Genomic DNA, 126,533 nt, shown 5'->3' on the forward strand with positions numbered 1-126,533 from the left:
CGACACGACATGTTCAATATAAGTGAACTTTGAATAAACAAGCGAACAGTGCTCTGAGGCTCTGTGTAGAGGCAGGGGTGGGGCTTGAGGGCTCTTTGGAGAATGAAGCACGTCTTCACAATGGATGATTGTTAATCTGGAGATGTTACAGGGGAGAAAAGTCAAATATTTCAAGCATCAGCGATGCAACTTTTGGAATAAATGCTTTTGATCCCAGACCCAAGTGAGCACAGTGTAAGGTGTGAAGTTGTTTGTATAAGTGGTCCTCAAGAGAGCTGCAAGCTAACCATAGTAACTCTCGCCTGCCTGCAAGAGAGAGGAGAGAGAAGGGGAGAGATGCTGTGCTGCCGGAGGAGCCGCTGACTGAGATCATTCTGAGCTGCAAGTCACACAAAGGGTCTGAAAAAGTCACCAAATCTAGCAGGAAAGCTGCCAAGTGTGTGATCTGTGTGTTTGTGTGTGTGTGCTAAATACCCACTATTTAAATAGACAGATAGATAGTATTTCAGTAGATAGTACTTTATTGATCCATGAAATCCATGCTCTACTTTATAACCACAGTGTTGCAGACTGAGTAGGGCATGACCTACATCCGCTGTGTAGATGTGCCGCACTTACTTAAAACACCATTAACGTTAACTGCAGTGGTTTTGTCAAAGCGAGCGACTAATACACTCATGTGGAAATTGATACCTCTGCTAACATTTCATTGGTGAGTTTTTCAGGGGTGCATTTAGTTATTTGGGGGCCCCAGATAAATGCCATCTTACTTTACTTTTCACCCTTTCTCTACCTGGCAATGTTTGTGGTAGAAAGTTAGGGCTACTCAAAAGTTTTATTTTTTTCTAAAATAAAACTATTAACTATTTAAAGTAAAACTATTAATACCGAACAGTAAAAGTCCTGCATTCAAATTTTTTACTTTAAGTGAAGAGGGGCTTAAAGAGGCTCCTGCTCCATGCTGGATACCTAAATAAACAATAATATATCACATTTTAAGTGATATATTTTGTGAGCAAAATCTGATTCTACAACATAACCACTAACATGTATCTGTCAGGTAAATGTAGGCCAGTAGCAGGCCTACAATGTTTTCCTCTGAAGAGTGGACAGTAAATAAGTAATATACCATTCAGTTCCGTATTTTCTTCAGTGCTTTGGGGGCCTTTTGTTTGTTATTTTTGCTGTACAATGAGTTAGAATAGCAACATAATTTATTGTATTGTATTATATTTTGTATATCTAAACATCAGAATAAATCTACAGCTGTTTGCGGCTCAGTTGTATTGCTCAGGACCCAGGGAAGCACAGTGTTGAGAGTGAAGTTGTTTGTATGAGCGGTTCTCCAGAAAGCTGCAAGCAACAATACCGCAGGCAGTCAGCCCATTCCCAAAAGGTATGTTTTGAGTGGGCACTGTACTAGTTGATTAAATGGAAGGATTAATTTTAGGCTTATAGAGGCCTCTTTGATAATTTGCAGTTTACAATTTACACTTTTTTTTAAAAAAGTTATAACATTGGTAACACTTTATAATACAGTTATGTCACCCACGTTTGAATCATGTACCAATCTATTACTTCTTGGCACTCAGCAAGACTATGGGGAACAAGGGAGTAACAAGTGTGCACGTTGAAGGAAAGGAGGAATGAATTATACTATATATTGTTTTTTAATATAATATAAATATAAAGTACAAGACTGGAAAACAAAACTGAAGTTTAGGAAAATTCTGTTAACAAGTCAGTGGAACCTATCAAGTAATTGTGTACAGTTGTAATATGCTACCAAAACTGTGGAGGAACACAGTAGGGTAACTGTTTGGTTTCCCAGTGCTGTATCCCAAAGGTTTTCAGGTTTTTCAACATGAATAAAAAATAGTATAATGCAATCCTTCTTTCCTCTAAAATAAGCAAAATGTCACTCCCTTGTTCCTCGTGGTCTTGTTTTCATCCTCTGTACCTACATTTCAGTAGCAGTGGGAACCGGGACGTATCTTGGTAGTCCCTGCTTGGCTTTAACTGTATCTTTTAGCTGAATGAAAGACTTTTTTTTCATCAGACATGTGGATCTCTTGCTTTCAGAGAAGAGTCCTGAGCAAAAGTTTGAGCTGCTCAACTCACAATCACTCTCTGAGCAGCATTAGCAAGCACCATGGGAGTGCCTAACCTTGGGGCTACTTCGACTCAACCTGAGGAGCCATGGTGTCTCCTGGAGAACAAAGCCCAAGGCAATGGCCAGCTTCACTCTCTGTCTTGTCCCAGTGGAGACAGGGTCTCCTATTGGCAGGGAAAGAGTGGAAGTCCCTGTGAGCTCAACTCCATGTAACATTAAACCGGAGAACTGGTCTGCAGCCTGCAAGAGGGAAACATGCTCACAAGCCCCTGCCTCCCCCTCCTCCACCTCTGGACATCCCACTGACCAACAGTTTTAACATCCTGAGTTTGCAGGAGTTTCTTCTTCCATTAAATTTGCAAGACAAACCTATTATTTTAGTGTCATTGCCTAAAGCCACCATAAGCCAAGAATAATTACTTAACGTATTGTCAATGGTTCTAAAAATATGGCTTTCTCTGATCACTCAACTGAAGCAAGTGAATAGTTCACTATATTCTTTACAGATAGAGTAGGGAAAAAAAACGGAGTCAGATTACACCACAGACTTGAAACTATATTATCACCGACCCGCCTACTGTCTCATGTCCCTCTTTTGAATGAATTTGTCTGTAGACGCTGCTGGAGACTGTCTCTCAGCCAAACTGCTTCTTATGTTACCTAGATGCAGACTCTTAAAAGAGGCCTTACCACATATTGCTCCAAACGTTCTTTTCATTATCAGTCGCTCACTTGCAACTGGCATTGTACCATCATTTTTTAAATATGCTCTTGTGGAACCCTTTTCTCAAAAAATGTAATTTAGATCTGCATGTACTAAACAATGATAGACTGATCAGACTTCCAAACTCCCACTGCTATCAAAGATCCTAGAAAAGACTATCTACAGACAAATAACTGCCTGCATGAATCAACATTTTTGAGAAGTTCTAATCTGGCTTTGGGAAAAACAAAGCAGTGAGACTGCACTACCTAGGGTGACAAATTATCCTTTCTTTGCTGCTGATGCTGATGAAGGGTCTGCCCTGATCCTATTTGACTAAAGTTCTGCTTTTGATTCAGTTGATTGATTGTAGAAGTTATAGACACTGCTCTTAAATGGAAGCAGAGTACCTCAAGGCTCTGTCCCAGGTCCTCTTCTGTTCTGGATTTACATGCTTCCTTTGAGCAAATTAATTTTCAATCATAAAATGTCTTTCCATTGTTATGCTGATGACACTCAACTCTGTGTATCTATAAAACCAGGACACCCCCACCAATCTGACTTCTTTAAAAAATGTCTGAGGGACATCAAGTGCTGGATGTCCTGCCTCCAACTGAATGAAGAAAATCTGAAATAATATTATTTGGACCACTAGTTACTTCAGTATGCAATAATACATTTCCTAATTTAATGCCCTTGGTTAGGTCCAATGCTACAAATCTATGAGTTGTCCCTATTCCAATTGACCTTTCAGTAATCATGTCTGTGGAGTTCAGTCTTGTTTTTATCAACTTTGAATGGTTTTAAAAATCGGATAATTTCTATCATACACTGACTTGGACAAAATTATTCAAGCTTTTACAAATGCCCTACAAATGGCTACTGTAATTTAAGATTTTATACTAAGGCTGAAACTTACCTGTCCCTTTATCATTGCAGCTCGCTGTTTAAAAGCTGTAGATGATGGATTCAGCAAGTCACTTGTAAAGGTGCTTTGAAGAGATCTGAAAGTCACCCTTATTGTTATGAGTGCTACAGTTGTTGTTGCTGCAGTTGTGGGTGGGGAAGTCGTAGGTGCTGCAGTTGTAGTTGCAGCAGTTGTTGGTGCTGCAGTTGTAGGTGCAGCAGTTGTGGGTGCGGAAGTCGTAGGTGCTACAGTTGCAGGTGAAGCAGTTGTAGTTGCATCTGTAACTGGGCTATCTGTAAAGACATATATTTAAGGACTATATGAATAGTATTGGTGCCCAAAACAAAACAATATATTTTTACTTGTGTCATTTTTCAGCTGACTTTGGTGTCAGTTTCACTGATGTATAAGGACCATCAAAGACTTTTACTATCTCATCTAATTCTGAAGTGGCTATGAATCATACGAGTGTCTATGAATCTTGTCTTTACCAACTTTTGTGGCAACATAATTTCTTATGACTACAGTGAAACATTGTGTTGTGCATGCTTACCTAACACTGTGAGTGAGTTTGGATTTACAGTCACATTGAAGGTATTGTTGGAATTATTCAGAGCATCTGCGAAGGTACGAGTAACCTCTGCATTTGATGGGAGTTGTGCAATAGGAACTGTTCCATTGAAACCAATCCCCAGAGTTGCATTAACTCCTGCTGTTCGTAGTGTTTGCGGGCTGTATCATAAAAACCAAATGGGACAAGTGTTAAATAATGTTAGATGAATCTGTTGCCTTGTGTTATGTGTGATTTGCACATGACATTAACAACATTAGAAGATACCAATTAAGAGACCAAAATCCTGAAAATGCAAATGACAAAAAAAGACTGTTAGAAAAATACTCTTACCTGAACTTTATCACAACGCAGTAGATAAACTTTAGTTGAAACTTTTTTATGTATATCTGAACACACTGGAAAAGAAAGTAACATAAGAAGACTGTAAAGTTCCTTTTAAGCATGATTTTCTTCATCATTACTTACAACACTGGCGCATAGTCAATGACAAATGTAAAATTAAAAAATGCACTTACCATTGCCACAACTCTTTTTTCAAGGTCTTTGTATTCACTGCTGCTGGGGTCAGTGAGGGCATCTGAGTAAGGTTCTTCTGGCAAGTCTGCGGAGATAGTATATTGATGTACTGCAGTACTGGGTGAAGTTGTAGAAGGTGAAGCAGTGGAAGGTGCTGCAGTTGTAGGTGGAACATTTGTTGGAGGGGCAGTCATAGGTGTGCTGGTTGTAGGTGCAGCCCCTGTTGGTAGAGCAATTGTAGGTGTAACAGTTGTTGAAGCGACTGTTATTGGTGCAGCAGTTGTAGGGGCAGCAGTTGTCAATGCTACAGTTGTAGGGACTGCCACTGTTGGTGCAGCAGTTGTAGGGGCTGCTGTAGTCTGTGCAGCTGTTGTAGGTGCAGCTGTTGTTGGTAGAGCTATTGTAGGTGCTTCAGTTGTTGGAGTGGCAGTCGAAGGTGCAGCAGTGGAAGCTGCAGCAGTCATCATTGCAGAAGTTGTAGGTGCGGCAGTTGTATGTGCTGCAGTGGTAGGTGCTGAAGTTGTAGGTGCAGCTGTCGTTGGTGCAGCAGTCGAAGGTGCAGAAGTTGTAGGGGCAGCAGTTGTCGGTGCTCCAGTTGTAGGGCCTGCAGTTGTTGGTGTGGCAGTTGATGGTGCAGCAGTAGCAGGGGAGGCAGTTGTCTGTGCTGCAGTAGTCGGAGCAGCAGTTGAAGGTGCAGCAGTGGTCGGGACTGCAGTTGTTGGTGCTCCAGTTGTAGGGCCTGCAGTTGTTGGTGTGGCAGTTGATGGTGCAGCAGTGGTACGGGAGGCAGTTGTAGGTGCAGCAGTTGTAGGGGCTGCAGTTGACGGTGCAGCAGTGGTAGGTGCAGCAGTTGTTGGTGCAGCAGTTGTAGATGCTACCGTTGTAGGTACAGCAGTTGTTGGTGCAGCAGTTGTCGGTGCAGAAGTTGTCGGTGCTACAGTTGTAGGTGCTGCCATTGTAGGTGCAGCTGTCGTTGGTGCAGCAATTGTAGGTGTTACCGTTGAAGGTGCGGCAGTTGTGGGTGACGCAGTCATAGATGCTGAAGTTGTAGGTGCAGCAGTTGAAGGGGCTGCTGTAGTCTGTGCAGCTTTTGTAGGTGCAGCTGTCGTTGGTGCAGCAATTGTAGGTACTACCGTTGTAGGTGAGGCAGTTGTGTGTGACGCAAATGTAGGTGCAGCAGTTGTCAGAGTTGTAGTTGAAGGTGCGGCAGTTGTCGGTGCAGCCGTTGTAGGTGCAGCTGTCGTTGGTGCAGCAGTTGTAGGTGCTACCGTTGTAGGTGTGGCAGTTGTGTGTGATGCAGTCGTAGGTGCAGCGGTCGAAGGTGCAGAAGTTGTAGGAGCAACTGTTGTCAGTACTACAGTTGTAGTGGCTACAGTTATTGGAGCGGCACTTGATGGTGCAGCAGTTGTCGGTGCTCCAGTTGTAGGGCCTGCAGTTGTTGGTGTGGCAGTTGATGGTGCTACCGTTGTAGGTGCGGCAGTTGTGTGTGATGCAGTTGTAGGTGCAGCAGTTGTGGGAGCAACAGTGGTTTGTGCAGCTGTTGTAGGTGCTGCAGTGGTAGGCGCTGCAGTAGTCGGAGCAGCAGTTGAAGGTGCAGCAGTGGTCGGGACAGCAGTTGTTGGTGCTACAGTTGTAGGGGCTGCCGTTGTAAGTGCAGCAGTTGTAGGGGCTGCTGTAGTCTGTGCAGCTGTTGTAGGTGCAGCTGTCGTTGGTGCAGCAGTTGTAGGTGCTACCGTTGTAGGTGCGGCAGTTGTGGGTGAAGCAGTTGTAGGTGCTACCGTTGTAGGTGCAGCAGTTGTCAGTGCTACAGTTGTAGGGGCTGCCGTTGTCGGTGCAGCAGTTGTAGTTGTAGCTGTCGTTGGTGCAGCAGTTGTCGGTGCTACCGTTGTAGGTGCGGCAGTTGTGTGTGTTGCAGTTGTAGGTGCAGCAGTTGTGGGAGCAACAGTGGTTTGTGCAGCTGCTGTAGGTGCTGCAGTGGTAGGCGCTGCAGTAGTCGGAGCAGCAGTTGAACGTGCAGCAGTGGTCAGGACAGCAGTTGTTGGTGCTACAGTTGTAGGGGCTGCCGTTGTCAGTGCAGCAGTTGTAGGGGCTGCTGTAGTCTGTGTATCTGTTGTAGGTGTAGCTGTAGTTGGTGCTACCGTTGTAGGTGCGGCAGTTGTAGGTGACGCAGTCGTAGTTGCTAAAGTTGTAGGTGCAGCAGTTGAAGGGGCTGCTGTAGTCTGTGCATCTGTTGTAGGTGCAGCTGTCGTTGGTGCAGCAGTTGTAGGTGCTACCGTTGTAGGTGCGGCAGTTGTGGGTGACGCAGTCGTAGTTGCTGAAGTTGTAGGTGCAGCAGTTGAAGGGGCTGCTGTAGTCTGTGTAGCTGTTGTAGGTGCAGCTGTCGTTGGTGCAGCAGTTGTGGGTGCTATCGTTGTAGGTGAGGCAGTTGTGTGTGACGCAGTTGTAGGTGCAGCAGTTGTCGGAGTTGCAGTTGAAGGTGCAGCAGTGGTAGGGGCAGCAGTTGTCGGTGCAGCAGTTGTAGGTGCAGCAGTCGAAGGTGCAGCTGTCGTTGGTGCAGCAGTTGTAGGAGCTACCATTGTAGGTACGGCAGTTGTGTGTGATGCAGTCGTTGGTGCAGCAGTCGCGAGTGCAGAAGTTGTAGGAGCAGCTGTTGTCGGTGCTACAATTGTAGTGGCTGCAGTTGTTGGAGCGGCAGTTGATGGTGCAGCAGTGGTCGGGAAGGCAGTTGTCTGTGCTGCAGTAGTCGGAGCAGCAGTTGAAGGTGCAGCAGTGGTCGGGACTGCAGTTGTTGGTGCTACAGTTGTAGGGGCTGCCATTGTCAGTGCAACAGTTGTAGGGGCAGCAGTGGTCGGTGCAGCAGTTGTATGTGCAGCAGTTGAAGGTGCAGCTGTCGTTAGTGCACCAGTTGTAGGTGCTATCGTTGTAGGTGCAGCAGTTGTGTGTGACACAGTTGTAGGTGCAGCAGTTGTCGGACTTGCAGTTGAAGGTGCAGCAGTTGTAGGTGCAGCAGTCGAAGGTGCAGCAGTCGTTGGTGCAGCAGTTGTAGGTGCTACCGTTGTAGGTATGGCAGTTGTGTGTGATGCAGTTGTAGGTGCAGCAGTTGAAGGTGCAGCTGTCGTTAGTGCAGCAGTTGTAGGTGCTACCGTTGTAGGTGCGGCAGTTGTGTGTGATGCAGTCGTAGGTGCAGCAGTCGAAGGTCCAGAAGTTGTAGGGGCAGCTGTTGTCTGTGCTATAGTTGTAGGGGCTGCAGTTGACGGTGCAGCAGTGGTAGGTGCAACAGTTGTTGGTGAAGGTGTTGTTGGTTCAGCAGTTGTAGGTGCTACCGTTGTAGGTGCAGCAGTTGTAGGTGTAGCTGTCGTTGGTGCAGCAGTTGTAGGTGCTACCGTTGTAGGCGCGGCAGTTGTGGGTGAAGCAGTTGTAGGTGCTACCATTGTAGGGGCTGCCGTTGTCAGTACAGCAGTTGTAGGGGCTGCTGTAGTCTGTGCAGCTGTTGTAGGTGCAACTGTTGTTGGTGCAGCAGTTGTAAGTGCTACCGTTGTAGGTGCGGCAGTTGTGGGTGACGCAGTCGTAGGTGCTGAAGTTGTAGGTGCAGCAGTTGTCGGTGCTACCGTTGTAGGTGAGGCAGTTGTGTGTGACGCAGTTGTAGGTGCAGCAGTTGTCGGAGTTGCAGTTGTCGGTGCAGCAGTGGTAGGGGCAGCAGTTGAAGGTGCAGCTGTCGTTGGTGCAGCAGTTGTAGGTGCTACCGTTGTAGGTGAGGCAGTTGTGTGAGACGCAGTTGTAGGTGCAGCAGTTGTCGGAGTTGCAGTTGAAGGTGCAGCAGTTGAAGGTGCAGCTGTCGTTGGTGCAGCAGTTGTAGGTGCTACCGTTGTAGGTGCGGCAGTTGTCTGTGCTACAGTTGTAGGGGCTGCAGTTGTCGGTGCAGCAGTGGTAGGGGCAGCAGTTGTCGGGGCTGCAGTTGAAGGTGCAGCATTGGTAGGTGCAACAGTTGTTGGTGCAGGTGTTGTTGGTTCAGCAGTTGTAGGTGCTACCGTTGTAGGTGCAGCAGTTGTCGGTGCTACAGTTGTAGGGGCTGCCGTTGTCAGTGCAGCAGTTGTAGGTGTAGCTGTCGTTGGTGCAGCAGTTGTGGGTGCTACCGTTGTAGGTGTGGCAGTTGTGTGTGATGCAGTTGTAGGTGCAGCAGTTGTGGGAGCAACAGTGGTTTGTGCAGCTGTTGTAGGTGCTGCAGTGGTAGGCGCTGCAGCAGTCGGAGCAGCAGTTGAAGGTGCAGCATTGGTTGGGACAGCAGTTGGTGGTGCTACAGTTGTAGGGGCTGCCGTTGTCAGTGCAGCAGTTGTAGGGGCTGCTGTTGTCTGTGCAGCTGTTGTAGGTGCAGCTGTCGTTGGTGCAGCAGTTGTAGGTGCTACCGTTGTAGGTGCGGTAGTTGTGGGTGAAGCAGTCGTAGGTGCTGAAATTGTAGGTGCAGCAGTTGAAGGGGCTGTTGTAGTCTGTGCAGCTGTCGTTGGTGCAGCAGTTGTAGGTGACACTGTTGTAGGTGCGGCAGTTGTGGGTGACGCAGTTGTAGTTGCTGAAGTTGTAGGTGCAGCAGTTGAAGGGGCTGCAGTAGTCTGTGCACCTGTGGTGGGTGCAGCTGTCGTTGGTGCAGCAGTTGTCGGTGCTACCGTTGTAGGTGAGGCAGTTGTGTGTGACGCAGTTGTAGGTGCAGCAGTTGTCGGAGTTGCAGTTGTCGGTGCAGCAGTGGTAGGGGCAGCAGTTGAAGGTGCAGCTGTCGTTGGTGCAGCAGTTGTAAGTGCTACCGTTGTAGGTGAGGCAGTTGTGTGTGACGCAGTTGTAGGTGCAGCAGTTGTCGGAGTTGCAGTTGAAGGTGCAGCAGTGGTAGGGGAAGCAGTTGTAGGTGCAGCAGTTGAAGGTGCAGCTGTCGTTGGTGCAGCAGTTGTAGGTGCTACCGTTGTAGGTGCGGCAGTTGTCGGTGCTACAGTTGTAGGGGCTGCAGTTGTCGGTGCAGCAGTGGTAGGGGCTGCAGTTGAAGGTGCAGCAGTGGTAGGTGCAACAGTTGTTGGTGCAGGTGTTGTTGGTTCAGCAGTTGTAGGTGGTACCGTTGTAGGTGCAGCAGTTGTCGGTGATACGGTTGTAGGGGCTGCCGTTGTCGGTGCAGCAGTTGTAGGTGTAGCTGTCGTTGGTGCAACAGTTGTCGGTGCTATCGTTGTAGGTGTGGCAGTTGTGTGTGATGCAGTTGTAGGTGCAGCAGTTGTGGGAGCAACAGTGGTTTGTGCAGCTGTTGTAGTTGCTGCAGTGGTAGGCGCTGCAGTAGTCGGAGCAGCAGTTGAAGGTGCAGCAGTGGTCGGGACAGCAGTTGTTGGTGCTACAGTTGTAGGGGCTGCCGTTGTCAGTGCAGCAGTTGTAGGGGCTGCTGTTGTCTGTGCAGCTGTTGTAGGTGCAGCTGTCGTTGGTGCAGCAGTTGTAGGTGCTACCGTTGTAGGTGCGGCAGTTGTGGGTGAAGCAGTCGTAGGTGCTGACGTTGTAGGTGCAGCAGTTGAAGGGGCTGCTGTAGTCTGTGCACCTGTTGTAGGTGCAGCTATAGTTGGTGCAGCAATTGTAGGTGCCACTGTTGTAGGTGCGGCAGTTGTGGGTGACGCAGTCGTAGGTGATGAAGTTGTAGATGCAGCAGTTGAAGGGGCTGCTGTAGTCTGTGTAGCTGTTGTAGGTGCAGCTGTCGTTGGTGCAGCAGTTGTAGGTTCTACCGTTGCAGATGAGGCAGTTGTGTGTGACGCAGTTGTAAGTGCAGCAGTTGTCGGAGTTGCAGTTGAAGGTGCAGCAGTGGTAGGGGCAGCAGTTGTCGGTGCAGCAGTGGTAGGTGCAGCAGTTGAAGGTGCAGGTGTCGTTAGTGCAGCAGTTGTAGGCGCTATTGTTGTAGGTGCGGCAGTTGTGTGTGATGCAGTCTTAGGTGCAGCAGTCGAAGGTGCAGAAGTTGTAGTGGCAGCTGTTGTCGGTGCCACAAGTGTAGTGGCTGCAGTTGTTGGAGCGGCAGTTGAAGGTGCAGCAGTGGTCGGGACTGCAGTTGTTGCAGTTGTTGGTGCTACAGTTGTAGGGGCTGCCGTTGTCAGTTCAGCAGTTGTAGGGGCTGCTGTAGTCTGTGCAGCTGTTGTAGGTGCAGCTTTTGTTGGTGCAGCAGTTGTAGGTGCTACCGTTGTAGGTGAGGCAGTTGTGTGTGACGCAGTTGTAAGTGCAGCAGTTGTCGGAGTTGCAGTTGAAGGTGCAGCAGTGGTAGGGGAAGCAGTTGTAGGTGCAGCTGTCGTTGGTGCAGCAGTTGTAGGTGTTACCGTTGTAGGGGAGGTAGTTGTCTGTGCTACAGTTGTAGGAGCTGCAGTTGTCGGTGCAGCAGTGGTGGGGGCAGCAGTTGTCGGGGCTGCAGTTGAAGGTGCAGCAGCGGTAGGTGCAACAGTTGTTGGTGCAGGTGTTGTTGGTTTAGCAGTTGTAGGTGCTACCGTTGTAGGTGCAGCAGTTGTCGGTGCTACAGTTGTAGGGACTGCCGTTGTCGGTGCAGCAGTTGTAGGTGTAGCTGTCGTTGGTGCGGCAGTTGTGTGTGCTACCGTTGTAGGCGTGGCAGTTGTGTGTGATGCAGTTGTAGGTGCAGCAGTTGTGGGAGCAACAGTGGTTTGTGCAGCTGTTGTAGGTGCTGCAGTGGTAGGCGCTGCAGTAGTCGGAGTAGCAGTTGAAGGTGCAGCAGTGGTCGGGACAGCAGTTGTTGGTGCTACAGTTGTAGGTGCTGCCGTTGTCAGTGCAGCTGTTGTAGGTGCAGCTGTCATTGGTGCAGCAGTTGTAGGTGCTACCGTTGTAGGTGAGGCAGTTGTGTGTGACGCAGTTGTAAGTGCAGCAGTTGTCGGAGTTGCAGTTGAAGGTGCAGCAGTGGTAGGTGCAGCAGTTGAAGGTGCAGGTGTCGTTAGTGCAGCAGTTGTAGGTGCTATTGTTGTAGGTGTGGCAGTTGTGTGTGATGCAGTCGTAGGTGCAGCAGTCAAAGGTGCAGAAGTTGTAGGGACAGCTGTTGTCGGTGCTACAAGTGTAGTGGCTGCAGTTGTTGGAGCGGCATTTGATGGTGCAGCAGTGGTCAGGGCAGCAGTAGTCGGAGCAGCAGTTGAAGGTGCAGCAGTGGTCGGGACTGCAGTTCTTGGTGCTACAGTTGTAGGGGCTGCCGTTGTCAGTTCAGCAGTTGTAGGGGCTGCTGTAGTCTGTGCAGCTTTTGTAGGTGCAGCTGTCGTTGGTGCAGCAGTTGTAGGTGCTACCGTTGTAGGTGAGGAAGTTGTGTGTGACGCAGTTGTAGGTGCATCAGTTGTCGGTGCAGCAGTTAAAGGTGCAGCAGTGGTAGGGGAAGCAATTGTAGGTGCAGCAGTTGAAGATGCAGCTGTCGTTGGTGCAGCAGTTGTAGGTGCTACCGTTGTAGGTGCAGCAGTTGTCTGTGCTACAGTTGTAGGGGTTGCAGTTGACGGTGCAGCAGTGGTAGGGGCAGCAGTTGTCGGGGCTGCAGTTAAAGGTGCAGCAGTGGTAGATGCAACAGTTGTTGGTGCAGCTGTTGTTGGTTCAGCAGTTGTAGGTGCTACCGTTGTAGGTGCAGCAGTTGAAGGTGCAGCAGTGGTCGGGACAGCAGTTGTTGGTGCTACCGTTGTAGGTGCAGCAGTTGTCAGTGCTACAGTTGTAGGGACTGCCGTTGTCGGTGCAGCAGTTGTAGGTGTAGCTGTCGTTGGTGCAACAGTTGTCGGTGCTATCGTTGTAGGTGTGGCAGTTGTGTGTGATGCAGTTGTAGGTGCAACAGTTGTGGGAGCAACAGTGGTTTGTGCAGCTGTTGTAGGTGCTGCAGTGGTAGGCGCTGCAGTAGTCGGAGTAGCAGTTGAAGGTGCAGCAGTGGTCAGGACAGCAGTTGTTGGTGCTATAGTTGTAAGGGCTGCCGTTGTCAGTGCAGCAGTTGTAGGGGCTGCTGTAGTCTGTGCAGCTGTTGTAGGTGCAGCTGTCGTTGGTGCAGCAGTTGTAGGTGCTACCGTTGTAGGTGCGGCAGTTGTGGGTGAAGCAGTCGTAGGTGCTGACGTTGTAGGTGCAGCAGTTGAAGGTGCTGCTGTAGTCTGTGCACTTGTTGTAGGTGCAGCTGTAGTTGGTGCAGCAGTTGTAAGTGCCACCGTTGTAGGTGCGGCAGTTGTGGGTGACACGGTCGTAGGAGATGAAGTTGTAGATGCAGCAGTTGAAGGGGCTGCTGTAGTCTGTGTAGCTGTTGTAGGTGCAGCTGTCGTTGGTGCAGCAGTTGTAGGTGCTACTGTTGTAGGTGAGGCAGTTGTGTGTGAAGTAGTTGTAGGTGCAGCAGTTGTTGGAGTTGCAGTTGAAGGTGCAGCAGTGGTAGGGGAAGCAGTTGTAGGTGCAGCAGTTGAAGGTGCAGCTGTCGTTGGTGCAGCAGTTGTAGGTGCTACCGTTGTAAGGGAGGCAGTTGTCTGTGCTACATTTGTAGGGGCTGCAGTTGTCGGTGCAGCTGTGGTAGGGGCATCAGTTGTCGGGGCTGCAGTTGAAGGTGCAGCAGTGGTAGGTGCAACAGTTGTTGGTGCAGGTGTTGTTGGTTCAGCAGTTGTAGGTGCTACCGTTGTAGGTGCAGCAGTTGTCGGTGCTACAGTTGTAGGGGCTGCCGTTGTCGGTGCAGCAGTTGTAGATGTAGCTGTCGTTGGTGTGGCAGTTGTGGGTGCTACCGTTGTAGGCGTGGCAGTTGTGTGTGATGCAGTTGTAGGTGCAGCAGTTGTGGGAGCAACAGTGGTTTGTGCAGCTGTTGTAGGTGCTGCAGTGGTAGGCACTGCAGTAGTCAGAGTAGCAGTTGAAGATGCAGCAGTGGTCGGGACAGCAGTTGTTGGTGCTACAGTTGTAGGTGCTGCCGTTGTCAGTGCAGCAGTTGTAGGTGCAGCTGTCGTTGGTGCAGCAGTTGTAGGTGCTACCGTTGTAGGTGCGGCAGTTGTGGGTGAAGCAGTCGTAGGTGCTGACGTTGTAGGTGCAGCAGTTGAAGGGACTGCTGTAGTCTGTGCACCTGTTGTAGGTGCAGCTGTAGTTGGTGCAGCAGTTGTAGGTGCTACCGTTGTAGGTGCGGCAGTTGTGGGTGACGCAGTCGTAGGTGATGAAGTTGTAGGTGCAGCAGTTGAAGGGGCTGCTGTAGTCTGTGTAGCTGTTGTAGGTACAGCTGTCATTGGTGCAGCAGTTGTAGGTGCTACCGTTGTAGGTGAGACAGTTGTGTGTGACGCAGTTGTAAGTGCAGCAGTTGTCGGAGTTGCAGTTGAAGGTGCAGCAGTGGTAGGTGCAGCAGTTGAAGGTGCAGGTGTCGTTAGTGCAGCAGTTGTAGGTGCTATTGTTGTAGGTGTGGCAGTTGTGTGTGATGCAGTCGTAGGTGCAGCAGTCAAAGGTGCAGAAGTTGTAGGGACAGCTGTTGTCGGTGCTACAAGTGTAGTGGCTGCAGTTGTTGGAGCGGCAATTGATGGTGCAGCAGTGGTCAGGGCAGCAGTAGTCGGAGCAGCAGTTGAAGGTGCAGCAGTGGTCGGGACTGCAGTTGTTGGTGCTACAGTTGTAGGGGCTGCCGTTGTCAGTTCAGCAGTTGTAGGGGCTGCTGTAGTCTGTGCAGCTGTTGAAGGTGCAGCTGTCGTTGGTGCAGCAGTTGTAGGTGCTACCGTTGTAGGTGAGGCAGTTGTGTGTGACGCAGTTGTAGGTGCATCAGTTGTCAGAGTTGCAGTTGAAGGTGCAGCAGTGGTAGGGGAAGCAATTGTAGGTGCAGCAGTTGAAGATGCAGCTGTCGTTGGTGCAGCAGTTGTAGGTGCTACCGTTGTAGGTGCAGCAGTTGTCTGTGCTACAGTTGTAGAGGCTGCAGTTGACGGTGCAGCAGTTGTAGGTGTAGCTGTCGTTGGTGCAGCAGTTGTGGGTGCTACCGTTGTAGGTGTGGCAGTTGTGTGTGATGCAGTTGTAGGTGCAGCAGTTGTGGGAGCAACAGTGGTTTGTGCAGCTGTTGTAGGTGCTGCAGTGGTAGGCGCTGCAGTAGTCGGAGCAGCAGTTGAAGGTGCAGCAGTGGTCTGGACAGCAGATGTTGGTGCTACAGTTGTAGGGGCTGCCGTTGTCAGTGCAGCAGTTGTAGGGGCTGCTGTTGTCTGTGCAGCTGTTGTAGGTGCAGCTGTCGTTGGTGCAGCAGTTGTAGGTGCTACCGTTGTAGGTGCGGCAGTTGTGGGTGAAGCAGTCGTAAGTGCTGACATTGTAGGTGTAGCAGTTGAAGGGACTGCTGTAGTCTGTGCAGCTGTCGTTGGTGCAGCAGTTGTAGGTGACACTGTTGTAGGTGCGGCAGTTGTGGGTGACGCAGTTGTAGCTGCTGAAGTTGTAGGTGCAGCAGTTGAAGGAGCTGCAGTAGTCTGTGCACCTGTGGTGGGTGCAGCTGTCGTTGGTGCAGCAGTTGTCGGTGCTACCGTTGTAGGTGCGGCAGTTGTGGGTGAAGCAGTCGTAGGTGCTGACGTTGTAGGTGCAGCAGTTGAAGGTACTGCTGTAGTCTGTGCACCTGTTGTAGGTGCAGCTGTAGTTGGTGCAGCAGTTGTAAGTGCCACCGTTGTAGGTGCGGCAGTTGTGGGTGACACGGTCGTAGGTGATGAAGTTGTAGATGCAGCAGTTGAAGGGGCTGCTGTAGTCTGTGTAGCTGTTGTAGGTGCAGCTGTCGTTGGTGCAGTAGTTGTAGGTGCTACCGTTGTAGGTGAGGCAGTTGTGTTTGAAGCAGTTGTAGGTGCAGCAGTTGTTGGAGTTGCAGTTGAAGGTGCAGCAGTGGTAGGGGAAGCAGTTGTAGGTGCAGCAGTTGAAGGTGCAGCTGTCGTTGGTGCAGCAGTTGTAGGTGCTACCGTTGTAGGGGAGGCAGTTGTCTGTGCTACAGTTGTAGGGACTGCAGTTGTCGGTGCAGCTGTGGTAGGGGCAGCAGTTGTCGGGGCTGCAGTTGAAGGTGCAGCAGTGGTAGGTGCAACAGTTGTTGGTGCAGGTGTTGTTGGTTCAGCAGTTGTAGGTGCTACTGTTGTAGGTGTAGCAGTTGTCGGTGCTACCGTTGTAGGGGCTGCCGTTGTCGGTGCAGCAGTTGTAGATGTAGCTGTCGTTGGTGTGGCAGTTGTGGGTGCTACCGTTGTAGGCGTGGCAGTTGTGTGTGATGCAGTTGTAGGTGCAGCAGTTGTGGGAGCAACAGTGGTTTGTGCAGCTGTTGTAGGTGCTGCAGTGGTAGGCGCTGCAGTAGTCGGAGTAGCAGTTGAAGGTGCAGCAGTGGTCGGGACAGCAGTTGTCGGGGCTGCAGTTGAAGGTGCAGCAGTGGTAGGTGCAACAGTTGTTGGTGCAGGTGTTGTTGGTTCAGCAGTTGTAGGTGCTACTGTTGTAGGTGTAGCAGTTGTCGGTGCTACCGTTGTAGGGGCTGCCGTTGTCGGTGCAGCAGTTGTAGATGTAGCTGTCGTTGGTGTGGCAGTTGTGGGTGCTACCGTTGTAGGCGTGGCAGTTGTGTGTGATGCAGTTGTAGGTGCAGCAGTTGTGGGAGCAACAGTGGTTTGTGCAGCTGTTGTAGGTGCTGCAGTGGTAGGCGCTGCAGTAGTCGGAGTAGCAGTTGAAGGTGCAGCAGTGGTCGGGACAGCAGTTGTTGGTGCTACAGTTGTAGGGGCTGCCGTTGTCAGTGCAGCAGTTGTAGGGGCTGCTGTAGTCTGTGCAGCTGTTGTAGGTGCGGCAGTTGTGGGTGAAGCAGTTGTAGGTGCTACCGTTGTAGGTGCAGCAGTTGTCAGTGCTACAGTTGTAGGGACTGCCGTTGTCGGTGCAGCAGTTGTAGGTGTAGCTGTCGTTGGTGCAACAGTTGTGGGTGCTACCGTTGTAGGTGTGGCAGTTGTGTGTGATGCAGTTGTAGGTGTAACAGTTGTGGGAGCAACAGTGGTTTGTGCAGCTGTTGTAGGTGCTGCAGTGGTAGGCGCTGCAGTAGTCGGAGTAGCAGTTGAAGGTGCAGCAGTGGTCGGGACAGCAGTTGCTGGTGCTACAGTTGTAGGGGCTGCCGTTGTAGGTGCAGCAGTTGAAGGGGCTGCTGTAGTCTGTGCACCTGTTGTAGGTGTAGCTGTCGTTGGTGCAGCAGTTGTAGGTGCTACCGTTGTAGGTGCGGAAGCTGTGGGTGAAGCAGTCGTAGGTGCTGACGTTGTAGGTGCAGCAGTTGAAGGGGCTGCTGTAGTCTGTGCACCTGTTGTAGGTGTAGCTGTATTTGGTGCAGCAGTTGTAGGTGCCACCGTTGTAGGTGCGGCAGTTGTGGGTGACGCAGTCGTAGGTGATGAAGTTGTAGATGCAGCAGTTGAAGGGACTGCTGTAGTCTGTGTAGCTGTTGTAGGTGCAGCTGTCGTTGGTGCAGCAGTTGTAGGTGCTACCGTTGTAGGTGAGGCAGTTGTGTGTGACGCAGTTGTAAGTGCAGCAGTGGTCGGGGTTGCAGTTGAAGGTGCAGCAGTGGTAGGGGCAGCAGTTGTCGGTGCAGCAGTTGTAGGTGCAGTAGTTGAAGGGGCAGCTGTCGTTAGTGCAGCAGTTGTAGGTGCTATCGTTGTAAGTGCGGCAGTTGTGTGCGATGCAGTCGTAGGTGCAGCAGTCGCAGGTGCAGAAGTTGTAGGGGCAGCTGTTGTTGGAGCGGCATTTGATGGTGCAGCAGTTGTCGGGGCAGCAGTTGTCGGTGCTCCAGTTGTAGGGCTTGCAGTTGTTGGTGTGGCAGTTGATGGTGCAGCAGTGGTTGGGAAGGCAGTTGTCTGTGCTGCAATAGTCGGAACAGCAGTTGAAGGTGCAGCAGTGGTCGGGACTGCAGTTGTTGGTGCTACAGTTGTAGGGGCTGCCGTTGTCAGTTCAGCAGTTGTAGGGGCTGCTGTAGTCTGTGCAGCTGTTGTAGGTGCAGCTGTCGTTGGTGCAGCAGTTGTAGGTGCTACCGTTGTAGGTGAGGCAGTTGTGTGTGACGCAGTTGTAGGTGCATCAGTTGTCGGAGTTGCAGTTGAAGGTGTAGCAGTGGTAGGGGAGGCAGTTGTAGGTGCAGCAGTTGAAGGTGCAGCTGTCGTTGGTGCAGCAGTTGTAGGTGCTACCGTTGTAGGGGAGGCAGTTGTCTGTGCTACAGTTGTAGGGGCTGCAGTTGTCGGTGCAGCAGTGGTATGGGCAGCAGTTGTCGGGGCTGCAGTTAAAGGTGTAGCAGTGGTAGGTGCAACAGTTGTTGGTGCAGGTGTTGTTGGTTCAGCAGTTGTAGGTGCTACCGTTGTAGGTGCAGCAGTTGTCGGTGCTACAGTTGTAGGGACTGCCGTTGTTGGTGCAGCAGTTGTGGGTGCTACCGTTGTAGGTGTGGCAGTTGTGTGTGATGCAGTTGTAGGTGCAGCAGTTGTGGGAGCAACAGTGGTTTGTGCAGCTGTTGTAGGTGCTGCAGTGGTAGGCGCTGCAGTAGTTGGAACAGCAGTTGAAGGTGCAGCAGTGGTCGGGACAGCAGTTGTTGGTGCTACAGTTGTAGGGGCTGCCGTTGTCAGTGCAGCAGTTGTAGGGACTGCTGTAGTCTGTGCAGCTGTTGTAGGTGCAGCTGTCGTTGGTGCAGCAGTTGTAGGTGCTACCGTTGTAGGGGAGGCAGTTGTCTGTGCTACATCTGTAGGGGCTGTAGTTGACAGTGCAGCAGTGGTAGGGGCAGCAGTTGTCGGGGCAGCAGTTGTCGGGGCTGCAGTGGTAGGTGCAATAGTTGTTGGTGCAGGTGTTGTTGGTTCAGCAGTTGTAGGTGCTACCGTTGTAGGTGCAGCAGTTGTCGGTGCTACAGTTGTAGGGGCTGCCGTTGTCGGTGCAGCAGTTGTAGGTGAAGCTGTCGTTGGTGCAGCAGTTGTGGGTGCTACCGTTGTAGGTGTGGCAGTTGTGTGTGATGCAGTTGTAGGTGCAGCAGTTGTGGGAGCAACAGTGGTTTGTGCAGCTGTTGTAGGTGCTGCAGTGGTAGGCGCTGCAGTAGTCGGAGCAGCAGTTGAAGGTGCAGCAGTGGTCGGGACAGCAGTTGTTGGTGCTACAGTTGTAGGGGCTGCCGTTGTCAGTGCAGCAGTTGAAGGGGCTGCTGTTGTCTGTGCAGCTGTTGTAGGCGCAGCTGTCATTGGTGCAGCAGTTGTAGGTGCTACCGTTGTAGCTGCGGCAGTTGTGGGTGAAGCAGTCTTAGGTGCTGACGTTGTAGGTGCAGCAGTTGAATGGGCTGCTGTAGTCTGTGCATCTGTTGTAGGTGCAGCTGTAGTTGGTGCAGCAATTGTAGGTGCCACTGTTGTAGGTGCGGCAGTTGTAGTTGTAGCTGTCGTTGGTGCAGCAGTTGTAGGTGCTACCGTTGTAGGTGTGGCAGTTGTGGGTGAAGCAGTCGTAGGTGCTGACGTTGTAGGTGCAGCAGTTGAAGGGGCTGCTGTAGTCTGTGCACCTGTTGTAGGTGCAGCTGTAGTTGGTGAAGCAGTTGTAGGTCCTACCGTTGTAGGTGCGGCAGTTGTGGGTGACACAGTCGTAGGTGATGAAGTTGTAGGTGCAGCAGTTGAAGGGGCTGCTGTAGTCTGTGTAGCTGTTGTAGGTGCAGCTGTCATTGGTGCAGCAGTTGTAGGTGCTACCGTTGTAGGTGAGGCAGTTGTGTGTGACGCAGTTGTAAGTGCAGCAGTTGTCGGAGTTGCAGTTGAAGGTGCAGCAGTGGTAGGTGCAGCAGTTGAAGGTGCAGGTGTCGTTTGTGCAGCAGTTGTAGGTGCTATTGTTGTAGGTGTGGCAGTTGTGTGTGATGCAGTCGTAGGTGCAGCAGTCAAAGGTGCAGAAGTTGTAGGGACAGCTATTGTCGGTGCTACAAGTGTAGTGGCTGCAGTTGTTGAAGCGGCATTTGATGGTGCAGCAGTGGTCAGGGCAGCAGTAGTCGGAGCAGCAGTTGAAGGTGCAGCAGTGGTCGGGACTGCAGTTGTTGGTGCTACAGTTGTAGGGGCTGCCGTTGTCAGTTCAGCAGTTGTAGGGGCTGCTGTAGTCTGTGCAGCTGTTGTAGGTGCAGCTGTCGTTGGTGCAGCAGTTGTAGGTGCTACCGTTGTAGGTGAGGCAGTTGTGTGTGACGCAGTTGTAGGTGCATCAGTTGTCGGAGTTGCAGTTGAAGGTGCAGCAGTGGTAGGGGAAGCAATTGTAGGTGCAGCAGTTGAAGATGCAGCTGTCGTTGGTGCAGCAGTTGTCGGTGCTACCGTTGTAGGGGAGGCAGTTGTCTGTGCTACAGTTGTAGGGGCTGCAGTTGACGGTGCAGCAGTGGTAGGGGCAGCAGTTGTCGGGGCTGCAGTTAAAGGTGCAGCAGTGGTAGATGCAACAGTTGTTGGTGCAGCTGTTGTTGGTTCAGCAGTTGTAGGTGCTACCGTTGTAGGTGCAGCAGTTGAAGGTGCAGCAGTGGTCGGGACAGCAGTTGTTGGTGCTACAGTTGTAGGGGCTGCCATTGTCAGTGCAGCAGTTGTAGGGGCTGCTGTAGTCTGTGCAGCTGTTGTAGGTGCGGCAGTTGTGGGTGAAGCAGTTGTAGGTGCTACCGTTGTAGGTGCAGCAGTTGTCAGTGCTACAGTTGTAGGGACTGCCGTTGTCGGTGCAGCAGTTGTAGGTGTAGCTGTCGTTAGTGCAACAGTTGTCGGTGCTACCGTTGTAGGTGTGGCAGTTGTGTGTGATGCAGTTGTAGGTGCAACAGTTGTGGGAGCAACAGTGGTTTGTGCAGCTGTTGTAGGTGCTGCAGTGGTAGGCACTGCAGTAGTCGGAGTAGTAGTTGAAGGTGCAGCAGTGGTCGGGACAGCAGTTGCTGGTGCTACAGTTGTAGGGGCTGCCGTTGTCAGTGCAGCAGTTGTAGGGGCTGCTGTTGTCTGTGCAGCTGTTGTAGGTGCAGCTGTCGTTGGTGCAGAAGTTGTAAGTGCTACCGTTGTAGGTGCGGCAGTTGTGGGTGAAGCAGTTGTAGGTGCTGACGTTGTAGGTGCAGCAGTTGTAGGTGCAGCTGTCGTTGGTGCAGCAGTTGTAGGTGCTACCGTTGTAGGTGCGGAAGCTGTGGGTGAAGCAGTTGTAGGTGCTGACGTTGTAGGTGCAGCAGTTGAAGGGACTGCTGTAGTCTGTGTAGCTGTTGTAGGTGCAGCTGTCGTTGGTGCAGCAGTTGTAGGTGCTACCGTTGTAGGTGAGGCAGTTGTGTGTGACGCAGTTGTAAGTGCAGCAGTGGTCGGGGTTGCAGTTGAAGGTGCAGCAGTGGTAGGGGCAGCAGTTGTCGGTGCAGCAGTTGTAGGTGCAGCAGTTGAAAGTGCAGCTGTCGTTAGTGCAGCAGTTGTAGGGGCTGCTGTAGTCTGTTCAGCTGTTGTAGGTGCAGCTGTCGGTGGTGCAGCAGTTGTAGGTGCTACCGTTGTAGGTGCTGCAGTTGTGGGTGAAGCAGTCGTAGGTGCTGAAGTTGTAGGTGCAGCAGTTGAAGGGGCTGCTGTAGTCTGTGCAGCTGTTGTTGGTGCAGCAGTTGTAGGTGACACTGTTGTAGGTGCGGCAGTTGTGGGTGACGCAGTTGTAGCTGCTGAAGTTGTAGGTGCAGCAGTTGAAGGGGCTGCAGTAGTCTGTGCACCTGTGGTGGGTGCAGCTGTCGTTGGTGCAGCAGTTGTCGGTGCTACCGTTGTAGGTGAGGCAGTTGTGTGTGACGCAGTTGTAGGTGCAGCAGTTGTCGGAGTTGCAGTTGTCGGTGCAGTAGTGGTAGGTGCAGCAGTTGAAGGTGCAGCTGTCGTTGGTGCAGCAGTTGTAGGTGCTACCGTTGTAGGTGAGGCAGTTGTGTGTGACGCAGTTGTAGGGGCTGCAGTTGTCGGTGCAGCAGTGGTAGGAGCAGCAGTTGTCGGGGCTGCAGTTGAAGGTGCAGCAGTGGTAGGTGCAACAGTTGTTGGTGCAGGTGTTGTTGGTTCAGCAGTTGTAGGTGCTACCGTTGTAGGTGCAGCAGTTGTCGGTGCTACAGTTGTAGGGGCTGCCGTTGTCGGTGCAGCAGTTGTAGGTGTAGCTGTCGTTGGTGCAGCAGTTGTGGGTGCTACCGTTGTAGGTGTGGCAGTTGTGTGTGATGCAGTTGTAGGTGCAGCAGTTGTGGGAGCAACAGTGGTTTGTGCAGCTGTTGTAGGTGCTGCAGTGGTAGGCGCTGCAGTAGTCGGAGCAGCAGTTGAAGGTGCAGCATTGGTTGGGACAGCAGTTGTTGGTGCTACAGTTGTAGGGGCTGCCGTTGTCAGTGCAGCAGTTGTAGGAGCTGCTGTAGTCTGTGCAGCTGTTGTAGGTGCAGCTGTCGTTGGTGCAGCCGTTGTAGGTGCTACCGTTGTAGGTGCGGCAGTTGTGTGTGAGGCAGTCGTAGCTGCAGCAGTCGAAGGTCTAGAAGTTGTAGGGGCAGCTCTTGTCTGTGCTACAATTGTAGGGGCTGTAGTTGGCAGTGCAGCAGTGGTAGGGGCAGCAGTTGTCGGGGCTGCAGTGGTAGGTGCAACAGTTGTTGGTGCAGGTGTTGTTGGTTCAGCAGTTGTAGGTGCTACCGTTGTAGGTGCAGCAGTTGTCGGTGCTACAGTTGTAGGGGCTGCCGTTGTCGGTGCAGCAGTTGTAGGTGAAGCTGTCGTTGGTGCAGCAGTTGTGGGTGCTACCGTTGTAGGTGTGGCAGTTGTGTGTGATGCAGTTGTAGGTGCAGCAGTTGTGGGAGCAACAGTGGTTTGTGCAGCTGTTGTAGGTGCTGCAGTGGTAGGCGCTGCAGTAGTCGGAGCAGCAGTTGAAGGTGCAGCAGTGGTCGGGACAGCAGTTGTTGGTGCTACAGTTGTAGGGGCTGCCGTTGTCAGTGCAGCAGTTGTAGGGGCTGCTGTTGTCTGTGCAGCTGTTGTAGGCGCAGCTGTCGTTGGTGCAGCAGTTGTAGGTGCTACCGTTGTAGCTGCGGCAGTTGTGGGTGAAGCAGTCGTAGGTGCTGACGTTGTAGGTGCAGCAGTTGAATGTGCTGCTGTAGTCTGTGCATCTGTTGTAGGTGCAGCTGTAGTTGGTGCAGCAATTGTAGGTGCCACTGTTGTAGGTGCAGCAGTTGTAGTTGTAGCTGTTGTTGGTGCAGCAGTTGTCGGTGCTGCCGTTGTAGGTGCGGCAGTTGTGTGTGATGCAGTTGTAGGTGCAACAGTTGTAGGAGCAACAGTGGTTTGTGCAGCTGTTGTAGGTGCTGCAGTGGTAGGCGCTGCAGTAGTCGGAGTAGCAGTTGAAGGTGCAGCAGTGGTAGATGCAACAGTTGTTGGTGCAGCTGTTGTTGGTTCAGCAGTTGTAGGTGCTACCGTTGTAGGTGCAGCAGTTGAAAGTGCAGCAGTGGTCGGGACAGCAGTTGTTGGTGCTACAGTTGTAGGGGCTGCCATTGTCAGTGCAGCAGTTGTAGGGGCTGCTGTAGTCTGAGCAGCTGTTGTAGGTGTGGCAGTTGTGGGTGAAGCAGTTGTAGGTGCTACCGTTGTAGGTGCAGCAGTTGTCAGTGCTACAGTTGTAGGGGCTGCCCTTACCAGTGCAGCAGTTGTAGTTGTAGCTGTCGTTGGTGCAGCAGTTGTCCGTGCTACCATTGTAGGTGCGGCAGTTGTGTGTGATGCACTTGTAGGTGCAACAGTTGTGGGAGCAACAGTGGTTTGTGCAGCTGTTGTAGGTGCTGCAGTGGTAGGCGCTACAGTAGTCGGAATAGCAGTTGAAGGTGCAGCAGTGGTCGGGACAGCAGTTGTTGGTGCTACAGTTGTAGGGGCTGCCGTTGTCAGTGCAGCAGTTGTAGGTGCAGCTGTCATTGGTGTAGCAGTTGTAGGTGTAGCTGTCATTGGTGCAGCAGTTGTGGATGCTACCGTTGTAGGTGTGGCAGTTGTGTGTGATGCAGTTGTAGGTGTAGCAGTTGTGGGAGCAACAGTGGTTTGTGCAGCTGTTGTAGGTGCTGCAGTAGTCGGAACAGCAGTTGAAGGTGCAGCAGTGGTCGGGACAGCAGTTGTTGGTGCTATAGTTGTAGGTGCGGCAGTTGTGGGTGAAGCAGTCGTAGGTGCTGACGTTGTAGGTGCAGTGGTTGAAGTTGCTGCTGTAGTCTGTGCACCTGTTGTAGGTGCAGCTGTAGTTGGTGCAGCAGTTGTAAGTGCCACCGTTGGAGGTGCGGCAGTTGTGGATGACACGGTCGTAGGTGATGAAGTTGTAGATGCAGCAGTTAAAGGGGCTGCTGTAGTCTGTGTAGCTGTTATAGGTGCAGCTGTCGTTGGTGCAGCAGTTGTAGGTGCTACCGTTGTAGGTGAGGCAGTTGTGTGTGAAGCAGTTGTAGGTGCAGCAGTTGTTGGAGTTGCAGTTGAAGGTGCAGCAGTGGTAAGGGAAGCAGTTGTAGGTGCAGCAGTTAAAGGTGCAGCTGTCGTTGGTGCAGCAGTTGTAGGTGCTACCGTTGTAGGGGAGGCAGTTGTCTGTGCTACAGTTGTAGGGGCTGCAGTTGTCGGTGCAGCTGTGGTAGGGGCAGCAGTTGTCGGGGCTGCAGTTGAATGTGCAGCAGTGGTAGGTGCAACAGTTGTTGGTGCAGGTGTTGTTGGTTCAGCAGTTGTAGGTGCTACCGTTGTAGGTGCAGCAGTTGTCAGTGCTACAGTTGTAGGGGCTGCCCTTACCAGTGCAGCAGTTGTAGTTGTAGCTGTCGTTGGTGCAGCAGTTGTCCGTGCTACCATTGTAGGTGCGGCAGTTGTGTGTGATGCACTTGTAGGTGCAACAGTTGTGGGAGCAACAGTGGTTTGTGCAGCTGTTGTAGGTGCTGCAGTGGTAGGCGCTACAGTAGTCGGAATAGCAGTTGAAGGTGCAGCAGTGGTCGGGACAGCAGTTGTTGGTGCTACAGTTGTAGGGGCTGCCGTTGTCAGTGCAGCAGTTGTAGGTGCAGCTGTCATTGGTGTAGCAGTTGTAGGTGTAGCTGTCATTGGTGCAGCAGTTGTGGATGCTACCGTTGTAGGTGTGGCAGTTGTGTGTGATGCAGTTGTAGGTGTAGCAGTTGTGGGAGCAACAGTGGTTTGTGCAGCTGTTGTAGGTGCTGCAGTAGTCGGAACAGCAGTTGAAGGTGCAGCAGTGGTCGGGACAGCAGTTGTTGGTGCTATAGTTGTAGGTGCGGCAGTTGTGGGTGAAGCAGTCGTAGGTGCTGACGTTGTAGGTGCAGTGGTTGAAGTTGCTGCTGTAGTCTGTGCACCTGTTGTAGGTGCAGCTGTAGTTGGTGCAGCAGTTGTAAGTGCCACCGTTGGAGGTGCGGCAGTTGTGGATGACACGGTCGTAGGTGATGAAGTTGTAGATGCAGCAGTTAAAGGGGCTGCTGTAGTCTGTGTAGCTGTTATAGGTGCAGCTGTCGTTGGTGCAGCAGTTGTAGGTGCTACCGTTGTAGGTGAGGCAGTTGTGTGTGAAGCAGTTGTAGGTGCAGCAGTTGTTGGAGTTGCAGTTGAAGGTGCAGCAGTGGTAAGGGAAGCAGTTGTAGGTGCAGCAGTTAAAGGTGCAGCTGTCGTTGGTGCAGCAGTTGTAGGTGCTACCGTTGTAGGGGAGGCAGTTGTCTGTGCTACAGTTGTAGGGGCTGCAGTTGTCGGTGCAGCTGTGGTAGGGGCAGCAGTTGTCGGGGCTGCAGTTGAATGTGCAGCAGTGGTAGGTGCAACAGTTGTTGGTGCAGGTGTTGTTGGTTCAGCAGTTGTAGGTGCTACCGTTGTAGGTGCAGCAGTTGTCGGTGCTACAGTTGTAGGGGCTGCCGTTGTCGGTGCAGCAGTTGTAGGTGTAGCTGTCGTTGGTGCAGCAGTTGTGGGTGCTACCGTTGTAGGTGTGGCAGTTGTGTGTGATGCAGTTGTAGGTGCAGCAGTTGTGGGAGCAACAGTGGTTTGTGCAGCTGTTGTAGGTGCTGCAGTGGTAGGCGCTGCAGTAGTCGGAACAGCAGTTGAAGGTGCAGCAGTGGTCGGGACAGGAGTTGTTGGTGCTACAGTTGTAGGGGCTGCCGTTGTCAGTGCAGCAGTTGTAGGGACTGCTGTAGTCTGTGCAGCTGTTGTAGGTGCAGCTGTCGTTGGTGCAGCAGTTGTAGGTGCTACCGTTGTAGGGGAGGCAGTTGTCTGTGCTACATTTGTAGGGGCTGTAGTTGACAGTGCAGCAGTGGTAGGGGCAGCAGTTGTCGGGGCTGCAGTTGAAGGTGCAGCAGTGGTAGGTGCAACAGTTGTTTGTGCAGGTGTTGTTGGTTCAGCAGTTGTAGGTGCTACCGTTGTAGGTGCAGCAGTTGTAGGTGCTACCGTTGTAGGTGCGGCAGTTGTGGGTGAAGCAGTCGTAGGTGCTGACGTTGTAGGTGCAGCAGTTGAAGGGGCTGCTGTAGTCTGTGTACCTGTTGTAGTTGCAGCTGTAGTTGGTGCAGCAGTTGCAGGTGCCACCGTTGTAGGTGCGGCAGTTGTGGGTGACGCAGTCGTAGGTGATGAAGTTGTAGATGCAGCAGTTAAAGGAGCTGCTGTAGTCTGTGTAGCTGTTGTAGGTGCAGCTGTTGTTGGTGCAGCAGTTGTAGGTGCTACCGTTGTAGGTGAGGCACTTGTGTGTGACGCAGTTGTAAGTGCAGCAGTTGTTGGACTTGAAGTTGAAGGTGCAGCAGTGGTAGGGGCAGCAGTTGTCGGTGCAGCAGTTGTAGCTGCAGCAGTTGAAGATGCAGCTGTCGTTAGTGCAGCAGTTGTAGGTACTATCGTTGTAGGTGCGGCAGTTGTGTGTGATGCAGTCGTAGGTGCAGCAGTCGAAGGTGCAGAAGTTGTAGGAGCAGCTGTTGTAGGTGCTACAAGTGTAGTGGCTGCAGTTGTTGGAGCGGCATTTGATGGTGCAGCAGTGGTCGGGGCAGCAGTTGTCGGTGCTCCAGTTGTAGGGCCTGCAGTTGTTGGTGCAGCAGTTGATGGTGCAGCAGTGGTAGGGGAGGCAGTTGTCGGTGCTACAGTTGTAGGGGCTGCAGTTGACGGTGCAGCAGTGGTAGGGGCAGCAGTTGTCGGGGCTGCAGTCGAAGGTGCAGCAGTCGAAGGTGCAGAAGTTGTAGGGACAGTTGTTGTCGGTGCAGCAGTTGTAGTGGCTGCAGTTGTTGGAGCGGCAGTTGATGGTGCAGCAGTGGTCGGGGCAGAAGTTGTCGGTGCTCCAGTTGTAGGGCCTGCAGTTGTTGGTGCAGCAGTGGTAGGGGAGGCAGTTGTCTGTGCTACAGTTGTAGGGGCTGGAGTTGACTGTGCTGCAGTTGAAGGTGCAGCAGTTGTAGGTGCAGCAGTTGTCGGTGCTACAGTTGTAGGGGCTGCCGTTGTCGGTGCAGCAGTTGTAGGAACAATTGTAGTCTGTGCAGCTGTTGTAGGTGCAGCTGTTGTTGGTGCAGCTGTTGTAGGTGTTACCGTTGTAGGTGCAGTAGGTGTGGGTGACGCAGTAGTAGTAGCTGCATTTTTCAGTGCAGCTGTTGTAAGTGCAGCAGTTGTTGGGGGAGCAGTCGAAGGTGCAGCAGTGGCAGCTGCAGCAGTCGTCATTGCAGCAGTTGTTGGAGCGGCAGTTGTATGTCCTGCACTTGTGGGAGCAACAGTGGTTTGTGCAGCTGTTGTAGGTGCTGCAGTGGTAGGCGTTGCAGTAGTCGGAGCAGCAGTTGAAGGTGCAGCAGTGGTCGGGACAGCAGTTGTTGGTGCTACAGTTGTAGGGGCTGCCATTGTCAGTGCAGCAGTTGTAGGGGCTGCTGTAGTCTGTTCAGCTGTTGTAGGTGCAGCTGTCGGTGGTGCAGCAGTTGTAGGTGCTACCGTTGTAGGTGCTGCAGTTGTGGGTGAAGCAGTCCTAGGTGCTGAAGTTGTAGGTGCAGCAGTTGAAGGGGCTGCTGTAGTCTGTGCAGCTGTTGTTGGTGCAGCAGTTGTAGGTGACACTGTTGTAGGTGCGGCAGTTGTGGGTGACGCAGTTGTAGCTGCTGAAGTTGTAGGTGCAGCAGTTGAAGGGGCTGCAGTAGTCTGTGCACCTGTGGTGGGTGCAGCTGTCGTTGGTGCAGCAGTTGTCGGTGCTACCGTTGTAGGTGAGGCAGTTGTGTGTGACGCAGTTGTAGGTGCAGCAGTTGTCGGAGTTGCAGTTGTCGGTGCAGTAGTGGTAGGTGCAGCAGTTGAAGGTGCAGCTGTCGTTGGTGCAGCAGTTGTAGGTGCTACCGTTGTAGGTGAGGCAGTTGTGTGTGACGCAGTTGTAGGGGCTGCAGTTGTCGGTGCAGCAGTGGTAGGAGCAGCAGTTGTCGGGGCTGCAGTTGAAGGTGCAGCAGTGGTAGGTGCAACAGTTGTTGGTGCAGGTGTTGTTGGTTCAGCAGTTGTAGGTGCTACCGTTGTAGGTGCAGCAGTTGTCAGTGCTACAGTTGTAGGGACTGCCGTTGTCGGTGCAGCAGTTGTAGGTGTAGCTGTCGTTGGTGCAACAGTTGTCGGTGCTACCGTTGTAGGTGTGGCAGTTGTGTGTGATGCAGTTGTAGGTGCAACAGTTGTGGGAGCAACAGTGGTTTGTGCAGCTGTTGTAGGTGCTGCAGTGGTAGGCGCTGCAGTAGTCGGAGCAGCAGTTGAAGGTGCAGCAGTGGTCGGGACAGCAGTTGTTGGTGCTACAGTTGTAGGGGCTGCCGTTGTCAGTGCAGCAGTTGTAGGGGCTGCTGTTGTCTGTGCAGCTGTTGTAGGTGCAGCTGTCGTTGGTGCAGCAGTTGTAGGTGCTACCGTTGTAGGTGCGGCAGTTGTGTGTGACGCAGTTGTAAGTGCAGCAGTTGTCGGAGTTGCAGTTGAAGGTGCAGCAGTGGTAGGGGCAGCAGTTGTCGGTGCAGCAGTGGTAGGTGCAGCAGTTGAAGGTGCAGGTGTCGTTAGTGCAGCAGTCGTAGGTGCTATTGTTGTAGGTGCGGCAGTTGTGTGTGATGCAGTCGTAGGTGCAGCAGTCGAAGGTGCAGAAGTTGTAGGAGCAACTGTTGTCGGTGCCACAAGTGTAGTGGCTGCAGTTGTTGCAGTTGTTGGTGCTACAGTTGTAGGGGCTGCCGTTGTCTGTTCAGCAGTTGTAGGGGCTGCTGTAGTCTGTGCAGCTGTTGTAGGTGCAGCTGTTGTTGGTGCAGCAGTTGTAGGTGCTACCGTTGTAGGTGAGGCAGTTGTGTGTGACGCAGTTGTAGGTGCATCAGTTGTCGGAGTTGCAGTTGAAGGTGCAGCAGTCGTAGGGGAAGCAGTTGTAGGTGCAGCAGTTGAAGGTGCAGCTGTCGTTGGTGCAGCAGTTGTAAGTGTTACCGTTGTAGGGGAAGCAGTTGTCTGTGCAGCAGTTGTAGGGGCTGCAGTTGTCGGTGCAGCAGTGGTAGGAGCAGCAGTTGTTGGGGTTGCAGTTGAAGGTGCAGCAGTGGTAGGTGCAACAGTTGTTGGTGCAGGTGTTGTTGGTTCAGCAGTTGTAGGTGCTACCGTTGTAGGTGCAGCAGTTGTCGGTGCTACAGTTGTAGGGGCTGCCGTTGTCGGTGCAGCAGTTGTAGGTGTAGCTGTCGTTGGTGCGGCAGTTGTGTGTGCTACCGTTGTAGGTGTGGCAGTTGTGTGTGATGCAGTTGTAGGTGCAGCAGTTGTGGGAGCAACAGTGGTTTGTGCAGCTGTTGTAGGTGCTGCAGTGGTTGGCGCTGCAGTAGTCGGAGTAGCAGTTGAAGGTGCAGCAGTGGTCGGGACAGCAGTTGTTGGTGCTATAGTTGTAGAGGTTGCCGTTGTCAGTGCAGCAGTTGTAGGTGCAGCTGTCGTTGGTACAGCAGTTGTAGGTGCTACCGTTGTAGGTGCGACAGTTGTGGGTGAAGCAGTCGTAGGTCCTGACGTTGTAGGTGCAGCAGTTGAAGGGGCTGCTGTAGTCTGTGCACCTGTTGTAGGTGCAGCTGTAGTTGGTGCAGCAGTTGTAGGTGCTACCGTTGTAGGTGCAGCAGTTGTGGGTGACGCAGTCATAGGAGATGAAGTTGTAGGTGCAGCAGTTGAAGGTGCAGCTGTCGTTGGTGCAGCAGTTGTAGGTGCTACCGTTGTAGGTGAGGCAGTTGTGTGTGACGCAGTTGTAGGGGCTGCAGTTGTCGGTGCAGCAGTGGTAGGGGCAGCAGTTGTCGGGGCTGCAGTTGAAGGTGCAGCAGTGTTAGGTGCAACAGTTGTTGGTGCAGGTGTTGTTGGTTCAGCAGTTGTAGGTGCTACCGTTGTAGGTGCAGCAGTTGTCGGTGCTACAGTTGTAGGGGCTGCCGTTGTCGGTGTAGCAGTTGTAGGTGTAGCTGTCGTTGGTGCAGCAGTTGTGGGTGCTACTGTTGTAGGTGTGGCAGTTGTGTGTGATGCAGTTGTAGGTGCAGCAGTTGTGGGAGCAACAGTGGTTTGTGCAGCTGTTGTAGGTGCTGCAGTTGTAAGCGCTGCAGTAGTCGGAGCAGCAGTTGAAGGTGCAGCATTGGTTGGGACAGCAGTTGTTGGTGCTACAGTTGTAGGGGCTGCCGTTGTCAGTGCAGCAGTTGTAGGGGCTGCCGTTGTCTGTGCAGCTGTTGTAGGGGCAGCTGTCGTTGGTGCAGCAGTTGTAGGTGCTACCGTTGTAGGTGCGGCAGTTGTGTGTGATGTAGTCGTAGCTGCAGCAGTCGAAGTTCCAGAAGTTGTAGGGACAGCTGTTGTCTGTGCTACAGTTATAGGGGCTATAGTTGGCAGTGCAGCAGTGGTAGGGGCAGCAGTTGTCGGGGCTGCAGTTGAAGGTGCAGCAGTGGTAGGTGCAACAGTTGTTGGTGCAGGTGTTATTGGTTCAGCAGTTGTAGGTGGTATCGTTGTAGGTGCAGCAGTTGTCAGTGCTACAGTCGTAGGGGCTGCCGTTGTCGGTGCAGCAGTTGTAAGTGAAGCTGTCGTTGGTGCAGCAGTTGTGGGTGCTACCGTTGTAGGTGTGGCAGTTGTGTGTGATGCAGTTGTAGGTGCAGCAGTTGTGGGAGCAACAGTGGTTTGTGCAGCTGTTGTAGGTGCTGCAGTGGTAGGCGCTGCAGTAGTCGGAGCAGCAGTTGAAGGTGCAGCAGTGGTCGGGACTGCAGTTGTTGGTGCTACAGTTGTAGGGGCAGCCGTTGTCAGTTCAGCAGTTGTAGGGGCTGCTGTAGTCTGTGCAGCTGTTGTAGGTGCAGCTGTCGTTGGTGCAGCAGTTGTAGGTGCTACCGTTGTAGGTGAGGCAGTCGTGTGTGACGCAGTTGTAGGTGCAGCAGTTGTCGGAGTTGCAGTTGAAGGTGCAGCAGTGGTAGGGGAAGCAGTTGTTGGTGCAGCAGTTGAAGGTGCAGCTGTCGTTGGTGCAGCAGTTGTAGGTGTTACCGTTGTAGGGGAGGCAGTTGTCTGTGCTACAGTTGTAGGGGCTGCAGTTGTCTGTGCAGCAGTGGTAGGGGCAGCAGTTGTCGGGGCTGCAGTTGAAGGTGCAGCAGTGGTAGGTGCAACAGTTGTTGGTGCAGGTGTTGTTGGTTCAGCAGTTGTAGGTGCTACCGTTGTAGGTGCAGCAGTTGTCGGTGCTACAGTTGTAGGGGCTGCCGTTGTCGGTGCAGCAGTTGTAGGTGTAGCTGTCGTTGGTGCGGCAGTTGTGCGTGCTACCGTTGTAGGTGTGGCAGTTGTAGGTGCAGCAGTTGTGGGAGCAACAGTGGTTTGTGCAGCTGTTGTAGGTGCTGCAGTGGTAGGCGCTGCAGTAGTCGGAGCAGCAGTTGAAGGTGCAGCATTGGTTGGGACAGCAGTTGTTGGTGCTACAGTTGCAGGGGCTGCCGTTGTCAGTGCAGCAGTTGTAGGGGCTGCTGTAGTCTGTGCAGCTGTTGTAGGTGCAGCTGTCGTTGGTGCAGCCGTTGTAGGTGCTACCGTTGTAGGTGCGGCAGTTGTGTGTGATGCAGTCGTAGCTGCAGCAGTCGAAGGTCCCGAAGTTGTAGGGACAGCTGTTGTCTGTGCTACAGTTGTAGGGGCTGTAGTTGGCAGTGCAGCAGTGGTAGGGGCAGCAGTTGTCGGGGCTGCAGTTGAAGGTGCAGCAGTGGTCGGGACAGCAGTTGTTGGTGCTACAATTGTAGGTGCTGCCGTTGTCAGTGCAGCAGTTGTAGGTGCAGCTGTCGTTGGTGCAGCAGTTGTAGGTGCTACCGTTGTAAGTGCGGCAGTTGTGGGTGAAGCAGTCGTAGGTGCTGACGTTGTAGGTGCAGCAGTTGAAGGGGCTGCTGTAGTCTGTGCACCTGTTGTAGGTGCAGCTGTAGTTGGTGCAGCAGTTGTAGGTGCTACCGTTGTAGGTGCGGCAGTTGTGGGTGACGCAGTCGTAGGTGATGAAGTTGTAGGTGCAGCAGTTGAAGGGGCTGCTGTAGTCTGTGTAGCTGTTGTAGGTGCAGCTGTCATTGGTGCAGCAGTTGTAGGTGCTACCGTTGTAGGTGAGGCAGTTGTGTGTAACGCAGTTGTAAGTGCAGCAGTTGTTGGAGTTGCAGTTGAAGGTGCAGCAGTGGTAGGTGCAGCAGTTGAAGGTGCAGGTGTCGTTAGTGCAGCAGTTGTAGGTGCTATTGTTGTAGGTGTGGCAGTTGTGTGTGGTGCAGTCATAGGTGCAGCAGTCAAAGGTGCAGAAGTTGTAGGGACAGCTGTTGTCGGTGCTACAAGTGTAGTGGCTACAGTTGTAGGGGCTGCAGTTGACGGTGCAGCAGTGGTAGGGGCAGCAGTTGTCGGGGCTGCAGTCGAAGGTGCAGCAGTCGAAGGTGCAGAAGTTGTAGGGACAGTTGTTGTCGGTGCAGCAGTTGTAGTGGCTGCAGTTGTTGGAGCGGCAGTTGATGGTGCAGCAGTGGTCGGGGCAGAAGTTGTCGGTGCTCCAGTTGTAGGGCCTGCAGTTGTTGGTGCAGCAGTGGTAGGGGAGGCAGTTGTCTGTGCTACAGTTGTAGGGGCTGGAGTTGACGGTGCTGCAGTTGAAGGTGCAGCAGTTGTAGGTGCAGCAGTTGTCGGTGCTACAGTTGTATGGGCTGCCGTTGTCGGTGCAGCAGTTGTAGGAGCAGTTGTAGTCTGTGCAGCTGTTGTAGGTGCAGCTGTTGTTGGTGCAGCTGTTGTAGGTGTTACCGTTGTAGGTGCAGTAGGTGTGGGTGACGCAGTAGTAGTAGCTGCATTTGTCAGTGCAGCTGTTGTAAGTGCAGCAGTTGTTGGTGGAGCAGTCGAAGGTGCAGCAGTGGTAGCTGCAGCAGTCGTCATTGCAGCAGTTGTTGGAGCGGCAGTTGTATGTCCTGCATTTGTGGGAGCAACAGTGGTTTGTGCAGCTGTTGTAGGTGCTGCAGTGGTAGGCGTTGCAGTAGTCGGAGCAGTGGTTGAAGGTGCAGCAGTGGTCGGGACAGCAGTTGTTGGTGCTACAGTTGTAGGGGCTGCCATTGTCAGTGCAGCAGTTGTAGGGGCTGCTGTAGTCTGTCCAGCTGTTGTAGGTGCAGCTGTCGGTGGTGCAGCAGTTGTAGGTGCTACCGTTGTAGGTGCTGCAGTTGTGGGTGAAGCAGTCGTAGGTGCTGAAGTTGTAGGTGCAGCAGTTGAAGGGGCTGCTGTAGTCTGTGCAGCTGTTGTTGGTGCAGCAGTTGTAGGTGACACTGTTGTAGGTGCGGCAGTTGTGGGTGACGCAGTTGTAGCTGCTGAAGTTGTAGGTGCAGCAGTTGAAGGGGCTGCAGTAGTCTGTGCACCTGTGGTGGGTGCAGCTGTCGTTGGTGCAGCAGTTGTAGGTGCTACCGTTGTAGGTGAGGCAGTTGTGTGTGACGCAGTTGTAGGGGCTGCAGTTGTCGGTGCAGCAGTGGTAGGAGCAGCAGTTGTCGGGGCTGCAGTTGAAGGTGCAGCAGTGGTAGGTGCAACAGTTGTTGGTGCAGGTGTTGTTGGTTCAGCAGTTGTAGGTGCTACCGTTGTAGGTGCAGCAGTTGTCGGTGCTACAGTTGTAGGGGCTGCCGTTGTCGGTGCAGCAGTTGTAGGTGTAGCTGTCGTTGGTGCAGCAGTTGTGGGTGCTACCGTTGTAGGTGTGGCAGTTGTGTGTGATGCAGTTGTAGGTGCAGCAGTTGTGGGAGCAACAGTGGTTTGTGCAGCTGTTGTAGGTGCTGCAGTGGTAGGCGCTGCAGTAGTCGGAGCAGCAGTTGAAGGTGCAGCATTGGTTGGGACAGCAGTTGTTGGTGCTACAGTTGTAGGGGCTGCCGTTGTCAGTGCAGCAGTTGTAGGGGCTGCTGTAGTCTGTGCAGCTGTTGTAGGTGCAGCTGTCGTTGGTGCAGCCGTTGTAGGTGCTACCGTTGTAGGTGCGGCAGTTGTGTGTGATGCAGTCGTAGCTGCAGCAGTCGAAGGTCCAGAAGTTGTAGGGGCAGCTGTTGTCTGTGCTACAATTGTAGGGGCTGTAGTTGGCAGTGCAGCAGTGGTAGGAGCAGCAGTTGTCGGGGCTGCAGTGGTAGGTGCAGGTGTTGTTGGTTCAGCAGTTGTAGGTGCTACCGTTGTAGGTGCAGCAGTTGTCGGTGCTACAGTTGTAGGGGCTGCCGTTGTCGGTGCAGCAGTTGTAGGTGAAGCTGTCGTTGGTGCAGCAGTTGTGGGTGCTACCGTTGTAGGTGTGGCAGTTGTGTGTGATGCAGTTGAAGGTGCAGCAGTTGTGGGAGCAACAGTGGTTTGTGCAGCTGTTGTAGGTGCTGCAGTGGTAGGCGCTGCAGTAGTCGGAGCAGCAGTTGAAGGTGCAGCAGTGGTTGGGACAGCAGTTGTTGGTGCTACAGTTGTAGGGGCTGCCGTTGTCAGTGCAGCAGTTGTAGGGGCTGCTGTTGTCTGTGCAGCTGTTGTAGGCGCAGCTGTCGTTGGTGCAGCAGTTGTAGGTGCTACCGTTGTAAGTGCGGCAGTTGTGTGTGAAGCAGTCGTAGGTGCTGACGTTGTAGGTGCAGCAGTTGAAGGGGCTGCTGTAGTCTGTGCACCTGTTGTAGGTGCAGCTGTAGTTGGTGCAGCAGTTGTAGGTGCTACCGTTGTAGGTGAGGCAGTTGTGTGTGACGCAGTTGTAGGGGCTGCAGTTGTCGGTGCAGCAGTGGTAGGAGCAGCAGTTGTCGGGGCTGCAGTTGAAGGTGCAGCAGTGGTAGGTGCAACAGTTGTTGGTGCAGGTGTTGTTGGTTCAGCAGTTGTCGGTGCTACAGTTGTAGGGGCTGCCGTTGTCGGTGCAGCAGTTGTAGATGTAGCTGTCGTTGGTGCAGCAGTTGTGTGTGCTACCGTTGTAGGTGTGGCAGTTGTGTGTGATGCAGTTGTAGGTGCAGCAGTTGTGGGAGCAACAGTGGTTTGTGCAGCTGTTGTAGGTGCTGCAGTGGTAGGCGCTGCAGTAGTCGGAGCAGCAGTTGAAGGTGCAGCATTGGTTGGGACAGCAGTTGTTGGTGCTACAGTTGTAGGGGCTGCCGTTGTCAGTGCAGCAGTTGTAGGGGCTGCTGTAGTCTGTGCAGCTGTTGTAGGTGCAGCTGTCGTTGGTGCAGCCGTTGTAGGTGCTACCGTTGTAGGTGCGGCAGTTGTGTGTGATGCAGTCGTAGCTGCAGCAGTCGAAGGTCCAGAAGTTGTAGGAACAGCTGTTGTCTGTGCTACAGTTGTAGGGGCTGTAGTTGGCAGTGCAGCAGTGGTAGGGGCAGCAGTTGTCGGGGCTGCAGTTGAAGGTGCAGCAGTGGTAGGTGCAACAGTTGTAGGTGCAGCAGTTGTCGGTACTACAGTTGTAGGGACTGCCGTTGTCGGTGCTACAGTTGTAGGCGCTGCCGTTGTCGGTGCAGCAGTTGTAGGTGTAGCTGTCGTTGGTGCGGCAGTTGTGCGTGCTACCGTTGTAGGTGTGGCAGTTGTAGGTGCAGCAGTTGTGGGAGCAACAGTGGTTTGTGCAGCTGTTTTAGGTGCTGCAGTGGTAGGCGCTGCAGTAGTCGGAGTAGCAGTTGAAGGTGCAGCAGTGGTCGAGACAGCAGTTGTTGGTGCTACAGTTGTAGGGGTTGCCGTTGTCAGTGCAGCAGTTGTAGGTGCAGCTGTCGTTGGTGCAGCAGTTGTAGGTGCTACCGTTGTAGGTGCGACAGTTGTGGGTGAAGCAGTCGTAGGTGCTGACGTTGTAGGTGCAGCAGTTGAAGGGGCTGCTGTAGTCTGTGCACCTGTTGTAGGTGCAGCTGTAGTTGGTGCAGCAGTTGTAGGTGCTACCGTTGGAGGTGCGGCAGTTGTGGGTGATGCAGTCGTAGGTGATGAAGTTGTAGGTGCAGCAGTTGAAGGGGCTGCTGTAGTCTGTGTAGCTGTTGTAGGTGCAGCTGTCATTGGTGCAGCAGTTGTAGGTGCTACTGTTGTAGGTGAGGCAGTTGTGTGTGACGCACTTGTAAGTGCAGCAGTTGTCGGAGTTGCAGTTGAAGGTGCAGCAGTGGTAGGTGCAGCAGTTGAAGGTGCAGGTGTCGTTAGTGCAGCAGTTGTAGGTGCTATTGTTGTAGGTGCAGCAGTTGTGTGTGATGCAGTCGTAGGTGTAGAAGTTGTCGGGACAGCTGTTGTAGATGCTATAAGTGTAGTGGCTGCAGTTGTTGGAGCGGCATTTGATGGTGCAGCAGTGGTCAGGGCAGCAGTAGTCGGAGCAGCAGTTGAAGGTGCAGCAGTGGTCGGGACTGCAGTTGTTGGTGCTACAGTTGTAGGGGCAGCAGTTGTCAGTTCAGCAGTTGTAGGGGCTGCTGTAGTCTGTACAGCAGTTGTAGGTGCTACCATTGTAAATGCAGCAGTTGTCTGTGCTACAGTTGTAGGGGCTGCAGTTGACGGTGCAGCAGTGGTAGGGGCAGCAGTTGTCGGGGCTGCAGTTAAAGGTGCAGCAGTGGTAGATGCAACAGTTGTTGGTGCAGCTGTTGTTGGTTCAGCAGTTGTAGGTGCTACCGTTGTAGGTGCAGCAGTTGTCAGTGCTACAGTTGTAGGGACTGCTGTTGTCGGTGCAGCAGTTGTAGTTGTAGCTGTCGTTGGTGCAACAGTTGTCGGTGCTATCGTTGTAGGTGTGGCAGTCGTGTGTGATGCAGTTGTAGGTGCAACAGTTGTGGGAGCAACAGTGGTTTGTGCAGCTGTTGTAGGTGCTGCAGTGGTAGGCGCTGCAGTAGTCGGAGTAGCAGTTGAAGGTGCAGCAGTGGTCGGGACAGCAGTTGTTGGTGCTACAGTTGTAGGAGCTGCCGTTGTCAGTGCAGCAGTTGTAGGTGCAGCTGTCGTTGGTGCAGCAGTTGTAGGTGCTACCATTGTAGGTGCGGAAGTTGTGGGTGAAGCAGTCGTAGGTGCTGACGTTGTAGGTGCAGCAGTTGTGTGTGATGCAGTCGTAGGTGCAGAAGTTGTAGGGGCAGCTGTTGTAGGTGCTACAAGTGTAGTGGCTGCAGTTGTTGGAGCGGCATTTGATGGTGCAGCGGTGGTCAGGGCAGCAGTAGTCGGAGCAGCAGTTGAAGGTGCAGCAGTGGTCGGGACTGCAGTTGTTGGTGCTACAGTTGTAGGGGCAGCCGTTGTCAGTTCAGCTATTGTAGGTGCAGCTGTTGTTGGTGCAGCAGTTGTAGGTGCTACCGTTGTAGGTGAGGCAGTTGTGTGTGACGCAGTTGTAGGTGCAGCAGTTGTCGGAGTTGCAGTTGAAGGTGCAGCAGTGGTGGAGGAAGCAGTTGTTGGTGCAGCAGTTGAAGGTGCAGCTGTCGTTGGTGCAGCAGTTGTAGGTGCTACCGTTGTAGGTGAGGCAGTTGTGTGTGACGCAGTTGTAGGGGCTGCAGTTGTCGGTGCAGCAGTGGTAGGGGCAGCAGTTGTCGGGGCTGCAGTTGAAGGTGCAGCAGTTGTTGGTGCAGGTGTTGTTGGTTCAGCAGTTGTAGGTGCTACCGTTGTAGGTGCAGCAGTTGTCGGTGCTACAGTTGTAGGGGCTGCCGTTGTCGGTGTAGCAGTTGTAGGTGTAGCTGTCGTTGGTGCAGCAGTTGTGGGTGCCACTGTTGTAGGAGCGGCAGTTGTAGTTGTAGCTGTCGTTGGTGCAGCAGTTGTAGGTGCTACCGTTGTAGGTGAGGCAGTTGTGTGTGACGTAGTTGTAGGTGCAGCAGTTGTCGGAGTTGCAGTTGAAGGTGCAGCAGTGGTAGGGGTAGCAGTTGTAGGTGCTAGAGTTGTCGGGGCTGCAGTTGAAGGTGCAGCACTGGTAGGTGCAGCAGTTGTCGGTGCGGCTGTTGTTGGTGCTGTCGTTGTAGGTGGAGCAGTTGTTGATGCAGCAGTTGTTGGTGCTACAGTTGTAGGAGCTGCCGTTGTCGGTGCAGCAGTTGTTGGGTTTGCTGTAGTCTGTGCAGCTGTTGTTGGTGCAGCAGTTGTAGGTGCTACCGTCGTAGGAGCAGTTGTTGTGGGTGACGCAGTAGTAGGAGCAGCAGTTGTCGGTGCAGCAGTGGTAGGTGCAGCAGTTGTAGGTGCAGCAGTTGTTGGAGCAGCAGTCGAAGGTGCAGCAGTGGTAGCGGCAGCAGTCGTCATAGCAGAAGTTGTAGGTGCCGCAGTTGTTGTAGCGGCAATTGTATGTGCAGCAGTGGTAGGTGCTGAAGTTGTAGGTGCAGCTGTTGTAGGAGCAGCAATTGTAGCTGCAGCTGTTGTAGGTGCCGCAGTCGTAGGTGCTGCAGTTGTGGGAGGAACAGTTGTTTGTCCAACTGTTGTAGGTGCTGCAGTGGTAGGCGCTGCAGTAGTCGGAGTAGCAGTTGAAGGTGCAGCAGTGGTCGGGACAGCAGTTGTTGGTGCTACAGTTGTAGGGGCTGCCGTTGTCAGTGCAGCAGTTGTAGGTGCAGCTGTCGTTGGTGCAGCAGTTGTAGGTGCTACCGTTGTAGGTGCGGAAGTTGTGGGTGAAGCAGTCGTAGGTGCTGACGTTGTAGGTGCAGCAGTTGTGTGTGATGCAGTCGTAGGTGCAGAAGTTGTAGGGGCAGCTGTTGTAGGTGCTACAAGTGTAGTGGCTGCAGTTGTTGGAGCGGCATTTGATGGTGCAGCGGTGGTCAGGGCAGCAGTAGTCGGAGCAGCAGTTGAAGGTGCAGCAGTGGTCGGGACTGCAGTTGTTGGTGCTACAGTTGTAGGGGCAGCCGTTGTCAGTTCAGCAGTTGTAGGGGCTGCTGTAGTCTGTGCAGCTGTTGTAGGTGCAGCTGTTGTTGGTGCAGCAGTTGTAGGTGCTACCGTTGTAGGTGAGGCAGTTGTGTGTGACGCAGTTGTAGGTGCAGCAGTTGTCGGAGTTGCAGTTGAAGGTGCAGCAGTGGTGGGGGAAGCAGTTGTTGGTGCAGCAGTTGAAGGTGCAGCTGTCGTTGGTGCAGTAGTTGTAGGTGTTACCGTTGTAGGGGAGGCAGTTGTCTGTGCTACAGTTGTAGGGGCTGCAGTTGTCGGTGCAGCAGTGGTAGGGGCAGCAGTTGTCGGGGCTGCAGTTGAAGGTGCAGCAGTGGTACGTACAACAGTTGTTGGTGAAGGTGTTGTTGGTTCAGCAGTTGCAGGTGCTACCGTTGTAGGTGCAGCAGTTGTCGGTGCTACAGTTGTAGGGGCTGCCGTTGTCGGTGCAGCAGTTGTAGGTGTAGCTGTCGTTGGTGCGGCAGTTGTGCGTGCTACCGTTGTAGGTGTGGCAGTTGTGTGTGATGCAGTTGTAGGTGCAGCAGTTGTGGGAGCAACAGTGGTTTGTGCAGCTGTTATAGGTGCTGCAGTGGTAGGCGCTGCAGTAGTCGGAGTAGCAGTTGAAGGTGCAGCAGTGGTCGGGACAGCAGTTGTTGGTGCTACAGTTGTAGGGGTTGCCGTTGTCAGTGCAGCAGTTGTAGGTGCAGCTGTCGTTGGTGCAGCAGTTGTAGGTGCTACCGTTGTAGGTGCGACAGTTGTGGGTGAAGCAGTCGTAGGTGCTGACGTTGTAGGTGCAGCAGTTGAAGGGGCTGCTGTAGTCTGTGCACCTGTTGTAGGTGCAGCTGTAGTTGGTGCAGCAGTTGTAGGTGCTACCGTTGTAGGTGTGGCAGTTGTGGGTGATGCAGTCGTAGGTGATGAAGTTGTAGGTGCAGCAGTTGAAGGGGCTGCTGTAGTCTGTGTAGCTGTTGTAGGTGCAGCTGTCAATGGTGCAGCAGTTGTAGGTGCTACCGTTGTAGGTGAGGCAGTTGTGTGTGACGCAGTTGTAAGTGCATCAGTTGTCGGAGTTGCAGTTGAAGGTGCAGCAGTGGTAGGTGCAGCAGTTGAAGGTGCAGGTGTCGTTAGTGCAGCAGTTGTAGGTGCTATTGTTGTAGGTGCAGCAGTTGTGTGTGATGCAGTCGTAGGTGTAGAAGTTGTAGGGGCAGCTGTTGTAGGTGCTACAAGTGTAGTGGCTGCAGTTGTTGGAGCGGCATTTGATGGTGCAGCAGTGGTCAGGGCAGCAGTAGTCGGAGCAGCAGTTGAAGGTGCAGCAGTGGTCGGGACTGCAGTTGTTGGTGCTACAGTTGTAGGGGCTGCCGTTGTCAGTGCAGCAGTTGTAGGAGCTGTTGTAGTCTGTGCAGCTGTTGTAGGTGCAGCTGTCGTTTGTGCAGCCGTTGTAGGTGCTACCGTTGTAGGTGAGGCAGTTGTGTGTGACACAGTTGTAGGTGCAGCAGTTGTCGGAGTTGCAGTTGAAGGTGCAGCAGTGGTAGGGGCAGCAGTTGAAGGTGCAGCTGTCGTTGGTGCAGCAGTTGTAGGTGCTACCGTTGTAGGTGAGGCAGTTGTGTGTGACGCAGTTGTAGGGGCTGCAGTTGTCGGTGCAGCAGTGGTAGGGGCAGCAGTTGTCGGGGCTGCAGTTGAAGGTGCAGCAGTGTTAGGTGCAACAGTTGTTGGTGCAGGTGTTGTTGGTTCAGCAGTTGTAGGTGCTACCGTTGTAGGTGCAGCAGTTGTCGGTGCTACAGTTGTAGGAGCTGCCGTTGTCGGTGTAGCAGTTGTAGGTGTAGCTGTCGTTGGTGCAGCAGTTGTGGGTGCTACCGTTGTAGGTGTGGCAGTTGTGTGTGATGCAGTTGTAGGTGCAGCAGTTGTGGGAGCAACAGTGGTTTGTGCAGCTGTTGTAGGTGCTGCAGTGGTAGGCGCTGCAGTAGTCGGAGCAGCAGTTGAAGGTGCAGCATTGGTTGGGACAGCAGTTGTTGGTGCTACAGTTGTAGGGGCTGCCGTTGTCAGTGCAGCAGTTGTAGGGGCTACTGTAGTCTGTGCAGCTGTTGTAGGTGCAGCTGTCGTTGGTGCAGCCGTTGTAGTTGCTACCGTTGTAGGTGCGGCAGTTGTGTGTGATGCAGTCTTAGCTGCAGCAGTCGAAGGTCCAGAAGTTGTAGGAGCAGCTGTTGTCTGTGCTACAGTTGTAGGGGCTGTAGTTGGCAGTGCAGCAGTGGCAGGGGCAGCAGTTGTCGGGGCTGCAGTTGAAGGTGCAGCAGTGGTAGGTGCAACAGTTGTTGGTGCAGGTGTTGTTGGTTCAGCAGTTGTAGGTGCTACCGTTGTAGGTGCAGCAGTTGTCAGTGCTACAGTTGTACGGGCTGCCGTTGTCGGTGCAGCAGTGGTAGGTGTAGCTGTTGTTGGTGCAGCAGTTGTGGGTGCTACCGTTGTAGGTGTGGCAGTTGTGTGTGATGCAGTTGTAGGTGCAGCAGTTGTGGGAGCAACAGTGGTTTGTGCAGCTGTTGTAGGTGCTGCAGTGGTAGGCGCTGCAGTAGTCGGAGCAGCAGTTGAAGGTGCAGCAGTGGTCTGGACAGCAGTTGTTGTTGCTACAGTTGTAGGGGCTGCCGTTGTCAGTGCAGCAGTTGTAGGGGCTGCTGTTGTCTGTGCAGCTGTTGTAGGTGCAGCTGTCGTTGGTGCAGCAGTTGTAGGTGCTACCGTTGTAGGTGCGGCAGTTGTGGGTGAAGCAGTCGTAAGTGCTGACATTGTAGGTGCAGCAGTTGAAGGGGCTGCTGTAGTCTGTGCAGCTGTCGTTGGTGCAGCAGCTGTAGGTGACACTGTTGTAGGTGCGGCAGTTGTGGGTGACGCAGTTGTAGCTGCTGAAGTTGTAGGTGCAGCAGTTGAAGGAGCTGCAGTAGTCTGTGCACCTGTGGTGGGTGCAGCTGTCGTTGGTGCAGCAGTTGTCGGTGCTACCGTTGTAGGTGAGGCAGTTGTGTGTGACACAGTTGTAGGTGCAGCAGTTGTCGGAGTTGCAGTTGAAGGTGCAGCAGTGGTAGGGGCAGCAGTTGAAGGTGCAGCTGTCGTTGGTGCAGCAGTTGTAGGTGCTACCGTTGTAGGTGAGGCAGTTGTGTGTGACGCAGTTGTAGGGGCTGCAGTTGTCGGTGCAGCAGTGGTAGGGGCAGCAGTTGTCGGGGCTGCAGTTGAAGGTGCAGCAGTGTTAGGTGCAACAGTTGTTGGTGCAGGTGTTGTTGGTTCAGCAGTTGTAGGTGCTACCGTTGTAGGTGCAGCAGTTGTCGGTGCTACAGTTGTAGGAGCTGCCGTTGTCGGTGTAGCAGTTGTAGGTGTAGCTGTCGTTGGTGCAGCAGTTGTGGGTGCTACCGTTGTAGGTGTGGCAGTTGTGTGTGATGCAGTTGTAGGTGCAGCAGTTGTGGGAGCAACAGTGGTTTGTGCAGCTGTTGTAGGTGCTGCAGTGGTAGGCGCTGCAGTAGTCGGAGCAGCAGTTGAAGGTGCAGCATTGGTTGGGACAGCAGTTGTTGGTGCTACAGTTGTAGGGACTGCCGTTGTCAGTGCAGCAGTTGTAGGGGCTGCTGTAGTATGTGCAGCTGTTGTAGGTGCAGCTGTCGTTGGTGCAGCCGTTGTAGGTGCTACCGTTGTAGGTGCAGCAGTTGTGTGTGATGCAGTCGTAGCTGCAGCAGTCGAAGGTCCAGAAGTTGTAGGAGCAGCTGTTGTCTGTGCTACAGTTGTAGGGGCTGTAGTTGGCAGTGCAGCAGTGGTAGGGGCAGCAGTTGTCGGGGCTGCAGTTGAAGGTGCAGCAGTGGTCGGTGCAACAGTTGTTGGTGCAGGTGTTGTTGGTTCAGCAGTTGTAGGTGCTACCGTTGTAGGTGCAGCAGTTGTCGGTGCTACAGTTGTAGGGGCTGCCGTTGTCGGTGCAGCAGTTGTAGGTGTAGCTGTCGTTGGTGCAGCAGTTGTGGGTGCTACCGTTGTAGGTGTGGCAGTTGTGTGTGATGCAGTTGTAGGTGCAGCAGTTGTGGGAGCAACAGTGGTTTGTGCAGCTGTTGTAGGTGCTGCAGTGGTAGGCGCTGCAGTAGTCGGAGCAGCAGTTGAAGGTGCAGCAGTGGTCGGGACAGCAGTTGTTGGTGCTACAGTTGTAGGGGCTGGCGTTGTCAGTGCAGCAGTTGTAGGGGCTGCTGTTGTCTGTGCAGCTGTTGTAGGTGCAGCTGTCGTTGGTGCAGCAGTTGTAGGTGCTACCGTTGTAGGTGCGGCAGTTGTGGGTGAAGCAGTCGTAGGTGCTGACGTTGTAGGTGCAGCAGTTGAAGGGGCTGCTGTAGTCTGTGCATCTGTTGTAGGTGCAGCTGTAGTTGGTGCAGCAATTGTAGGTGCCACTGTTGTAGGTGCGGCAGTTGTGGGTGAAGCAGTCGTAGGTGATGAAGTTGTAGATGCAGCCGTTGAAGGGGCTGCTGTAGTCTGTGTAGCTGTTGTAGGTGCAGCTGTCATTGGTGCAGCAGTTGTAGGTGCTACCGTTGTAGGTGAGGCAGTTGTGTGTGACGCAGTTGTAAGTGCAGCAGTTGTCGGAGTTGCAGTTGAAGGTGCAGCAGTGGTAGGGGCAGCAGTTGAAGGTGCAGCTATCGTTGGTGCAGCAGTTATAGGTGCTACCGTTGTAGTTGAGGCAGTTGTGTGTGACGCAGTTGTAGGTGCAGCAGTTGTCAGAGTTGCAGTTGAAGGTGCAGCTGTGGTAGGGGCAGCAGTTGTCGTTGCAGCAGTTGTAGGTGCAGCAGTTGAAGGTACAGCTGTTGTTGGTGCAGCAGTTGTGTGTGATGCAGTCGTTGGTGCAGCAGTTGATGGTGCAGCAGTGGTTGGAGCAGCAGTTGTCGGTGCTCCAGTTGTAGGGCCTGCAGTTGTTGGTGTGGCAGTTGATGGTGCAGCAGTGGTAGGGGAGGCAGTTGTCTGTGCTACAGTTGTAGGGGCGGCAGTTGACGGTGCAGCAGTGGTAGGGGCAGCAGTTGTCGGGGCTGCAGTTGAAGGTGCAGCAGTGGTAGGTGCAGCAGTTGTTGGTGCAGCTGTTGTCGGTGCTACAGTTGTCGGTGCTACTGTTGTAGGTGTGGCAGTTGTGTGTGATGCAGTTGAAAGTGCAACAGTTGTGGGAGCAACAGTGGTTTGTGCAGCTGTTGTAGGTGCTGCAGTGGTAGGCGCTGCAGTAGTCGGAGTAGCAGTTGAAGGTGCAGCAGTGGTCGGGACAGCAGTTGTTGGTGCTATAGTTGTAAGGGATGCCGTTGTCAGTGCAGCAGTTGTAGGGGCTGCTGTAGTCTGTGCAGCTGTTGTAGGTGCAGCTGTCGTTGGTGCAGCAGTTGTAGGTGCTACCGTTGTAGGTGCGGCATTTGTGGGTGAAGCAGTCGTAGGTGCTGACGTTGTAGGTGCAGCAGTTGAAGGTACTGCTGTAGTCTGTGCACCTGTTGTAGGTGCAGCTGTAGTTGGTGCAGCAGTTGTAAGTGCCACCGTTGTAGGTGCGGCAGTTGTGGGTGACACGGTCGTAGGTGATGAAGTTGTAGATGCAGCAGTTGAAGGGGCTGCTGTAGTCTGTGTAGCTGTTGTAGGTGCAGCTGTCGTTGGTGCAGCAGTTGTAGGTGCTACCGTTGTAGGTGAGGCAGTTGTGTGTGAAGCAGTTGTAGGTGCAGCAGTTGTTGGAGTTGCAATTGAAGGTGCAGCAGTGGTAGGGGAAGCAGTTGTAGGTGCAGCAGTTGAAGGTGCAGCTGTCGTTGGTGCAGCAGTTGTAGGTACTACCGTTGTAGGGGAGGCAGTTGTCTGTGCTACAGTTGTAGGGGCTGCAGTTGTTGGTGCAGCTGTGGTAGGGGCAGCAGTTGTCGGGGCTGCAGTTGAAGGTGCAGCAGTGGTAGGTGCAACAGTTGTTGGTGCAGGTGTTGTTGGTTCAGCAGTTGTAGGTGCTACTGTTGTAGGTGCAGCAGTTGTCGGTGCTACAGTTGTAGGGGCTGCCGTTGTCGGTGCAGCAGTTGTAGGTGCTGCAGTGGTAGGCGCTGCAGTAGTCGGAGCAGCAGTTGAAGGTGCAGCATTGGTTGGGACAGCAGTTGTTGGTGCTACAGTTGTAGGGACTGCCGTTGTCAGAGCAGCAGTTGTAGGGGCTGCTGTAGTCTGTGCAGCTGTTGTAGGTGCAGCTGTCGTTGGTGCAGCCGTTGTAGGTGCTACCGTTGTAGGTGCAGCAGTTGTGTGTGATGCAGTCGTAGCTGCAGCAGTCGAAGGTCCAGAAGTTGTAGGAGCAGCTGTTGTCTGTGCTACAGTTGTAGGGGCTGTAGTTGGCAGTGCAGCAGTGGTAGGGGCAGCAGTTGTCGGGGCTGCAGTTGAAGGTGCAGCAGTGGTCGGTGCAACAGTTGTTGGTGCAGGTGTTGTTGGTTCAGCAGTTGTAGGTGCTACCGTTGTAGGTGCAGCAGTTGTCGGTGCTACAGTTGTAGGGGCTGCCGTTGTCGGTGCAGCAGTTGTAGGTGTAGCTGTCGTTGGTGCAGCAGTTGTGGGTGCTACCGTTGTAGGTGTGGCAGTTGTGTGTGATGCAGTTGTAGGTGCAGCAGTTGTGGGAGCAACAGTGGTTTGTGCAGCTGTTGTAGGTGCTGCAGTGGTAGGCGCTGCAGTAGTCGGAGCAGCAGTTGAAGGTGCAGCAGTGGTCGGGACAGCAGTTGTTGGTGCTACAGTTGTAGGGGCTGGCGTTGTCAGTGCAGCAGTTGTAGGGGCTGCTGTTGTCTGTGCAGCTGTTGTAGGTGCAGCTGTCGTTGGTGCAGCAGTTGTAGGTGCTACCGTTGTAGGTGCGGCAGTTGTGGGTGAAGCAGTCGTAGGTGCTGACGTTGTAGGTGCAGCAGTTGAAGGGGCTGCTGTAGTCTGTGCATCTGTTGTAGGTGCAGCTGTAGTTGGTGCAGCAATTGTAGGTGCCACTGTTGTAGGTGCGGCAGTTGTGGGTGAAGCAGTCGTAGGTGATGAAGTTGTAGATGCAGCCGTTGAAGGGGCTGCTGTAGTCTGTGTAGCTGTTGTAGGTGCAGCTGTCATTGGTGCAGCAGTTGTAGGTGCTACCGTTGTAGGTGAGGCAGTTGTGTGTGACGCAGTTGTAAGTGCAGCAGTTGTCGGAGTTGCAGTTGAAGGTGCAGCAGTGGTAGGGGCAGCAGTTGAAGGTGCAGCTATCGTTGGTGCAGCAGTTATAGGTGCTACCGTTGTAGTTGAGGCAGTTGTGTGTGACGCAGTTGTAGGTGCAGCAGTTGTCAGAGTTGCAGTTGAAGGTGCAGCTGTGGTAGGGGCAGCAGTTGTCGTTGCAGCAGTTGTAGGTGCAGCAGTTGAAGGTACAGCTGTTGTTGGTGCAGCAGTTGTGTGTGATGCAGTCGTAGGTGCAGCAGTTGATGGTGCAGCAGTGGTTGGAGCAGCAGTTGTCGGTGCTCCAGTTGTAGGGCCTGCAGTTGTTGGTGTGGCAGTTGATGGTGCAGCAGTGGTAGGGGAGGCAGTTGTCTGTGCTACAGTTGTAGGGGCGGCAGTTGACGGTGCAGCAGTGGTAGGGGCAGCAGTTGTCGGGGCTGCAGTTGAAGGTGCAGCAGTGGTAGGTGCAGCAGTTGTTGGTGCAGCTGTTGTCGGTGCTACAGTTGTCGGTGCTACCGTTGTAGGTGTGGCAGTTGTGTGTGATGCAGTTGAAAGTGCAACAGTTGTGGGAGCAACAGTGGTTTGTGCAGCTGTTGTAGGTGCTGCAGTGGTAGGCGCTACAGTAGTCGGAGTAGCAGTTGAAGGTGCAGCAGTGGTCGGGACAGCAGTTGTTGGTGCTATAGTTGTAAGGGATGCCGTTGTCAGTGCAGCAGTTGTAGGGGCTGCTGTAGTCTGTGCAGCTGTTGTAGGTGCAGCTGTCGTTGGTGCAGCAGTTGTAGGTGCTACCGTTGTAGGTGCGGCATTTGTGGGTGAAGCAGTCGTAGGTGCTGACGTTGTAGGTGCAGCAGTTGAAGGTACTCCTGTAGTCTGTGCACCTGTTGTAGGTGCAGCTGTAGTTGGTGCAGCAGTTGTAAGTGCCACCGTTGTAGGTGCGGCAGTTGTGGGTGACACGGTCGTAGGTGATGAAGTTGTAGATGCAGCAGTTGAAGGGGCTGCTGTAGTCTGTGTAGCTGTTGTAGGTGCAGCTGTCGTTGGTGCAGCAGTTGTAGGTGCTACCGTTGTAGGTGAGGCAGTTGTGTGTGAAGCAGTTGTAGGTGCAGCAGTTGTTGGAGTTGCAATTGAAGGTGCAGCAGTGGTAGGGGAAGCAGTTGTAGGTGCAGCAGTTGAAGGTGCAGGTGTCGTTGGTGCAGCAGTTGTAGGTACTACCGTTGTAGGGGAGGCAGTTGTCTGTGCTACAGTTGTAGGGGCTGCAGTTGTCGGTGCAGCTGTGGTAGGGGCAGCAGTTGTCGGGGCTGCAGTTGAAGGTGCAGCAGTGGTAGGTGCAACAGTTGTTGGTGCAGGTGTTGTTGGTTCAGCAGTTGTAGGTGCTACTGTTGTAGGTGCAGCAGTTGTCAGTGCTACAGTTGTAGGGGCTGCCGTTGTCGGTGCAGCAGTTGTAGATGTAGCTGTCGTTGGTGTGGCAGTTGTGGGTGCTACCGTTGTAGGCGTGGCAGTTGTGTGTGATGCAGTTGTAGGTGCAGCAGTGGTCGGGACAGCAGTTGTTGGTGCTACAATTGTAGGTGCTGCCGTTGTCAGTGCAGCAGTTGTAGGTGCAGCTGTCGTTGGTGCAGCAGTTGTAGGTGCTACCGTTGTAGGTGCGGCAGTTGTGGGTGAAGCAGTCGTAGGTGCTGACGTTGTAGGTGCAGCAGTTGAAGGGGCTGCTGTAGTCTGTGCACCTGTTGTAGGTGCAGCTGTAGTTGGTGCAGCAGTTGTAGGTTCTACCGTTGTAGGTGCAGTAGGTGTGGGTGACGCAGTAGTAGTAGCTGCATTTGTCAGTGCAGCTGTTGTAAGTGCAGCAGTTGTTGGTGGAGCAGTCGAATGTGCAGCAGTGGTAGCTGCAGCAGTCGTCATTGCAGCAGTTGTTGGAGCGGCAGTTGTATGTCCTGCACTTGTGGGAGTAACAGTGGTTTGTGCAGCTGTTGTAGGTGCTGCAGTGGTAGGCGTTGCAGTAGTCGGAGCAGTGGTTGAAGGTGCAGCAGTGGTCGGGACAGCAGTTGTTGGTGCTACAGTTGTAGGGGCTGCCATTGTCAGTGCAGCAGTTGTAGGGGCTGCTGTAGTCTGTCCAGCTGTTGTAGGTGCAGCTGTCGGTGGTGCAGCAGTTGTAGGTGCTACCGTTGTAGGTGCTGCAGTTGTGGGTGAAGCAGTCGTAGGTGCTGAAGTTGTAGGTGCAGCAGTTGAAGAGGCTGCTGTAGTCTGTGCAGCTGTTGTTGGTGCAGCAGTTGTAGGTGACACTGTTGTAGGTGCGGCAGTTGTGGGTGACGCAGTTGTAGCTGCTGAAGTTGTAGGTGCAGCAGTTGAAGGGGCTGCAGTAGTCTGTGCACCTGTGGTGGGTGCAGCTGTCGTTGGTGCAGCAGTTGTAGGTGCTACCGTTGTAGGTGAGGCAGTTGTGTGTGACGCAGTTGTAAGGGCTGCAGTTGTCGGTGCAGCAGTGGTAGGAGCAGCAGTTGTCGGGGCTGCAGTTGAAGGTGTAGCAGTGGTAGGTGCAATAGTTGTTGGTGCAGGTGTTGTTGGTTCAGCAGTTGTAGGTGCTACCGTTGTAGGTGCAGCAGTTGTCGGTGCTACAGTTGTAGGGGCTGCCGTTGTCGGTGCAGCAGTTGTAGGTGTAGCTGTCGTTGGTGCAGCAGTTGTGGGTGCTACCGTTGTAGGTGTGGCAGTTGTGTGTGATGCAGTTGTAGGTGCAGCAGTTGTGGGAGCAACAGTGGTTTGTGCAGCTGTTGTAGGTGCTGCAGTGGTAGGCGCTGCAGTAGTCGGAGCAGCAGTTGAAGGTGCAGCATTGGTTGGGACAGCAGTTGTTGGTGCTACAGTTGTAGGGGCTGCCGTTGTCAGTGCAGCAGTTGTAGGGGCTGCTGTAGTCTGTGCAGCTGTTGTAGGTGCAGCTGTCGTTGGTGCAGCCGTTGTAGGTGCTACCGTTGTAGGTGCGGCAGTTGTGTGTGATGCAGTCGTAGCTGCAGCAGTCGAAGGTCCAGAAGTTGTAGGGGCAGCTGTTGTCTGTGCTACAATTGTAGGGGCTGTAGTTGGCAGTGCAGCAGTGGTAGGGGCAGCAGTTGTCGGGGCTGCAGTGGTAGGTGCAACAGTTGTTGGTGCAGGTGTTGTTGGTTCAGCAGTTGTAGGTGCTACCGTTGTAGGTGCAGCAGTTGTCGGTGCTACAGTTGTAGGGGCTGCCGTTGTCGGTGCAGCAGTTGTAGGTGAAGCTGTCGTTGGTGCAGCAGTTGTGGGTGCTACCGTTGTAGGTGTGGCAGTTGTGTGTGATGCAGTTGAAGGTGCAGCAGTTGTGGGAGCAACAGTGGTTTGTGCAGCTGTTGTAGGTGCTGCAGTGGTAGGCGCTGCAGTAGTCGGAGCAGCAGTTGAAGGTGCAGCAGTGGTCGGGACAGCAGTTGTTGGTGCTACAGTTGTAGGGGCTGCCGTTGTCAGTGCAGCAGTTGTAGGGGCTGCTGTTGTCTGTGCAGCTGTTGTAGGTGCAGCTGTCGTTGGTGCAGCAGTTGTAGGTGCTACCGTTGTAGCTTCGGCAGTTGTGGGTGAAGCAGTCGTAGGTGCTGACGTTGTAGGTGCAGCAGTTGAATGGGCTGCTGTAGTCTGTGCATTTGTTGTAGGTGCAGCTGTAGTTTGTGCAGCAATTGTAGGTGCCACTGTTGTAGGAGCAGCAGTTGTAGTTGTAGCTGTCGTTGGTACAGCAGTTGTAGGTGCTACCGTTGTAGGTGAGGCAGTTGTGTGTGACGCAGTTGTAAGTGCAGCAGTTGTCGAAGTTGCAGTTGAAGGTGCAGCAGTGGTAGGGGCAGCAGTTGTCGGTGCAGCAGTGGTAGGTGCAGCAGTTGAAGGTGCAGGTGTCGTTAGTGCAGCAGTCGTAGGTGCTATTGTTGTAGGTGCGGCAGTTGTGTGTGATGCAGTCGTAGGTACAGCAGTCGAAGGTGCAGAAGTTGTAGGGGCAACTGTTGTCGGTGCCACAAGTATAGTGGCTGCAGTTGTTGCAGTTGTTCTTGCTACAGTTGTAGGGGCTGCCGTTGTCTGTTCAGCAGTTGTAGGGGCTGCTGTAGTCTGTGCAGCTGTTGTAGGTGCAGCTGTTGTTGGTGTAGCAGTTGAAGGTGCTACCGTTGTAGGTGAGGCAGTTGTGTGTGACGCAGTTGTAGGTGCAGTAGTTGTCGGAGTTGCAGTTGAAGGTGCATCAGTTGTAGGGGAAGCAGTTGTAGGTGCAGCAGTTGAAGGTGCAGCTGTCGTTGGTGCAGCAGTTGTAAGTGTTACCGTTGTAGGGGAAGCAGTTGTCTGTGCAGCAGTTGTAGGGGCTGCAGTTGTCGGTGCAGCAGTGGTAGGAGCAGCAGTTGTCGGGGCTGCAGTTGAAGGTGCAGCAGTGGTAGGTGCAACAGTTGTTGGTGCAGGTGTTGTTGGTTCAGCAGTTGTAGGTGCTACCGTTGTAGGTGCAGCAGTTGTCGGTGCTACAGTTGTAGGGGCTGCCGTTGTCGGTGCAGCAGTTGTAGGTGTAGCTGTTGTTGGTGCAGCAGTTGTGTGTGCTACCGTTGTAGGTGTGGCAGTTGTGTGTGATGCAGTTGTAGGTGCAGCAGTTGTGGGAGCAACAGTGGTTTGTGCAGCTGTTGTAGGTGCTGCAGTGGTAGGCACTGCAGTAGTCGGAGTAGCAGTTGAAGGTGCAGCAGTGGTCGGGACAGCAGTTGTTGGTGCTACAGTTGTAGGGGTTGCCGTTGTCAGTGTAGCAGTTGTAGGTGCAGCTGTCGTTGGTGCAGCAGTTGTAGGTGCTACCGTTGTAGGTGCAACAGTTGTGGGTGAAGCAGTCGTAGGTGCTGACGTTGTAGGTGCAGCAGTTGAAGGGGCTGCTGTAGTCTGTGCACCTGTTGTAGGTGCAGCTGTAGTTGGTGCAGCAGTTGTAGGTGCTACCGTTGGAGGTGCGGCAGTTGTGGGTGATGCAGTCGTAGGTGATGAAGTTGTAGGTGCAGCAGTTGAAGGGGCTGCTGTAGTCTGTGTAGCTGTTGTAGGTGCAGCTGTCATTGGTGCAGCAGTTGTAGGTGCTACCGTTGTAGGTGAGGCAGTTGTGTGTGACGCAGTTGTAAGTGCAGCAGTTGTCGGAGTTGCAGTTGAAGGTGCAGCAGTGGTAGGTGCAGCAGTTGAAGGTGCAGGTGTCGTTAGTGCAGCAGTTGTAGGTGCTATTGTTGTAGGTGCAGCAGTTGTGTGTGATGCAGTCGTAGGTGTAGAAGTTGTAGGGGCAGCTGTTGTAGATGCTATAAGTGTAGTGGCTGCAGTTGTTGGAGCGGCATTTGATGGTGCAGCAGTGGTCAGGGCAGCAGTAGTCGGAGCAGCAGTTGAAGGTGCAGCAGTGGTCGGGACTGCAGTTGTTGGTGCTACAGTTGTAGGGGCAGCAGTTGTCAGTGCAGCAGTTGTAGGGGCTGCTGTAGTCTGTACAGCAGTTGTAGGTGCTACCATTGTAGATGCAGCAGTTGTCAGTGCTACAGTTGTAGGGGCTGCAGTTGACGGTGCAGCAGTGGTAGGGGCAGCAGTTGTCGGGGCTGCAGTTAAAGGTGCAGCAGTGGTAGATGCAACAGTTGTTGGTGCAGCTGTTGTTGGTTCAGCAGTTGTAGGTGCTACCGTTGTAGGTGCAGCAGTTGTCGGTGCTACAGTTGTAGGGACAGCCGTTGTCGGTGCAGCAGTTGTAGTTGTAGCTGTCGTTGGTGCAACAGTTGTGGGTGCTACCGTTGTAGGTGCGGCAGTTGTGTGTGATGCAGTTGTAGGTGCAACAGTTGTGGGAGCAACAGTGGTTTGTGCAGCTGTTGTAGGTGCTGCAGTGGTAGGCGCTGCAGTAGTCGGAGTAGCAGTTGAAGGTGCAGCAGTGGTCGGGACAGCAGTTGTTGGTGCTACAGTTGTAGGGGCTGCCGTTGTCAGTGCAGCAGTTGTAGGTGCAGATGTCGTTGGTGCAGCAGTTGTAGGTGCTACCGTTGTAGGTGCGGAAGTTGTGGGTGAAGCAGTCGTAGGTGCTGACGTGGTAGGTGCAGCAGTTGTGTGTGATGCAGTCGTAGGTGCAGAAGTTGTAGGGGCAGTTGTTGTAGGTGCTACAAGTGTAGTGGCTGCAGTTGTTGGAGCGGCATTTGATGGTGCAGCGGTGGTCAGGGCAGCAGTAGTCGGAGCAGCAGTTGAAGGTGCAGCAGTGGTCGGGACTGCAGTTGTTGGTGCTACAGTTGTAGGGGCAGCCGTTGTCAGTTCAGCAGTTGTAGGGGCTGCTGTAGTCTGTGCAGCTGTTGTAGGTGCAGCTGTTGTTGGTGCAGCAGTTGTAGGTGCTACCGTTGTAGGTGAGGCAGTTATGTGTGACGCAGTTGTAGGTGCAGCAGTTGTCGGAGTTGCAGTTGAAGGTGCAGCAGTGGTGGGGGAAGCAGTTGTTGGTGCAGCAGTTGAAGGTGCAGCTGTCGTTGGTGCAGCAGTTGTAGGTGTTACCGTTGTAGGGGAGGCAGTTGTCTGTGCTACAGTTGTAGGGGCTGCAGTTGTCGGTGCAGCAGTGGTAGGGGCAGCAGTTGTCGGGGCTGCAGTTGAAGGTGCAGCAGTGGTACGTGCAACAGTTGTTGGTGCAGGTGTTGTTGGTTCAGCAGTTGTAGGTGCTACCGTTGTAGGTGCAGCAGTTGTCGGTGCTACAGTTGTAGGGGCTGCCGTTGTCGGTGCAGCAGTTGTAGGTGTAGCTGTCGTTGGTGCGGCAGTTGTGCGTGCTACCGTTGTAGGTGTGGCAGTTGTGTGTGATGCACTTGTAGGTGCAGCAGTTGTGGGAGCAACAGTGGTTTGTGCAGCTGTTGTAGGTGCTGCAGTGGTAGGCGCTGCAGTAGTCGGAGCAGCAGTTGAAGGTGCAGCAGTGGTCGGGACAGCAGTTGTTGGTGCTACAGTTGTAGGAGTTGCCGTTGTCAGTGCAGCAGTTGTAGGTGCAGCTGTCGTTGGTACAGCAGTTGTAGGTGCTACCGTTGTAGGTGCGACAGTTGTGGGTGAAGCAGTCGTAGGTGCTGACGTTGTAGGTGCAGCAGTTGAAGGGGCTGCTGTAGTCTGTGCACCTGTTGTAGGTGCAGCTGTAGTTGGTGCAGCAGTTGTAGGTGCTACCGTTGTAGGTGTGGCAGTTGTGGGTGATGCAGTCGTAGGTGATGAAGTTGTAGGTGCAGCAGTTGAAGGGGCTGCTGTAGTCTGTGTAGCTGTTGTAGGTGCAGCTGTCAATGGTGCAGCAGTTGTAGGTGCTACCGTTGTAGGTGAGGCAGTTGTGTGTGATGCAGTTGTAAGTGCAGCAGTTGTCGGAGTTGCAGTTGAAGGTGCAGCAGTGGTAGGTGCAGCAGTTGAAGGTGCAGGTGTCGTTAGTGCAGCAGTTGTAGGTGCTATTGTTGTAGGTGCAGCAGTTGTGTGTGATGCAGTCGTAGGTGTAGAAGTTGTAGGGGCAGCTGTTGTAGGTGCTACAAGTGTAGTGGCTGCAGTTGTTGGAGCGGCATTTGATGGTGCAGCAGTGGTCAGGGCAGCAGTAGTCGGAGCAGCAGTTGAAGGTGCAGCAGTGGTCGGGACTGCAGTTGTTGGTGCTACAGTTGTAGGGGCTGCCGTTGTCAGTGCAGCAGTTGTAGGAGCTGTTGTAGTCTGTGCAGCTGTTGTAGGTGCAGCTGTCGTTTGTGCAGCCGTTGTAGGTGCTACCGTTGTAGGTGCGGCAGTTGTGTGTGATGCAGTCGTAGGTGCAGCAGTCGAAGGTCCAGAAGTTGTAGGGGCAGCTGTTGTCTGTGCTACAGTTGTAGGGGCTGTAGTTGGCAGTGCAGCAGTGGCAGGGGCAGCAGTTGTCGGGGCTGCAGTTGAAGGTGCAGCAGTGGTAGGTGCAACAGTTGTTGGTGCAGGTGTTGTTGGTTCAGCAGTTGTAGGTGCTACCGTTGTAGGTGCAGCAGTTGTCAGTGCTACAGTTGTACGGGCTGCCGTTGTCGGTGCAGCAGTGGTAGGTGTAGCTGTCGTTGGTGCAGCAGTTGTGGGTGCTACCGTTGTAGGTGTGGCAGTTGTGTGTGATGCAGTTGTAGGTGCAGCAGTTGTGGGAGCAACAGTGGTTTGTGCAGCTGTTGTAGGTGCTGCAGTGGTAGGCGCTGCAGTAGTCGGAGCAGCAGTTGAAGGTGCAGCAGTGGTCGGGACAGCAGTTGTTGGTGCTACAGTTGTAGGGGCTGGCGTTGTCAGTGCAGCAGTTGTAGGGGCTGCTGTTGTCTGTGCAGCTGTTGTAGGTGCAGCTGTCGTTGGTGCAGCAGTTGTAGGTGCTACCGTTGTAGGTGCGGCAGTTGTGGGTGAAGCAGTCGTAAGTGCTGACATTGTAGGTGCTGCAGTTGAAGGGGCTGCTGTAGTCTGTGCAGCTGTCGTTGGTGCAGCAGCTGTAGGTGACACTGTTGTAGGTGCGGCAGTTGTGGGTGACGCAGTTGTAGCTGCTGAAGTTGTAGGTGCAGCAGTTGAAGGGGCTGCAGTAGTCTGTGCACCTGTGGTGGGTGCAGCTGTCGTTGGTGCAGCAGTTGTCGGTGCTACCGTTGTAGGTGAGGTAGTTGTGTGTGATGCAGTTGTAGGTGCAGCAGTTGTCGGAGTTGCAGTTGAAGGTGCAGCAGTGGTAGGGGCAGCAGTTGAAGGTGCAGCTGTCGTTGGTGCAGCAGTTGTAGGTGCTACCGTTGTAGGTGAGGCAGTTGTGTGTGACGCAGTTGTAGGGGCTGCAGTTGTCGGTGCAGCAGTGGTAGGGGCAGCAGTTGTCGGGGCTGCAGTTGAAGGTGCAGCAGTGTTAGGTGCAACAGTTGTTGGTGCAGGTGTTGTTGGTTCAGCAGTTGTAGGTGCTACCGTTGTAGGTGCAGCAGTTGTCGGTGCTACAGTTGTAGGAGCTGCCGTTGTCGGTGTAGCAGTTGTAGGTGTAGCTGTCGTTGGTGCAGCAGTTGTGGGTGCTACCGTTGTAGGTGTGGCAGTTGTGTGTGATGCAGTTGTAGGTGCAGCAGTTGTGGGAGCAACAGTGGTTTGTGCAGCGGTTGTAGGTGCTGCAGTGGTAGGCGCTGCAGTAGTCGGAGCAGCAGTTGAAGGTGCAGCATTGGTTGGGACAGCAGTTGTTGGTGCTACAGTTGTAGGGGCTGCCGTTGTCAGTGCAGCAGTTGTAGGGGCTGCTGTAGTCTGTGCAGCTGTTGTAGGTGCAGCTGTCGTTGGTGCAGCCGTTGTAGGTGCTACCGTTGTAGGTGCAGCAGTTGTGTGTGATGCAGTCGTAGCTGCAGCAGTCGAAGGTCCAGAAGTTGTAGGAGCAGCTGTTGTCTGTGCTACAGTTGTAGGGGCTGTAGTTGGCAGTGCAGCAGTGGTAGGGGCAGCAGTTGTCGGGGCTGCAGTTGAAGGTGCAGCAGTGGTCGGTGCAACAGTTGTTGGTGAAGGTGTTGTTGGTTCAGCAGTTGTAGGTGCTACCGTTGTAGGTGCAGCAGTTGTCGGTGCTACAGTTGTAGGGGCTGCCGTTGTCGGTGCAGCAGTTGTAGGTGTAGCTGTCGTTGGTGCAGCAGTTGTGGGTGCTACCGTTGTAGGTGTGGCAGTTGTGTGTGATGCACTTGTAGGTGCAGCAGTTGTGGGAGCAACAGTGGTTTGTGCAGCTGTTGTAGGTGCTGCAGTGGTAGGCGCTGCAGTAGTCGGAGCAGCAGTTGAAGGTGCAGCAGTGGTCGGGACAGCAGTTGTTGGTGCTACAGTTGTAGGGGCTGGCGTTGTCAGTGCAGCAGTTGTAGGGGCTGCTGTTGTCTGTGCAGCTGTTGTAGGTGCAGCTGTCGTTGGTGCAGCAGTTGTAGGTGCTACCGTTGTAGGTGCGGCAGTTGTGGGTGAAGCAATCGTAGGTGCTGACGTTGTAGGTGCAGCAGTTGAAGGGGCTGCTGTAGTCTGTGCATCTGTTGTAGGTGCAGCTGTAGTTGGTGCAGCAATTGTAGGTGCCACTGTTGTAGGTGCGGCAGTTGTGGGTGACGCAGTCGTAGGTGATGAAGTTGTAGATGCAGCAGTTGAAGGGGCTGCTGTAGTCTGTGTAGCTGTTGTAAGTGCAGCTGTCATTGGTGCAGCAGTTGTAGGTGCTACCGTTGTAGGTGAGGCAGTTGTGTGTGACGCAGTTGTAAGTGCAGCAGTTGTCGGAGTTGCAGTTGAAGGTGCAGCAGTGGTAGGGGCAGCAGTTGAAGGTGCAGCTATCGTTGGTGCAGCAGTTATAGGTGCTAACGTTGTAGTTGAGGCAGTTGTGTGTGACGCAGTTGTAGGTGCAGCAGTTGTCAGAGTTGTAGTTGAAGGTGCAGCTGTGGTAGGGGCAGCAGTTGTCGGTGCAGCAGTTGTAGGTGCAGCAGTTGAAGGTACAGCTGTTGTTGGTGCAGCAGTTGTGTGTGATGCAGTCGTAGGTGCAGCAGTTGATGGTGCAGCAGTGGTTGGAGCAGCAGTTGTCGGTGCTCCAGTTGTAGGGCCTGCAGTTGTTGGTGTGGCAGTTGATGGTGCAGCAGTGGTAGGGGAGGCAGTTGTCTGTGCTACAGTTGTAGGGGCGGCAGTTGATGGTGCAGCAGTGGTAGGGGCAGCAGTTGTCGGGGCTGCAGTTGAAGGTGCAGCAGTGGTAGGTGCAGCAGTTGTTGGTGCAGCTGTTGTCGGTGCTACAGTTGTCGGTGCTACCGTTGTAGGTGTGGCAGTTGTGTGTGATGCAGTTGAAAGTGCAACAGTTGTGGGAGCAACAGTGGTTTGTGCAGCTGTTGTAGGTGCTGCAGTGGTAGGCGCTGCAGTAGTCGGAGTAGCAGTTGAAGGTGCAGCAGTGGTCGGGACAGCAGTTGTTGGTGCTATAGTTGTAAGGGCTGCCGTTGTCAGTGCAGCAGTTGTAGGGGCTGCTGTAGTCTGTGCAGCTGTTGTAGGTGCAGCTGTCGTTGGTGCAGCAGTTGTAGGTGCTACCGTTGTAGGTGCGGCATTTGTGGGTGAAGCAGTCGTAGGTGCTGACGTTGTAGGTGCAGCAGTTGAAGGTACTGCTGTAGTCTGTGCACCTGTTGTAGGTGCAGCTGTAGTTGGTGCAGCAGTTGTAAGTGCCACCGTTGTAGGTGCGGCAGTTGTGGGTGACACGGTCGTAGGTGATGAAGTTGTAGATGCAGCAGTTGAACGGGCTGCTGTAGTCTGTGTAGCTGTTGTAGGTGCAGCTGTCGTTGGTGCAGCAGTTGTAGGTGCTACCGTTGTAGGTGAGGCAGTTGTGTGTAAAGCAGTTGTAGGTGCAGCAGTTGTTGGAGTTGCAATTGAAGGTGCAGCAGTGGTAGGGGAAGCAGTTGTAGGTGCAGCAGTTGAAGGTGCAGCTGTCGTAGGTGCAGCAGTTGTAGATACTACCGTTGTAGGGGAGGCAGTTGTCTGTGCTACAGTTGTAGGGGCTGCAGTTGTCGGTGCATCTGTGGTAGGGGCAGCAGTTGTCGGGGCTGCAGTTGAAGGTGCAGCAGTGGTAGGTGCAACAGTTGTTGGTGCAGGTGTTGTTGGTTCAGCAGTTGTAGGTGCTACTGTTGTAGGTGCAGCAGTTGTCGGTGCTACAGTTGTAGGGGCTGCTGTTGTCGGTGCAGCAGTTGTAGATGTAGCTGTCGTTGGTGTGGCAGTTGTGGGTGCTACCGTTGTAGGCGTGGCAGTTGTGTGTGATGCAGTTGTAGGTGCAGCAGTGGTCGGGACAGCAGTTGTTGGTGCTACAATTGTAGGTGCTGCCGTTGTCAGTGCAGCAGTTGTAGGTCCAGCTGTCGTTGGTGCAGCAGTTGAAGGGGCTGCTGTAGTCTGTGCACCTGTTGTAGGTGCAGCTGTAGTTGGTGCAGCAGTTGTAGGTGCTACCGTTGTAGGTGCGGCAGTTGTGGGTGACACGGTCGTAGGTGATGAAGTTGTAGATGCAGCAGTTGAACGGGCTGCTGTAGTCTGTGTAGCTGTTGTAGGTGCAGCTGTCGTTGGTGCAGCAGTTGTAGGTGCTACCGTTGTAGGTGAGGCAGTTGTGTGTAAAGCAGTTGTAGGTGCAGCAGTTGTTGGAGTTGCAATTGAAGGTGCAGCAGTGGTAGGGGAAGCAGTTGTAGGTGCAGCAGTTGAAGGTGCAGCTGTCGTAGGTGCAGCAGTTGTAGGTACTACCGTTGTAGGGGAGGCAGTTGTCTGTGCTACAGTTGTAGGGGCTGCAGTTGTCGGTGCATCTGTGGTAGGGGCAGCAGTTGTCGGGGCTGCAGTTGAAGGTGCAGCAGTGGTAGGTGCAACAGTTGTTGGTGCAGGTGTTGTTGGTTCAGCAGTTGTAGGTGCTACTGTTGTAGGTGCAGCAGTTGTCGGTGCTACAGTTGTAGGGGCTGCTGTTGTCGGTGCAGCAGTTGTAGATGTAGCTGTCGTTGGTGTGGCAGTTGTGGGTGCTACCGTTGTAGGCGTGGCAGTTGTGTGTGATGCAGTTGTAGGTGCAGCAGTGGTCGGGACAGCAGTTGTTGGTGCTACAATTGTAGGTGCTGCCGTTGTCAGTGCAGCAGTTGTAGGTCCAGCTGTCGTTGGTGCAGCAGTTGAAGGGGCTGCTGTAGTCTGTGCACCTGTTGTAGGTGCAGCTGTAGTTGGTGCAGCAGTTGTAGGTGCTACCGTTGTAGGTGCGGCAGTTGTGGGTGACGCAGTCGTAGGTGATGAAGTTGTATGTGCAGCAGTTGAAGGGGCTGCTGTAGTCTGTGTAGCTGTTGTAGGTGCAGCTGTCATTGGTGCAGCAGTTGTAGGTGCTACCGTTGTAGGTGAGGCAGTTGTGTGTAACGCAGTTGTAAGTGCAGCAGTTGTCGGAGTTGCAGTTGAAGGTGCAGCAGTGGTAGGTGCAGCAGTTGAAGGTGAAGGTGTCGTTAGTGCAGCAGTTGTAGGTGCTATTGTTGTAGATGTGGCAGTTGTGTGTGATGCAGTCGTAGGTGCAGCAGTCAAAGGTGCAGAAGTTGTAGGGACAGCTGTTGTCGGTGCTACAAGTGTAGTGGCTACAGTTGTAGGGGCTGCAGTTGACGGTGCAGCAGTGGTAGGGGCAGCAGTTGTCGGGGCTGCAGTCGAAGGTGCAGCAGTCGAAGGTGCAGAAGTTGTAGGGACAGTTGTTGTCGGTGCAGCAGTTGTAGTGGCTGCAGTTGTTGGAGCGGCAGTTGATGGTGCAGCAGTGGTCGGGGCAGAAGTTGTCGGTGCTCCAGTTGTAGGGCCTGCAGTTGTTGGTGCAGCAGTGGTAGGGGAGGCAGTTGTCCGTGCTACAGTTGTAGGGGCTGGAGTTGACGGTGCTGCAGTTGAAGGTGCAGCAGTTGTAGGTGCAGCAGTTGTCGGTGCTACAGTTGTATGGGCTGCCGTTATCGGTGCAGCGGTTGTAGGAGCAGTTGTAGTCTGTGCAGCTGTTGTAGGTGCAGCTGTTGTTGGTGCAGCTGTTGTAGGTGTTACCGTTGTAGGTGCAGTAGGTGTGGGTGACGCAGTAGTAGTAGCTGCATTTGTCAGTGCAGCTGTTGTAAGTGCAGCAGTTGTTGGTGGAGCAGTCGAAGGTGCAGCAGTGGTAGCTGCAGCAGTCGTCATTGCAGCAGTTGTTGGAGTGGCAGTTGTATGTCCTGCACTTGTGGGAGCAACAGTGGTTTGTGCAGCTGTTGTAGGTGCTGCAGTGGTAGGCGTTGCAGTAGTCGGAGCAGTGGTTGAAGGTGCAGCAGTGGTCGGGATAGCAGTTGTTGGTGCTACAGTTGTAGGGGCTGCCATTGTCAGTGCAGCAGTTGTAGGGGCTGCTGTAGTCTGTCCAGCTGTTGTAGGTGCAGCTGTCGGTGGTGCAGCAGTTGTAGGTGCTACCGTTGTAGGTGCTGCAGTTGTGGGTGAAGCAGTCGTAGGTGCTGAAGTTGTAGGTGCAGCAGTTGAAGGGGCTGCTGTAGTCTGTGCAGCTGTTGTTGGTGCAGCAGTTGTAGGTGACACTGTTGTAGGTGCGGCAGTTGTGGGTGACGCAGTTGTAGCTGCTGAAGTTGTAGGTGCAGCAGTTGAAGGGGCTGCAGTAGTCTGTGCACCTGTGGTGGGTGCAGCTGTCGTTGGTGCAGCAGTTGTAGGTGCTACCGTTGTAGGTGAGGCAGTTGTGTGTGACGCAGTTGTAGGGGCTGCAGTTGTCGGTGCAGCAGTGGTAGGAGCAGCAGTTGTCGGGGCTGCAGTTGAAGGTGCAGCAGTGGTAGGTGCAATAGTTGTTGGTGCAGGTGTTGTTGGTTCAGCAGTTGTAGGTGCTACCGCTGTAGGTGCAGCAGTTGTCGGTGCTACAGTTGTAGGGGCTGCCGTTGTCGGTGTAGCAGTTGTAGGTGTAGCTGTCGTTGGTGCAGCAGTTGTGGGTGCTACCGTTGTAGGTGTGGCAGTTGTGTGTGATGCAGTTGTAGGTGCAGCAGTTGTGGGAGCAACAGTGGTTTGTGCAGCTGTTGTAGGTGCTGCAGTGGTAGGCGCTGCAGTAGTCGGAGCAGCAGTTGAAGGTGCAGCATTGGTTGGGACAGCAGTTGTTGGTGCTACAGTTGTAGGAGCTGCCGTTGTCAGTGCAGCAGTTGTAGGGGCTGCTGTAGTCTGTGCAGCTGTTGTAGGTGCAGCTGTCGTTGGTGCAGCCGTTGTAGGTGCTACCGTTGTAGGTGCGGCAGTTGTGTGTGATGCAGTTGTAGCTGCAGCAGTCGAAGGTCCAGAAGTTGTAGGGGCAGCTGTTGTCTGTGCTACAATTGTAGGGGCTGTAGTTGGCAGTGCAGCAGTGGTAGGGGCAGCAGTTGTCGGGGCTGCAGTGGTAGGTGCAACAGTTGTTGGTGCAGGTGTTGTTGGTTCAGCAGTTGTAGGTGCTACCGTTGTAGGTGCAGCAGTTGTCGGTGCTACAGTTGTAGGGGCTGCCGTTGTCGGTGCAGCAGTTGTAGGTGAAGCTGTCGTTGGTGCAGCAGTTGTGGGTGCTACCGTTGTAGGTGTGGCAGTTGTGTGTGATGCAGTTGAAGGTGCAGCAGTTGTGGGAGCAACAGTGGTTTGTGCAGCTGTTGTAGGTGCTGCAGTGGTAGGCGCTGCAGTAGTCGGAGCAGCAGTTGAAGGTGCAGCAGTGGTCGGGACAGCAGTTGTTGGTGCTACAGTTGTAGGGGCTGCCGTTGTCAGTGCAGCAGTTGTAGGGGCTGCTGTTGTCTGTGCAGCTGTTGTAGGCGCAGCTGTCGTTGGTGCAGCAGTTGTAGGTGCTACCGTTGTAGCTGCGGCAGTTGTGGGTGAAGTAGTCGTAGGTGCTGACGTTGTAGGTGCAGCAGTTGAATGGGCTGCTGTAGTCTGTGCATCTGTTGTAGGTGCAGCTGTAGTTGGTGCAGCAATTGTAGGTGCCACTGTTGTAGGAGCAGCAGTTGTAGTTGTAGCTGTCGTTGGTGCAGCAGTTGTAGGTGCTACCGTTGTAGCTGAGGCAGTTGTGTGTGACGCAGTTGTAAGTGCAGCAGTTGTCGGAGTTGCAGTTGAAGGTGCAGCAGTGGTAGGGGCAGCAGTTGTCGGTGCAGCAGTGGTAGGTGCAGCAGTTGAAGGTGCAGGTGTCGTTAGTGCAGCAGTCGTAGGTGCTATTGTTGTAGGTGCGGCAGTTGTGTGTGATGCAGTCGTAGGTACAGCAGTCGAAGGTGCAGAAGTTGTAGGAGCAACTGTTGTCGGTGCCACAAGTATAGTGGCTGCAGTTGTTGCAGTTGTTCTTGCTACAGTTGTAGGGGCTGCCGTTGTCTGTTCAGCAGTTGTAGGGGCTGCTGTAGTCTGTGCAGCTGTTGTAGGTGCAGCTGTTGTTGGTGCAGCAGTTGTAGGTGCTACCGTTGTAGGTGAGGCAGTTGTGTGTGACGCAGTTGTAGGTGCAGTAGTTGTCGGAGTTGCAGTTGAAGGTGCATCAGTTGTAGGGGAAGCAGTTGTAGGTGCAGCAGTTGAAGGTGCAGCTGTCGTTGGTGCAGCAGTTGTAAGTGTTACCGTTGTAGGGGAAGCAGTTGTCTGTGCAGCAGTTGTAGGGGCTGCAGTTGTCGGTGCAGCAGTGGTAGGAGCAGCAGTTGTCGGGGCTGCAGTTGAAGGTGCAGCAGTGGTAGGTGCAACAGTTGTTGGTGCAGGTGTTGTTGGTTCAGCAGTTGTAGGTGCTACCGTTGTAGGTGCAGCAGTTGTCGGTGCTACAGTTGTAGGGGCTGCCGTTGTCGGTGCAGCAGTTGTAGGTGTAGCTGTCGTTGGTGCAGCAGTTGTGTGTGCTACCGTTGTAGGTGTGGCAGTTGTGTGTGATGCAGTTGTAGGTGCAGCAGTTGTGGGAGCAACAGTGGTTTGTGCAGCTGTTGTAGGTGCTGCAGTGGTAGGCGCTGCAGTAGTCGGAGTAGCAGTTGAAGGTGCAGCAGTGGTCGGGACAGCAGTTGTTGGTGCTATAGTTGTAGAGGTTGCAGTTGTCAGTGCAGCAGTTGTAGGTGCAGCTGTCGTTGGTGCAGCAATTGTAGGTGCTACCGTTGTAGGTGCGACAGTTGTGGGTGAAGCAGTCGTAGTTGCTGACGTTGTAGGTGCAGCAGTTGAAGGGGCTGCTGTAGTCTGTGCACCTGTTGTAGGTGCAGCTGTAGTTGGTGCAGCAGTTGTAGGTGCTACCGTTGTAGGTGCAGCAGTTGTGGGTGACGCAGTCGTAGGAGATGAAGTTGTAGGTGCAGCAGTTGAAGGTGCAGCTGTCGTTGGTGCAGCAGTTGTAGGTGCTACCGTTGTAGGTGAGGCAGTTGTGTGTGACGCAGTTGTAGGGGCTGCAGTTGTCGGTGCAGCAGTGGTAGGGGCAGCAGTTGTCGGGGCTGCAGTTGAAGGTGCAGCAGTGTTAGGTGCAACAGTTGTTGGTGCAGGTGTTGTTGGTTCAGCAGTTGTAGGTGCTACCGTTGTAGGTGCAGCAGTTGTCGGTGCTACAGTTGTAGGGGCTGCCGTTGTCAGTGTAGCAGTTGTAGGTGTAGCTGTCGTTGGTGCAGCAGTTGTGGGTGCTACTGTTGTATGTGTGGCAGTTGTGTGTGATGCAGTTGTAGGTGCAGCAGTTGTGGGAGCAACAGTGGTTTGTGCAGCTGTTGTAGGTGCTGCAGTGGTAGGCGCTGCAGTAGTCGGAGCAGCACTTGAAGGTGCAGCATTGGTTGGGACAGCAGTTGTTGGTGCTACAGTTGTAGGGGCTGCCGTTGTCAGTGCAGCAGTTGTAGGGGCTGCTGTAGTCTGTGCAGCTGTTGTAGGTGCAGCTGTCGTTGGTGCAGCCGTTGTAGGTGCTACCGTTGTAGGTGCGGCAGTTGTGTGTGATGCAGTCGTAGCTGCAGCAGTCGAAGGTCCAGAAGTTGTAGGGACAGCTGTTGTCTGTGCTACAGTTGTAGGGGCTGTAGTTGGCAGTGCAGCAGTGGTAGGGGCAGCAGTTGTCGGGGCTGCAGTTGAAGGTGCAGCAGTGGTAGGTGCAACAGTTGTAGGTGCAGCAGTTGTCGGTGCTACAGTTGTAGGGACTGCCGTTGTCGGTGCTACAGTTGTAGGGGCTGCCGTTGTCGGTGCAGCAGTTGTAGGTGTAGCTGTCGTTGGTGCGGCAGTTGTGCGTGCTACCGTTGTAGGTGTGGCAGTTGTAGGTGCAGCATTTGTGGGAGCAACAGTGGTTTGTGCAGCTGTTTTAAGTGCTGCAGTGGTAGGCGCTGCAGTAGTCGGAGTAGCAGTTGAAGGTGCAGCAGTGGTCGGGACAGCAGTTGTTGGTGCTACAGTTGTAGGGGTTGCCGTTGTCAGTGCAGCAGTTGTAGGTGCAGCTGTCGTTGGTGCAGCAGTTGTAGGTGCTACCGTTGTACGTGCGACAGTTGTGGGTGAAGCAGTCGTAGGTGCTGACGTTGTAGGTGCAGCAGTTGAAGGGGCTGCTGTAGTCTGTGCACCTGTTGTAGGTGCAGCTGTAGTTGGTGCAGCAGTTGTAGGTGCTACCGTTGGAGGTGCGGCAGTTGTGGGTGATGCAGTCGTAGGTGATGAAGTTGTAGGTGCAGCAGTTGAAGGGGCTGCTGTAGTCTGTGTAGCTGTTGTAGGTGCAGCTGTCATTGGTGCAGCAGTTGTAGGTGCTACCGTTGTAGGTGAGGCAGTTGTGTGTGACGCAGTTGTAAGTGCAGCAGTTGTCGGAGTTGCAGTTGAAGGTGCAGCAGTGGTAGGTGCAGCAGTTGAAGGTGCAGGTGTCGTTAGTGCAGCAGTTGTAGGTGCTATTGTTGTAGGTGCAGCAGTTGTGTGTGATGCAGTCGTAGGTGTAGAAGTTGTAGGGGCAGCTGTTGTAGATGCTATAAGTGTAGTGGCTGCAGTTGTTGGAGCGGCATTTGATGGTGCAGCAGTGGTCAGGGCAGCAGTAGTCGGAGCAGCAGTTGAAGGTGCAGCAGTGGTCGGGACTGCAGTTGTTGGTGCTACAGTTGTAGGGGCAGCAGTTGTCAGTTCAGCAGTTGTAGGGGCTGCTGTAGTCTGTACAGCAGTTGTAGGTGCTACCATTGTAGATGCAGCAGTTGTCTGTGCTACAGTTGTAGGGGCTGCAGTTGACGGTGCAGCAGTGGTAGGGGCAGCAGTTGTCGGGGCTGCAGTTAAAGGTGCAGCAGTGGTAGATGCAACAGTTGTTGGTGCAGCTGTTGTTGGTTCAGCAGTTGTAGGTGCTACCGTTGTAGGTGCAGCAGTTGTCGGTGCTACAGTTGTAGGGACAGCCGTTGTCGGTGCAGCAGTTGTAGTTGTAGCTGTCGTTGGTGCAACAGTTGTGGGTGCTACCGTTGTAGGTGCGGCAGTTGTGTGTGATGCAGTTGTAGGTGCAACAGTTGTGGGAGCAACAGTGGTTTGTGCAGCTGTTGTAGGTGCTGCAGTGGTAGGCGCTGCAGTAGTCGGAGTAGCAGTTGAAGGTGCAGCAGTGGTCGGGACAGCAGTTGTTGGTGCTACAGTTGTAGGGGCTGCCGTTGTCAGTGCAGCAGTTGTAGGTGCAGATGTCGTTGGTGCAACAGTTGTAGGTGCTACCGTTGTAGGTGCGGAAGTTGTGGGTGAAGCAGTCGTAGGTGCTGACGTGGTAGGTGCAGCAGTTGTGTGTGATGCAGTCGTAGGTGCAGAAGTTGTAGGGGCAGCTGTTGTAGGTGCTACAAGTGTAGTGGCTGCAGTTGTTGGAGCGGCATTTGATGGTGCAGCGGTGGTCAGGGCAGCAGTAGTCGGAGCAGCAGTTGAAGGTGCAGCAGTGGTCGGGACTGCAGTTGATGGTGCTACATTTGTAGGGGCAGCCGTTGTCAGTTCAGCAGTTGTAGGGGCTGCTGTAGTCTGTGCAGCTGTTGTAGGTGCAGCTGTTGTTGGTGCAGCAGTTGTAGGTGCTACCGTTGTAGGTGAGGCAGTTATGTGTGACGCAGTTGTAGGTGCAGCAGTTGTCGGAGTTGCAGTTGAAGGTGCAGCAGTGGTGGGGGAAGCAGTTGTTGGTGCAGCAGTTGAAGGTGCAGCTGTCGTTGGTGCAGCAGTTGTAGGTGTTACCGTTGTAGGGGAGGCAGTTGTCTGTGCTACAGTTGTAGGGGCTGCAGTTGTCGGTGCAGCAGTGGTAGGGGCAGCAGTTGTCGGGGCTGCAGTTGAAGGTGCAGCAGTGGTACGTGCAACAGTTGTTGGTGCAGGTGTTGTTGGTTCAGCAGTTGTAGGTGCTACCGTTGTAGGTGCAGCAGTTGTCGGTGCTACAGTTGTAGGGGCTGCCGTTGTCGGTGCAGCAGTTGTAGGTGTAGCTGTCGTTGGTGCAGCAGTTGTGGGTGCTACCGTTGTAGGTGTGGCAGTTGTGTGTGATGCAGTTGTAGGTGCAGCAGTTGTGGGAGCAACAGTGGTTTGTGCAGCTGTTGTAGGTGCTGCAGTGGTAGGCGCTGCAGTAGTCGGAGCAGCAGTTGAAGGTGCAGCATTGGTTGGGACAGCAGTTGTTGGTGCTACAGTTGTAGGAGCTGCCGTTGTCAGTGCAGCAGTTGTAGGAGCTGTTGTAGTCTGTGCAGCTGTTGTAGGTGCAGCTGTCGTTTGTGCAGCCGTTGTAGGTGCTACCGTTGTAGGTGCGGCAGTTGTGTGTGATGCAGTCGTAGGTGCAGCAGTCGAAGGTCCAGAAGTTGTAGGGGCAGCTGTTGTCTGTGCTACAGTTGTAGGGGCTGTAGTTGGCAGTGCAGCAGTGGCAGGGGCAGCAGTTGTCGGGGCTGCAGTTGAAGGTGCAGCAGTGGTAGGTGCAACAGTTGTTGGTGCAGGTGTTGTTGGTTCAGCAGTTGTAGGTGCTACCGTTGTAGGTGCAGCAGTTGTCAGTGCTACAGTTGTACGGGCTGCCGTTGTCGGTGCAGCAGTGGTAGGTGTAGCTGTCGTTGGTGCAGCAGTTGTGGGTGCTACCGTTGTAGGTGTGGCAGTTGTGTGTGATGCAGTTGTAGGTGCAGCAGTTGTGGGAGCAACAGTGGTTTGTGCAGCTGTTGTAGGTGCTGCAGTGGTAGGCGCTGCAGTAGTCGGAGCAGCAGTTGAAGGTGCAGCAGTGGTCGGGACAGCAGTTGTTGGTGCTACAGTTGTAGGGGCTGCCGTTGTCAGTGCAGCAGTTGTAGGGGCTGCTGTTGTCTGTGCAGCTGTTGTAGGTGCAGCTGTCGTTGGTGCAGCAGTTGTAGGTGCTACCGTTGTAGGTGCGGCAGTTGTGGGTGAAGCAGTCGTAAGTGCTGACATTGTAGGTGCAGCAGTTGAAGGGGCTGCTGTAGTCTGTGCAGCTGTCGTTGGTGCAGCAGCTGTAGGTGACACTGTTGTAGGTGCGGCAGTTGTGGGTGACACAGTTGTAGCTGCTGAAGTTGTAGGTGCAGCAGTTGAAGGAGCTGCAGTAGTCTGTGCACCTGTGGTGGGTGCAGCTGTCGTTGGTGCAGCAGTTGTCGGTGCTACCGTTGTAGGTGAGGCAGTTGTGTGTGATGCAGTTGTAGGTGCAGCAGTTGTCGGAGTTGCAGTTGAAGGTGCAGCAGTGGTAGGGGCAGCAGTTGAAGGTGCAGCTGTCGTTGGTGCAGCAGTTGTAGGTGCTACCGTTGTAGGTGAGGCAGTTGTGTGTGACGCAGTTGTAGGGGCTGCAGTTGTCGGTGCAGCAGTGGTAGGGGCAGCAGTTGTCGGGGCTGCAGTTGAAGGTGCAGCAGTGTTAGGTGCAACAGTTGTTGGTGCAGGTGTTGTTGGTTCAGCAGTTGTAGGTGCTACCGTTGTAGGTGCAGCAGTTGTCGGTGCTACAGTTGTAGGAGCTGCCGTTGTCGGTGTAGCAGTTGTAGGTGTAGCTGTCGTTGGTGCAGCAGTTGTGGGTGCTACCGTTGTAGGTGTGGCAGTTGTGTGTGATGCAGTTGTAGGTGCAGCAGTTGTGGGAGCAACAGTGGTTTGTGCAGCTGTTGTAGGTGCTGCAGTGGTAGGCGCTGCAGTAGTCGGAGCAGCAGTTGAAGGTGCAGCATTGGTTGGGACAGCAGTTGTTGGTGCTACAGTTGTAGGGGCTGCCGTTGTCAGTGCAGCAGTTGTAGGGGCTGCTGTAGTCTGTGCAGCTGTTGTAGGTGCAGCTGTCGTTGGTGCAGCTGTTGTAGGTGCTACCGTTGTAGGTGCAGCAGTTGTGTGTGATGCAGTCGTAGCTGCAGCAGTCGAAGGTCCAGAAGTTGTAGGAGCAGCTGTTGTCTGTGCTACAGTTGTAGGGGCTGTAGTTGGCAGTGCAGCAGTGGTAGGGGCAGCAGTTGTCGGGGCTGCAGTTGAAGGTGCAGCAGTGGTCGGTGCAACAGTTGTTGGTGAAGGTGTTGTTGGTTCAGCAGTTGTAGGTGCTACCGTTGTAGGTGCAGCAGTTGTCGGTGCTACAGTTGTAGGGGCTGCCGTTGTCAGTGCAGCAGTTGTAGGTGTAGCTGTCGTTGGTGCAGCAGTTGTGGGTGCTACCGTTGTAGGTGTGGCAGTTGTGTGTGATGCAGTTGTAGGTGCAGCAGTTGTGGGAGCAACAGTGGTTTGTGCAGCTGTTGTAGGTGCTGCAGTGGTAGGCGCTGCAGTAGTCGGAGCAGCAGTTGAAGGTGCAGCAGTGGTCGGGACAGCAGTTGTTGGTGCTACAGTTGTAGGGGCTGGCGTTGTCAGTGCAGCAGTTGTAGGGGCTGCTGTTGTCTGTGCAGCTGTTGTAGGTGCAGCTGTCGTTGGTGCAGCAGTTGTAGGTGCTACCGTTGTAGGTGCGGCAGTTGTGGGTGAAGCAGTCGTAGGTGCTGACGTTGTAGGTGCAGCAGTTGAAGGGGCTGCTGTAGTCTGTGCATCTGTTGTAGGTGCAGCTGTAGTTGGTGCAGCAATTGTAGGTGCCACTGTTGTAGGTGCGGCAGTTGTGGGTGACGCAGTCGTAGGTGATGAAGTTGTAGATGCAGCAGTTGAAGGGGCTGCTGTAGTCTGTGTAGCTGTTGTAGGTGCAGCTGTCATTGGTGCAGCAGTTGTAGGTGCTACCGTTGTAGGTGAGGCAGTTGTGTGTGACGCAGTTGTAAGTGCAGCAGTTGTCGGAGTTGCAGTTGAAGGTGCAGCAGTGGTAGGGGCAGCAGTTGAAGGTGCAGCTATCGTTGGTGCAGCAGTTATAGGTGCTAACGTTGTAGTTGAGGCAGTTGTGTGTGACGCAGTTGTAGGTGCAGCAGTTGTCAGAGTTGTAGTTGAAGGTGCAGCTGTGGTAGGGGCAGCAGTTGTCGGTGCAGCAGTTGTAGGTGCAGCAGTTGAAGGTACAGCTGTTGTTGGTGCAGCAGTTGTGTGTGATGCAGTCGTAGGTGCAGCAGTTGATGGTGCAGCAGTGGTTGGAGCAGCAGTTGTCGGTGCTCCAGTTGTAGGGCCTGCAGTTGTTGGTGTGGCAGTTGATGGTGCAGCAGTGGTAGGGGAGGCAGTTGTCTGTGCTACAGTTGTAGGGGCGGCAGTTGATGGTGCAGCAGTGGTAGGGGCAGCAGTTGTCGGGGCTGCAGTTGAAGGTGCAGCAGTGGTAGGTGCAGCAGTTGTTGGTGCAGCTGTTGTCGGTGCTACAGTTGTCGGTGCTACCGTTGTAGGTGTGGCAGTTGTGTGTGATGCAGTTGAAAGTGCAACAGTTGTGGGAGCAACAGTGGTTTGTGCAGCTGTTGTAGGTGCTGCAGTGGTAGGCGCTGCAGTAGTCGGAGTAGCAGTTGAAGGTGCAGCAGTGGTCGGGACAGCAGTTGTTGGTGCTATAGTTGTAAGGGATGCCGTTGTCAGTGCAGCAGTTGTAGGGGCTGCTGTAGTCTGTGCAGCTGTTGTAGGTGCAGCTGTCGTTGGTGCAGCAGTTGTAGGTGCTACCGTTGTAGGTGCGGCATTTGTGGGTGAAGCAGTCGTAGGTGCTGACGTTGTAGGTGCAGCAGTTGAAGGTACTGCTGTAGTCTGTGCACCTGTTGTAGGTGCAGCTGTAGTGGGTGCAGCAGTTGTAAGTGCCACCGTTGTAGGTGCGGCAGTTGTGGGTGACACGGTCGTAGGTGATGAAGTTGTAGATGCAGCAGTTGAAGGGGCTGCTGTAGTCTGTGTAGCTGTTGTAGGTGCAGCTGTCGTTGGTGCAGCAGTTGTAGGTGCTACCGTTGTAGGTGAGGCAGTTGTGTGTAAAGCAGTTGTAGGTGCAGCAGTTGTTGGAGTTGCAATTGAAGGTGCAGCAGTGGTAGGGGAAGCAGTTGTAGGTGCAGCAGTTGAAGGTGCAGCTGTCGTTGGTGCAGCAGTTGTAGGTACTACCGTTGTAGGGGAGGCAGTTGTCTGTGCTACAGTTGTAGGGGCTGCAGTTGTCGGTGCAGCTGTGGTAGGGGCAGCAGTTGTCGGGGCTGCAGTTGAAGGTGCAGCAGTGGTAGGTGCAACAGTTGTTGGTGCAGGTGTTGTTGGTTCAGCAGTTGTAGGTGCTACTGTTGTAGGTGCAGCAGTTGTCGGTGCTACAGTTGTAGGGGCTGCCGTTGTCGGTGCAGCAGTTGTAGATGTAGCTGTCGTTGGTGTGGCAGTTGTGGGTGCTACCGTTGTAGGCGTGGCAGTTGTGTGTGATGCAGTTGTAGGTGCAGCAGTGGTCGGGACAGCAGTTGTTGGTGCTACAATTGTAGGTGCTGCCGTTGTCAGTGCAGCAGTTGTAGGTCCAGCTGTCGTTGGTGCAGCAGTTGTAGGTGCTACCGTTGTAGGTGCGGCAGTTGTGGGTGAAGCAGTCGTAGGTGCTGACGTTGTAGGTGCAGCAGTTGAAGGGGCTGCTGTAGTCTGTGCACCTGTTGTAGGTGCAGCTGTAGTTGGTGCAGCAGTTGTAGGTGCTACCGTCGTAGGTGCGGCAGTTGTGGGTGACGCAGTCGTAGGTGATGAAGTTGTATGTGCAGCAGTTGAAGGGGCTGCTGTAGTCTGTGTAGCTGTTGTAGGTGCAGCTGTCATTGGTGCAGCAGTTGTAGGTGCTACCGTTGTAGGTGAGGCAGTTGTGTGTAACGCAGTTGTAAGTGCAGCAGTTGTCGGAGTTGCAGTTGAAGGTGCAGCAGTGGTAGGTGCAGCAGTTGAAGGTGCAGGTGTCGTTAGTGCAGCAGTTGTAGGTGCTATTGTTGTAGATGTGGCAGTTGTGTGTGATGCAGTCGTAGGTGCAGCAGTCAAAGGTGCAGAAGTTGTAGGGACAGCTGTTGTCGGTGCTACAAGTGTAGTGGCTACAGTTGTAGGGGCTGCAGTTGACGGTGCAGCAGTGGTAGGGGCAGCAGTTGTCGGGGCTGCAGTCGAAGGTGCAGCAGTCGAAGGTGCAGAAGTTGTAGGGACAGTTGTTGTCGGTGCAGCAGTTGTAGTGGCTGCAGTTGTTGGAGCGGCAGTTGATGGTGCAGCAGTGGTCGGGGCAGAAGTTGTCGGTGCTCCAGTTGTAGGGCCTGCAGTTGTTGGTGCAGCAGTGGTAGGGGAGGCAGTTGTCCGTGCTACAGTTGTAGGGGCTGGAGTTGACGGTGCTGCAGTTGAAGGTGCAGCAGTTGTAGGTGCAGCAGTTGTAGGTGCTACAGTTGTATGGGCTGCCGTTATCGGTGCTGCAGTTGTAGGAGCAGTTGTAGTCTGTGCAGCTGTTGTAGGTGCAGCTGTTGTTGGTGCAGCTGTTGTAGGTGTTACCGTTGTAGGTGCAGTAGGTGTGGGTGACGCAGTAGTAGTAGCTGCATTTGTCAGTGCAGCTGTTGTAAGTGCAGCAGTTGTTGGTGGAGCAGTCGAAGGTGCAGCAGTGGTAGCTGCAGCAGTCGTCATTGCAGCAGTTGTTGGAGCGGCAGTTGTATGTCCTGCACTTGTGGGAGCAACAGTGGTTTGTGCAGCTGTTGTAGGTGCTGCAGTGGTAGGCGTTGCAGTAGTCGGAGCAGTGGTTGAAGGTGCAGCAGTGGTCGGGACAGCAGTTGTTGGTGCTACAGTTGTAGGGGCTGCCATTGTCAGTGCAGCAGTTGTAGGGGCTGCTGTAGTCTGTCCAGCTGTTGTAGGTGCAGCTGTCGGTGGTGCAGCAGTTGTAGGTGCTACCGTTGTAGGTGCTGCAGTTGTGGGTGAAGCAGTCGTAGGTGCTGAAGTTGTAGGTGCAGCAGTTGAAGGGGCTGCTGTAGTCTGTGCAGCTGTTGTTGGTGCAGCAGTTGTAGGTGACACTGTTGTAGGTGCGGCAGTTGTGGGTGACGCAGTTGTAGCTGCTGAAGTTGTAGGTGCAGCAGTTGAAGGGGCTGCAGTAGTCTGTGCACCTGTGGTGGGTGCAGCTGTCGTTGGTGCAGCAGTTGTAGGTGCTACCGTTGTAGGTGAGGCAGTTGTGTGTGACGCAGTTGTAGGGGCTGCAGTTGTCGGTGCAGCAGTGGTAGGAGCAGCAGTTGTCGGGGCTGCAGTTGAAGGTGCAGCAGTGGTAGGTGCAATAGTTGTTGGTGCAGGTATTGTTGGTTCAGCAGTTGTAGGTGCTACCGCTGTAGGTGCAGCAGTTGTCGGTGCTACAGTTGTAGGGGCTGCCGTTGTCGGTGTAGCAGTTGTAGGTGTAGCTGTCGTTGGTGCAGCAGTTGTGGGTGCTACCGTTGTAGGTGTGGCAGTTGTGTGTGATGCAGTTGTAGGTGCAGCAGTTGTGGGAGCAACAGTGGTTTGTGCAGCTGTTGTAGGTGCTGCAGTGGTAGGCGCTGCAGTAGTCGGAGCAGCAGTTGAAGGTGCAGCATTGGTTGGGACAGCAGTTGTTGGTGCTACAGTTGTAGGAGCTGCCGTTGTCAGTGCAGCAGTTGTAGGGGCTGCTGTAGTCTGTGCAGCTGTTGTAGGTGCAGCTGTCGTTGGTGCAGCCGTTGTAGGTGCTACCGTTGTAGGTGCAGCAGTTGTGTGTGATGCAGTTGTAGCTGCAGCAGTCGAAGGTCCAGAAGTTGTAGGGGCAGCTGTTGTCTGTGCTACAATTGTAGGGGCTGTAGTTGGCAGTGCAGCAGTGGTAGGGGCAGCAGTTGTCGGGGCTGCAGTGGTAGGTGCAACAGTTGTTGGTGCAGGTGTTGTTGGTTCAGCAGTTGTAGGTGCTACCGTTGTAGGTGCAGCAGTTGTCGGTGCTACAGTTGTAGGGGCTGCCGTTGTCGGTGCAGCAGTTGTAGGTGAAGCTGTCGTTGGTGCAGCAGTTGTGGGTGCTACCGTTGTAGGTGTGGCAGTTGTGTGTGATGCAGTTGAAGGTGCAGCAGTTGTGGGAGCAACAGTGGTTTGTGCAGCTGTTGTAGGTGCTGCAGTGGTAGGCGCTGCAGTAGTCGGAGCAGCAGTTGAAGGTGCAGCAGTGGTCGGGACAGCAGTTGTTGGTGCTACAGTTGTAGGGGCTGCCGTTGTCAGTGCAGCAGTTGTAGGGGCTGCTGTTGTCTGTGCAGCTGTTGTAGGCGCAGCTGTCGTTGGTGCAGCAGTTGTAGGTGCTACCGTTGTAGCTGCGGCAGTTGTGGGTGAAGCAGTCGTAGGTGCTGACGTTGTAGGTGCAGCAGTTGAATGGGCTGCTGTAGTCTGTGCATCTGTTGTAGGTGCAGCTGTAGTTGGTGCAGCAATTGTAGGTGCCACTGTTGTAGGAGCAGCAGTTGTAGTTGTAGCTGTCGTTGGTGTAGCAGTTGTAGGTGCTACCGTTGTAGGTGAGGCAGTTGTGTGTGACGCAGTTGTAAGTGCAGCAGTTGTCGGAGTTGCAGTTGAAGGTGCAGCAGTGGTAGGGGCAGCAGTTGTCGGTGCAGCAGTGGTAGGTGCAGCAGTTGAAGGTACAGCTGTTGTTGGTGCAGCAGTTGTGGGTGCTACCGTTGTAGTTGAGGCAGTTGTGTGTGACGCAGTTGTAGGTGCAGCAGTTGTCAGAGTTGCAGTTGAAGGTGCAGCTGTGGTAGGGGCAGCAGTTGTCGGTGCAGCAGTTGTAGGTGCAGCAGTTGAAGGTACAGCTGTTGTTGGTGCAGCAGTTGTGTGTGATGCAGTCGTAGGTGCAGCAGTTGATGTTGCAGCAGTGGTTGGAGCAGCAGTTGTCGGTGCTCCAGTTGTAGGGCCTGCAGTTGTTGGTGTGGCAGTTGATGGTGCAGCAGTGGTACGGGAGGCAGTTGTCTGTGCTACAGTTGTAGGGGCGGCAGTTGACGGTGCAGCAGTGGTAGGGGCAGCAGTTGTCGGGGCTGCAGTTGAAGGTGCAGCAGTGGTAGGTGCAGCAGTTGTTGGTGCAGCTGTTGTCAGTGCTACAGTTGTAGTGGCTGCAGTTGTTGGAGCGGCAGTTGATGGTGCAGCAGTGGTTGGGGCGGCAGTTGTCGGTGCTCCAGTTGTAGGGCTTGCAGTTGTTGGTGTGGCAGTTGATGGTGCAGCAGTGGTAGGGGCTGCAGTTGTCTGTGCTACAGTTGTAAGGGCTGCAGTTGAAGGTGCAGCAGTGGTAGGTGCAGCAGTTGTTGTTGCAGCTGTTGTAGGTGCAGCAGTTGAAGGAGCTGTTGTAGTCTGTGCAGCAGTTGTAGGTGCTACCGTTGTAGGTGAGGCAGTTGTTTGTGACGCAGTTGTAGGTGCAGCATTTGTCGGAGTTGCAGTTGAAGTTTCAGCAGTGGTAGGGGCAGTAGTTGTCGGTGCAGCAGTTGAAGGTCCAGCTGTCGTTAGTGCAGCAGTTGTTGGTGCAGCTGTTGTTGGTGCAGCAGTTGTAGGTGCTACCGTTGTAGGTGTAGGTGCAGCAGTTGTTGGAGCGGCAGTCGAAGGTGCAGCAGTGGTAGCTGCAGCAGTCGTCATTGCAGCGGTTGTTGGCGCGGCAGTTGTATGTCCTGCAGTGGTAGGTGCTGAAGTTGTAGGTGCAACTGTTGTAGGAGCAGCAGTCGTAGCTGCAGCTGTTGTAGGTGCCACAGTCATAGGTGCTGCAGTTGTAGGTGCAACGGTGGTTTCTGCAGCTCTTGTAGGTCCTGCAGTGGTAGGCGCTGCAGTAGTCAGAGCAGCAGTTGAAGGTGCAGCAGTTGTTGGTACTGCAGTTGTTCGTGCTACAGTTGTAGGGGCTGCCGTTGTCAGTACAGCAGTTGTAGGGGCTGCTGTAGTCTGTGCAGCTGTTGTAGGTGCAGCTGTCTTTGGTGCAGCAGTTGTAGGTGTGGCAGTTGTGGGTGAAGCAGTCGTAGGTGCTGAAGTTGTAGGTGCAGCAGTTGAAGGGGCTGCTGTAGTCTGTGCAGCTGTTGTAGGTGCAGCTGTCGTTGGTGCAGCAGTTGTAGGTGCTACCGTTGTAGGTGAGGCAGTTGTGTGTGACGCAGTTGTAGGTGCAGCAGTTGTCGGAGTTGCAGTTGAAGGTGCAGCAGTGGTGGGGGAAGCAGTTGTTGGTGCAGCAGTTGAAGGTGCAGCTGTCGTTGGTGCAGTAGTTGTAGGTGTTACCGTTGTAGGGGAGGCAGTTGTCTGTGCTACAGTTGTAGGGGCTGCAGTTGTCGGTGCAGCAGTGGTAGGGGCAGCAGTTGTCGGGGCTGCAGTTGAAGGTGCAGCAGTGGTACGTGCAACAGTTGTTGGTGCAGGTGTTGTTGGTTCAGCAGTTGTAGGTGCTACCGTTGTAGGTGCAGCAGTTGTCGGTGCTACAGTTGTAGGGGCTGCCGTTGTCGGTGCAGCAGTTGTAGGTGTAGCTGTCGTTGGTGCGGCAGTTGTGCGTGCTACCGTTGTAGGTGTGGCAGTTGTGTGTGATGCAGTTGTAGGTGCAGCAGTTGTGGGAGCAACAGTAGTTTGTGCAGCTGTTGTAGGTGCTGCAGTGGTAGGCGCTGCAGTAGTCGGAGTAGCAGTTGAAGGTGCAGCAGTGGTCGGGACAGCAGTTGTTGGTGCTACAGTTGTAGGGGTTGCCGTTGTCAGTGCAGCAGTTGTAGGTGCAGCTGTCGTTGGTGCAGCAGTTGTAGGTGCTACCGTTGTAGGTGCGACAGTTGTGGGTGAAGCAGTCGTAGGTGCTGACGTTGTAGGTGCAGCAGTTGAAGGGGCTGCTGTAGTCTGTGCACCTGTTGTAGGTGCAGCTGTAGTTGGTGCAGCAGTTGTAGGTGCTACCGTTGTAGGTGTGGCAGTTGTGGGTGATGCAGTCGTAGGTGATGAAGTTGTAGGTGCAGCAGTTGAAGGGGCTGCTGTAGTCTGTGTAGCTGTTGTAGGTGCAGCTGTCAATGGTGCAGCAGTTGTAGGTGCTACCGTTGTAGGTGAGGCAGTTGTGTGTGACGCAGTTGTAAGTGCAGCAGTTGTCGGAGTTGCAGTTGAAGGTGCAGCAGTGGTAGGTGCAGCAGTTGAAGGTGCAGGTGTCGTTAGTGCAGCAGTTGTAGGTGCTATTGTTGTAGATGCAGCAGTTGTGTGTGATGCAGTCGTAGGTGTAGAAGTTGTAGGGGCAGCTGTTGTAGGTGCTACAAGTGTAGTGGCTGCAGTTGTTGGAGCGGCATTTGATGGTGCAGCAGTGGTCAGGGCAGCAGTAGTCGGAGCAGCAGTTGAAGGTGCAGCAGTGGTCGGGACTGCAGTTGTTGGTGCTACAGTTGTAGGGGCTGCCGTTGTCAGTGCAGCAGTTGTAGGAGCTGTTGTAGTCTGTGCAGCTGTTGTAGGTGCAGCTGTCGTTTGTGCAGCCGTTGTAGGTCCTACCGTTGTAGGTGCGGCAGTTGTGTGTGATGCAGTCGTAGATGCAGCAGTCGAAGGTCCAGAAGTTGTAGGGGCAGCTGTTGTCTCTGCTACAGTTGTAGGAGCTGTAGTTGGCAGTGCAGCAGTGGCAGGGGCAGCAGTTGTCGGGGCTGCAGTTGAAGGTGCAGCAGTGGTAGGTGCAACAGTTGTTGGTGCAGCTGTTGTTGGTTCAGCAGTTGTAGGTGCTACCGTTGTAGGTGCAGCAGTTGTCAGTGCTACAGTTGTACGGGCTGCCGTTGTCGGTGCAGCAGTGGTAGGTGTAGCTGTCGTTGGTGCAGCAGTTGTGGGTGCTACCGTTGTAGGTGTGGCAGTTGTGTGTGATGCAGTTGTAGGTGCAGCAGTTGTGGGAGCAACAGTGGTTTGTGCAGCTGTTGTAGGTGCTGCAGTGGTAGGCGCTGCAGTAGTCGGAGCAGCAGTTGAAGGTGCAGCAGTGGTCTGGACAGCAGTTGTTGGTGCTACAGTTGTAGGGGCTGCCGTTGTCAGTGCAGCAGTTGTAGGGGCTGCTGTTGTCTGTGCAGCTGTTGTAGGTGCAGCTGTCGTTGGTGCAGCAGTTGTAGGTGCTACCGTTGTAGGTGCGGCAGTTGTGGGTGAAGCAGTCGTAAGTGCTGACATTGTAGGTGCAGCAGTTGAAGGGGCTGCTGTAGTCTGTGCAGCTGTCATTGGTGCAGCAGCTGTAGGTGACACTGTTGTAGGTGCGGCAGTTGTGGGTGACTCAGTTGTAGCTGCTGAAGTTGTAGGTGCAGCAGTTGAAGGAGCTGCAGTAGTCTGTGCACCTGTGGTGGGTGCAGCTGTCGTTGGTGCAGCAGTTGTCGGTGCTACCGTTGTAGGTGAGGCAGTTGAGTGTGACACAGTTGTAGGTGCAGCAGTTGTCGGAGTTGCAGTTGAAGGTGCAGCAGTGGTAGGGGCAGCAGTTGAAGGTGCAGCTGTCGTTGGTGCAGCAGTTGTAGGTGCTACCGTTGTAGGTGAGGCAGTTGTGTGTGACGCAGTTGTAGGGGCTGCAGTTGTCGGTGCAGCAGTGGTAGGGGCAGCAGTTGTCGGGGCTGCAGTTGAAGGTGCAGCAGTGTTAGGTGCAACAGTTGTTGGTGCAGGTGTTGTTGGTTCAGCAGTTGTAGGTGCTACCGTTGTAGGTGCAGCAGTTGTCGGTGCTACAGTTGTAGGAGCTGCCGTTGTCGGTGTAGCAGTTGTAGGTGTAGCTGTCGTTGGTGCAGCAGTTGTGGGTGCTACCGTTGTAGGTGTGGCAGTTGTGTGTGATGCAGTTGTAGGTGCAGCAGTTGTGGGAGCAACAGTGGTTTGTGCAGCTGTTGTAGGTGCTGCAGTGGTAGGCGCTGCAGTAGTCGGAGCAGCAGTTGAAGGTGCAGCATTGGTTGGGACAGCAGTTGTTGGTGCTACAGTTGTAGGGGCTGCCGTTGTCAGTGCAGCAGTTGTAGGGGCTGCTGTAGTCTGTGCAGCTGTTGTAGGTGCAGCTGTCGTTGGTGCAGCCGTTGTAGGTGCTACCGTTGTAGGTGCTACCGTTGTAGGTGAGGCAGTTGTGTGTAATGCAGTCGTAGCTGCAGCAGTCGAAGGTCCAGAAGTTGTAGGGGCAGCTGTTGTCTGTGCTACAGTTGTAGGGGCTGTAGTTGGCAGTGCAGCAGTGGTAGGGGCAGCAGTTGTCGGGGCTGCAGTTGAAGGTGCAGCAGTGGTCGGTGCAACAGTTGTTGGTGCAGGTGTTGTTGGTGCAGCAGTTGTAGGTGCTACCGTTGTAGGTGCAGCAGTTGTCGGTGCTACAGTTGTAGGGGCTGCCGTTGTCGGTGCAGCAGTTGTAGGTGAAGCTGTCGTTGGTGCAGCAGTTGTGGGTGCTACTGTTGTAGGTGTGGCAGTTGTGTGTGATGCAGTTGTAGGTGCAGCAGTTGTGGGAGCAACAGTGGTTTGTGCAGCTGTTGTAGGTGCTGCAGTGGTAGGCGCTGCAGTAGTCGGAGCAGCAGTTGAAGGTGCAGCAGTGGTCGGGACAGCAGTTGTTGGTGCTACAGTTGTAGGGGCTGGCGTTGTCAGTGCAGCAGTTGTAGGGGCTGCTGTTGTCTGTGCAGCTGTTGTAGGTGCAGCTGTCGTTGGTGCAGCAGTTGTAGGTGCTACCGTTGTAGGTGCGGCAGTTGTGGGTGAAGCAGTCGTAGGTGCTGACGTTGTAGGTGCAGCAGTTGAAGGGGCTGCTGTAGTCTGTGCATCTGTTGTAGGTGCAGCTGTAGTTGGTGCAACAATTGTAGGTGCCACTGTTGTAGGTGCGGCAGTTGTGGGTGACGCAGTCGTAGGTGATGAAGTTGTAGATGCAGCAGTTGAAGGGGCTGCTGTAGTTTGTGTAGCTGTTGTAGGTGCAGCTGTCATTGGTGCAGCAGTTGTAGGTGCTACTGTTGTAGGTGAGGCAGTTGTGTGTGACGCAGTTGTAAGTGCAGCAGTTGTCGGAGTTGCAGTTGAAGGGGCAGCAGTGGTAGGGGCAGCAGTTGAAGGTGCAGCTGTAGTTGGTGCAGCAGTTGTAGGTGCTACCGTTGTAGTTGAGGCAGTTGTGTGTGACGCAGTTGTAGGTGCAGCAGTTGTCAGAGTTGCAGTTGAAGGTGCAGCTGTGGTAGGGGCAGCAGTTGTCGGTGCAGCAGTTGTAGGTGCAGCAGTTGAAGGTACAGCTGTTGTTGGTGCAGCAGTTGTGTGTGATGCAGTCGTAGGTGCAGCAGTTGATGGTGCAGCAGTGGTTGGAGCAGCAGTTGTCGGTGCTCCAGTTGTAGGGCCTGCAGTTGTTGGTGTGGCAGTTGATGGTGCAGCAGTGGTAGGGGAGGCAGTTGTCTGTGCTACAGTTGTAGGGGCGGCAGTTGACGGTGCAGCAGTGGTAGGGGCAGCAGTTGTCGGGGCTGCAGTTGAAGGTGCAGCAGTGGTAGGTGTAGCAGTTGTTGGTGCAGCTGTTGTCGGTGCTACATTTGTAGTGACTGCAGTTGTTGGAGCGGCAGTTGATGGTGCAGCAGTGGTTGGGGCGGCAGTTGTCTGTGCTACTGTTGTAAGGGCTGCAGTTGAAGGTGCAGCAGTGGTAGGTGCAGTAGTTGTTGTTGCAGCTGTTGTAGGTGCAGCAGTTGAAGGAGCTGTTGTAGTCTGTGCAGCAGTTGTAGGTGCTACCGTTGTAGGTGAGGCAGTTGTTTGTGACGCAGTTGTAGGTGCAGCAGTTGTCGGAGTTGCAGTTGAAGTTTCAGCAGTGGTAGGGGCAGTAGTTGTCGGTGCAGCAGTTGAAGGTCCAGCTGTCGTTAGTGCAGCAGTTGTTGGTGCAGCTGTTGTTGGTGCAGCAGTTGTAGGTGCTACCGTTGTAGGTGTAGGTGCAGCAGTTGTTGGAGCGGCAGTCGAAGGTGCAGCAGTGGTAGCTGCAGCAGTCGTCATTGCAGCAGTTGTTGGCGCGGCAGTTGTATGTCCTGCAGTGGTAGGTGCTGAAGTTGTAGGTGCAGCTGTTGTAGGAGCAGCAGTCGTAGCTGCAGCTGTTGTAGGTGCCACAGTCATAGGTGCTGCAGTTGTAGGTGCAACGGTGGTTTCTGCAGCTCTTGTAGGTCCTGCAGTGGTAGGCGCTGCAGTAGTCAGAGCAGCAGTTGAAGGTGCAGCAGTTGTTGGTACTGCAGTTGTTCGTGCTACAGTTGTAGGGGCTGCCGTTGTCAGTGCAGCAGTTGTAGGGGCTGCTGTAGTCTGTGCAGCTGTTGTAGGTGCAGCTGTCGTTGGTGCAGCAGTTGTAGATGTGGCAGTTGTGGGTGAAGCAGTCGTAGGTGCTGAAGTTGTAGGTGCAGCAGTTGAAGGGGCTGCTGTAGTCTGTGCAGCTGTTGTAGGTGCAGCTGTCGTTGGTGCAGCAGTTGTAGGTGCTACCGTTGTAGGTGAGGCAGTTGTGTGTGACGTAGTTGTAGGTGCAGCAGTTGTCGGAGTTGCAGTTGAAGGTGCAGCAGTGGTAGGGGTAGCAGTTGTAGGTGCTAGAGTTGTCGGGGCTGCAGTTGAAGGTGCAGCACTGGTAGGTGCAGCAGTTGTCGGTGCGGCTGTTGTTGGTGCTGTCGTTGTAGGTGGAGCAGTTGTTGATGCAGCAGTTGTTGGTGCTACAGTTGTAGGAGCTGCCGTTGTCGGTGCAGCAGTTGTTGGGTTAGCTGTAGTCTGTGCAGCTGTTGTTGGTGCAGCAGTTGTAGGTGCTACCGTCGTAGGAGCAGTTGTTGTGGGTGACGCAGTAGTAGGAGCAGCAGTTGTCGGTGCAGCAGTGGTAGGTGCAGCAGTTGTAGGTGCAGCAGTTGTTGGAGCAGCAGTCGCAGGTGCAGCAGTGGTAGCGGCAGCAGTCGTCATAGCAGAAGTTGTAGGTGCAGCAGTTGTTGTAGCGGCAATTGTATGTGCAGCAGTGGTAGGTGCTGACGTTGTAGGTGCAGCTGTTGTAGGAGCAGCAATTGTAGTTGCAGCTGTTGTAGGTGCCGCAGTCGTAGGTGCTGCAGTTGTGGGAGGAACAGTTGTTTGTCCAACTGTTGTAGGTGCTGCAGTGGTAGGCGCTGCAGTAGTCGGAGTAGCAGTTGAAGGTGCAGCAGTGGTCGGGACAGCAGTTGTTGGTGCTACAGTTGTAGGGGCTGCCGTTGTCAGTGCAGCAGTTGTAGGTGCAGCTGTCGTTGGTGCAGCAGTTGTAGGTGCTACCGTTGTAGGTGCGACAGTTGTGGGTGAAGCAGTCGTAGGTGCTGACGTTGTAGGTGCAGCAGTTGTGTGTGATGCAGTCGTAGGTGCAGAAGTTGTAGGGGCAGCTGTTGTAGGTGCTACAAGTGTAGTGGCTGCAGTTGTTGGAGCGGCATTTGATGGTGCAGCAGTGGTCAGGGCAGCAGTAGTCGGAGCAGCAGTTGAAGGTGCAGCAGTGGTCGGGACTGCAGTTGTTGGTGCTACAGTTGTAGGAGCTGCCGTTGTCAGTGCAGCAGTTGTAGGAGCTGTTGTAGTCTGTGCAGCTGTTGTAGGTGCAGCTGTCGTTTGTGCAGCCGTTGTAGGTGCTACCGTTGTAGGTGCGGCAGTTGTGTGTGATGCAGTCGTAGGTGCAGCAGTCGAAGGTCCAGAAGTTGTAGGGGCAGCTGTTGTCTGTGCTACAGTTGTAGGGGCTGTAGTTGGCAGTGCAGCAGTGGCAGGGGCAGCAGTTGTCGGGGCTGCAGTTGAAGGTGCAGCAGTGGTAGGTGCAACAGTTGTTGGTGCAGGTGTTGTTGGTTCAGCAGTTGTAGGTGCTACCGTTGTAGGTGCAGCAGTTGTCGGTGCTACAGTTGTAGGGACTGCCGTTGTCGGTGCAGCAGTGGTAGGTGTAGCTGTCGTTGGTGCAGCAGTTGTGGGTGCTATCGTTGTAGGTGTGGCAGTTGTGTGTGATGCAGTTGTAGGTGCAGCAGTTGTGGGAGCAACAGTGGTTTGTGCAGCTGTTGTAGGTGCTGCAGTGGTAGGCGCTGCAGTAGTCGGAGCAGCAGTTGAAGGTTCAGCAGTGGTCTGGACAGCAGTTGTTGCTGCTACAGTTTTAGGGGCTGCCGTTGTCAGTGCAGCAGTTGTAGGGGCTGCTGTTGTCTGTGCAGCTGTTGTAGGTGCAGCTGTCGTTGGTGCAGCAGTTGTAGGTGCTACCGTTGTAGGTGCGGCAGTTGTGGGTGAAGCAGTCGTAGGTGCTGACGTTGTAGGTGCAGCAGTTGAAGGAGCTGCTGTAGTCTGTGCAGCTGTCGTTGGTGCAGCAGTTGTAGGTGACACTGTTGTAGGTGCGGCAGTTGTGGGTGACGCAGTTGTAGCTGCTGAAGTTGTAGGTGCAGCAGTTGAAGGGGCTGCAGTAGTTTGTGCACCTGTGGTGGGTGCAGCTGTCGTTGGTGCAGCAGTTGTCGGTGCTACCGTTGTAGGTGAGGCAGTTGTGTGTGACGCAGTTGTAGGTGCAGCAGTTGTCGGAGTTGCAGTTGTCGGTGCAGCAGTGGTAGGGGCAGCAGTTGAAGGTGCAGCTGTCGTTGGTGCAGCAGTTGTAGGTGCTACCATTGTAGGTGAGGCAGTTGTGTGTGACGCAGTTGTAGGGGCTGCAGTTGTCGGTGCAGCAGTGGTAGGGGCAGCAGTTGTTGGGGCTGCAGTTGAAGGTGCAGCAGTGGTAGGTGCAACAGTTGTTTGTGCAGGTGTTGTTGGTTCAGCAGTTGTAGGTGCTACCGTTGTAGGTGCAGCAGTTGTCGGTGCTACAGTTGTAGGGGCTGCCGTTGTCGGTGTAGCAGTTGTAGATGTAGCTGTCATTGGTGCAGCAGTTGTGGGTGCTACCGTTGTAGGTGTGACAGTTGTGTGTGATGCAGTTGTAGGTGTAGCAGTTGTGGGAGCAACAGTGGTTTGTACAACTGTTGTAGGTGCTGCCGTGGTAGGCGCTGCAGTAGTCGGAGTAGCAGTTGAAGGTGCAGCAGTGGTCGGGACAGCAGTTGTTGGTGCTATAGTTGTAGGGGTTGCCGTTGTCAGTGCAGCAGTTGTAGGGGCTGCTGTAGTCTGTGCAGCTGTTGTAGGTGCAGCTGTCGTTGGTGCAGCCGTTGTAGGTGCTACCGTTGTAGGTGCAGCAGTTGTGTGTGATCCAGTCGTAGCTGCAGCAGTCGAAGGTCCAGAAGTTGTAGGGGCAGCTGTTGTCTGTGCTACAGTTGTAGGGGCTGTAGTTGGCAGTGCAGCAGTGGTAGGGGCAGCAGTTGTCGGGGCTGCAGTTGAAGGTGCAGCAGTGGTCGGTGCAACAGTTGTTGGTGCAGGTGTTGTTGGTTCAGCAGTTGTAGGTGCTACCGTTGTAGGTGCAGCAGTTGTTGGTGCTACAGTTGTAGGGGCTGCCGTTGTCGGTGCAGCAGTTGTAGGTGAAGCTGTCGTTGGTGCAGCAGTTGTGGGTGCTACCGTTGTAGGTGTGGCAGTTGTGTGTGATGCAGTTATAGGTGCAGCAGTTGTGGGAGCAACAGTGGTTTGTGCAGCTGTTGTAGGTGCTGCAGTGGTAGGCGCTGCAGTAGTCGGAGCAGCAGTTGAAGGTGCAGCAGTGGTCGGGACAGCAGTTGTTGGTGCTACAGTTGTAGGGGCTGGCGTTATCAGTGCAGCAGTTGTAGGGGCTGCTGTTGTCTGTGCAGCTGTTGTAGGTGCAGCTGTCGTTGGTGCAGCAGTTGTAGGTGCTACCGTTGTAGGTGAGGCAGTTGTGTGTGACGCAGTTGTAGGGGCTGCAGTTGTCGGTGCAGCAGTGGTAGGGGCAGCAGTTGTTGGGGCTGCAGTTGAAGGTGCAGCAGTGGTAGGTGCAACAGTTGTTTGTGCAGCTGTTTTTGGTTCAGCAGTTGTAGGTGCTACCGTTGTAGGTGCAGCAGTTGTCGGTGCTACAGTTGTAGGGGCTGCCATTGTCGGTGTAGCAGTTGTAGGTGTAGCTGTCATTGGTGCAGCAGTTGTGGGTGCTACCGTTGTAGGTGTGGCAGTTGTGTGTGATGCAGTTGTAGGTGCAGCAGTTGTGGAAGCAACAGTGGTTTGTGCAGCTGTTGTAGGTGCTGCAGTGGTAGGCGCTGCAGTAGTCGGAGCAGCAGTTGAAGGTGCAGCATTGGTTGGGACAGCAGTTGTTGGTGCTACAGTTGTAGGGGCTGCCGTTGTCAGTGCAGCAGTTGTAGGGGCTGCCGTAGTCTGTGCAGCTGTTGTAGGTGCAGCTGTCGTTGGTGCAGCCGTTGTAGGTGCTACCGTTGTAGGTGCAGCAGTTGTCAGTGCTACAGTCGTAGGGGCTGCCGTTGTCGGTGCAGCAGTTGTAAGTGAAGCTGTCGTTGGTGCAGCAGTTGTGGGTGCTACCGTTGTAGGTGTGGCAGTTGTGTGTGATGCAGTTGTAGGTGCAGCAGTTTTGGGAGCAACAGTGGTTTGTGCAGCTGTTGTAGGTGCTGCAGTGGTAGGCGCTGCAGTAGTCGGAGCAGCAGTTGAAGGTGCAGCAGTGGTCGGGACAGCAGTTGTTGGTGCTACAGTTGTAGGGGCTGGCGTTGTCAGTGCAGCAGTTGTAGGGGCTGCTGTTGTCTGTGCAGCTGTTGTAGGTGTAGCTGTCGTTGGTGCAGCAGTTGTAGGTGCTACCGTTGTAGGTGCGGCAGTTGTGGGTGAAGCAGTCGTAGGTGCTGACGTTGTAGGTGCAGCAGTTGAAGGGGCTGCTGTAGTCTGTGCATCTGTTGTAGGTGCAGCTGCAGTTGGTGCAGCAATTGTAGGTGCCACTGTTGTAGGTGCGGCAGTTGTGGGTGACGCAGTCGTAGGTGATGAAGTTGTAGATGCAGCAGTTGAAGGGGCTGTTGTAGTCTGTGTAGCTGTTGTAGGTGCAGCTGTCATTGGTGCAGCAGTTGTAGGTGCTACCGTTGTAGGTGAGGCAGTTGTGTGTGACGCAGTTGTAAGTGCAGCAGTTGTCGGAGTTGCAGTTGAAGGTGCAGCAGTGGTAGGGGCAGCAGTTGAAGGTGCAGCTGTCGTTGGTGCAGCAGTTGTAGGTGCTACCGTTGTAGTTGAGGCAGTTGTGTGTGACGCAGTTGTAGGTGCAGCAGTTGTCAGAGTTGCAGTTGAAGGTGCAGCTGTGGTAGGGGCAGCAGTTGTCGGTGCAGCAGTTGTAGGTGCAGCAGTTGAAGGTACAGCTGTTGTTGGTGTAGCAGTTGTGTGTGATGCAGTCGTAGGTGCAGCAGTTGATGGTGCAGCAGTGGTTGGAGCAGCAGTTGTCGGTGCTCCAGTTGTAGGGCCTGCAGTTGTTGGTGTGGCAGTTGATGGTGCAGCAGCGGTAGGGGAGGCAGTTGTCTGTGCTACAGTTGTAGGGGCGGCAGTTGACGGTGCAGCAGTGGTAGGGGCAGCAGTTGTCGGGGCTGCAGTTGAAGGTGCAGCAGTGGTAGGTGCAGCAGTTGTTGGTGCAGCTGTTGTCGGTGCTACAGTTCTAGTGGCTGCAGTTGTTGGAGCGGCAGTTGATGGTGCAGCAGTGGTTGGGGCGGCAGTTGTCGGTGCTCCAGTTGTAGGGCCTGCAGTTGTTGGTGTGGCAGTTGATGGTGCAGCAGTGGTAGGGGCTGCAGTTGTCTGTGCTACAGTTGTAAGGGCTGCAGTTGACGGTGCAGCAGTGGTAAGGGCAGCAGTTGTCGGGGCTGCAGTTGAAGGTGCAGCAGTGGTAGGTGCAGCAGTTGTTGTTGCAGCTGTTGTAGGTGCAGCAGTTGAAGGAGCTGCTGTAGTCTGTGCAGCAGTTGTAGGTGCTACCGTTGTAGGTGAGGCAGTTGTTTGTGACGCAGTTGTAGGTGCAGCAGTTGTCGGAGTTGCAGTTGAAGTTTCAGCAGTGGTAGGGGCAGTAGTTGTCGGTGCAGCAGTTGAAGGTCCAGCTGTCGTTAGTGCAGCAGTTGTTGGTGCAGCTGTTGTTGGTGCAGCAGTTGTAGGTGCTACCGTTGTAGGTGTAGGTGCAGCAGTTGTTGGAGCGGCAGTCGAAGGTGCAGCAGTGGTAGCTGCAGCAGTCGTCATTGCAGCAGTTGTTGGCGCGGCAGTTGTATGTCCTGCAGTGGTAGGTGCTGAAGTTGTAGGTGCAGCTGTTGTAGGAGCAGCAGTCGTAGCTGCAGCTGTTGTAGGTGCCACAGTCATAGGTGCTGCAGTTGTAGGTGCAACGGTGGTTTCTGCAGCTCTTGTAGGTCCTGCAGTGGTAGGCGCTGCAGTAGTCAGAGCAGCAGTTGAAGGTGCAGCAGTTGTTGGTACTGCAGTTGTTCGTGCTACAGTTGTAGGGGCTGCCGTTGTCAGTGCAGCAGTTGTAGGGGCTGCTGTAGTCTGTGCAGCTGTTGTAGGTGCAGCTGTCGTTGGTGCAGCAGTTGTAGGTGTGGCAGTTGTGGGTGAAGCAGTCGTAGGTGCTGAAGTTGTAGGTGCAGCAGTTGAAGGGGCTGCTGTAGTCTGTGCAGCTGTTGTAGGTGCAGCTGTCGTTGGTGCAGCAGTTGTAGGTGCTACCGTTGTAGGTGAGGCAGTTGTGTGTGACGCAGTTGTAAGTGCAGCAGTTGTCGGAGTTGCAGTTGAAGGTGCAGCAGTGGTAGGGGCAGCAGTTGAAGGTGCAGCTGTCGTTGGTGCAGCAGTTGTAGGTGCTACCGTTGTAGTTGAGGCAGTTGTGTGTGACGCAGTTGTAGGTGCAGCAGTTGTCAGAGTTGCAGTTGAAGGTGCAGCTGTGGTAGGGGCAGCAGTTGTCGGTGCAGCAGTTGTAGGTGCAGCAGTTGAAGGTACAGCTGTTGTTGGTGTAGCAGTCGTGTGTGATGCAGTCGTAGGTGCAGCAGTTGATGGTGCAGCAGTGGTTGGAGCAGCAGTTGTCGGTGCTCCAGTTGTAGGGCCTGCAGTTGTTGGTGTGGCAGTTGATGGTGCAGCAGCGGTAGGGGAGGCAGTTGTCTGTGCTACAGTTGTAGAGGCGGCAGTTGACGGTGCAGCAGTGGTAGGGGCAGCAGTTGTCGGGGCTGCAGTTGAAGGTGCAGCAGTGGTAGGTGCAGCAGTTGTTGGTGCAGCTGTTGTCGGTGCTACAGTTCTAGTGGCTGCAGTTGTTGGAGCGGCAGTTGATGGTGCAGCAGTGGTTGGGGCGGCAGTTGTCGGTGCTCCAGTTGTAGGGCCTGCAGTTGTTGGTGTGGCAGTTGATGGTGCAGCAGTGGTAGGGGCTGCAGTTGTCTGTGCTACAGTTGTAAGGGCTGCAGTTGACGGTGCAGCAGTGGTAAGGGCAGCAGTTGTCGGGGCTGCAGTTGAAGGTGCAGCAGTGGTAGGTGCAGCAGTTGTTGTTGCAGCTGTTGTAGGTGCAGCAGTTGAAGGAGCTGCTGTAGTCTGTGCAGCAGTTGTAGGTGCTACCGTTGTAGGTGAGGCAGTTGTTTGTGACGCAGTTGTAGGTGCAGCAGTTGTCGGAGTTGCAGTTGAAGTTTCAGCAGTGGTAGGGGCAGTAGTTGTCGGTGCAGCAGTTGAAGGTCCAGCTGTCGTTAGTGCAGCAGTTGTTGGTGCAGCTGTTGTTGGTGCAGCAGTTGTAGGTGCTACCGTTGTAGGTGTAGGTGCAGCAGTTGTTGGAGCGGCAGTCGAAGGTGCAGCAGTGGTAGCTGCAGCAGTCGTCATTGCAGCAGTTGTTGGCGCGGCAGTTGTATGTCCTGCAGTGGTAGGTGCTGAAGTTGTAGGTGCAGCTGTTGTAGGAGCAGCAGTCGTAGCTGCAGCTGTTGTAGGTGCCACAGTCATAGGTGCTGCAGTTGTAGGTGCAACGGTGGTTTCTGCAGCTCTTGTAGGTCCTGCAGTGGTAGGCGCTGCAGTAGTCAGAGCAGCAGTTGAAGGTGCAGCAGTTGTTGGTACTGCAGTTGTTCGTGCTACAGTTGTAGGGGCTGCCGTTGTCAGTGCAGCAGTTGTAGGGGCTGCTGTAGTCTGTGCAGCTGTTGTAGGTGCAGCTGTCGTTGGTGCAGCAGTTGTAGGTGTGGCAGTTGTGGGTGAAGCAGTCGTAGGTGCTGAAGTTGTAGGTGCAGCAGTTGAAGGGGCTGCTGTAGTCTGTGCAGATGTTGTAGGTGCAGCTGTCGTTGGTGCAGCAGTTGTAGGTGCTACCGTTGTAGGTGAGGCAGTTGTGTGTGACGTAGTTGTAGGTGCAGCAGTTGTCGGAGTTGCAGTTGAAGGTGCAGCAGTGGTAGGGGTAGCAGTTGTAGGTGCTAGAGTTGTCGGGGCTGCAGTTGAAGGTGCAGCACTGGTAGGTGCAGCAGTTGTCGGTGCGGCTGTTGTTGGTGCTGTCGTTGTAGGTGGAGCAGTTGTTGATGCAGCAGTTGTTGGTGCTACAGTTGTAGGAGCTGCCGTTGTCGGTGCAGCAGTTGTTGGGTTAGCTGTAGTCTGTGCAGCTGTTGTTGGTGCAGCAGTTGTAGGTGCTACCGTCGTAGGAGCAGTTGTTGTGGGTGACGCAGTAGTAGGAGCAGCAGTTGTCGGTGCAGCAGTCGTAGGTGCAGCAGTTGTAGGTGCAGCAGTTGTTGGAGCAGCAGTCGAAGGTGCAGCAGTGGTAGCGGCAGCAGTCGTCATAGCAGAAGTTGTAGGTGCAGCAGTTGTTGTAGCGGCAATTGTATGTGCAGCAGTGGTAGGTGCTGAAGTTGTAGGTGCAGCTGTTGTAGGAGCAGCAGTTGTAGCTGCAGCTGTTGTAGGTGCCGCAGTCGTAGGTGCTGCAGTTGTGGGAGGAACAGTTGTTTGTCCAACTGTTGTAGGTGCTGCAGTGGTAGGTGCTGCAGCAGTCGGAGCAGTTGTCGTAGGTGCAGCTGTTGTAGGTGCCTCAGTTGTTAGAGCAACAGTTGTTGGTGCAGCAGTTGATGGTGCAGCAGTCGTAGGAGTAGCAGTGTTCGGGGCTACTGTTGTAGGGGCTGCTGATGTTTGTGCAGCAGTTGTGGGTGCCATAGTTATAGAAGCAGTAGATGTTTTTGCTGCTTGTGGTATTGCCGCTAAAATACATCCCCAGAGCAGAGTTTAACTTCTGAATTTAGTCATTGTAATGTAAATGTAATAAGAGGCTTATGTGTGTTTGTGTACCAAATTTTGCATAATATGCAGGCAATGTGTTTAAGAAGTCCACTTACCCATGAAAAGCAGGAAAATTAAAATGATGTGTCCGACACCCATCCTTTTTTTCTCTTTAAATCTATAAAATGAAATAATTTTAACTCAAAGAAGCAGTTTTTTAGGCCTTTGCGTCACAGTTGGAATGTACCTGAAACTTTACATGAGAAATTTGTACAACAACCAAAACAATGAAAATACTTTTTTTTTTTTACCCCTGTCCTGTTATGTTCTTAACAAATCATTTCATACTCTGGATTAAGTATGACAAAATGCGTCTTTCATTTTTGTGAAATCAATGTAAATGTCACCATGGTCTGGGTTAATAATTGATCCTGACTGGTTGAAAGGTGTCCATTAAAAAGATAATGGATATATACTAAGTTTTACTGGTGACACTCTGTGTTCACAATTTTATATTAATGCGCCAGCTACAGAGTAGTTTCAGCTTGTATCTAATACTAGTAAGGGACGCAGTCAAATCCTCCGTTTACAGTATATTTACAGCACTGAGAGTAGTCCTTCAATGCCTCATCCTCTGAACTCCACAGGTGGGAGACTGTAACACATGCTGCGGACACCACGCTGCCCCTCTGAACCTTAACAGCCATTTCACGTCCCACTTACTGTCCAGCTCGCTTCATCAGGATGTGGCCAACAGTAACATTACACATGGTATATTGTTTGGTTGCGACAATATTCATATTGATTTGGGGACACTGACATGGCTGGATACCTAGCTTGTCTTTTTTAACATACCCTCAAATTGTATTTACTGTTTGTGAACTGTATGCAGTGTTGCAGCGTTGACGTTGTGGGATCTTGCTGGTATGATTTTAGCTTTCTGGCTAATAGCAGTTCTGTGAGCTGAGCACACTTGAAATATCTCCTGTTGCAAAGTCTGATCTGAGGTTTTTCCTATTTACTGGAGTAGTGAATAATGTTTTCATTGTATAAGAACCTTATGGGGCAGTAATGATTGTTTCAGATATTAGGTAAACCTTAAGGTGTTACCAGGGAAACCGAGTTGTTAATTCTGAAAAACTTTCCATTTTGCCATGACCTCATGTTGCAGCATGATAATGCAGACCCTATGTTGCAAGGATCTGTGCACAATTCCTGGAAGCTGAAACATCCCAGCTCTTGTGTGGCCAGCATACCCACCAGACATGTCACCCACTGAGCATATTTGGGATACTCTGAATTAGTGTGTATGACAGCGTGTTCCAATTCCTGCCAATATCCAGTAACCAGACAGTTTGCAGTCTCTTCAAAGATAAATGTACTACTTCAGTACAACACTGTAAGTTGAGGTTTTTTTTCCTTCAACAACAAATGCTACTGGTTACATTTAGCCAACATGCATGTGGTAGGGTTTAGGCAACAAAAGCACGTTATTAGATTTAAAAAAAAAATAACAGGGTTTGGTTTTGGTTTTTACAGTATATTCAAATGGGAAGCGAACACCTCCCACCGACCCTACTTGGACTTTTCGCCCCCATGACTTATTTTGTTGTGGTGCTGCGTTTCCACCCTTGACTGCATCTGGTACTGATTTACACTGACGGCGCCCAAGTGCAATCATGCCAGCTTTTTTTTGGTCTGGGTCTGATGCAGAAGTCTTTGCCCAAGTGCTGGTATTCAGTGACTTTGGAATGAGACTCGGTTGGGAAGCCAGTCAGTCCCCAAACCCCCATGTTAAAATGCCCAACTTTACATCAGAAATAAACGTGTTTACAGCCTTTGTAATAATTGTTCAGGAGCAAATAAAATTTTATGACTCACCCGTTTACATTTTATTAAGGCTTAAAGTTGCACCTAATTACACATGGGCTGCTTTGAGTGACATGCTGTGTACCAATGAGGACCTTGGCTTCTCAGTAAGATCCACCCCTTGCCCCCCTACAGTGCCCAAATATGGTCACTCCTGGCTCCAAAATGCCCAAGATGGCGACAGCTGAAATCTCAAACTGTAGGTTTCAAAAGGGGAGTCCACAAACTAGTATATAATAATATTAATATAATATTTTCACAGTCTATGGTAGTAATCATGCTTTTTAATCAGCATCTTGATATGCTACACCTGTCAGGTGGCTGTATTATCACGAAAAAGGAGATGTGCTCACTTACATGGATTTTAACAAATCTGACCAAAATTTGAGAGAAATAACTTCTTTTGTGCATAAAAAAGACTTAGATCTACAAGTTAAAGGTCCAGTGTGTACAATTTAGTGGCATCTAGTAGAGAGTTTGTAGACCAAGTATGTAAATATAAAGTAATAGAATAAAATAAATAGAAATAGGAATTAAAAATGTGCATTATGCTACAATATTTAACACAAGTACTTCAGATATTAAGAAAAAAATATGTTCACTGTGCTGATTCTGTAAGTGTGTAAAAATATGCATGCTGCATTACGTTGTATAGACTAGTGTTACATTCAGAAATATAAGATATGTGTTATGCCATAATGTTCACTACAAAATGATAAAATGAATAATAAAAACAAGAATAAGAATAAACCTAAGAAATGTGTTCAGTTATGTGCATTCATGTTGAAGCTTACAAAGTGTGCAGCTCACCACTAACATTCAGTGTCCTGCTGATCCCACAAATGAACGTTTGTGTCTCTGTTGTGATAGTTTCTGACATAATCACTGACTGACTGACTGACATAATCATACAGTAGTTACAGGAGCTGCAGTGAAACAACAGCACCTTCCTGAAAAGTACAGAGATTTAAAACAAGAAGCAGTCGTAGCGCTCGCTCTCTCCTCTTTGGCATTATTTAAAAAAGATGCCAGCGCTCAGAAAACAACAAAAACAACAACAACAAAAAACAGAGGCCGTAAATCCTACACACTGGACCTTAAAACTTCTGCAAAAGGAAAAGTGTTGAGTTTGAATTTTTTGTTCAGTATATCATTTTTTTGTCTTTTTTAATGAGTTTGCACCTGATGCAGTGTAGTTTTACCATACTACGAAAAGAAGATTAGATGTGTCATGATAATGGGGATGAGGGAAAAATTTACTTGCAATTTTAATTGGGGAAAAAAAAACATATCAGCTAAAGAAGTGGGATTTCACAGCGTATTCCAAAAATTTTTGAACATCCTTTGTTAATACCTTAAAAAAATGTGGTAATGCGTACTAATGAAACATGATTTATAATGAAACACAAATGCATGAACATTCCAAAAATGAGGAGAGCTTATTAAAAGAATCTCTTGGCATCTGTGATATCGCAAACATTTCATGCTATGTGACAAGCCACATCTATTAAGGCCTATTAAGGCTATTAAGGCCAATGACGTGCCTCATAGGTGAGACACTGCTCAGAAATGTTGTTACACCTCACCAAGGAACAACACAAAATCTCAGGATACAGAATTTCATTTGTCAATCTGTCAGTTACTTGGCTCGATATAATGGCATACTCCCTTCTTTTGAATTCATGCATTCCACCTACTGCATGTTCACGTTGAAAGGAGTTCCACCCATGTGGAATGGAGCAAGAAGGCGCAAGAAGAAATGCATGAGAAAATTTGTTTGCATATGTAAACATAAAGAACTAATATTGTACATGATATTCAGAGTTATCAGAGTAAATGGATGATACAGTATGTTTATATGGACATATCAAAAGAAAAACATTTCAGCTTTATTTTCTAATATTTTTCTGAGTGTCAGGTCTTGACATCAATGTTTTCTAGTATGAAATCACTATTTTTAATCAACTGTGATAATTTACTTGTAGTTTTCTTTCAATGGCAGTGTCAAAAGGAAAAACAAAATGTAAAAGTGAACAATTGCAGCATGTTGTTGAAGCTTGGCATGCTGCTTATACAGGGTTTCTGGAGAAATCACCATTTTAAATGAGAGTTTTAAAAACCTTTTTAATGCTGTATACAATTTAATGCTTGTTGTATGACTACACTGGTCAAAGTATGGATGTATGATGGAAAACCAGTGGTAAAGATACAGCCTAAAACTATTTGATATTAAATCACATTTTATATAATATATAATAATTCTGAATGATATAATTAATTAAATTATTGCAACCTGGACCCACATACACAGCTGGATGCCACAAAAATGATGAATTATTTAATGTTTTTTTAAGCTTTTGCTTAAATTTAAAGTCGCCTATTATGAGTCCGTGAGCTTCCTAGCTGCTGTAGCCAGCAGTAGCAACAGTGCTTACTCCAAGTCTGTGGGTGCTGACTGACACTCCACATATAATACTGCACATACTGCTGTTAATAATCTAACAGCCTGAATCCTAAATAAATGCACAATCCACTGTAGCAACAATTCCACTTTTTGTTTTTAAGTGTGTGACATCTCCTGACAGCTTAAAGATTTTAAAATGTACTTACCCTAAATGTAAAATGGAAGATGACAAGATATAAATTCCCCCCTTCAGTCTGTTTTTGATGTTTTAAACTTCAGTTTAAATTTCACTGTCTTTTGATTCAGTCTAGTTCATACCTGTTCAAACCTTTCACCCTGTGTGACAGTCCACATCTATTAAGGACTTGTAATAGAATGGAATTAAAGCTAATCACGTGACTCACAGGTCATACTTTTTTTCAGAAATGTTGTGACTCCTTAGTGATAAACAATAAAAACAAAACCAAATAACAGGACAGAGGCTGTCAAATGTCAATTTGTCATTTTCTTGGCTCCATTTAATAGCACGCTCCCTTCTTTTGTCCTGTGAAACTGGTTGCTGAATGCATTTACATTTCACCTATGTGAATTATGAAAGAAGTTCCACCAGTGTGACAAGAAGTTATGCCAAACAAATAAATATAGATTTCTGGTGACGTGGTAATGGAGCTGGAAAAAAGGCAAGAAAAGAAAAAGCTAATATGGTTACAGAATCGCAGGTTCAGATATACTTAACTAATATAACACTTGGAATATATAAATAAAAAAATGTAAATTAGTGACAATACAGTTAAAGTACAAAAAATATCGTTAATTTGGACATATAAAAAGGTGCAGGAGTCATGGCAGCGGCTGTTTTTGAAGCTGTTGAGTAGCTTTATTTTCTAATATTATTCATACTACCAATTCATGACATCCATAAGTTAATAAATGGTGAATGTCTACCTGTATTTCTCCTCAGAACTCAAAGTCAGTGAAAATACAGAATTTTTAAAGTTAAAAATTGCAGCATTTGGCATAATAAATACGACTAAACTGCAGGTGATCATACCATGTTTCTGCAGGGTTCACCAAGTTAAATGTAAGACTTTTAACATTGTTATTAGACTTTTAACATTGTTATTATTGTCTTACAATACCTGTTTCATGTTGCTGGCCAAAGTACATAAGTATAATGGAAAACCACCAGGGAAGATAATGCCTAAAATTATTTTCACCAAATTGTTTTTATGACTTCCTGGCTATATATAAGAACAATTTTTAATGGTATTATTAAGTTAACACGACCATGACCCAAACAAGAGGCATTTCATTTTGTTGAAGCTTTTGCCGTAATAAAGCACAAGCTTGATACAAGTCAGTGTTAATGTTTGTGGGGTGGGGGTGTTATAATGCAAGATGACATAAAAAAAAAAAAAAACATAAAAATCTAATTAATCATTTATAGATTCTGGATACAGACATGGATAACCACATGTATATTTTTATAAGGTAGGCTGCAATTACGGAATCAACACAATATGTTTTTGTGTCCATATTTGGACTTAACCATATTTTAACGAGTGCTGTCCTCAAGATGTACAATCCAAAGGTTTTTGATTTGTCAAGTTGTACAAAAAAAAAACTTTTAGAAGTACAAAAAACCCATAATTGAAAGTTTTTTTGTAAGTCCGTACACATGTTTCAGTTTAAAAATAAAGGTACATATTTGAAGACCATGGAGAGTTGGGCAGCTCGTGACATGGGAAAAGGTTGCTATTCTGACAAAACATTTCTGCAGTATCTTTATCTTTCCTGCAAAAAATGATATATTCTTTCACATTTTATGCCAATTTATTTGTCCGAAACCATTGTGAATATGCGAGAGGGCCATCAAATATTTATTGGAGACAAGCAGATTAGTATCATCTGCAAATAAAATTAGAAACATATTGTTGGACACTGCTGCAAGGCCATTTATGTGGAAGTAGAAACAATAAGGGTAAAAAAGGAACCATGTGTAAATTATAGCTCCCTTAGACTCTATTGATGTTAACATATTACTCTCTATTACAAACATAATTAACTAAAGACATGGCCATGGAATCCATATTTATACAGTTTTGCACACAAAATGTCATAATCACCAGCATCAAGTATTGTAGAGAGATCCAAGAAAATGCCACATGCAAAATGTTTCTTGTCTAAGGCAGCATAAATCTTGTCCACTAGTTGTAAAAGAGCCTTGTAGGCTGAATGATTTTTGCAGAATCCATACTGGTGTTTATGCAATATTTTATACATACTGAAATGTTTAAGAATGTGTTTACTAATTTTTCAAAAAAAATAAAAATGGAAAAGCATAGAACTGAAACAGGATGGTTATTTGTAAAAGACCCAGATTTAAATAGTGGAAAAACCTGAAGGCACAATACCAGTTTCTATGGACACTGCAAAAATATGCATTTGCTATTTCATAATTGCGCTTATACATCCTTAGCAAGGGAGGCACTAAATCCATCATTAAGTTTTTGGCTCCAGTTGTAATACCAATTATGCCTTTGTTGTCAGGAGGATAAAAATAGCAAATCGTGGGAAAACAACATCTTACAAAATCATCTGGAAACGCTCACATTCATAAAGAACTCACTGAACGTGAAACCGATATTTTAGGGATTTGGTTAGCTTCCTAGCTGCTGGGGCTAGCAGTAGCAACAGTGTTTGATCTAGGTCTACTGCCTGAAATGCCACAAAACATGATTATACAGCTTCCTGAATGCACAATCGCTGTTGCAGCAATCCCACTTAAGTTTAGAAATGATATGTACACTTCAAAATGTACTTACCCAAAATGAAAATATATGAGATGAAAAGTTATAAATTTCCTCTTTCTGTCTGCTTTGGATGTTTTAAACTATTTCACTGTCTTGTAAATCAGTCAAGTTCATGTCTTTATCATTGCAAACCTTTCACCTTATGTAACAGTTCACGTGTATTAAGGCCCTTATATTGGGCAGAAATAAAGGCAAGTGACGTGGTTCAAAAGTAATGAATTATTCAGAAATGTTGTGGCAGCTTAGCAGTGAACAAAACCAAACTGAAGGACAAAGAATTTCAGCTGTCATTTTGTCATGGGCTTGGCTCAGCATAATAGCATACTCCCTTCATTTGACCTGTGAAATAGGTTGCTGGAGCATTCCACCAATGTGAATGTTGAAAGTAGTTCAACCAGTGTGACACCAAGTTATGACAAACAAATGAATATAGATTTACAGTCACGTGGTAATAGTGTGAGAACAAATGCAAAAAAAAAAAAGAAAAAAAATTGTGGGAACTATTTTGAATACATTTGTAAATCGGTGACACAATACAGTTAGTTACAAAAATGACATCAAAAAAGAAATGTATCTCATTTTCCCCACCTATATGCTTCTGAGTGAGTTTCAGTTTATGACATTGACATGAAATCATGACATATACAATGTCATGATTTCATGTCAATGTCATGTACTGATGGTGAATAATGGTGAATCAACCTGTTTTTTTCACTGTCATGTATATTCTTTTGAATATCCTTTCTACACTGGCAGTGGAGCAGGTTATAGCTGAATATTATTTGTTAGGTTTCACTTAAGGATCAGGTTGTCTGGTTCATAAGAGTTCATAATCAAGTGTTAGATAATATGTCTCTGTTCAGTTTTACTTGTCTTTTAGAGTGAGTTTATATCTTGGAGCGCAATTAATATGCAGACACCATGTATCCTGCTGTTTTGCTTTTTATTACCAGGATGCATAGTTTTTAGTTTCGGTGACGTCTCTGGCTCTCTCCCTGCGTTGTTTTTGGATTTCGTCACCTACAAATCACCTGTCAGTCAGTGTTGATGATCCTGTGATCTACGTAATCTTTCATGGCAGATTAATTTTGTTTCAAGTTCTGCCAGACAGAAAAAAACAAACAACTCGGGACAATGCCGCTGAAAACTTTAATATCATGTGGATTTAGGGCTCATGACTCATAAATGTAGCCACAGCACTGCCACAGCAAATTTGAACATGACCTTACAGTTCATATTATACCTGGTGGATTAGGTGTATTGTGTCTTAATCCGATAAAATGTTTTTATTACCTCCGTGATTCTGATGTAAGATTTATCAATACTGTGGAAATACTTTGGTACAGTGAAATTTAAGAGCAGAATCAAACATGGGAAATAGAAGAATGTGGCATTGTGCTATTGATTGTTGTCTGAGGTTTCCTCAGGTTTATTTCTAATGCTGTAGTCCGTAAGGCACAACAATATTTTGACATAGTGGTTGTGCTTGCATTTTGGCATTAAAAAACTGGGCCATAGCAGAAGTATGCACTCTAAGTGCTCTTCTAGTTACCTATCCTTTACAAAGCATTAATTATCCATTTACAAAGTATTATAAACATCAGTTGCAACTTTATAGTGGCCACCTAATTGATGTTTATAGATGCACTACATAGTATATTTATCAAGCATTTAACAAGGTATGATAATCACTAGTTACAACTTTACAACAGCCATCCAAATTATATTTATAGACAGTTTACAAACCAATTATTATCCAATGACAGCGTGTTACAAATAATATATGTGATATTTATTTAGATGCTTTACAGTGTCTTAAAGGTATAAAAATCCTTAGGTAATCATTAATGGATAGTAATTATAGTAGGCGTATATAAACTGTTGTAATAAAAGTAGTTAAGTTTGGTGGCTTAAGTTGTGTGCAACAATAAAAAAAAATGCACGTAAACTTTCACTATAGCATTACTGATAATCAGTTAATATAATTATCATTCTAATGTTTGTTCACAGTAAAATAACGATTAACTAAAATTTAATTAACTATCAATTTACCATTTATTAATGATGGTTATTGTAAAGTGTTACCTCTGAGAAAGTGTCAGCAACAAATAGTTTTGGAGTCTTGAAATAGGACAGTGAGGGGCAAATGGCCCCCTTCCTACTTACTACCCCCTTTCTTCCGGCCTCCTTATCCCGACCACACCCATCTTCAGTCTTGAGCTCAACTACACATCTGTAAAGTCAGTCATCACTCTGTCTTACATGGTTATGACGCTATTGCGCCGACGAAATCTGTCCAGAGACAGACAGACAGACAGATTAACACCTGGCAAAACACTCACAGTTAGTTCTTGCTACAAGAAGTGTCTCTCTCACACACAGTCTCAACTCACTATGGGTGTCCTACACCTTCTTCTGGGCCTCCAGGGCCCGTGTTGCTTCTCAGTTCCTCTGACAGCTGTGATTGTCCTACATCTTCTTCTTCTTGGCCTCTGGGCCTGCATTGTGCATACATAGACTGGACAGATTTTAATTGACCGTGGGTTGACAGAATCACAGAGATCATTGACTCATCCACATAATAGAGATTCATCTTTCTTATGCATTGTGCTGAATTGCTTGGTAAAGTCATTACTACTTGTAACACTCTCATGATGTGTAAATTTGTGCTTGCTGATGCTGATGTGTATGGACCTCACTGATATTAGGGCTCAAGGCAACAGTATTGTTCATTTGGAGCTTGTTTCAGCACACTGTTTGGCTAGTTTGTTTTTCAGGTCACCATTTTTACTGCTTGATAAACAAAATTGAAATCCTTTTATGGCAGTGTACCTGATGCCGACCCACTTTTTAAGGTGATCCAACAGGACCAAATCATGGTGTCAAATGCAGAGGTCAAATCCAGGAGAATTAATAATGAAGAATCACCAGCATCAGCTGTAAGCAAAAGGTTGTCTGTTACCTTGATGAGAGCATATTCACTGTTAAGATGTTCACGGAAAAACTATCATACATATTCATAAAAACAATCAACTCAGATTAAAGAATCTGCTTTAAAACATTTGATAATTGTAGAATTTGGAAATGGGTCTAAAAATTTTTTAAATCAGTAGGGTCAAGGCTCGGTTTCTTAAGAAGTTGGTGCACTACTGCATGCTTAATGCGGGAGGTGACAGAGCCAGTGGACAGAGATAGAACAGTGGGACCAACACTGTTTAAAAGCTCTTTGAGAAATCTAACAATCATAAAATCTGAGGGACTTGATGAAGGCTTTAATATGGCCATCATGTCCTTTAGCATGCACCTTGAAAGGTGCTGAAAGTTACTGAGCAAGACAGAGGGGTTGCAGTGTGGGGAAGAAGGGTGCTGCAAGTGACCAATGTGGAGTTTTACTTTTTATTTTGGTTGTGCTCAGTTTGGTGGCTTCAGTTTGTTGACTAGGAGGAGGGTTGCGTGCAGATTAAGCATGTTGGAAAAGGATACTGGGATTATGGTGATTTGTTGAAATGATGCCAGAGAAATAGAAGCACTAGTCCTCTTTTATAGATTTTTGATAGTTAGACATTATCTGTCATAATTTGATATGAAACCAACAGATGGACTTTTTTCTATTTTCGCTGTGCTTGTCTGCATTTTCCCTTTATTTCTCTGGTGTTGCTATTTAGCAAAGGGAAGCTGTGAATTGATCTGACAGTCTGGATTATTACAGGTGCTATGGAGTCAAGTAGGACTTTACAAGTATTGTTAAAGTTTGTCAGTAATTCTTCTGCAGACATGACTGGTTTGTGGTTATTGTTATGCATAGATGCAGTGGTGAAGGAAATCTGTTAGCAGACTTTGGGTTTCATTCATGAAATGTTAGATATGCACTTAGAAACTTTGGTACAAAAAACCTACACCAGACTCATGAACGCTGCGGAAAACTCGAATTTGATCGTAGGCACGTGTGCATGTTCATGAATGCCTGAAACTTTTCCGACGCTGAGATTTTAGTTATTTGAGGTGAAGTGGGGTTCTCCTTAATTATTTCATATCTTAATTTTCAAATTGGCCCATGGCATCAATTCCTAATTAAATGTGTGTTGTTTTCCTGAAAACTACATTTAAATTGAGCCCCTGCCCCTCCCTCTTCATCTTGTCTTGCGTCAGATGCACGCAAATTAAGCACCCTGCAGAGCAGCATCATGTTTTCCATATCTGCCGTCATGGACAGCCAGGTAACGATAGTGTTTGCCCCAAGCCTCGGCAATGTTTGTCTTTGTTGTAAAATTAAACCGCTATTAAAACATCTTAACACAGGCAGTCTAATGTAGGCAATAACCCATCGTTAAGTTTAACAACAAGTGAGATAATCTGGCATAAAACTACACCGCCAGAGACAAACGCCGAAATGTTTTCCCATGTCCACCAGTCTTATTAAACAAAACCTCAGTTTGAAATAATGTTAACATCTCCCACTGATAAACAAAAATAGCATGCAGTTTGGGGCTGCAGTGCATAAAGAGCGCAGAGGAGCGCGTTGGTTTATTTTATCTATTCAGAGAACAGCATTTTGAACTTTTGTATTAAGTCGATTTAAATAACTCATTCACGTTTTAAGAAATCTAATCTGAAGCTTAAATCTGCAAAAAGCCATCTAATTTAACTAAATGTGTTACATTTTGTTGGACTAAGAGTCTCATCCTACTCTCCAGTGTGCTATGTGTGAGCTCAGTCCTGCGTGTTCTTTAATGAAGCAATAGGAGAAGATATTCGGTCTCAGTTAATGTAGTTTATTAAGCAGTAAAGGAATAAAATTACAGAGCTCTGGGTCTCAACTTCACGTCCCTGACGAACAACAAAGGTGTGTCAGTTCACGAAGTCTGACCTCCTGTCCTTTCCCTGACCCAGTATATTTGAGCGTAACAGAGTGTCATTGTGCACGCGAGGCGTTGTCCTATTCTCATTGGCAGTTCCACTTCCTCCTTCACCACACCACGCCCCTGCCTCGTGTTAATCTGACTCCTTCCCGCTGGCGGTGGGGGCGTGGTTCCTGTTTTGAAAGACAAGAGAACAACACAACTCCCTACACGTGCTGTACCTTACTATCTGTATATCACTTTCTATTCTTTTTACCATATATGAAACTAATTATCTAAGCATTGCGGTATGTGCTCCTCAGACTTCATGTCTCTTCCTCTCCTGTACTTCTCCACTTCCGCAAAGCAAACACATTCAGATCAACTGAAATCATCTCAGTATTCTCATTGTTCACACATCTAAAACTTATATAGTGAAACACAACTTATAGTAAAACACATAAAATCATTCTATTCCCAACAATTTCTAATCTCTTGTCATGTTTAATCTACATGTTTCAAAGGCATCTGTGTATTGTGAACATAACAGAGCACAATACAAAATAAACTTGTATTTCAAACAATGACAAGCAACATTTATGTACAATATTTTGTACTACGAGCAGCACTACAAGCTGTCAAAAACAGGAGAAGATTTTGTTAGTACATGTATAAAGATCAAAGCTACTAACATATTGGTGAGTGCCGAAATACACCTAAATTACCTTCTGCAAACAGTTTAAACACAAATTATCTCTGCCCAATGAGACCCATTGGGTCTCATTCATGAAACGTGAGTAAATCTGTGTGTAGATTTGCACATAAAGCCTACTCTACTAAAAACCTACTCCGGATTCAGAAACGCAGTGGGAAACTCAGATTTGATCGTAAACACGTGTGTATGATCATGAATCGTAAAGTGACAGCGCGCTCCCGGTAATCAGCATAAATCCCCGCCCATGAATAGCCAATGACCACCATATAAGGAGGTGTAGGTGCATCCAGTCGACCTGTCAGTCATGGCACAAAGAAAGAAAGAGAAAGAAAGAAAGAAAGAAAGAAAGAAAGAAAGAAAGAAAAAATAATTTTTCCGAAGCGGAGATTGAAATAATTTTGGGTGAAGTGGATTTAAGGAAAAACATTTTATTTTCTTCAGTTAGTAGTGGTGTGACAGGCAAAGCGAAGGCCTGGAGGGAGGTAACAGATGCTGTTAATGTTGTCTCTGTGGTACAAAGAACTAGAGGTGTCAGAGGTGAAGTGTAAATGGTTTGATATGAAACTGGAGGCAAAGAAACACATACGCACACACACAAAAAATACAGCAGCCACAGGAGGAGGAGGCTCACAGTCACAACTATCTGCTGCAGACGAGCGCATCGCTGGCATAATTGGGGAGACCTCTCTGTCAGGAATTATTCCTGACGGAGCCAGCGACATGTCTCCACTGGAGTCAACATCAAACCCAGACTATAATGTGTTATAGCCTAATACATTCTGAAAATCATCATTGATAGCGTAGTGGTCACAAAACAGAAGATTCATTTGTGGGGTTTTGAATGAAGTGGGAACGGGAAACCAGAGATGTTTTGTGCGCAATGGATAAACTCTAAATCAGTGATGGCTGTTGGAATGTGGAGCTATTTAACATTTATTTTAACAAATGATACGGATAACATATAGCCGACAGCAGTTTTGTATGCATCGTCTTAAAATTAGTCTATTTGAATCTTAATAGCCTGAAGCTCTGTTTTATACAACGTAAATTAAACATTTTCAAATCAGATTTATTCATTCAAATGATCAAAAAGCCACACACAAAAAAACCAACCAAACAAACAAAAAAAAAAACACGTGTTGTCTCAAATAATTATTTCAGCTGCCCCTGCTGAACCCAGGCACCGAGGCCGAAGAGGCTGTGATCTGGCTGTCCTTACGGATATTTTTATTATTATCATTCAACATGTAGAAAGAACGTGTAATCTATTGAGTCAATTTACATAGATAATTCACAATTATGAACCTAATCTGGATCTTAAACCTGCTAATTGCCAACTAATGTAACTAAATGTGTTATATTTTTAATATTTTGTCATGTTTAGATTACGTGTTTCAAAGGCATCTTTGTATTGTGTACATAACAGAGCGCAATACGAATTAAAATTGTAATTTACAGTAGTGACAAGCAATATTTATGTGCTTTACTAAATTTACACAAGCACTACGAGTGGTCAAGATCAGTAGATTTTGTTAGTAGCTACGAAAACGGAGCTACTATAATATTGATGAATGCGGACATGCACGTAAATTTCCGTCTGCGAACAGTTTACACACAAATTCCTTCTGCTCACGTTTCATGAATGAGACCAATTGTGTTTAGAACACGTGAAGGAACATACGTAGCCACTGTGGGAGCAGGAAGAGAAGGATTTAAAAAAAAAAAAAAAGCTTTGTGGTCTAATACACTAATAACAATACACAAACTAGTCTCACAGAGATCAACAGATCTTATCTGCTAAAAAGGAGTTTTTCTGTCCAACTTGGTGAATTTTCTTCTTCTGTGGCCCCTCTCTCCTGTGGGGTACCCCAGGGGTCCATTTTGGGCCCCTTACTATTTTCCCTATTTATGCTGCGCCTGGGTTCCATTTTCAAGAAATATGATATCTCCTTCCATTGTTTTGCAGATGATGTGCAGATTTATTTGCTGTTTAAAACTAATACTACAGACTCACTGCAACCCCTGATGAACTGTTTGAGAGATCTAAAAACTTGGCTGGAGTTGAACTTTACATGCTTGAATGAAAATAATACTAAAGTTATTAGGGTCCGGGCAGCTAAGCTGCCAGGACACTATTGTAATCCTATGTATTCTTCTTCTTCTTCTTTTTTTTCTTCTTTCTTCTTCCGAGGAAATCATACTTCCCATGGGTGAAAACTCACCAAACTTTGCACAAAGGTCCAGTCTCATGCCAGATGTCCTCAGCTGTAAACTCAAGCCAATAGTCCTGATGGTGGCGCTACAGCAAGCGTCTAAAGTTCAAAATTTTGAAAATTCATAACAAATCAACCATACGTGCTATAACTTCACAACTTTCATCAAACTGTAGCCCCAATACTGAAGAAACTTTTGTACATTTAAACCTATTAAAAATTATGAAGTTCATCACTCTGTTTTTTTCAAAAACTGTAAAACATCTTAAATCTATCTCCTCCCACATTTTTTGCTCAATTGACACCAAACTTGCGACAGAGCATCTTCAGACTGTTCTACACAAACTATTTTTTTCAGATTTTAGATTTATCAAAAATTGAGCCTACAGTGCATCAAAATGTTTGACTGTAAATGGTACTGTAAACATATACATGCAAATTCTTGCTAAATAAATCTTCAATGTTCATGAAAAAAATGACAAAATTCTAGACTCATGGTAGATGATGTGTAGCAAAAAAAAAGAATTTTATCTCAAAAACTGAATTTTTGACAGCATTTTGAATTTTGCTTTAATGTGAACAATTGGAGTCAATGTAAAAATGGCAATTTTAAACATCATTTTTTCACTTATGGAGCAAATCAATCATTGTTACAAGCAAATTACCAACATCTCCATGCTGTCTAGATGCAATATGTGTATTTTCAGATTTTTGTCTTAATAACTGAATTTTTTACAGTGGTTTCAAATCTGCCTTTCCATGCACGGATGGCTGCTTTCCTACACAACAGTGAATGGCTTACTCAATTTGTGAAGCCACTGTTGAGTTGCTACTTGCCAATTAGCTCAGAGCGGTAGATGACTGTCTAGGGTTCCAGAGGTTGCAGATTCAAGCCTCAACTGGCACAGAATCCACATTGTAATGTAATCATCTTCTTGTGCTCCAGCTTATTGCTTAAAATTGCCTGAGCGTGAATGATCACTGTGCAGCATCTTCAAGTCTTTTTTCTGCTAGAAAATCTGCCTTCTCATGCTTGAAATTAAACCAAACTTTGCACAAAGATCCAATGTCAATACTTCAATGTGAAACCATCTGAAGCTTCTCACTTTGCACATAGCTCAACTAGTTAAACATTGGTTTTTCACTTATGAAGCAAATCAATAGAAAAAAAATGTTAAAATAAATGATCAACATCTCCATGCTGTCTAGATGCAATATGTGTATTTTCAGATTTTTGTTTCGATAACTGAATTTTTTACAGTGGTTTGAAATCTGCTTTTCCATGCATGCATGGCTGCTAAACCTGCACGTCTGGCTTAGTCAGTTTGTGAAGTTACACATGAATTGTCACTGACTAATTAGCTCAGTGAGATAGAAATTGATTCTTAGTCTCAGAGGTTGTGAGTTCAAGCCTCAGCTGATGAAAAAGGCAGATTGTGTTGCTAAATTCCTAAATGTCTTCCAGTTCTTCTGCTTGTTGCTCAGAATTGCCTAAAATGCCCGGACCCGACCCATCGCTGCACAGCAGCTATAATTGTGTTTGGTTGTTCTGATCAGCTGGATGAAGTGCTGCCACCGTTGGCCCTGTAGGGTCATACATTTGTTAAAAATTTGGGCGAGGTTTTTGACAGTACGTTTTAATTCGACAAGCAAATTAGCTTTGTTGTCAAAACCAGCTTTTTCCAGCTGAGACTTCTGTGACTGCTCCTAACCTTTGGAATAGTTTACCAATGCAGATAAGAACTGCTCAGACCGCTGAATCTTTCAAGACTTTACGAAAGATGTACCTTTTTTCTTTGGCTTTTAATGTGAGCCGATCTTTGACATCTTGAATCCACATATTGTTTTTGTTTGTTTGCCCTGTGTTTCTGTATTTTGTTAGTTTCTTTTATGCTTGTGAAACACTTTGGTCAACTCTGGTTGTTTTTAAATGTGCTACATAAATAAATTTGACCTTGACCTTGATGCTTGTGGAAATAATTCATAACACCACAGTTAGATAACACCACAATAAATGGAGCGTCTGTTAGTAGTGCCCCAAGTAATTTTTCAGAGGGGAGCTAGATGGGGCCACGGAAAAGTCTTGGGGCCAACCAAAACAAAAAATCCATGTCTGAATTTTAGGATTTCTATGACACTGTTGACGTATGTACGCTAACTGAAAACTAGGTCAGTATGGAGAGGAAAGGAAGTACATAATGATATACTTTGATTTTTTATTGTACAGTAAATGTTACTAATTATCTGATGTGCATAGACTGATACAGGCACATTAACATTTTAGGTTCCACAACCATCCTTTTGTTATGTATCTGCATGTGTTAGGCAATTTATTGTTCTTTGGGTGGTTTATTGTTCTTCAAATAACCTAGCTGCCCTTAAAAAGACAAATATACAGCTTTGATTTTAAAGACATTGATTGTAAGGAACAAAACAGTTAATGGGGACAAGCTCTCAAGTTTAACCCTTAGAGACACACCATAGACCCTTTCCTTTAGCAGGGGGGGGGATCGTTAGGGGAGGATAGCAGGTCCACAGTATGCCATGTATATATCATTTGAAAGCTGGCAACCTGAAGATTAAATTGAGGTACAGCTCAACACAGTGTGTCAAGTTTTACTAGTCATGAATCTGAGAGTAATAGCTGAGAACAATAATGTAAATATATGATGACCATCTCCATGCTCAATGATATCATAAGTTGTTGCAGCAATTTTTGGGTTGATACCATTTGTTTCACAGATTTGGTGCAAACTGTATTCAAGCTATCTAGCAGAGTTTCAGTAGCAGGACCATACATCAACCGCGCCTCTTCTGGCATTTCATGAATAAACACCTAAACCTCTGCTCTTGTTCGCGCTCACATTTCGCGCCACCCCTTCCCACCCTGTTTCTGTCTTCCCATTTCTTCCTCTCCTTCTTCCTCTTCATAGGGTCTTTAAGGAAGTGCTATGGCAGATTTCCCTCTAAAGCTTACCCACAAGGCACTCATCAAGCGGAAGAAATATCAGCGCGTTTCAAGCCTCACTACCCCAACCACTTTTCGTAACTAAAACACATCTTGTTAACAGTGTGGTCCTTGCTAGTGAAACCATTTTTGACCACTTCAGACTTCATAAAAAATGGCCAAGATTTCTGTAAGACCTGCATTTTTTTTTTGGAAATTGGATATCGACTACCTCTGCTCTGGAAACCCCCTTATTGTCAGTACACTTTGAGTGTCCATCCCCCTTGGCCTTTCTCTGGGGTTGCCATTGACATTAGGTGGGACGCTGTCCTCTGTTTGTTGGAGTGAAACTTTCCCTGCTGGCAGTAAACTTTCAATCTAGACCCAGGTGGGGATCAGTGGAATGTCTATCCCATCCTCATCACCAAAAATGCTTGAGAAACTCTTACTATGTATTGACAGTTGCTAGTTCTCTTAAAAATTACAAACTCTGTGTGATGAATTAAATCTCTTTACTTCATGCCTAATGGAGAGAAGACCCAAAACTTTCAGAGTGCCTTACCTTAAATATTGTCAGGTAAATAAAAGTGGCTGACCACATGGCAAGACTGATTTATTCAAGTATTAATCATGTGTCTTAGGCCTTCCTCAGTACAGTCCTCAGTGTTAACTTTTAGTTGGCTGTCAACTGACTCTTCAGTCAGTCAATCTCATAACTTAACCCTATGGGCCCTAGGCCTTTTTGGGGTATTTTTACTGCCTTTACTTTTAAGCTTATATCACAGTCATTATAAAGGCTACATACACATGCTATATCTTGTTTGTTTTTTTCAGGACAATCTGGGCTCACCACAATTACCATCATTACATGTCCTCCTATGTGCCTGTATTTTATATTAATTTTTATATCAATGAAAAAAACAAATCCATATGACTAAATTCTTACATTTTTACATGTATCTCACCATAGCAAGTTGGAAGTTGACAAATTCTGCCATATATGAAGAGGGGTGACTACTGCCCTGTCACGCATGCATAATTAGGCCTGGGGGCTGTTGCTGGTGGAAGAGTAAGGTGATTTATAATAACCGGTGAGAGCATGTCTTGAAAAATGAGTCCTCCTTTTGGAATTTATTCCCAAATTTGTCTTCCCTTCCTACTAGTATGCAATTATATATATATATAAAAAAATTAAAAACAGTTAAAGTTGGTGTTGAATTTACTTTAAAAGCAAAGAATTATAAAAAGTAGTTTTCAAAAGAATTGGTTTGACAAAAATATCTTTTGGCCTACCCAGAAAGCAATAGACATCATTTCAATGTGTTGACTAGATATAGTGTAACTCACTTCTAACCAAGATGGTCTTGAAATAGATTAAATTGAATTTTTGTCCATGCAGCTTGTGAGATGAATGATATATTTCTTTATGTGAACAATGGCAACAGTGATTACAACAGTGTTTTATTTTATTTCTTTGATGTGTCAATACACAGCGATGATTTAGCTACCAATAGACAGTTATCAGATGTCCTCTAAACGCAAAAATGGTGGCTGGGTGGTCTGACTCGCAGAGCACAAAATACGCCACTTGGGCAGTGTCTCTGGCATCACTATAGTGACACCTCAAGGGGAGGTGGATGGGTTGAACAAACACTGGACTTGACCCAGGACACTGGTGTTTAATACCAACAAACAACATCAGTTGCAGTGTTTGTGCCACTCAAAGAGTATTTTTTTTTAGCAACATCTGTGATCGTTTCCTAACCACAACCGAGAACATTTGTTGCCTAAACCTTACCCCTGACTCTTTCTGCCTCAAGATACAATGCAAAATTATGCCCCAATAACATTTCAGTAATGCTGGGGCCTCTGCCAAAGTGCCAAAATATGATGTGTAGGAATAAGATCATGCTTGTCAATTGTTTATCCCCGTGGGTCAGCTTATGAACTTTAATGAATTAGTTACTCATTTCAGCTTTCTGTGACAGTTAAGGAATTGGCTCTGGTAACGGGGCTACTCATAGTGGTTCCGTATTTTTGTGTATTTTTTTCTAATTATTATTATTATTTTAAATCAAGACGATGTTTCTTTGGTTGATCCTGTTGACATTGCTTGTGGGAGATTTTCTCACCATCCTACAAGAATAACAGGCTAACTATTTGTTCTGTGTTTCAGAGTGAGGTTGTCACAAAGCCCTATGTTTGTCAGTTTGGTCAAAGCCTCACAAATACACAAATTACTAATAAGGTTGAAGAGGTTTCCTTTAGAATTATACACAGTTTTGTCCTGTAAAGGGTTTTGTCAAGAAATATAGATATAAATTATTATTTTTGCTCAGCTCATCCAGAAACTGAGCCCCATCTTTTCAGGCATTTTCAGCAATTTGGGAAAATATGGAAAGATGTTTCCAAATGCATTGCTTACATCTTACAAAAATACTTTATTCAGTGAGCATAGTATATTCAGATTCTTAGTCTATGAGCGTAGGAAATTTGAGGAAAAGGCATATATGAAATCTGTTAATTAGTGTAAATTTACGGACCAAAGGCCTCTCTTACTTTGAACAGTATATAAATGCTATCAAAGCATGTACCAATAAAAAGTCCATAAAAACACTAATGGAATGTAATTGAAATGTGATCTTAGCTGTTCTGAAGGGATCAGTCTCTTGTAATAACCTTTGCTCTTGGGACTAGATTAGACAAGAGACACTTGTTTTCTATCTATGAGTTGTGCGCTGGCTGTAAAGCCAATGTGTGGTGATTCTTAGGTAGTCTATACAATTTAAGATGTACCTTTTATTCTTATTTTTTTATTCTTTTCTTTTATTCCTATTATTTATTCAACCTAAATCCCCTAGCGTGTTAGGGTGTTTAAATTCTGCACTGTGGTCATTCTTACTGTCAAAGTGAGTGACGTGCAGTGCAACAAACCACCATGGTCTATTATATAGGTTATTGGTTTCTGCCCATGGGAAGAAAGAACTTGTAAGAGTCTGTCCATTTTTGATTAAAAGCTCTATTTCAAAATACTTCGTGAAAATACTTTTCTCCGACTCTCTCATTTCTCCAACTGTTGTCTTTCCCTTGTGTGTGTATCTCATTCACCCTAATCAAAATGCTTATCAGAATGCACAAATTTGATTGACTTATTATTTTTACATGAGATGATTTAACGCAGGCAATTCAACAATAAGTGAGTTTCATGCTTGCTTAATCACTACTATAATGCTTTACTGTCTAAAATAGAAACAATGTCAAAATTAATTATGTCTTAATAAATAATCAGTTATCGATTTGGGTCCAGATAGCACAGCATCTGGGTCCAGACTAGACTTAAGACAATTATGAATCTTGGACCTTTACCAAAAAAGTCATTTTTTTATACCAGTGATGGCAGTCATGATCTGATGGCAGATGGATATCAGCATTGATGCTATCTCTGGCTGGACAGTAGCCATGACAACAGTACCAGGCAGAATGCGCTAATGAGACTGATCTTGTGACTTACTGCACTTGAAAATTCTGTAAATAAAGAGAAAATGAAACAAGACTTTTGTTTAACAAACAGCTGTGCAACTTTGATATTTTTGATTCAGTGGCACCCCAGTATTGCTTACCTATGCCATTCACGTGGATAAAGCCGGTCTCAATGTTGAAGCCGATGACGATTGGAGCTGCACTTGCAACCTCAGTGTTGTTAGGTGCACACACTTTTACAAAAAGGAGGTCCATTTGGTTGAAGACTGTTCCATTACTGCAGAGGCAGGAACACAATATTGTGCTTAAAATATCAGATTTAGGCCACTATTTTTAAGTTGTAACATAATACGTTTTAACAAATTACTTGAAGGACACCACTTCCAGGAACTTGAAGGAGGAAGGTAATGCCCTTTGGAAAACAGGTTCAAGCTGCAGAAACAGGAAAAAAGTTGTTTATGTATTTATTAATGTTTTAATTTTTTACTTTTATTTTTGCCTTGGAACACTGAACTATGTGTGTGTGTGTGTGTGTCTGTGTCTGTGTGTCTGTGTCTGGGGCAAGTTGTACAGCTGACAGTGTAATTTTATTTGTCTTGATATATTTCCCTAAATGTTTGTGTCAGCAGTTCCTGTTGGCAAAATGATCTGGTGAACACAGATAAATAGTATGTACCAATACCAATTTATTACATATTGGCACTTTAAAACAGGACTATGGCAAATAAGGGAGTAACAAATGTGCATTTTGGAAGAAAACAAAATACTAAGCATTTCTATAAACACTGTTTACTTACAGAGTACAGGACTGGAAAACAAAACTAAGGTTTGGGAAAAATTCTGTCAACAACACTGGTAGTCAGTGGAATCTATCAAGCAATTATGTTGTGTTATTGTGTTGTCTGTTATGTTGTAACAGTTGTAATACACAACCAAAACTGTGGGGTACATAGTAGGGTAACAGTTTTGTTTCCCAGTGCTGTAACCCAAAGGGTCACAGTATATACGAAATGAATATAAAGTAAGTATTAAGTATTATTGATTCCTCTTTTACTCTAAAATGGCCAATTGTTAGTTCCTTGTTCCTCATTTTTTTTCTCCTCAGAACATACATTTAAGTATCACTCGGAACAGAAAAGTATCTTGGTACCTAAAACATTTGCAATTTCGATGTACTGTAAATCACAGGCTCTAGTATGAAGTGTTACCCAAACTAAAATTAATTCAGTAGATTGTATTCCAAGGGTGAGACTTACCCGTCTCTTGATCATTGCAGCCCGCTCTTTAAAAGCTGTAGATGATGGATTCAGCAAATCACTTGGAAATGTGCTTTGAAGAGATCTCAAAGTCACCCTTTTCGTAATGAATGCTACAGTAATGGGCACTGCAGCCATAGTTATGGCAGTTGTAGGTGTAGCAGTTGTAGGTGTGGTAGTTATTGCAGTTGTAGTAGTAGCACTAGTTGTTGTCACAGCTGTAGCTGCAACAGTCAAAGGTGTAGCAGTTTTCTGTGTGGTCGTTTCGGGTGAAGCAGTTGTCGTTGCATCTGTAACTGGACTCTCTGTAAAAACATATATTCAATAAAATTTTAAAAGTAGTGATGCCCAGACAAAGAGGATTTCCTTTTCCATGTTTGATTCCAAACTGACGTTCATATAATCACTCTACAGGTGATAACAATTTCTTTACATAACAAGATGTTTGACTGAAAATAAGGTGGCACAGAGAAAAAGCACTGTTGAATGGATCCAGTGCCTATACCGAAATGTTCCACATTCTACTTTATATTGTGATGAGCGCAAAATATTGTGTTGTGGTCCCTACCAATTATTGTGAGTGAGGCGTGATTCATGCTCACATCTAAGGTATTGTTGGAACTGTTCAAACCTTCTATTTAAGCAATATTACCCGAGAGGGAGTGATGTTATACTCCTATATCGTCACGGCTGTGATTTGGTCATAGACAATCACAGCCGTGATGATATACGACGAGCTCGAGTGTGATATTGCTTTTATACAACAGTTCAACAGTTAAATAAGCAAGGCTGATTAAGAAATGTTGAAAAATGAGGACAAAATAGATAATTTAAGCATTTTATTTGTCTTCCGCCAACAAAAATAGTTTCCTCAGGACTCCACTGTCACCTTTGCTATGTAATGCAGACATGGTGCGCCAGGCACTTACTCTTTATACACATTTATCTGCTCTGTTAAAAAGCTACTGGAAGCCATCCATGGAGAGCAGAAAACGATGGAGCAACATACAGTACTGTCAGATCAGAAGGCAGAGTCGGCTGTGCCTGTGAAGCGACAGTCCACCATGCAGTCACCAGAGACTTATTTCACCGGCTGTACAATTAATGGAAATGTGCAGATAAATGTGTATAAAGAGTAAGTGCCTGGCGCACCATGTCTGTGTTACATAGCAACGGTGACAGTGGAGTCCTGAGGGAAGTATTTTTGTTGGCGGAAAACAAATAAAATGCTTAAATTATCTATTTTGTCCTCATTTTTCAACATTTCTTAATCAGCCTTGCTTATTTAACTGTTGAACTGTTGTATAAAAGCAATATCACACTCGAGCTCGTGATGTTATACTCGTATATCGTCACGGCTGTAATTTGGTCATAGGCACGAGGCCACAGTATTTAGCCCTGTATTTTTTTTGGCTTCAGTTTCTGGTGTCTTTACACTCAGTTTCTCCATCCAGATTAAAGCTGATGGAATCTACACGTCTTTAAGAACTACCTCAACAAGCAGAGTACTTGAACAGGCAGCTGCACTGAGTGTGGAGACTGCTCTTTAAACACCTTAAACACTCAATGCAAGCAACTGTTCACAAGTTTTAACCAGGCTGAACTGTCTTTGACCAATGCTGAATCCCAACAAGCACAGGGGTGCTACAAGCTGGCCCTGACATCTGATCCCATGGTACAGGAAGACAAAAAGAGATCACTAAAAGAACCAATACTGTAGGCTATCTCATTTTTATAGAAGTAGAAGTATTTCACGAGGCATTACATTTAAAAACCTCATTTGACAATCCCTTATCCCTTTCTCTATGTGATAATGACACTAAATTTGGTAACACTAAATGACACCAAAAACATTCTTAACAACTGGGACAGAGGTTGTTAATAGCATGTATTGGTATTAGTGATATCACAAACCTTTAATGTCAAGTGACAGGTCACATCTATTAAAGGCTTTTTACTGGAATGGAGTAAGGCTAATGACGTGACTCATGATTTCTCAGAAACGTTGGCAAGGAACTGTAACAAATCTCACGATGCTAAGTTTCATCCTTCAATCAGTTTCTTGGCTCAGTATAATGGCATGCTTCCCTCAGCCTTGGTGCATTCCACCTATAATTGCGTGAGAAAGTTGAAAGTAGCTCCACTCGTGACAATAGGTTGGGACAATGAATTAAGATTTCTTTTGATGTGGTAATGCAGCACATCAAAGGGAAAAAATACATATTCAAACACGTTAATGGAGCAAGTATATAATGGAGGGTACAGCACTATTCAAGTACAAGGCAATAATGTAATAAAGAAAAGCATCTTTATTTCCAAATAATATTTTGGGTGTCTGTTTAGGACATCAGTATGTACCAGGATGAAATTAGTATGAATTGTGAGTATCTACTTGTAGTTTTCCTGCTAGTCCATGAGCCAGGGGGCTGGTCGTGCCAATTTATTAATGTTTCTTTCAAGATGCAAATATCTCCATATTGTCCAGTTGACACTCCATCAAACTTTGTATAAGACAAGCGCACTTCACCTTTGCGCACCCAGACAACTGCAGCCTAATTATGCATGCCTGACAGGGCAGTAGTCACCCCTCTTCATATATGGCAGAATATGTCTACTTCCAACTTGCTATGGTGAGATACATGTAAAAATGTAAGAATTTAGTAACACGGATTTGTTTTTTTCATTAATATAAAAATTAATATAAAATACAGACACTTGGAAGGACATGGAATGATGGCAAATCTGATTAAAGGGGTTTCTGCGGAGTTAACCATGTTACATGTAAAAGCTTTTAAGACCTTTTTTAATACCACACAATTAACACTTCTTAAGAATATGAGGAAATACAACCGAGATGCTTTCCTTACATGTTTCCATATAAATGTCATTGTTTTGTACTTAAGCTTTATTGTATATCTTTATCATGCGTTTCCTTGAAGTCCAGTATCATCTTTTTGTTTTAGTGGTGTTCAGTGTAAGGTTATTCACTGAACACTACTGTCTCTGTTCCTCATCCCCTGTATGCAGACTCCCCGCTCCCCACCCCATCCCCCAGATGAGCCTGACCATGGTTGTATCATCTGCGCATTCAGTGATGGACAAGTGGATTGGTGAGCAATCATAAGTGTACAGAGAGTGAAGGAGAGGGCTTCACACACAGTCCTTGATGGTGCCCTTAATGACAGATTTCAAAATAATTTAACACCGGTCATCCAACATTATTATTTCACATATCCTGCATGTTTTGTAATAATTGGACAAACAATTTCTGATGTATAGTCCGATTTTTGTAATGCCACATCCCTTTTCATATTTGTAGCACCCCCCAGTGGTTGATTTGAATTACTCTTTCAGGATATGTTTAAGGTACTGGTGTGGACATGTCGAAATCTTCTTTTCGAAGCCGCGTAAAATTAAATGCTCTGATTCAGGGTGCCATAGCCTACTTGCAAATCATGAGGGAGGGAGGGAGGGAAGGAGGGGAGCAGTAATTTGTGTCTGTTTGTGTGTAATTAATTTGAGTCTTATCTTTTGTTTCCTTTTGGTATTGCGTATTTGGTATTGTTTTGCGTATCTGTAGGCTAACTGTGTTTGTGAGTGAGATAGTTTTAAAAGAATATTTTGTCTGCACATGATTTAAAATAATAAAATAGCCCTCCAGAGGCAGATCAGTAGGCCTACACCAGTCATTTTTCTTTTGATTACTGAAATGTTAAACCACTCATCCTTAGCCATATATTTTCACACATAAAAAGCACAAAGATGTTGAAATCTAGGCATATGCCATCATAACTTGATATACATATCACACTGATATATACATAATATATATGTATATATATGTATATATATATATATGTATATAGATAGATAGATAGATAGATAGATACATATAGATATGTATATGTATATATGTATGTGATGTGATGTATATCTGATTGTCATAAAACCTATTTGTAATCTATAATGCAGGTGTTGTGAACCGTCAAAGATCTTGATTCTACCCAGCTTTCAACTTTTAAGGATCCATGCTGGTTTGAACCTCGGAATTGCCGTTTGCGGCTCTATTTATTATTATTATTGTAATTGTGGTTGTTTACTGCATAAGTTTGACAAACAAAAACAGTTTGGAGTTAGTCCATTTATATTCATGTTTGCAGAATTTCTCTTTTGATCAAACTGCAGCTGTATGAGGAAAATAAGACCTTTGTCCATCCTGTTAATTTTAAAACTTACATCTTTATCATGTAGTTTGGTTACTTGCTTCCTTAGAAAATGTTCAGCATCCATCTAGGACATTTTGTGTAAATGCAGTAAAAGAACAGATTAGAATTGTCTTTTCAAATAGAAGTCACAAGACTATTTAATATACAGTCTTAACATCTCCAAAACATTTTATTTCATATATCAGTTGCAAAATTGTAAAAGAAAAAAGACCAGTCTCTTACTACAACAATATGTATCACCAGTTAAATCTATTTTTTGCAAGTCCAATTCTTCATGACTGGATGCCCAAAATCCTCCCCATATTTCAAAAATATCTACTTGTGAATTTTCCCCATGTCGTTTATTTATTTTTCCTGAGAATATTCTGCTGACAAATGCAGTATAGGTCGATACAGCTGAGCCATCAGCAGACTTTCTAAAAGCAATAAATACTCATCTTGTAACAGGTACAAAAAAGCAACTCAGTATTTGTTATTTAATGACCACAAGACAATAAACAAACTGTGGCGCCAAAAACGTTTAGGTATAAAATACACAATGTATTTGTATTTTCAGTGTTGTGGTTAACTGATCCCTTTCTGTCTCTTACTTTGTGAAAATATCCCGACCAGTGCCGTGTACAGGCATTTTTTTTTTTTTTTGGGGGGGGGGGTTGCAAAAAAATTGTTTTGCATGTGGGCATGCAGAATTATTTTTTCACTTTTAAAGCGTGGCCTGCCAGGAGGTTTCTATATGTCTGCCGGCACTAGTAGAGCTCTTGAGGCTGAAGTACATACATTACATCTGTGCACAGGAATGAGCAGGGGAAATGTCTGTCTGAGGTGTCTCAAGACCTGTACGTTACACCGAGCAGCTGCTACACACACATACATTCATTTTCTACATTTATCATTTATTTATAACAGGCAACAACAAAGAAAACAATATCACACTGTGCACACTTTAGTGGTCTATAAAATAAATAGCCTAATCATCACAATCAAGAAAGCTTTACACAAAATTTAAAAGAATAAACGCTGTTCCCTTCCCTGAATAAATAAAAATAATTGACAAACCAGGGGCGGCACGGTTGTGTGGTGGTTAGCACTCACGCCTCACAGCAAGAGGGTTGCCGGTTTGATCCCGGGCGTGGGAGCCCTTCTGTGCGGAGTTTGCATGTTCTCCCCGTGTCAGCGTGGGTTCTCTCCGGGCACTCCGGCTTCCTCCCACAGTCCAAAGACTGGGGACTAGGTTAATTGATAACTCTAAATTGTCCATAGCGTGAATGGTTGTTTGTCTCTATGTGTCAGCCCTGCGATAGTCTGGTGACCTGTCCAGGGTGTACCCTGCCTCTCGCCCGATGTCAGCTGGGATAGACTCCAGCCCCCCGTGACCCTCAAGAGGATGAAGCGGTTAGAAGATGAATAAATGAATTAACAAACCAATCTACCCTCCAAACTACAAGTAGGCCTATGTTCAGTTGCAATAATCAGGCTTCAAGTGCGTTCTGCCCTCCTCTCCTCACTTCACTGCTTTCCTTTGCATTTATTTTCTTCTCCTCCTCTTTCCTTTTTAATAGTCACATACAAGTAATTTTCTTCTAAATAATCTTTGATTAAATGATTCAAGGAAACAGAGGCGCGCGGCGGCTTTTCGCTCTTTGCACCAAATCGCACGTCTGATTTGTTTAAATGTATAATCCAAGCCGCGGTGTGGCAGATGTTAACAATATTTCAAGTTGAGTTTTGGTTTATAAAGACAAGTGGAATTGTGAAAGCTGTTCGGCGTCTGTCTCTGCTCGCCACGGTCAGCTGTTGACCCCGAATCTGCCAGAGAGTTGGAGGGAGACGGTGTGGTTTTACGCCAGACTTACTTACTTACTTAAATTAGCCTGGCTTTACTGGGGTGTTTATAGAGGATCTATTTCACAACAGCGAAAAAAACAATGCCGAAGCTCATGGTAAACACCATCGTTACCTGGCTGTCCATGAAGGCAGGTCAGTGAGACCTGGACGCTGCTCCGCAGGGCGCTCAATTTACCGAACTGCGTTAACGTGGTGACGTAGTGTTTTGGAAAAAGTGGAATATTTTATGTTCCTTTATTTTGCGGTTTTATTGATTTTGTTGTTTTTGGTCTTGTTAGCCTACTTGTATTAATTTACATGTTGTGTCCTGCATCTCGCGTATTTCTCGTCTTGTTTTAACATAACTCCGCCTTCTGAGTAGGCTACCCCATGTTTTGTATTTCTGCTTTAACTTTGCTTGTCAAAGCACTTTGTAAACTCAGTTTTTAAAGATGCTATATAAAGATAGGCTATTATTATCATTATTATTATTATTATTATTATTATTATTATTATTATTATTATTATCATCATCATCATTAGGTATTATATAGCCCACCAATTTTAAGGCAAGTAGACTTAGTTGATGAAAATTATGCTAAATAGCCTAATTATAGCTTCTCAGTTAGAATTTTATTTGGTAAAATAAATGAGTTGGGAAAGTAGCCTATTCAAAATGTCTAGGTCCTATGTTTAATTAATTCTACTAAACTACTTCACTTTTATATTTTTTATTTAATGGATAAAATAGAATAAAAAACAAACAAAACAACAACAAAAAACAATGCTGTTATAGGTTCCTCATCAATACAGTGATGTAGCTAGATTTAGTTTCAGATGGAGGTCCCTTTAGTCAAGTATAGCGCCACTATTATTTTAAACAATTTTATACCCTACAAGTTAGTTCCGATCAAGTATGCTAATTTAATGGGACAGGAGGGATTCCGTCCACTTTTACCGCGCATGTATCACTCCGCCTCACAGGTGGTATAACTGTAAACGTTAATTAGCGGTTAACGTTTACGTCACCCAGGCTATATTGACGGTCGTCGTTAAAAGCTTTGCACCATAAAAATTAACATATTCCCAAAAATAACATTTGAATTAAATAATGAATAGCCGCCAGAAGAGGACGAACGGGAGGGAAGAAGCCTGGAAACTTCACTGCAAACCTCCAGGTATGCTTATTTTATGAGTTACCGTCTAATCAAGCTGTTGAGTAGTCGGAATCCACACATGCCAACAAAAGGACCGTCAACAGACTCTTAGGACCTATAGGCTATATATTGTATATATATATATATATATATATATATATATATATATATATATATATATATATATGTATATATATATATATATATATATATATATATATATATATATATATACATATATATATGTTAAGCTATATATATATATATATATATATATATATATATATATGTTAAGCTATATATATATATGTGTTAAGCTATATATATATATATATATATATATATATATATATACACACATATATATATATATATATATATATATATATATATATATAGCTTGTTAGGCCTACTTTTTGTCAGCTAGGTCAACATGTTAGGCTACCGCAGGCCAGCTAGCCAAGTTTGAGAGTTTTCTTCAAAACAGTGAGCTGTTTTGATTTAGAGTGAAGGAGCGAGATATGGAGGATACCCAAACAAAGTTCTAGCAACTCCCAGGCTGTGACTGCCGGTGACTGCGGTCTAGTGAGCCGCCATTTGTGAAAACTCAGTCAATCCAGCAGCAGCACGGATTTTGATACTTGTCTATTAGTGGTATTACGGTACGGATGGTGAGAACAGCCAAAAAGGACGCCGACAGGCTCTGATTTACTGCGTAGAAACTCCAGCATATCTGTATTATATTACAGTGTAATGCCACATTATGTGACATTCAGTTATTTAAAAAATATAAATTATTCTACATTACCCTCTTTTTTTTTTTGTAAGGGAGTCAAAATATCACCTAAAAAAAGCTTAATACCTCAGATTTCATGAGATTTTACTGTAGCCTACATTAATCAGAATTTTAAGTCAGCTCAAATAACATTATTATTCAGAATTGTCTCATATTACATATTTATTGTTAAATATCCCTCATAGGTTATAAGAAACTCTCAGTAGATTCTTGTTTAGGGTGACCCTGACTCTATCCATGTCAATTTTTATGTGATTGCAGTGTACAATTTATGAAATATTTAAAGGGAAAGTCTGCTCAAATTACCCTATAGTATAATCATAATTTCCTCATATTGAATATTGATTTCAAAAGAATCCTTCATGGCTTATATTAATCTTTCTGTGGATTCATGTTCTTGCTGAACCCCACTATGTCCATGTTAAATTTCATGTGATTTCAGTGTACAGTTTATGAAAAATTTAAATGGAAAATCTGCTCAAATTGCACTACAGTATAATTACAATTTAATCTTATTAAATATTAATTCGTAAAAAATGCTTTAGAGGTTATAAGAACCTTTCAATGGATTCTTCTTAAAGATGACCCCCACAATGTCCATGTCAACTTTCATGTAATTTCACGCTACAGTTTATGAGAAATTTAAAGGTAAAACCTGCTCAAATTACAACATAACAACATTATCTCATATTAAATTTTATCTTTTTGAAAATTCTTTAGAGGTTATAGAAATCTTTCAATGGATTCTTGTTACAGATGACCCCCACAATGTCCAAGTCAAATATCTTGACGTAATTTTATGCTACAGTTTATGAGAAATTTAAAGGGAAACTTTGCTCATATTACAACATAACAACATTATAATTTCCTCATCTTAAATATTCATTTGAAAAAATCCTTCATAGGTTGTTTAAAACTTTCAGTGCATTCTTATTTAGGATAACCTTTACTATGTCCATGTCAATTGTCATGTAATTCCACTGTACATGTTTTGAGAAAATTAAAGGGAAAGTTGGCTCAAACTTCGTCGTAACATTCATAATTTCCTCATATTAGATATTTCTTTTTTGAAAATCCTTTAGAGATTATAAGAAAATATAAATGGATTCTTGTTTTGGGTGACCCCACTATGGCCATGTCAAATTTTACGTTTATGACAAATTTAAAGAGAACGTTTGTTCAAATTATTTGACAAGAAACATAATGTTAATGTATTTTAACAGTCAAAAAAGACCAAACTGATTTGTCACACTTTCCTTGTGAGTGTGCCATGCACTATCTCTATACCTAATTTCCTGTGACATTAAGATTCAATGAACAAGAATACAATGAAAGATTTATATAACTTTGAAGGATTTTTTAATTTGATATTTATGATCATGTCATGTTGCAATATAAGCAGACTTTCCCTTTAATTACTAATAAACTGTAAACTACATGAAAATCGACATGGACATAGTGGGGGTCAACCAGAACAAGAATGCATTAAAAAAGCATATAACATAATAAGCATTTTGTTTAGTGACAGGTAAAAGATACTTCTTTGTTGACATTTTCAATTTAGAGCTCCTTTAAAAAAGAGAGTACAGTGGAAAAACGTATAATGTTTTATAATTAGATTTCATATAATGTGCAATAAAATGCTCTGTTTATTTAGTATATCAAATGGGAGAAACAGGAAACAAAGCACTGCTGTAAAGTCAGGTGTGTCTTTTTCACTTTTGGCTGCTCTGCCCACCTCTACTGTAATACCATGAACAGACAAACATCAAAATCCATATCTCGGCTGGCTTGATTGGATTTTCGCAAATGACAGTTATGGGGGCCTGCTAAGCATCTTCGATTTACTGAAGCATTGACTTCAATGTTGGCTTCAGTTAAGTAAATGAATAGCGTCAAAATTTAAAGAACTGGTTGGTAGGGTAAGATGGGGTAAGATGTCCCCACCCCCTTAATTCCTCTCCTAAGTAATATATGGCATTCAATCTACATTCAACACATGTTTAACACCACTGAATAGCGGTGCTATCGCGAAGACATATTTATTCAATTCAATTCAATTCAATTCAATTTCAATTCAATTTTATTTATAAAGCCCAATATCACAAATCACAATTTGCCTCACAGGGCTTTACAGCATACGACATCCCTCTGTCCTTAAGACCCTCACAGCGGATAAGGAAAAACCCCTTTAACGGGGAAAAAAAACGGTAGAAACCTCAGGAAGAGCAACTGAGGAGGGATCCCTCTTCCAGGACGGACAGACGTGCAATAGATGTCGTACAGAACAGATCAGCATAATAAATTAATAGTAATCCATATGACACAATGAGACAGAGAGAGAGAGAGAGAGAGAGAGAGAGAGAGAGAGAGAGATGCAGGTAATGACAGTAGCTTACAACAACATTAATGAAAGTAATAATATTATAGTTATAGTTCTGGCTACTGTGGTACAATATGTTGAAAGTATGTATTAATATCTGACAGTATACTTGTGTGACAATAGTCATATGTGTATAATAACAGTAGAAGTATGACTAATGACTAATGATGGCAGCAGCAGCAGGAGGCATCTGGCAGGACCACGGCAGCAGCACAACCACACATGTCACACTGTCCAGGCACCGCTGCGATATGAGTTATTCTGAGAGACAGTGGAGCACAAAGGCTCCGGAGAAGAAGCCGAGTTAGTGACATCCAGAATGGCCGAGTTAGCAAGATGCAGTAATAGGATGAGAGTGAGAGAGAGAGAGAGAGAGAGAGAGAGAGAGAGAGAGAGAGAGAGAGAGAGGGAGAGAGAGGGAGCCCGGTGTATTATAGGGGGTCCTCCGGCAGACTAGGCCTAAGTCAGCCTAACTAGGGGCTGGTACAGGGCAAACCTGAGCCAGCCCTAACTATAAGCTTTATCAAAGAGGAAAGTCTTAAGTCTAGTCTTAAATGTGGAGACGGTGTCTGCCTCCCGGACCGTAACAGGAAGATGATTCCACAGGAGAGGAGCCTGATAGCTGAAGGCTCTGGCTCCTGATCTGCTTTTGGAGACTTTAGGGACCACGAGTAACCCTGCGTTCTCAGAGCGCAGTGTTCTGGTGGGATAATATGGCACTATGAGCTCTCTAAGATATGACGGAGCTTGACCATTTAGAGCTTTATAAGTTAACAGTAGGATTTTAAATTCAATTCTGGATTTTACAGGGAGCCAGTGCAGAGAAGCTAAAACAGGAGAAATATGATCTCGTTTCTTAGTTCCTGTTAGTACACGAGCTGCTGCATTCTGAATTAGCTGGAGAGTTTTTAAGGACTTACTAGAGCTACCTGATAATAGAGAGTTACAGTAATCCAGCCTTGAGGTAACAAAAGCGTGGACCAATTTTTCTGCATCTTTTCGGGTCAGGATAGGCCTAATTTTCGCAATATTACGCAGATGAAAAAATGCAGTCCGTGAGGTTTGCTTTAAATGAGAATTAAAAGACAAATCTTGATCAAATATTACTCCGAGGTTTCTTACGGTAGTGCTAGAGGCCAGAGCAATGCCATCTAGAGAAACTATGTCATCAGATAAAGAGTCTCTGAGTTGTTTGGGGCCAAGAACAATAACTTCAGTTTTGTCTGAATTTAACATCAGGAAATTGGTGCTCATCCAATTTTTTATGTCTTTAAGGCAGTTATGGAGTTTAGTTAATTGATTACTTTCTTCTGGCTTCATCGATAAATACAACTGTGTATCATCCGCATAACAATGGAAATTTATAGAGTGATTTCTAATGATGTTACCTAAAGGAAGCATATATAGAGTAAATAGGATTGGTCCGAGCACAGAACCTTGCGGAACTCCAAAACAAACTTTGGTACGTAAGGATGATTCATTACGAACGTCAACAAATTGAAAACGATCAGATAAATAAGATTTAAACCAGCTTAGTGCTGAACCTTTTAGGCCAATTAAGTGATCCAGTCTCTGCAGTAGAATTTGATGGTCAATTGTGTCAAACGCCGCACTAAGATCTAATAAAACAAGAACAGAGACGAGTCCCACCAAAATCGTTTTAAGACCAGTTCTGACCGAAGATTCGCGACGAGACGAAACCGTTTTAGAGAGTTGCAAAGAAAAGTTGTGGTGATGTGAACTGGCTGTCTGAGCTCGACTCAAGCTGGCTGATGGTGTCACCTGCAATTCCTTTTGGTCAAATCACGGTGGCAGATTTTTTTGTAACATAAAGCACATCAACTGTTTCTGCAGCCAAAAGGCTGCTGGTCAAGTCAAAATGACCACAGACAGCGCATTCGCTTGCTGCAGCAGGTTCTCTGTCCCCGCCAACCATCTCTGTTTCCGTCCTCACAATGTGTAGGTGTCAGATGGTGGGTCCCTGTTGTTGCATGCTGTATGTGCTAATACCCCCTAACACACACATTCTCATTGACCGATTAACTGGGGCTGGGTATTTATTTGGCATATTTATTATGAATTCAGTCCATCTGGGCCCTATATCAGATGGCAGGAATAGTGAAAACTCTGAGTATATTAAACCTGAGATGAGGGAAACTCTGACTTTTCTGTTTCACAAAGCCAGTTCAGTGTAACCCTCAGTCAGTTACTATGGCAACATACTCTGTGAAGCAAACCTGCTGGCTCGCAGGTTTGCTTCATCTAAGCCTGAGGCTGATTGCTTGCTGAGCGTGTAGCAGGAAGGAGACACATGGGGTATTCTTTTGTGAATTAAGTCGTGAATGTTGAGGCACAGTTTATTCAGAGGCTGTTGCGTAAGGAGAAGGTAACTGGACCCTGTTTGGATGTCTCCCTGTCTATATGAAAGATATCATATGCAAGTAGGGTTGGGCAATAATACGATAATAAGGTATCCCAGGATATGTAAAAATAGCAACAGTATCAGTTTCATTACCGCCATTTAAAAAAAACCTTCTGCACATATAGGCCTATAGGAGCCTGATATAGGCTAATACTAAATATAATTTATTTAATGCCTAAATAATGAGTGCTTGTCCAGCACCTATGTAGCCTATGTGTGGATGAATTTTCAATTTAATACTACCACAATTTAAAACTAATAGTAGGCTATAATGTTTCTCTTAACTGTTGATTAGGGAGATGACATTTGATAAAGTTCTTGGATGTGACGTCGTCTTGTGACAGCTCAGACGCATCAAGCGAGTTGGTCCGAAAGGAAAAAAACACAACTTCACAACTTCTGCAAGTAGCAGCAGCAGGTCCAGTGGCCATTGGAGTGGAGGAGGGAGAGGCGCAACCCGAACCACTGAAAAAAAGACGACTCTGGGGTGATGCGGTGGCAGGTCCGGTCGGCACCATACAGGAGTGAGCAGGAGCAGAGATAACTGCCAAAATATAAATACCCAGCCCCAGTTAAACAGTCAATGAGAATGTGGGTGCGTGAGGGGGTATAAGCACATATAGCATGCAGTAACAGCGACCAACCATCTGACACCGACACACCGTGAGGAAGGAAACAGAGGTGGTGGGTGGTGACAGAGCACCAGCTACAGACTTCACTACAAGCCGACTGGCTTCAGAAACAGATGATGTGCTTTATGTTACAAAAAAACCTGCCACCGCGATTTGACTGGAGGAGTTGCAGGTGGCACCATCAGCCGGCCGAGCTCAGACAGCCAGTTCACACCACTGCAACTTTTCTTTGCAACCCTCTAAAACGGTTTTGTCTCATTGCGAATCTTTGGTCAGAACCGGTCTTGAAGCAGTTTTGGTGGGGTAAATCTCAAGAATGAAGCAATTCAGATAAAATGTCACTATTCACGATAGCGCAGCCATTCAGTGGTGTTGAACATGTGTTGAAAGTAGATTGGATGCATATATTAGTTAGAAGAGGAATTAAGGGGGTGAGGACATCTTACCCCATCTTACCCCATGTGCCGACCGTTTTCTTTACCTGCATTTTTTTTTGAGTATCATATGATAAAAACAGTCCTCAAGCACACTACTATCTCATTCTCCAAATTGACTTTATTCTTGAGGGGGGTGTCTTTCCCCACCTTACCGTATTCATTGCTGAAACAGTTCAAGCTTCACCGAATTACAATTATGTCATCGCTGGATATAACTAATAGGGGAGACTGGGGTAAGTTGAGCCAAAGGGTAAGTTGAGCCACCCCATGTTGCTAGGAAACCGTAAATAAAATTGAGCATGTGACCAAATATTTAGGAGGAAGGCATCATTTTATGGAGTCTGTGAAGGCAAAGCTGGATATGGTAAACCAAGTTTTACTTTCAAGGAGAAAGATGAGGGATTCTTCCCAAGAAGCGATGTAATTGCAAAACTCCCCAAACCTCAGAGTCCCAGCAGTTTGTATTCCCCTGCAACCTGGACAGGTGGGATACTGAGTAAAGGGGCAGGTGGGATATAGATGGAAGGAGAGTAAGATGGAGGGAGGAGTTTAGAGATGGAGGGAGGAGTTTAGAGAGGATGAAGGAGGACATATAGAGGAAGGATGATAAGAGAATGAGAGTTTCAGTTCCGAATGCTCAAATGTGTTAATCAACAAGTTCAAATTATTATAATACCTTCATTTCCACAATTGGCCCTCCTGTTAGCAAGGACAACAAACTAGGATTTACGTCAACGGATTAAGTTCACTGTTTTCTTTCCAAAAACACAGCTTTTAAGGTTCTCTTGCTAAGCGCACTTTAAGGCATTCTCAGACCTATGTTAAAATGTTTTGAAGTTGTTATATGCAATAGTAATTTAAAAAAAGATTTTAATTTGAATATGTTTAATTGTGTATTATAAATAAAAATACACGTAGATTTGAAGAAGCATCTTATTTAATTCAGTACAGACATGTATAACTGGAATATCTTAACCCAGGGAGGGAGGGAGGGAGGAGAGAAGGTAAGGTGGGGGGAAGGGGGGTAGGAGGGAGGGCGGGGGGAGGCAAGGAGGGAGATGGGTCAACTTACCCCACTCCTATGCTCAACTTACCCCAGACACGGGGTAAGTTGTGCCACAAGACCACTATTTTTGGACATGCTATATTATCAAAACAGTTATGTTTACACTCATTCTGTTTGTTTGTAGGGATGCACAACATCCTGAAATATATGCACATATATTAGTTAGCAACAAAACTATAATAGCCTTGATGTAGTGATCCTGAATATGAAAAGTGGCTCATCTTACCCCGGTCTCCCCTATCACTCATTAGGTTTTACATTTAAATTCCAGGTGTAACTTTAATGCACTAGCTGGTTTGTGTTCATTGCTGAAATTTTTGGGTAAACCATCTCTGTAGTTAGTGTTATAGTGTTATTTATTTATTTATTCATTTTAAGAGGAACCAAACAAAATACTGTAATATATTTTATCGTTAGCAGCAGCCATTTACGCGAACACAGGCAGGTGGAGCCCTTGAGACTCAGATGAGCTCCAATACAGTGCAACAAGTTCACTGAGGAATTTATTATGGATGTTTCAGTAGTTTAGTCTGTATTTTTACTATTATTTACAGTGACAGCTATTATAGTACAATTTAAGTGTTCATTAGGGGGTTAATGTGTCTTCATCATACACCAATGTATCCTATTATCTATTATCTCGTACTATGTGCAGGAAACATCACATTCTTTACTGGGACAGAAGATTTGAGGGAAAGTATTTGAAGTCAAGGGGTCTCAGGTAAGGTCTAAGAGTGGCTCATTGACACAGTGTTTACTTTTCTTTGAGATTCATAAAGATGGTTAATTTGCTACACATTCACAATATTGTTCAATGGGGCTGCATCAACC

At 48.9% G+C, this 126,533-nt stretch overlaps 2 protein-coding genes across 2 annotated transcripts in view; both read right to left on the reverse strand.

The window, feature by feature from the left end:
- LOC144459785 (uncharacterized) overlaps positions 1–5,539 on the reverse strand; it is a 7,442-nt gene extending 1,903 nt beyond the window's left edge. Inside the window, exons 1-4 of the mRNA XM_078164433.1 lie at positions 4,813–5,539; positions 4,628–4,692; positions 4,277–4,455; positions 3,736–4,016 (exon numbers count right to left, since the gene is read on the reverse strand). Of these exons, the coding sequence (XP_078020559.1) occupies positions 3,736–4,016; positions 4,277–4,455; positions 4,628–4,692; positions 4,813–5,280 (993 nt within the window). The 5' untranslated portion in view covers positions 5,281–5,539. The remainder of the gene's footprint in view (positions 1–3,735; positions 4,017–4,276; positions 4,456–4,627; positions 4,693–4,812) is intronic.
- A 15,292-nt stretch (positions 5,540–20,831) lies between these two features.
- On the reverse strand, positions 20,832–110,774 carry LOC144459678 (uncharacterized). Its single transcript, XM_078164117.1, has 16 exons — positions 110,760–110,774; positions 109,871–109,935; positions 109,644–109,780; positions 71,977–72,110; positions 71,572–71,670; positions 70,528–70,590; positions 69,583–70,023; positions 68,698–68,811; positions 59,299–59,464; positions 57,439–58,094; positions 56,599–56,769; positions 54,865–54,912; positions 46,525–46,644; positions 32,452–32,625; positions 24,661–24,786; positions 20,832–20,852 (listed from the first exon to the last, which is right to left on the reverse strand). Exons 1-16 carry the CDS (start codon positions 110,772–110,774, stop codon positions 20,832–20,834), a joined length of 2,550 nt encoding a protein of 849 aa, XP_078020243.1.
- Between the last annotated feature and the right edge of the window lie 15,759 nt (positions 110,775–126,533).

The sequence above is a fragment of the Epinephelus lanceolatus genome, chromosome 22 (genome assembly GCF_041903045.1).
Source record: "Epinephelus lanceolatus isolate andai-2023 chromosome 22, ASM4190304v1, whole genome shotgun sequence".
Classification (NCBI taxonomy): Eukaryota; Metazoa; Chordata; class Actinopteri; order Perciformes; family Serranidae; genus Epinephelus; species Epinephelus lanceolatus.

Coding starts and splice junctions, on each gene's coding strand:
- LOC144459678 (XM_078164117.1), bottom strand. Junction 71,671..71,976: donor CTGCACTGACAACGGCAGCT/CCTACAACTGTA, acceptor GCTGAACCAACA/ATACCTGCACCAACAACTAT. Junction 70,024..70,527: donor CAACTTCTGCACCTTCGACT/GCTGCACCTTCG, acceptor ACAGGTGCACAG/ACTACAGCAGCCCCTTCAAC.